Below are 144,179 nucleotides of genomic sequence, written 5' to 3'. Positions count from 1 at the left end.
ATTTCCATCTCCATCAGTTTCATTCCAACTCTGACACATGTTAAGGCATCAAATAGAACTTCTTCTGCTGAGTCAGTTGAAGGGTGCTGTAGGTGGACATACTGATTCCAAACATGCCCAGGAAGAAAGCAGCCCGTTGCATCAGATTGTCTGCTGTGTGGATGACTATTTTCCCAGCAGCTTGGGTCTGCAAGAAAAGGGTGACAAATTGTATGTTGATTGGGTGCTGTGTGGTTTCCGGGCTGTATGGCCGTGTTCTAGCAGCATTCTCTCCTGACGTTTCGCCTGCATCTGTGGCTGGCATCTTCAGAGATCCTCTAGCAGCATTCTCTCCTGACGTTTCGCCTGCATCTGTGGCTGGCATCTTCAGAGATCCTCTGAAGATGCCAGCCACAGATGCAGGCGAAACGTCAGGAGAGAATGCTGCTAGAACACGGCCATACAGCCCGGAAACCACACAGCACCCAAGTGATTCCGGCCGTGAAAGCCTTCGACAATACATTGTATGTTGATTCCTTGATGTGCAATGGAACTGGCAGTTTTAGATCTTACTGCATTAACATGGGACAGTAAAGTCCATCTCAAACATTTAAAACATTCTCCATTCATCTGTCTGCCAGGTGAAATGCAAAAGTCAATTTTTGAAGTTAATATCTGTTACAGGTATTGGGTGACTGCTCCCCACGGTGTTAGACAGTATACAGCACAGCAGGGTGCTGGAGAGCTTCTTCCCTCACTTACATTTATTTCCCCAATTGAAACATGTGTTGACCCAGACATGCATAATTTGAGAACCATTAAGCTGAATAGAACTCATCAGTTATAGGGTTCCTCAAGGGTCCAATAAACCTTCTGTCAGCAAAACCAGAAAGGCTGGCCCATTCTGCACAACACAAATAAAACATCTTCAGGACATTAAAAAAGTGTTTTGGGCTCATTCTGCACATGTAGAATAATGCACTTTCAAACTGCTTTCAGTGCTCTTTGAAGCTGTGCGGAATAGCAAAATCCACTTGCAAAGGTGAAGGTGGTTTGAAAACGCATTATTTTGCATGTGCGGAAGGGGCCTTGGGGTGGAATTCCACCAGTCCCCCCCCCCACACACACACACATTTGGAAGACATTTAATTTTTGCTCAAAATGGACTTTTCTGAAAATGATAAACTAGTGACTTTTTTTCCAGAAATTGCTTTGAAAACGTGGGGAGCAGGAACATTTTGTTTTTCCTGCTGTCAGAAGTGGCGCCTGCCAACTCCCGACCTCAGTCAAAGAGGCACCAAGGGGAACACCTGGGCTAAGGAGGGGATCCGTTCAATGGGGGATTGCTGACCTTAACACCTGCCGTATGTTAATGAACCTTTTGTTCTGTACCAAGTTTGCGCTTGGTAACATAGTTGAATAGAAGAACCCCTGCTATGGGATCCAGAAGAAGGGAGGGAGGCGGAGGCCGCCAGCAGGGGACTATCAGGACGGCCTTCAGACACTTGCTTTCCAAAACAATCGCTTTCACACCTCGTTCCCACATTCCTGAAAGAAATGGGAGTGGGGAGTGAGGAGGACAGCAGGGGATATATTCTACTGCAAAAGCCAGGTCCCACAGAACTGGCTTTCTCCCAATGCGTACCTGTTGCAAACTCAATAAAGACTTCTGATTTCAAAATCCAGAGTCCATTTATTGGCTTTTGGTCCAGGACTTAACACCTGCCTGACTTGTGACAGCCCTCACTAATGGTTTGTGCAGCTGGTGCCTGCCATTTTCTTCCACTTCAGGCTTTTCTGCGCCGCCTGCCATTTGCAGAAGTTTCCACGGACGTTTGCTCTGCTCACAGCTCATCCTCCTGCCATTTCGGTTTGTAAATTACATGAATAAAGTTAGTTTTCATTGCTAAGTCTGCGCATGTGTCTTTCCCCCCTCTTTTTGGTTTTCAGTGAGGTTTATTTGAAGCTACGAATACATTTCATTGGGGGGGGAAGGAAAAAAGACATGGGCAGAGAAAACTAACTTTATTCATGTACTTTACAAATAGAAATGGTGGGCAGAGGAGCTGCATGCAGACAAACAACTGTGGAAACCTTCTGCAAATGGCGGGCAGCACAGAGAAACCTGAAGCAGCAGAAAATGGCGGGCACGAGCTACACAAATCAAAAGTGAGAGCCAGGGTGGGGAGAGGGAACAGACAAAAGAACCATTTTTTCCCTTTAATGCTCCCCTCCTGGTGCCATGTGGACAAAAAAAAGCCAAAGTGGTTCTTTTTAAAATGTCTGCAAGATATTTTATTTGTATTGTGCAGAATGAGCCGCTGTCAGGCACCTGGCAGGCAATTCATGGGCAGAGGGAGCACAAGGCAGTTTTGGGCTAGATTCCAGATCAGAACTGGAGCAGCTGGGGACTCTAGGAAACCTGTGTTGCCTCCTCTTTTCTCTCAAATAAATTGTCCAAAGAAACAGAATGGGTTGTGGCCAGAAACAACAACAATTTATTTATATTCCACCTTCCTCCTGCTGAAGAAGGGCTCAACGTGGTTCACAACAGAAGAATAAAAATACAGCAATAATTTATAAAAATGATAGGAATAAATATAAATAGATAGAACATAACATGACAACAACTCTTATGTGATAGTCCCTAGTCAGCAACATCCTCCCCCCTGGTAAGCAGCGTCTTTGTGATGTTATAAACAGTATGTTAGTAAGGTAGAGGCGATTTCAAATATCCAGGTTTCCTCGTGAACTCCCCACTGCTGAACCGTAGAACCCAGATCTGTCCCATTTCTGGTGCCCCCCCCCCTTTATCATGGGATTTTCCTGGACCTGCTTGTATATGCACCTTTTTGAAAAAACACTCCAATGGGAGCTAATGGGAGATGGGGCTACACATTTGAGGGTCCATAACTTTGGCCCCCATGACCCAAACTACACCAAACCTGGGTGGTATCATCAGGAGGGTCTCCTACTGATACCACCCAGGTTTTGTGAAGTTTGGTCCAGGGGGTCCAAAGCTATGGATTACCAAAGGGGGTGCCCCATCCTCCATTGTTTCCAATGGGAGCTAATAAGAGGTGAGGGCTACACATTTGAGGGTACATAACTTTGGCCCCCATGAACCAGACTTCTCCAAACCAGGGTGGTATCATCAGGAAGGTCTCCTAAAGATACTCTGAAATTTTGGTGCTGCTAGCTTAACAATTACACCCCTGACAGCAGGCCCACCCCCAAGGGGCAGGCCTAGACGTCTTAACTAGAAATATGCTTCAGTAAGGATGTTGGAACCTGCATGAAAAGGTGACAATTCCTATGAAACTTGGTTGTATCTAGATTAAATTTTCAGTGGGAATTCGGCCTAGGACAGCGGCAGGCAGACTGACAGCATAATCTTGTGCAGAGTTGCTTGAGTCTAAGCCTATTGATTTCAATGGGTTTAGAGCAGGGACGTAGGTATAGATTTTTTATGGGGGGGGTTCAAGGGTGGGACCACACCCCCACCCACCCCTAGGGCATGGCCGTGCCTCCCCAAGCCCCGCCCCCAGCCTAGCGCTTACAAATGCAGTTCTCCGAGGCAGGGGACGGCAGACTCCCCTGCCCTGCCCTGCCCTCCCCCCCACCAGCTGGGCTCCCAGCTGGCAGTTCCTTCTGCCCTTCCCTCTGGGCAGAGGCATAGAGGGAAAATGGAGCCTGGTGCAAAATCTGAGCCCCCCCCCCCGGTAGCCGCTGTGATGCTGGAATCCACCCCCAAACAGCATCACTTTCAAAGGTGTTTAAACTAGAGAGCCCAAATTCTCCTTTTAAATCCACCTTAAAGGGAGAGTCTGGGGTCCCCAGTTAAACAACATTGAAAGTGATGCTGTTTTGGGGTGGATTATCTCCCACCCTGAAACAGCATCACTTTCAATGTGGCGTAGTGGTTAAGAGCAGGTGCATTCTAATCTGGAGGACTGGGTTTGATTCCCTACTCTGCCACTTGAGCTGTGGAGGCTTATCTGGGGAATTCAGATTAGCCTGAGCACTCCAACACACGCCAGCTGGGTGACCTTGGGCTAGTCACAGCTTTTCGGAGCTCTCTCAGCCCCGCCCACCTCACAGGGTGTTTGTTGTGAGGGAGCAAGGGCAAGGAGATTGTAAACTCCTTTGAGTCTCCTACAGGAGAGAAAGGGGGGATATAAATCCAAACTCTTCTTCTTCTTCTAAACTGAGGACCTCAGATTCTCCCTTTAAATCCATGCTGAAGGGGGTGGATTTAAAAGGAGAATCTGGGGAAATTTGGGGGATGCCTGCTATCAGGGGTGCAATTGCTAAGCTAGAAGCACCAAACTTTCAGGGTATCTTCAGGACACTCTCCTAATGATACCGCCCAGGTTTGGTGAAGTTTGGTTCAGGGGGTCCAAAGTTATGGACCCTCAAAGGTGTAGCCCCCATATTCTATTAGCTCCCATTGGAAACAGTGGAGGATGGGGGCACTCCCTTTGGGAGTCCATAACTTTGGTACCCCTAAACCAAACCTCACCAAACCTGGGTAGTATCATCAGAAGTATCCCCCAAACAATCCCTGAAAGTTTGGTTCTGCTAGCCCAAACAATGCGCCCCCGCAGGCCAAAAACAAAAAAAACACTAAAAATGTTTTAAAAACCCACAAATGGGGGGCGGAGTTTTGGACATGAATGGGGGGGGGGGTTGAACCCAAGAACCCCCCCTTACCTACGTCCTTGGTTTAGAGTGAAATAACTCTACATACGATTGCTCTTTCAGCCAGTGGAAAGTTATGGGTTTAAGCATTGCCTAACTCTGTCCTGGATTATACCGGTATCCTTTATCCTGTTCGGGCATTCCTATGATTCCAGCCAGTGGCTAGGTAAGAGGAAATGATGAAATTTTAAGCTTTACTGAGATTATCTGGGCAGATGTTTGATGGAAGGCACCATAATCATGTAAACTGAGTGCTGAGTTCTGTTTTACGATGCCTTAGCCTTAGATTAGTATGGAGAAGGACTTTGCGACCTTGATTTTCTCAACAGTTTGCCATAGCGCCAGTCTATCAGTATTCTGCATTAGTGCAAAGAATGAGAATCTATGGCCTTGGGTGAATACCATTGATGCTGTAATGCATTATAAACAAAGATTCATAAGGAGATGCAGAGTAGAAACAGCAGAATATGGTTTCCAGTTAACCGCAGAAAGTCATTTTTATATCAAATTGCCACATAAGTAGTAAATTTGCTTACAGGGAAACTATTCTTCTAATATCTTTAAGGCTTCTACACCAAGGAATACTTCAGTCCACTTTCCTAATAATAATATTTAAGCATCGTACAATACTTTAACAGAGCACTCCTAAACAGTTTCACCCCTTCAAGTCCATTGACTGTATGAATTTAGAAGAGTGCAACTCAGTTTAGGATGGCACTATGAATGTTCAGAGATTCATACAGATTACCATTGTAATCCTTACTAACCCTGTAAAGTGGAGCAGTACTGCTAATCCATGTATTATGTATGGACAACTGAGACAGAGAAGTGAGCTAAAAGCCAGCTATTGGTGCATGTGACCTGGTGGACTTTGCTGATCATTGTCTAATTCGTTTAGCCTCTGTTATACCAGTTCTCACTATATGTTTTTGCTACATGCTAAACTGTTGCATTTAAACTTGGACTTTTGCACATGTATGTTACAAACTCAGTAGGTTTCCTAAAGCCGTGATGCTTTTGTATTTTTTTAAAATCAAATTATCAACGAAGAAAGAACTATTTTGTCCATTTTTGGTGTTAACGAGTTTGCTACTTTGCTACACTAATTTTTAACATGTTCCTTATGTATTAAAAATAGCATCTCCCCAGTTTAAGGCCTATAATAGCATTGCTACTGTTTAAATTTAGCTAAAGCATGAAGCACACCTTTTTGCGTTATGTAGTCAGAACCATGTAAATGATCTTGAATAAACTGGCATACTGGGAAAGACTTTATTAGACACCTATGCTGTATCGCTGTATACTTTGAAATAAGCCCCACTGAGTTCAAAGAGATTTATTTCCTAACCAGCGTGTCTAGAATGATATGCTATAGTTTTAACTCTAGCAAGTCTGAAATTTTCTTCTGTGGGTCACAAATTATTTGAGCAAAAAAGAAACAAAATTCAGGAAGGTTGAACAGAAAGAAGAGCTAGAAATGCCCTACCTGTAATAACCTTATATATCCAGGAGTGATCCTCCGTAGATGGATAACCATTATTTCCAATTCATTAGCGGACTTCCAGTTTCTGAGATCGGAGGATTCCAGCCTTTGGTAGATTTAGTTGGGAGATGACATCGCAACGAAATCGAGAATCCAACATGAGTGTCTTGCACAAGTAGCTGGTATTAAATCAGTAAAGTCTTTTGAGCGGTGCTATCAGAGACCTAAAAACAGATGGAAAAATAGGGGTCCCCCCCCCTCCTGGTCTGTTTGTGCTGCTTCCTGTTAAGTGTTTTACACGCCAGTGTCCTGCTAGTATATAAAGCCCAAGTCAATTACATAAGCTGTCACATGTCATCCATCTGAAAAGCTTTATTGGCAGAAGTCCTTAATTCTCAAGCCTCAAGCAAGGTATGTCTCCAGTACTGGAAAACTCTTTAGGTATGTCCCAAGCTCATTAGAAGAGCAAATCAGGAGCTAGCCAGCTTTGCCATGCAGATGTCTAAGCAACTACTCTATAGATAGAAAGGTTAGAGACTGTATTGAGAGTGGAGAAGGAGGAGGAAACGTTGCAACAATGCCGATTGGATTGTACTGATTTAATATGACTTCTCATCAAGGATATTTATTTGGCTGCGGCCCATCTCAAAGGATGATCTAATATTAGTGCTGGACATACCTCATCTAGATTTAGAAAAGTAAACTTTCTGTTTTACTCTGTTCTACATGTAACAGATGCAAGTTCCTATTTCCTGTGACTAAATTATTAATCCACTTGGAAGCTTAGCACTCTCCCGCTGTTAGACTTATGCATTCCCTAAAATAAAAAGAACTTACACAAGGTTACATTTCCCTTTTCACCTATGCCCTGCCATTTTATGGCCCTCGCTATGAACTTGCAAACCTGAGACACCAGGCACAGTCGAGTTTCCAGATTATATTCAAAGATAAGTAAAAGCATATCCTCAGCACCAAGCTGCCAAAAGCCAGTGTCTCAAGCTTCTTGCCTCTGAGGCAGTACCCAGTGTACTAGGTGATAAGGAAAATAAGCTTCAGATTACCTGCCCTAGATTTAGATGCTAGTCAGGCCACAACAGGTAGGCACCAAGAATACAACAATGCTTGGATGATGAACCACTTCTATGTGGCTAGGTCTGACATTGGTTGTACTAGGCCCGTGGTGGCGAACCTTTGGCACTCCAGATGTTATGGACTACAATTCCCAACAGATGGGAATTGTAGTCCATAACATCTGGAGTGCCAAAGGTTCGCCATCACTGTACTAGGCAGTAAGAAACTGCGTTATCCTCCAGCCATTTGCAGTTCAGAGATGCTGCTTCTAGCTTTGTTGTTTGTCAGTTTCAAAAAGACTGGTAGCTCAAAGATGATAGGACAAGTGAGGGGATTGAACTTGGTGAATCCTGGTAGGAGCAGAACCAGTACCAAATCTCCTCTTTTACTTTTATGGCTAGCGCTAGGGAATTTGGGGAGCTGACCTGTGCTGGTGGTGAAGGTCTTGCCCAATATAGTATAACAGCAAGCACTCTTGAGTATAACACTCTTGAGTATAACAGCAAGCACTCTTGCTGTCATTGCCAAGATGTTATGTTGTGCTGTCCCTGTCCGCTTGTGTCCATTGACTCAACGGAACTTACAGGGCGGGGTCTGTGTGGCTACAGAGGAGCCTTAGACTTTGGTTTCGTGCAGAACAGTATTTATTTTATTTGTTTAGAATATTTCACCATGTGTTATATCCTCAAATTCCAGGTGGCTAACAAAACAGCATAAGCTGCAGGGACACAAACATCACAATTGTCCAGCAATAAATTAAAACCAGCACACATTTAGAACACAGAGTTAAGAAAGTAATGTATACAGTTTAAAAACATGGCCAAAAGTAGTTAACCCTTCACCAAGTGACCTCTGGAACAAAACAGTGAAGGCACCCCTCCCCCCGCCCCATTGCAGTAGGCTATTCCATTGGAATAGATCTATTACAGAGAAGGCCTGTTGCTAAATGGACCATGTGAGGTAAGGACATCACCAGGAGAATGTATCACTGGTTCACTCGAGAGTTTGAGTGATATGAGGCTCTCAGGCTGTGCACGGATTCAAAAATAATAACCAGCACTTTGAAATGGGCCTACTAACAAACAAGTCACCAGCACAGTTGATGCAGAACTGGAGTTATATGTTCCGAGCAGCTGACTGCAGACAAGAGTCTTGTAGCTGCATCTTATACCAACAGTGGTATAAGATTCTCATTCCAAGCAGTGGTGGGATTCAGCAGGTTTGCACCACTTCAGCAGAACCGGTTGTTAAAATGGTGCTTGTAAACAATCAGTTGCTAAATTATTTGAATTCCCACCACCAGAACTGGTTGATAAATTCTTTGAATCCCACCACTGCTTCCAAGGTATCTTCAACAGCAATCCCACGCTTAGCACATTACAGTAGCCTAATCTGGAGATTATGATAGTGTGGATTAGCATATCTAGGCCCTCAGAGTCTAGTGGAACCTCAAGTATGTCATTAGGAAGGGCAACATCTTTCCCATGAGAAACAGACTTCCAGGGCAAAAAACAGCTCTGCTGATTTATCAGAGCTGTCAAAAGGGGCACTTTACTTCAAGAAGGTGGGTTGAAGGGTGAGAAGGAGCTGGAATTTTTCCAGTATCCATTCCACAACCTTTCTTCCCACTTGAAGTGTGTTGTACAACATCATTATCTCAGCAATGAGAAAAGGTCCTCAGAGTCTAGCTAAGGGTCCAGCTGGCAAGTCAGATATACTTGAAATAAGTTCTGTGAACAATAGTATCAACCTGTTTATTCACTGCCAAAGGTGGCTTTGAGAACACCCCAGTCTAACCTACCTGACCAGATTGTTGTGAGAATAACATGGAGGAGGGAGGAATGTTGTCAACCATTTTGGGTCCACAGTGGAGAAAAAACTGGGTAAAAATGAACAAAAAATCTGAGAGGAAATTCCCCCCTTTCTTTGGCCTTGTTAGGTTTATATAGTTCTTTATGGTGCCTATATTGGACACTGGTTTTAACTTGCAATTGTACATCCTGTTTTATTGTTGTGATGATGATGATGATGATGATGATGATGATGATGATGATGATGATGATGATGATGATGATGATGATGAAAAGGAGGAGGAGGAGGAGGAAGAGGCATGGTGTCCTGGAGTTGTATCAAAAGAGATTGACAAGCCTTAATACTGACATCATCAAACATCTAACACTATATGAAGCACTTTCCAGACGTTCAGAATTTGAGTGCGATCCAGTTAGTGAAATGGGGAAGAATTATGCACATTCCATTTTTTTGTTCTTCTGAAAACAATGGGATTTAAAAGTGTACCACTTTCAGCATTCTTTTCTTGTTCCATTTGTTTTAGAAGATGGCGGAGAAAATGTCCCATGCTTTAAAAGTCCATTTGCTAATCAGAGACTGTACATCTTCTGATTTCATAATAGAATTTCCTGATGCTGCATACAGTGAGATTTAAAGTATACAAAAGAGGCTTAGCTGATTATTTTTTCGTAAATGGTATTTGATACAATGGCAGCTTGGCTGGAGCCAACGCAGTTGCGCTTTGATATGGAGTGCGGATAAGAAGGTTCATGTGGGTCATTTGTTAAGTGCCTCTCAGAGTTTGTGTTTAACAAAGCCACCATGCAAGAAGAAATAGTAATTACCAACAACAGTGGTTGAAACATGGTGGGGTAGCTTGAGACATTTAATGAGCTGATACTTGTTCTTTTGGCTTGCTTTCTGTTGCTCTATAGATTGGCATTGATCCTAGAATGATGTTACTGGATCTATATTTTAAAATGGTTGGACAAATGCTGGGCATAGTCCAGTCAAAGTTGAGTCCAATGGAAGAGTTTAGCAAGTATTGACATTGCTGTCATTGAAATCAGCGGGTTTTAAATGTGCTTAATGTTGACTACATGGTACTCTGCACAGACATTCATGCTGCAGGTCAAAAACTGAAATAGAAACCACATCTTCCATCAATAGCACACAAGGAAGTTACTTGGAAACTCTCTTTGCAAAAGCATTGGATCCATCCTGCTTTTTCATCCAGTTGTGGCCAAATCCCCTTCATATTACAGCCCCAGGGCTTTTGAACATACAGATCTCATGATACTGAACATAGAAGAACTGGTTGAATCCAACCCATTACAAATTGGGTATGGAACTTTAAATGTGCAATTACAGACATTCCCTCCATTTTCAAATGTCAATTTAAACAGGGGCATAGCTTCAAAAAAAACATGCAGAGCAGTGCCCCCCTGCTGCTGCTGCCCCCTGCCAAAAAAAGTATGGTGCCTTTAAATGCACCTAACTTCTCTCTGAGGCATGCCGAGGCATGTAAGATATCAGGGGCGGAGATAAGGCCAGCGAAGTAGTATGCCCCCCCCCCACTTGCCTTGATCTACTCTCAGTGTCTTGCCAGCCTCTGTGTGCCTTGGAGAAAAGTTAAGTGCATTTTAAAGGCACTGTATGATTTTTTTTTTGTTGGGGCAACCAGGAGGGGTGGCAGCCAGGGCACCCCCAGTCATCTGGAGCCCCCCCCTGGACCCCCTCACTACCTTCCTGAATGTAAATACAAGTCTTTTATGCATTTTGTGAGAGTTAAAAATGAACTTAGCCAAGAATGCTTGGATTTCACCTACAAAATATTTGTGCAGGCTTCCAAACAGATGCCACTAATATGAATTATGATATTCATCTTGGTCATAGGCCAAATATTCTTAAATGATTTCAATATGGACACATTCTTTTGTAAATGAATTTCTGCTCCGTTCGTGTTTTCCAACATTTTCTCAATTGGGGTTACTATGTCCATGTTGTCTTAGACATGATGATTATTGATGGCTACTTTCTGTTATTTTTTGCATTCTTATTGCAGGAGTTAATAGCTGACGTTAAAGCAGTATATGTTATCTTTGGATTAGTTGGTAGCTATGAAAGTAGATCAGAAAGGTATTCTTAAATATGATCTAAAAGAAGAAATGTATTAGCTGAATGTTTTTTTCCAGTAAGCTCAAGAATCTTTCCCTGTAGAGAATTTATTAATTGAAAAATGGACCCTTTTAATAGGGTTGAAAAATGTTTTGTGCAATGTTTTGGTTTAATTCAGATAGATCTTAATTCTTATTAACCTCTAAGGCCAAGGGCATGGCAAATGCAGCTCACAGAATGAAATAAACTAATAAAGAAAAAAACCAGGAAGGAATGGGGCTCCAAACTGGCAAATGAAGGTTTAGGGATTCTTGACAGATGATATGCTGTCAGCAGTGATGCTGATGAGAAAAAAGCCATTGGGAAGGGGTAAATACTATTTGTGAAGATTTAACATTATCTTTTCAGCTGTCACATGGTTTGAGCATGAATAAAAAAAGCCGTGCTACATTTCAGTAGTTCCTCTAATATTGTTTTTTCTCGTATCCTGAAATACAAAGTGGATGAACACAGATTTGTCTTCCTTACCCTTCAAAATGAGATTTCTCTCTCACTTTTTTTTTTCGCTGTCCCCTTCCCTCATCTCCACAAATTCTGCTCAGTCTACTTCAAGATAAGAGGATTCAACCTCATTTATGGGGCAAATTATATAACAATGAAAGCATGGCTTTGCTTTAATCTCAGAAGAAACAGAGGTCATAAGGAAACACATGTAAGGTCAGCCTCTCTCCCTCTTTGTAAAAAGCTCTGTGGATTAAACTGCGCCTGTGAACAATTCCAGTCAGTCTGCAAACTAAACTGTATTAGGAAGCCTAATTGTGTGAATAATTCTCTTCATGCATGAGTCCTCCCTTATTGGTTCTTTTTCTCCTACATGCAGACTATGCTCAGTATTTCATCAGCATTCTTATCCAAGGAGTGGATCCCGTGTTCTGTTTTGTTAATTGTGTTGCCTAGTGCTGGTAGAAGGTTCTGCAACGAGAGAAATAGACTCATAGAATCCACCCTTTTATTTCTTTCCAGGGATTGCTAAGAGGTTAGACCTTGGAGTTTATTCATTGATAACCTCACAGCCAGGGGGACTTGAGCTGCACAACCCAACAGAATGAGGGGGAAGAATTTGAAGGCAAAGTCTAGAGTTAAGGAGGCAAAGGCTGGTGGCATTATGTACATTCTATAGCAGCCCCCCTCCCCCCCAACAATCTTTTGGTACTTGGGAGCTTCATTAGAGTGCCCAATGCCTAAAAAGGACCATATTTTAAATCAAAATGTAACAAAATTATTGTTACCTATTAGATCCAAAGTAAACATTCAGAGGTCAATGAAGAGATTCTAACTTGAACATAATACTGTTCAACCAGGTGGAAATGGAATGGAAGATGCAGTGCAGGAAATTCACCATAGAATAAAGAGGTAGTACAGGAATGCTTGGCTACTTTAAATGAATTCAAATCTCCAGGGCCTGATGAACTACATACCAGGGTATTAAAAGAACTGGCAGAAGTAATCTCTGAGCCACCTGCAATAATCTTTGAGAATTCCTGGAGATCAGGAGAAGTCCCAGAAGACCAGAGCAGAACTAAGGTTATCCCCATCAAAAAAAAAAAAAAAGATGGGGGGGAGGGCAATTACTGCCCAGTCAGCCTGACATCAATACCAGGAAAGATTCGAGAGCAAATAATTAAACAGTCTATAAGCACTTAGAAGGGAATGCCGTGATCACTACAAGTCAACATAGGTTTCTCAAAAACAAGTCATACCAGACTAATCTTATCTCTTTTTTTTGATAGAGTGACAAGTTTGGTAGACAAAGGGAATGCTGTGGATATAGCATACCTTGACTTCTGTATGATCTTTCACAAGGTCCCCATGACATTCTTGCTAGTAAAATGTGAGCTAGTCCATGCTACTGTCAGATGGATTTGTAATTGGTTGACTAACCAAAGGGTGCTTACCAATGACTCATCTTCATCCTGGAGGGAAGTGACTAGTGGTGTGCCACAGAGTTCTGACCTGGGCCCACTGCTATTTAATATTTTTATTAATGACTTGGATGATGGATTAAAGGGCATGCTAATCAAATTTGCAGATGCCATTAAATTAGGAGGGGTAGCGAATACCCCAAAGGACAGGGCCAGAATTCAAAATGACCTGGGCAGATTAGATATCTGGGCCAAAACTAACAAAAATGATTTTCAACAAGAGATAAATGTACAATACTGCACTTAGGCAAAAATAAATAAATAATGAAATGCACAGATATAGGATGGGTGACACCTGGTTTGACAACAGTACATGTGAAAGGGATCTGGGAGTCTTAGTAGACTACAAACTAAACATGACTCAGCAGTGTGATGCAGCAGCCAAGAAAGCCAATGCAATTCTGTAATGCATCAAGAGGAGTATAGGGTCTAGATCAAGGGATGTAATAGTACCTGTCTATTCTGCATTGGTCAAACCTCACCTGGAATACTGTGTCCAGTTCTGGGCTCCACAATTCAAGAAGAATACCAAAATGGTAACATGTCTGGAATCCATGCCCTATGAGGAAAGACTTAGGGGCCTTGTCTGGAGAAGAGAAGGTTAAGGGGTGACATGATAGCCATGCTTAAATATTTGAAGGGAAGTCATGTTGAAGAGGGAACAAGCTTCTTTTCTGCTGCTGTAGAGACTAGGACATGGAGTAATGGATTCAAACTACGAGAAAAGAGATTCCATCTAAACATGAGGAAGAACTTCCAAATGATAAGGACTGTTACATTCCCTCAAACTGTGGTGGAGTCTCCTTCTTTGGAGGTTTTTAAACAGCGGCTAGATGGCCATCTGTCAAGAGAAAGATCGTACTGATTGTGTACTCCTGCATGGTAGGCAATTGGACTTGATTGCCTTGTGGTCTCGTCCAACACTATGATTCCATAATCTGTTTTGAAATAATATTTTACTATGAAATTGTTTTAGCTACACATGCTTATCTAATCATTGTGATTTTTGTGGCTGTCTTGTGTTAGCCAAGGCATTAATGTTGAAGTCAGAGCTTCTGACAGACACCCTTAAAATGTCATGTAAATTTTCATCCATAGGACTTGACCTACACTTCGATTTCACAATTTTCATCTTGGAAAAATTTTGTTTGCAGATGTATGTGGTGCCAAAGACTATGAACAAGCCTTGCACAAATTTCTTTAGCTTAATAAATAGGTAGACCAGAACAGAAATCTTCATATTTTCATGTAAATAACTCTGAGATGAGATGATCACTGGCTTGCAAATCAATTAGTTCCATCTAAAAATGTTATTTCCATCTTATGGTGCTACTTGAAATGGATTCTGAAATCCACCCCCTTCCTGCCAATGCTTGTTTTCTTTCTTTCTTTCTTTCTTTCTTTCTTTCTTTCTTTCTTTCTTTCTTTCTTTCTTTCTTTCTTTCTTTCTTTCTTTCTTTCTTTCTTTCTTTCTTTCTTTCTCTCAATGCCTAATAAAGGTTATTATTAATATTATTAAATCCACCCCCTGTGGAATGGATTTAAAGGGAGAATCTGAGGTCCCCAGTTTAAACATTGAAAGTGATTCTGTTTCAGGGTGGGGGATAACCCACCCCAAAACAGCATCACTTTCAATGTTGTTTAAACTGGGGACCCCAGATTCTCCCTTTAAGGTGGATTTAAAAGGAGAATCTGGGCTGCCTAGTTTAAACACCATTGAAAATAATGCTGTTTGGGGGTGGATTCCAGCATCACTTGTTTAAACTAGGGAGCCCAGATTCTCCTTTTAAATCCACCTTAAAGGGAGAATCTGGAGTCCCCAGTTTAAATAACATTGAAAGTGATGCTGTTTCCCTCAATTGGGGGGACTGGATACAACACCATAAAATGTTTTCATAGCAGTAATAAAACATTTTGAAAGCTTTTTGAAAATGTTTTTTAAAAATATTCCTGTTGTGTTCAGATTTGTGAGTTGGGGCATGTTCTATAATGTGTTTGTGACTTTGAAATGACCTGGTGGAAAAAAAATCTTTGTTTGGTCACGGTGGGGGAGGGTAGCTGCCCATGGGGGGGGGCATCAAACTCAGGTTTTGCCGAGGGCTCCAGTTTGCCTAGGTACGCCACTGAAGTTCAGTGCATTGTTATGTCTTTCAACATTGAATTGTGAATTTCCGTCCTTCTTAAAACTTAGTCCACTGCAGCACAAGAAGTTTTCTCAATTGTGGTCAAAAATAATTTATGTGTTTGGTTGGAATGGGATTAGGCAGAGCAGCCTACCTAACAGCATATGAAGTGTGAGAGTGAGGAGAGATGCTCCAGAATGGGAAAATGAATTTCTTATTGGTTGATAACTAGAACCCCTGTGGACAGATGTCCGACAGCATAATTCCTGCCTGAGTAAACCATCCTTTTCTCTTTTTCAGCCTGGGCTTTGTCCCTTCGCCCATAGAGCTCTTCCTTGGGCCTAGCACCTAGCTATTTCTTCTCTCCCATATCATATGCATTCTTTTACTCATGTGTTTCACATCTTTTTCAAATGTCACACGGCTTTTTGCTACTGAGCCACAGGTGGCAAGACTAGCCTGGACCAACCCAAGACCCACATATACTGAACAGAACTGAAAAATGATATTAAGATTAACAGTATTTTTCTTCAGCTCTCGAACCTTGGCATAGTCAAGTTGAATTTATAACAACAAAAGGTTCTGTATTCTGAGATGCTCGATTCTTCTCATTGCCCTGGCAGGAACTTGGGAATGTTTAATGGGGGAGGGGGCTGTACTGTTTTACAAACCATTCCCCCCCTCCCTTTAGCCTCTTGGGGATATTGTGTATATATCTATTTATTTCTAACATCATTTGAGGTGTAAAGGCCTTTACCATTCAGATTTAACTTGGTTTGCTGAGCTGAGGCAGAAGCAATTTATGGTGTGCTTATCTAAACATTTCAGAGTTTGCTTTGTCAAGCTATGGTATGAAGCACAGTAGCCTGGCAAAATGTAATTCATCTGAGAGAGATGAGTTTGTGTGTTAGCAGTAGGGGAAAAAAAGACACTGAAGAATGACGGTTCCAAAAAACATGGCTGTGTACATTAAGTTTTTTCCTTTATGAAAGAATCTCAAAGGAAAAAAAAATAACAAAAGAACCCTCTTTTTTTCCAAGAGAGAGAGAAAGAGAGAGCAGAGGATAGTAATGGACATGTCAGGAACAAAAGATGGATGGCATTGTTGCTCCATAGTTTAATTTGTTAGGAAAAGATAAGTAGAAGCTTGTGTTTGTTTCTTTTTACCAATTTGCAAGCTACATCTCATAGATAAAGTCATCTGTTTTTGCACCATGTACCTTGAGACGTCCTCTGGGTTTGGATATCTCTTCTTGTCTCTATTACTGGCAAAATATTGGAAAGGTATTTTCTCCTCAAATTACGAATAAAAGCTTTTCAGCTGTGGCAGTGTTTTATTTGCATGGGTTTTTTTAAAATGTTGGCAGAATGGAATTTGAATTCCCTTCCAGCAGTTCATGAAGCACAGGTTCTACTGCGAACGCATTCTACAGTGCACTGGAAAACTATCAAGACCCACCAATGCCCAGTAATAATATCTCAGAGGATAATTTTTTTTTCTGAAGGGGATGGGATTGCTGTATGTCTGTACCAATGGACTTTGGATGGCTTGCCAGTCCCAGGCAGCATAAAGAATAAAATCTGGTGATTCTGCAGATCATTTCTGTGTATAAGATTATTTTAATTATATCCCTCTTGGCAAAAGTAACATTGATACAGACTGCTTTTTGATTTTAAATTCATATTGCTTTCATGACAACCAAAGTAAACACAAGAATGTACATACTGTAACCAAGTCAGACCACCTGTCCTCGTGGTTCAGTTTTTTCTACTCCGTTTGGCAGTGCCTCTCCAACAGATACTATTGTGACCCTTTAAACAGGAGGTTCATGCAATCCTACTGAAATCAATTTATTTTAACTGTACAAGTAAAATGTGTTATACTCCTTGGCTGAGTGAACTACCTCAGCAGTTGAAAATGTACTGCCTAACACTCTAGCTAAGATTTGCCTCCTAAGCTCTTCTCACTATGCTTCTGTGTGGCACCTAGAAGACAATATTCTGAATGGTAACTCCAGAATGCCCGCACTCTCCTTGGTCGAATCCCCACTACCGTCTTAGCCAGGTTTCAGAACACAAACGACCTCAAACCTGGTTAGTTTGTGTTCTGAAACCTGGCTAAGACGGTAGTGGGGATTCGACCCTTGAGGCTCACCTGGCACTCAGTGATTGTTTTGGACTGTTTCTATGTCCCAGGCTTGTTTATAATGGCTTATTTTGATTTTTGTATTTGTAGTTCATGATTTTAAATGATCTTATGATATTATTTTAGCTTGTAAGATGCCTTGAGCAGAACTATGAAGATGTTACATAAAATTTTCCCAAATTATAAGCCACTACAATAAACACAATACATTTCAGTCTTCAAAAAGAAACAAGTGTCTGTCCTCTCACTAGAAATCAGAACACAACAAAGTCTTTCTGATTGTTTTGTTGGAACAGTGAAGGTTTTCAGAAATTTAAGCAGTCCATTCCATATGTTTAGCAGTATTAATGGTGTGAATCATAACCTGTTTGTGTAGGAAATGAACATGATACTCTATTTAATGCTGAGGAGCATGGGACCTCTTGGCATACATAATATGTGCTAAACCATTACAAACCATTTCCCAGCAGAGCTGAAAAATGGAAAATAAATATCTGACATCTTCAGGTAAAGCTTTTCAATGGAAAACATCCCATAATGGTTCTCTACCTCAAAGACCTAGCAGAGGTGCATTAACTTTGGTCCAAAGGCAATATCCACCTGATTTAAATAATGGGAAAAATTAGAGACCCTTCCAAGCAATATTGTGGTTGTTTTTACCCAGTAAGTCCTCTTTATTTCTCTTATTTGTGATGACAATTTTTTTGGCGTTAAGTTTGATACAAATACATTGGCGATTTGGATAATGGCGGGAGGCATAAGCAGAGGTCCCAGGGATGTGATCCCCTGTAGGTGCATAGCTACTGAATGGCTGGCCAGTGCCTCTGCCAGAGACTGAACTTTTCAACAACCATGGGGTTGTTCCTCCTCGTCTTGATGCTCTGTGGTAAAACTCTTCTTCCGCTCTTCTTCTATCAGAGTCATTATTGGTCGAATCCCCACTACCGTCTTAGCCAGGTTTCAGAACACAAACTAACCAGGTTTGAGGGACAACCTCCCCATTACTTACGTGGCAGATTCCATTTCTGGCGCTCGTTCTCCCTGTTAATCCGTGTTCCGGCAGGACCTGGTTGCAAGTGGCATAGACCCCATTAACACAGTTCAGAGCTGATCCGAGGGAAGGGATGAGGGTTGAAACCCTGACTTGTTTCCCGCCCTGGAGTGTGACACGGAATTCAGGCAACCAATCAGCGCTGCGATGTGCGCGCAGCCTTTCCTTGGTTTCGTTTCCACTTTTGCGATCAGCCAGCAGAAGGGGACATAAACGTTAAAAAGTCAAACATGTAACTTTGAATCATTAATGGTTTACGCAGGTAACGATTAACTGTTTGCAAAGTTAAACAGTTAAACGCTAAACTTTTACACACTGGTTTTTTTGATCACGCCCCTACAATTTACGTTTCTACAGTGGGAAAAGGTCCTGCCCCATCAAGGCATGCCAGCCAATCAGGGGAGACCGGCAAAGCGAGCTCGCCTGGTAGTGGGGATTGCTAAGAGTTCTGCAACCGGGTGAGTCTGCTGTGTGTGCACTGCGGTGGGAAGGGAGAAACTCTGATGAAGAGGACATGATTTCACAACGAACAGGTTTGGATCTGCGTACAAATTTCAAGTGGGGATTCGACCATTGTCTGCTTTGTTACCCAAAATGGTAGTAAAAACACACACATACAAAGTTTCCTAGGATGTAATTTAGAGGTGAAAGACGGGTTTTGGAGATATATAGAGAGAAGGGATGGAGCATCAAAGATTATATTACCAGTCTTGTAGTGGACGTCCAGGAGGCAGAAGTCTAATGGTCAGCACTAGGCTCTGGATGATCAGCACTGATGGAACAACATTATCGAGCACCATGGTGGTGTGATAATATTGAACACTTGACTGGGGTCTGGGGTGGGCTTTTACTGGCAGCACCTCTCCAGGGTCTCAGGAAGAATATCACCTGCCACCTGAACGATTTAACTGGAGATGCCAGGGATTGAAACTGGGACCGTCTGCATACAAAGCAGATGCTGTGCCATTAAGTCACACCCTCTCCCTCAGATGGATGTAAATGAGACTGTAGCTTCCACTATTGCCTCATTATGCCTTTCAGTTAAGAGCCTGGAACCCAGATTTGGGATCCAGCAGGTTCTCACAGGTTCCCAAGAGTAGGTTACTAATTATTTGTGTGTGCCAAGAGGGGGTTACTAATTGGTGATTTTGCCATGTGATTTTTGCCTTAGTTATTCCCCTCCTCCGCTCTTCAGCAGTAGTGCGCAGAACTTGAAGCAGTCCAGCAGGAGGTGCACCGGCGTGTGTGGCAGCCTGCGCCTGCGTGCATTCGTTTCCCGCCCAAGGACCGGCGCAGCGGCTGCATCTTTGCCACAGCCCCGCCCAGCAATGCCCCACCCTGGAATGCCCAGCCACACCCACATCGTGCCCCGCCAATCCCCACTGGCGCTACACCACTGTTTGAATCCCACAACCATGGGAACCTGTTACTAAAATTTTTAATCCCACCACTGCTGGAACCCCCTTCCTTTCCATTGTTGTCAGGCACGAAACAAGGGTGGGGCAAGCAAAAGCATTTGCCCTGGGCACTACATGACTGGGGCATCCTGGCTGCCCATTTGCAAGGAAAGAGAAGCACTTTATGCCGTGTCACCCAGCCCATCAGGCCAGACATGCTATTCATTCAGCTGTCCAGTCTCCGGAGGAGGTGACTCTGCTCGTTTCCCTCCCTTGCCCTCCCGTTCCTCTGGGGTGCTGCTAACGCCAGCTGCTGCTCCCTCTCAGGCTGCTCCTCCTACTGCCCCCCCCCCCCCAAGGAGGCAGGTGCACCTGTGAGGGCAGCAGGCATAGCAGCAAGCTAGGGCTCAGGGCAGGAGATGTATCCTGAGTTACATGGGGTGCACCCCTTATTCTTGATGACTCTCAGATGCTGAAGTCAGAGCCTGGTGCTGCAGTCAGGGCAGGGACCGTGGCAAGCCTGACCCACTCCAGGGTGCCTCAAGGTCTGCTTCTGTAGGCTGCCCAGAAGAGCCATCCTGGTCCAGAGTGAGATAACCACCCCTGCCAACAGGTAGATCCTGAGAACTGCTGCTCTCTTCAGGGGCTGTGGCCCCGCTGGCCAACTTCTGTCCTAGGTGGGGCTTCCTTCTCGGATTACTGAGGAAGTGAGTTCAGCTCCCCAGCACCTCCCTGCAAAGTGGGCTGGCTCCCGGGGAGGGAAGGCTGAGAAACCAGCATTTGCCTGGGGTGGGACTTCAGACTTCTCTCTGGCCTGAATCTGAGAGGCCTGCAAGGAAGCAGGATCTCGAGGAGCAGCTGGCTGCTTGGATCCTGTGTGTTTTCCTTGAGGGGCTCCTGGGTGAGACTCCTGCTGTTATGCTGTGGGGCAAGAAGTAACCCTCTCAATTGGAGGATGTTTTACTCACCCCCAAATATAATCCCCTTTGGTAGAATGCTGGCAAGTAGCAAGCTCAGTTCTCCCCTCCCCCCTTCAAGTTTCTGTGTGCCAGGAGGTGGTTTTAGTTCAAATAGGCAACACACACACACACACCTCCAGTCCTATCTGGGAAAAGATGTACAATTTTTATATCCTTGTGCCCCCACCGATGGCACCTCTGGGAAACAAGGAATAAGCAACAAACTTGCTTAGCCAGAGCAGAGTAGTGAAGGGTGAAATTTGTCTCAGACCTCCACAAAGCAATGACCCCTCTAGAATAGAAGTATATTTTTCCAATGGAGAGGTCAATAGATCCAGCATGAACACAAGGGAATATTTCTTTACTTAACAAATTCCATTTCAAATCTGACTCTCCTGAGGTGAACGCAATGATTTAACACACAGGTGTCAAACTTGCGGCCCTCCAGATGTTATGGACTACAGTTCCCATCATCCGCTGCCAGCATCGTGCTGGCAGGGGATGATGGGAACTGTAGTCCATAACATCTGGAGGGCCGCGAGTTTGACACCTATGATTTAACAAAAACTGCAAAAACATCAACCTTTTAAAACTATTAGGTTAACTTTGAAAAATAAAATATCAAATTTGCTGTATGTCTCTAATTTTGCACTCAATAGCAGGGGAGAGTGAAAGGGTTAAGTGAACAAACTAATGAAACTTTTGTGCAGCATACTTTGCTTAATGTAATTGAAAAAAATCAATGCACTTCAGTCTGTCAGTTAGTAATCTTGCATTTAGTTGAATAACATGCCAAGTATTTTAATCTGTTTATCAATTTAAATGGAACAGAACAGTCGAATAATTCTAATAAACAGGAATGCCTTTCCTGACTTACAACAGAATTTGTACATGACCTTCATTTTAAGTATCTACCGTAAACAAGTTTGCCAGTTTACTGACTTTGGGTTAGGGTCTTTTAATTGGAATTGCACTCATTGGATTGGTTGGATACTATACAACATTTCTGTAGATGCGTGCTCTTGTGCAAGGGTGAATCAGACGTCATCTCATGTAGGCCTTGTACAAATCCAGCTTGCCCGTATCCCATCTTGCATTTCTGATTGTGCATAGGATAATGCAAGGTATATTCCAACTATTCTGCACCTGTTCATGGCCTTTCTAATGGTTCCCCAGCTCCCTAGATATATAAAATGCATGCATAGCGATGTAACCAGGGGACAGGAGGGCTTGAGTCCCAGGCACTCCTGGGGAGGGGTGCAGAAAGTGCCCTTACCACAATTAATCTTTCCTGGCCTTACTGCCTGGAATTAAGTTAATCTTAATTTTAAAGCAACCAGAGGCTTTTGGGTAGGCAGTGGGAGTGGTGGGGGTGATGGGGGAGAGAAAAGTGCCCCCAAGATTACCTGCTTACTTTTAGGTGAGTGGTGCTGTGGCCGGGAGAAGACTGGGGGCGGGGGGCAGGGTGGGGCGCGACGCTCCGGGCAGAGCCTTGGTGGAGGTGTGGCTGGGCCATGGTGGGGGCGTGGCGGTGTGTTCCGAAGTGGGTGGTGCCACAACAAGGGCGCAGGGCATGCGTGCACCTCGGGCACAGTTTCCCCTCGCTCCGCCCCTGCTTGATAGGGATTATTCCTTTTCCTTGGAGCTATTTCCCTGAGTGTAAGATGACCAGTGTCACTTTCTTGTCTCAAGATCCTCCTTGATTGGAGAGTTACTCTCCTTTTCTGCTCCCTAGCTGTCAAGCTCTAACTGCCACTGTAAACTACCATTCTCTCTCTCACTTGTATTTTTTAAATTTTTTGTAGATATGAATAAACAGAACAGAAAAAAGAAAATGGAATCAAAACAGTCATTACAATTAGTTCTAAAGACTAGAAAATGCTACATATATTATCTAAAATCAATAAATGTTTATTAATAATGGCTATTATTGACAGTAAAAATTATATAATAGTGACTGTAAAATAAAAATCATAAAATCTACATAAAATATCTGATAAATCTGACAGTGTTGTTGAACACTGCTTTAATATGAATTCAAATAATCTAAACTAGGTTTTTAAAAACCCACTAACGGCTGTTTACTATTATAAATTTCTAGAACATTTCTCACATAACAAAAATTGAGTTGGCATATTATCTTCCTTCAGTATGTAATTAAATGTTTGTCTACTTCCCCTGAAACCCCTTTTCAATGTATTATGAGGATTATTGATAATTTGTGTACATTATTTCAGTGATAGCCTTCACAATTGCTTTGGAACAATATAAATAATACGCTTTCCATTTATCATGAAATTCTTTGATTGGTTGCTTGTTCACAAGTTTACTAATTTTGCCATTATTCTTCTAGTTTATTTTCCCAGTTCTCTCGGTTTGGGCATTCTTCTGCTTTGCTGCTTGAGGGAAGTAACTAAAGGCCTCCCTGCCATTCCTGGAACAAATGAAAGTACACACACTTTTTGTGTGGGAAAAAGTTGGCCATAGCCATTTTATTAACAAAAATTGGTTCAAGGTAAACAAAGTGTAAGGCGCAGCATGAGGGTCTGATCTGTGTGCTGGGCAGCACGAGTGCTGTCCCCCAGACACCTAAATTTTTCTCAGCACGCCTGCCAATGAAAAATTAGCACACACTGGAGCAGCTGTGAGATTCCAGATGGGCGGTTGCCACTTCCTGAAGACTCTTAGCTGCCAGGGGCGCAAGCCATAGAAGCCCACATCTGGGCAGGTTACCCCTTGGCTTGCTCTACCCCAAATCTCATAAGAAGGTTCCAATAAAGCAGGTATTTTACCCGCTGACACCAAGCTAAAGATCAGTCCCTGATGCGCAAACCGCCAACCCTCTAACTTAACAGGCATGCATTAACATAAGGCCAAACAGGGAGAAGTGGGTGTAAGCAACAATTGAGCTCCGGCAAATGGGGAAGTTGTAGGCCAGGCCCAGCCTTATAAAGGCTGCCTAGGCCCGCCTCCCCACCAACATCAGGGCGCCCAGCGTTACTGCTTGGCGCCCTAGGGCCCGGAGAAAAAAACCTCATGAGCACTTGGAAGCTTCGGGTGAGGCCACCAGGGAAGGTGGCAGCCACCAAGGAGGCAGTCCCTTCCCCATCAGCAATGGCGGCTGTGGTAAGTCGCGGCCGCTTCTTTCTATTTTGTTGTGAATAGTACTCTGTCTGCCATTCAATATCATATATTGAAACAGCTCTTCTGAGATTTTTGGAACATTTTTAGGCAATATGCCTAGTAACATAGTCTTGGCGTCTATAGCAAATTTGATTTTTTTTAATTTTCTGAATTTCTGTGTGAGTTTCTTGCCAATTTTTAAAAAGCTTTTCTGCACCTCCATCACATATGGTAAAACGAACCCTTTACTTCTTTACATTTCCACCGTTTCCCTCTGCAATTTTTCTCTAACCTTCTTGATATCTTTTGGAATGATGTATCACTGATAAAATATCTTGTACCAGTTTTCTCTTAACGTTTGGCTGGCTGTCAATTTTATATCTTTCATTCATTAGGTTTTCCATTGTTGAAAAGACATGCCTTCCTCAAAGTTTTGCATCAATCTGACCATGCGTGTCTCTTGCCTTGAACGTCCTGCAAGGTCAGATGTGACTTGATGGCAAAACATATCCAAAGAAGAACATTTAATGATTTGTCCAATCACAGTCTGATACATCAGTATTCTGATGTGCCCTTGCCTCTGCGATGCCTTTTTGCAATGTTTCTCTCTCATTCCTGTGTCATCCATCTTGCTTTGCAGCTTGGCGCTGCTACATGCAGTCTTATAACCCTGCTCTTTCTCCTGTAAATGTTTCTTCCTGAGCCTGCACACAGCCTCCCAGTCTCTTTTTTTTGGTCGGCTATTTCCTTAAAAACTGCTATCAGTGTTTATTCTGCACCGTGTTTTGAATTTCTTCTCATGCAGCAGCACCAACTTTTATTAGTGAACAAGTTTATTTCATGTTACAAGTAATTTATCAACCTATCAAGCACTATTGACCTCATCCGGCTTCCTGCTTTAGTTTGTAAAGTTTGTTTTGTTAGGAGTCTATAGCAAACAAAATTCAGACAGTTTAGGATGCTTTCTTCGGCAACATGCTTTCTGCTTCAGCATTTGGTATCAACTAGGAGATATGGATGGTGGAATGTATACAAGATGTGAGATTAAGGACCCTCTTAGTCCAACCTCTTTTTTTTTATGGATCACTTGGACTAGGATCTGGAAGAACCAGCTTCAAATTCCCAGTCTGCTAACCTCACTTAGTCACTTTCTCTTTCTCAGCCTAACCTACCGCACAGGGTTGTTGTGAGAATAAAACAGAGGGGAAATATTGTAAGCTGCTTTGGATCCTAGTTCGGAAGCAAAGCAGGATACAAATATCTAAAAAATGAGGCAGCTGAATTCCTCTGGGAAGATCCTGCCTATATTTTTTGTCAGTCTGATACTTCAGAAATATTGCCCCTGAACATGGTTAACTGTCATGACTAATAAGTGTTCACAAACATGTCGTCCACACATTTGATTTGTTTTTAAAGCAATTCACTAAAAATGTTAGGTGCGGTGCCTTTGCGCCGTCATTCACTGTTCCATAATGTATGGAAAACACATTGATCTTGGACTTGTCAAAAGGTAGCACTTCTTATATCACATAGCTGTGGTGATGTGAAGGCCCACGGTATGAACTGATGCACCAAGTTACAGTCTTCCTAGCTCGTTGACTTCAATAGACTATGAAAGGAATAACTCTGCTTAAAAAGTCACAGTCAATAATTAGTGAATAAGATCCACTTTTATCAGATTTAGGTTTTAAAATTCTAGATTTGTTCTGCATGCATGTTGCAATGCCTTTCCATGCTGCTCCGAAATAAGAGCTATGCATGCACTCATGACAGACAGCAAGAAAACAGCATCAATACTGGACCTTAATTATAAAGTTAACTGGATAGTATTGAGCAAATCAGTATAAAAATCTTGATCTACCTCTCACTGGATTGTTGTCGAGCTCAAATATTGCTCTGGAATTCTCACAGGAAGGACTTGATTCAAAAGTAATAATACCACAGTTCTTTTCTGCTGTGCTTAATACCAGGGCTAGCTGTATAAAGTCTGGTACAATTGTACTGAGGGGAGGGGCTATTTCATTCCTTTGTTTCTCATCACAATGGCATCCCCTGCCTGTGTGGCTATCACTCTGTACGTGTTTCCAAAATCCAAAATGATCTGTCTTGGGGCTGGAAGGGGCTGCAAGAACATAGAGAAACATGGGAATATTTTGTGTGCTTTCCATGTATGGATGGTTGAATATAACGAATATAGGGTCACTTACAGGAGAACATACATACCCCAACAATATATGCATCCTATATGGAATGTTCTTGCCTGCGCATCTGTTGAACTATGATCTTCTAACTGTTGACACTCATTTTCTCTTAAATAACAAAAGTTGTTCTACTGCAGTTCATAAATCCTGCTATATTCAAAGAATTATCTTGAGGTTTCAAAGTAATGTATTAAAGTGGTACATATGTTCCAGTCATGCATGTAATAACCATATAACTTTTTGAAAAACCAACCAGCAAACTTTAGATAATTTGGGGACAGGTAAAGGTATAGTTCCCTGTGCAACCCCAGGTCACCCATGGGGTGACGTCACATCACAACATTTACTAGACAGAGTATGTTTATAGGGTGGTTTGCAATTGTCTTTTCCAGTCGTCTACACTTTAACTCCAGCCAGCTGGGTACACATTTTACTGACCTTGGAAGGATGGAAGGCTGAGTCAACCTTGAGCTAACTACCTGAAACCGACTTCCACTGGGAGGGACTCCGGTTGCAAGCAGATAGTAAAAGGTGAGTAAATGTTTGATGCCTTTCCTACCCAACTGATTAATCCAAACACTTTTTCAGTTTACTAAACTGAAATGAAATATTCCTTTTGTCTGATGTCTATTATTTGAGCCTCTACTAAAGTTGGGCTGACACAACTGCAACCCGAAGAATGACAATGAAAGGAATGCTGATTTTCTCCAACATTTTCATGATGCGCTACAAATCTAGACTGTTAAATACAATAAGCTCATTTCTTCTTGCAGTGAAATACTTCTTGCAGTATTTGGAATATGCTGCCACAGGAGGTGGTGATGGCCACTAACCTGGATAGCTTTAAAAGGGGCTTGAACAGATTTATGGAGGAGAAGTCAATTTATGGCTACCAATCTTGATCCTCTTTGATCTGAGATTGCAAATGCCTTAACAGACTGGGAGCAACAGCCTCAGAAGGCCATTGCTTTCACATCCTGCATGTGAGCTCCCAAAGGCACCTGGTGGGCCACTGCGAGTAGCAGACAGCTGGACTAGATGGACTCTGGTCTGATCCAGCTGGCTTGTTCTTATGTTCTTATGAAGGCCCACTTGTTTTAAGTAAGATGGTGAACCCACATCCAGGCTGCACCACTTCAGAATGCAAAGGAAAGCTCATGTGATCAAATGATCTTTTGTACAAGTAATTCTCACCACCCTGTCATGTATACAGCATTTATAGAAGGAATGTTTTTGTATGGAGGTCCTTATCTCCAGGCCAAAGGAACATAGTACTACCATTTCAGTGAGAACCAGGCCTGAGTCACATATATAGCCAGAAATCTTTATCCACTGTTATGTGGAAACCTTTCACTCACACTGTAAGAGTTGAGATTAATATTGTTTTGCTCATGTTTGACTTCACCCTGCACAATGATTATTAATAAATGTTCTCTTGAGAGTTCTTGCATAAACAGTGCCCCACTAATTTGTCTAGCTTGCAGCAATAGTCTCACCAGTGTCTGATGAAACAGACTACAAAAGGCCATGTTTTGTAAACAAGCAATGAGTCTTCATGATGCAACTTCAACTGGATTTGGAGACAGTAGCTAAGTGTGTGACACCAGGTTCTAGAGGGCTCCAGTTCAAATCATGGATGTTCTCTGGGTGACCACACTCTTAGCCTAACTCATCTTAAAAGGGCTGTTGTGAGGACAAAATGGAAGAGGGGAAGACACTTTTGGACAAAAGGTTGTGTATAGATATTTAAATGACTAATTAGATAATTTTCTATAAACAGTAATGCGTGCTGCATGGAATACAGAGGAGATGTGGGATGATATAGCATAGCCTGATCTCATCAACTTGTTGCAGGCTAAGGCACGCTTCTGAATTTAATGCGAAGCCGCCAGGTTGGCTGCATTTGACGGTGACTGATACGCTGTAGGACCGTCTCAAGACGGACGGTCCTAGAAAGTGCCGGGCAGCCGATGCCGCGGAGCCGGGCTCGGCCTTCCACTGCATGTCCTCGCCTCCGCGCTGTCGGTGGTTTCCGACACCCCCTGGCCCTGCGCGTCTGCTCCAGTGGCGCAGGGCAGGGGGGGTGTCCCCAGGCCTCGGCAACGCGCCGGGAAGCCGCTGCCATTCGCACGGCAGCAGCTTCCAGCCGGTGTTTCCCCAACAAGTGCGCTTCCGAGCGCACTGGGGAAACGCCGGCGTGGGGATGGGCTGCGAAGCAGCTGCGCCCCCTGTGCGAATGGCGGCCTGGGGACACAGTTTTTGCCGTCCCCAGGCCGCCATTAAACGCCCGTGCGGAAACGGCCTAAGCAGGGCTGATACAAGGAAGAGAGAACACCGAGGAAGACTACAGAGGAAGGCAATGGCAAACCACTTGTTATTGATGTGTTTATTGATGGTTGTTCTATGATGTTATGTTTATTTATGTTGTCATTATGGTGTTGTGCACCGCCCTGAGCCTTTTGGGGGAGAATGGTATATAAATTAAATATACCATACCATACCACTTCTGCTTGAATGGCACAAAGAATTCTTCATACACTGATGCTTCATCCCTAATTATATGCTTAGCAGTGCCACTGTGAGGCCACTCTTTCTGAGTAGGCCTACTAAATAACATTGGGCTTACTTCCATTTAGACCTGCTGAAAATTGCTCCCTAAATGTGGCTGTGATGAACAAATCTAGAGAAATGACACCTTCCCTTCCTTGTGTATAACATTCACACCTGAACTTGTTATGAAGAATGCCATTAACAAATAGGCAGGATGCTTTCTATTCATTGCTTAAAAATGCAGTTATAGTATCTCAGCATGTAGAAAAGAAAACTGATCTGACAGGGCACTTGAAAGATTAGCTCATCATTGTAAAGTAAATCAGAGTTGAGAATAAAATAGGTACTGTTTTTTCTATTCAAATGGCTTGCATGTCAATCCACATCTGTATGGATGTAGGAACTAGGCTAGTCCATAATGAATGTGACTCCTCTTGAGACCCCAGAGAAGGAAATTACATCGAAGTGTAGCCAAGCATTTTAATTTCTATATCATTTCATATGTATACATATTAAAAGGGAAGATTTGCAAACGTATAAAAATAAGTTTAGCCTCTTTGATATAGAAAAATATGCATTCTTACATCATTAAAACAAATAACAGCATTATTTGGAAGTGGAACTTTCACTTTTTCCTGGCCACAGAATTATTGTTTTACTTACGAAGCATCTTGTTTACATAGTTCTTTCTTGAACAAAATCTGCCACAATAATAAACTGGAGTGCCACTTAAAAAGTTAACTTGGTTCTGTGTTTCTCTCACCAATATGCAAAAATTAAGTCTCTCTGAAACTGTCTGTTAACTTGAGGAAGCAGTCAATTGTTTTAAGCCAGTGTCTTAGTGAACTTGCACACTCCACCTTTCCAAATTCAATTCAGAGTCTGTGTATTAAATTTAAACTCTCTACAGATGGAGGTGGATATTAACTTTATTTCCTGTTCTTCCCAGGAAGGATATCTGTAATCCAGTAGAGAAACAGCAAGGAGATTGCCTTGGCATGGTCTGCAAAGGAAAAAAAAACAAATTTTGCATGAAACGTCAATAGGATTGTTTTTAGTCAACATCCTTCTCAAGATCAAGTAGAAAAACAAAATAAACATCACTTTCCATTTTGTTATTGAATATGATGGGGTAAGAGGGAGAAATGCTTATACCCTAGAGCAGGGGTAGGGAACCTGCGGCTCTCCAGATGTTCAGGAACTACAATTCCCATCAGCCCCTACCAGCATGGCCAATTGGCCATGCTGACAGAGGCTGATGGGAATTGTAGTTCCTGAACATCTGGAGAGCCGCAGGTTCCCTACCCCTGCCCTAGAGCTACACAAAATAAAACAACCACTGTTCAAGCTCATAAAACAATTAATCAATGCTATGAAACAAATGGTTTCTTTGAAACATGACTATTGTGAAGTTTAAGTCACTATACGTAAGGCTGGCGGGGCTTTAATCCAGACAGGACTTTAATTCAACTCAAGACCACACACACGGAAAAGAGTACAATAAAATAATAAGACAACCTCATGAAAACAACCAGGGGATATAAGCAACAGCAGCTTAAAATGATAGTCATCAAACTGTCTTTAAAGTGGAAGGAGATAATGAAAATAGCTTTTAAATGTCATCTTGATTATGGCAGCAATCCTAAGTAGTTTTCATCAGAAGTCCCATTTTTTTAAATGGGGCTTACACCCAGAAAAATGTTCTTAGGATTGCAACCTGTGTTTTATCAAGGCACTGGTCTTCCCAGCTTCTTGTCTTTTCCTCTTTGTTTCAATGCACAGTTGCATTGCCTGTTATAGTCAGCCTGATAATGGACAACCCGTCTTTCATCAGTGACTTGTTCCTGCCGAGGTTCATTACAAATGTCATCTTCTAAGGTTCTTCAGGATCATGCTCCTTCCTATCTCTTCCTTATTTTCCTTCACATACCCACTCGTTCTTTACACTCTGTTCCATCTTATCTTCTGATTAAGCCTGTTCTGTTGATGCCATATATTTTTGGTCCTATGTTCCAACTTCTGCATTTGGAATTCTCTGACTCTCAGGTTTAAACAGAGAAGGGGCTGGGAACTTCCCAATATCTTGCAACAGACCTGGGGTGCCTTAATTGGATTGGGACCATGTAAGGATATATATTCCATGCTCACTTAAGACTGGGGGTGGGGGAGGGAAGATGGCATGGATAGCCCAATCTCATCAGATCTCAAAAGTTAAGCAGGGTCAATACTTGGAGAAGAGACTACCAACAAAGACTCTGCAGGGGAAGGCAATGGAAAACCAGCTCTGCTTCTCACTTCCTTTGAAAGCTCTTTGTTGGCTGTGGATTGATGACACTTTACACACAAGATTACAGGAGCAGCCTTTTTACCCCTGCAGAGTTTTGCAAACTCTGTTATAGTGCTTTCAAGGGGAAAAAAACATGAGCAAAGGATGGAGACACCTCCTTCTCCCTTTAAAAGACTAACAACAATATGGTGAACTTTGGTATTGATTAGCAAAACTGTGCAGGGATGAAAAGGTTAAATGTCCTCTACCTTCCCTGTGAAGCTATAATTCATCTTTAAAAAACCCATGGAGGTGACTTTTTTCCTCTTTTCATGAATGGTGATCTCCGGTACATGTACTTTTACTTATTTATGGAAACGAGGGCAAAGAAGAACAGCCACATGCCTCCCTTTCAGGGCCATTACATAAAGTCACTATACTGAAAATAACCCATAAATGATGTTTTGGGCATGTGAATATGCACGGTCCCATCATCGTGTCACTGGGCCTGGCACAAACACACACACCCTTCTCCCCAATGCCATTCTGCTCTATTCATGCAAATGAGACATGAAAGAAACATTTCAATTTTATTTCAGAAATTACATAAATAGCTTAACACAGGAGGAGGCTGTGGGGAGAAGATGTGCCTCTATGATAGAATACACACTTTGCATCCGGAATGCCCCGAGTTCAATCCTTTGCACTTTCAGTTAAAGGGTAAATCACTGTAAACGATACTGGCCTTAACTGACCAATAATCTGGAACAGTATAAGGCAACCATCTCAATATGAAGAAAACAAACATCATGACGACAGCTAACATAGATTGGGCCCAAATTAGCATTGACAATGAGGACATTGAGTGCGTCCAGGACTTCATCTTCCTAGGATCAAAAATTGACTGTAATGGAGAAGTAACTCCTGAGATAAAGCGGAGAATAGCATTAGGACGTAGCGCAATGCTGAGAATGGATAAAATTTGGAGAAGCAGAGACATCAGCATCAAAACCAAGCACAGGCTAGTCCAAGCCATCATCTTCCCTATGACCGTGTATGGGTGTCAAAGCTGGACTTTAAAGAAAGCTGACAGAAGAAGAATAGACGCTTTCGAGTTGTGGTGTTGGCGAAAACTACTGCGCATACCATGGACAGCTAGGGTGACAAATGCAGAAGTCTTGAGCCGCATAAAACCAGATACATCACTAGAAGGAAAAATAACCAGGCTCAGACTTACATACTTTGGTCATGTGATGCAATCAAATTCGCTAGAAAAATCTATGATGCTTGGTCTTGTCAATGGCGGGAGAAGACCTGGATGCCAAAGAATACGATGGCTAGATACCATAAAAGGTGATACAGGCATGAGCATCAACCAGCTGAAGGAAGCAGTACTTTATAGAAAAATGTGGAAAGAGCTTGCATATCGGGTTGCCAAGGGTCGAGAACGACGGAAGGGATAACATCATAAGGCAACTGTATGCACTCAGTAAAGGGCTGGTAACCTCTTCTGGTCCCTAACATACGAATACAAAACCCATGGGTAATGAAGCGCCAGCCTTTTAGCTCATTCTGTGAGATTCCTTGTCAGAAGGAGACTTAAGCTCCAGAAAGACAAGTGGATTTCAACACGTTAAGTGCACATCTAAAGCTACCCATGACAGTGGTAAGTGTAACTTTACTTCATTACCAGGAACACAAAGCAAGAGAATCATCAGCATAATGTAGTGGTTACATTGTGAGGCTCGGATCAGGGGGACCCAGCTTCAACCTACGAAGCACACTGGATAGCCTTAAAGCAAATGTTTTCTCCCTACATAACTGATCTCACAATCTTGTGAGGATAAAAGACAGAAGAGAAGCAGATATGCTGCACTGACTTCCGGGCGATGGGGTAGGAATGGGATAAAAATACCAGATACAGCCTATGTTTGGGGCCTTTCTTCAACCTTTCTACTTGCTCTGACTGATTTGCTGTGGTGAATTCACATAACAGTTTTCTCAGACTCATTCACTGTCTGCACCCCAGGCTGCACCGGTTAAAACCTCACATCAGTTACTCTGCCTGTCACATTGAAGAAGTCAAGAAGAATCCTGGGACTGCAGAAGTTAATGCGTGAGAAGATACTGGCTTGGATCCAGGAATGCACAAGTGGAAATATAAATGGACTGAATGTATTTCCGTTTCAGCAAGATCTTGGGCTCCCTATACATTGTATTGCCCAGAAATCGCACAAGATCTTGTACAAGCACAAACACAACGGGGGATATAGTATGTCTGTCTTAGTCCAAGTGGCTACTACAACTTGTTTCTTATGTTTCTGCTTGCACAACAGCTCTAGTGTAAGCAGATTTCCTCTGTATCCAACCCATTATGTCTGCACAGGAATCTTCCAAAAACTTTGCACCATCTTTTCCCTGGGATATGCAAACATGCTCCTACTAAGAGCAAGAAGGAAAAGAACATAGAATGACACAAAGGCAAGGTTCCAATGTAAACACAACCCCCCATCCCCCATGGTTAAATTTAGAATGCCAAGACCACTATGCTGTGACTCTGGAACGAATGCATAACAATAGTAGATCCACAGCTCCCTGTGCATGTAAATGCTACATATTTTCAATAGTGATCACCACTGTTGTATAATTATACTTTTAAGCCACCTCTTGTTTAATTTCCTTTTCTTTGAATACTGTTTCTTTTTAATAGTCGCTATGTGTGGGGAATCCACAGTGTGCATGGCGGGTGAAAGGTAACCATAATGTCTACTGGTTTGGAGAATTCACAGCTAAATGGAGGAGGAAGTATTAGAAGACAGTTCTGCCTTTTTTTTTTAAGTCAGAAGTTGTTTTTAGCTCTTTAGTGGGTGATAATTTCCTAGGCAACAAGAGAGAAGGCTATTTTTAACTTGATGCTTGCCAACAATAAAAGAAAATGTTAACAGGCAGACTTAAGAGAAGAGGGAACCCCAGAGGCTGATGAGAAGAACAATGAATTTATAGACTACAAAAGGAATGGCTTTAAAAAAAACCACTTCTCTTATGGTCGCATGACTATGGATATAGAATTCTAAATGTTTGAGTTCTCACTCAAATATATGTGGTTCTACCACGTCCCTGCTTAGCTCTTCTCAAAGGCACATGGCTTCTTTTCTCCACAGTTGCCTCATATTTTTTCCCAGATGTTTTGGAATACATGAAGTATTTGGCAGAAAAGACTCTTAAATTCTTCTCATTATTCCTGAAATCCCAAACAATCTGCTTTGTTTTGTTAGACTAGGAATGGAAGCAGCTGGTTGAAAACTGAATTATTAAAAACAACAGCAGCAAAATCTAATATAAAACTGGGTTCATTGTTGAAAACAAGACATTCCCCACAAAACTCTTTCATTGAGTATAATTGTGACCTAAATTTGCGTGGTAATAGGCAAGGGAGGGAGGGGTTTACTTTTACAGTTAGATAAAGTGATGACTGTAATACTTCTGAACCTATTTTTGTTTCTGCTGGTTCCTTACAGTGGCAGCAGTTCTAGTGAAGTATTAAATCTTCAGAAGCCATTTTAAAATTGTGTCTGGATTTTATTTATTCGTACCCCACTCTTCCCAGTAGGACCCCAAAGGGGCTTATAATACCCTTCTCCATTTTACCCTCACAACCATGTGGGGTAGGTTAGGCTGAGAACAAGTAATTCACTGAAGACTACCCTTGACAGAATGGTGATATGAGCTTGCATCTCCCAGGTCAAAGACTCATACTTTAACTTGCTAAATCATGCCAGATGAAAGTATGTAACATGTATTAACAGGGGTAACAGAAATAGGGTATGAATGACTACCTTCTGCTACTTCTTGGTGCTATACTCCATTCTGGGAAAATTAAGTCACATTGTTATTTCCAAAAACACAGGAGATAAGATTGGTTTTTATTTTATAAAAATAAAATTCTCCTTCCTAATCTTAACAGTAAGGGGTTTTTTTTCTTGAAGGTGTGTTTCATAATGTTGCACATAAATGACCTTTCTTTTTGGGGCATCATGTCCCATCAAACAAAGAAACAAAACCAGAAATAAAGCAAAGAAAGTCACAGGAAACAAGTGAAATGAAATATTGACCATTATATTTAGAGAAAAAATTGATTAAAGTTACAGTACCAGGCACATGACTAGTTCAAAATAGATTTCACATGGAAAGGACTAGGAATGCTTGAACAGCATGTTTGCAGAACAAATTAAGTGCTATGTAAAGTACTCATCTTTCACCAGTTCTTTGTTGTGAGATTAGATTAGGATTTCTTGAAGCAAGAAAAGACAAATTTCTATCCACCAAAAAGGAATTGACAAATAGATGTGATGGACTGGCCAAAAAAAACTCAGAAAAACTCAGTGGAAAAAAAATCTGTTTCTTGGGGGGAGCATTTCAGGAAAACAAATTCCAATGACATGTGTTCTTTTAAAGATAATGTTCTTTAAAAGATTATGTTCTTTTAAAGAAAATTTTTACTCGCCATATGAAGTGTGAAGATTTTTTAATGTAAGAAAAGCAACAGCATTCAAAAATGATACAGTATTTACTCAAATGCAAGACTAGGATTTTTCATTGGTATGCACTAAAAAAGCCAGAGTCATCATACATTCGCACACAAATCGCAGTCATGTTGAATAACAATTGTATGAGTGTGTATTACATTGATCATAGTATACTTGTTGACTACCTTTCTGGACTGGCGTCATCAACAAATTGGCATCATCAACAAATTAATTTGGCGTCATCAACAAATTGATTTCCATCATACAAGTCATTTATAAAAATATTGAATAGTACTGGACCCAGGATAGAACCCTGTGGCTCCTCACTAGTCACTTCTCTCCAGGATGAACATGAGCCATTGGTGAGCACCTTTGGGGTTCAGTAAGTCAGCCAATTACTAATCCACCTAACAGTAGCATTGTCTAGTCCATATTTTCTTAGCTTTTTTTTTTTTTGCAAGAATATCATGAGGGACCTTGTCAAAGACCTTACTGAAATCAAGGTATGCTACATTCATAGCATTCCCTTCATCTACCAAATCTGTCATTCTGGCATGACTTGTTTTTGAGAAACCCATGTTGACTTTCAGTGATCAAGGCATTCCCTTCTAAGTGTTCTAGAATTTTTCCTGATATTGATGTCAGGCTGACTGGTTAGTAATTGTTTGGGAAGTCTTTTCCCCCTTTTGAAGATGGGGACAACATTTGCCGTCCTCCAGTCCACTGGGACTTTCCTGTTCTCTAGGAATTGACAGAGTTTGACTTCAAATCAATATCAGGATAACGGAAATATCTGATTATCACTACATCTCCCCTTTCTGAAAGTTTGGTCATCTGTTTCATGAAGGGATCCTCCAAGTCTTCAGACTGGCTGAGGGATCTGTAATAGACCCCCACAATTACATCACTGCTGTTTTTCTTCCCCTTAATTTTTACCCAGATGTTTTCAACCTGGCTTCCAGGACTTAAGTCATGATCTCCTCAGAGGTGTAATCATTGCAGATATATAGTGTTACTCCTTCTTTCATATTTAGTCTATTTCTCTGAAATAGGTTATAGCCCTCAATAATTACATTTCGACCATGAGGCTCATCCCACCAGGTTTCAGTGATGCTTATCATATCATATTTATTTTGCTGTGTTAAGAGTTCAAGTTCATCTTGTTTACTTCCCGTGCTCTGTGCATTAGTATAGAGACACCTAAGACCATAGGTCATTCCTGCTGGCTGTTTATTCAAGATTTTTTCCCCTCCAACTCTTGGGTTCGCGAACTATTCACTCAGTTCTCTATAACATTTGGAATGTTATGTCCAGCACTTGATGAACTCCTGCCCTCAAGAATACTCTCTCTCCCACACATAACTGAGTTTAAAGTCCTCCTGATCGGGTTTGTGAGCTTCCTAGCAAAAATGTTTCTGTCAAGTGTTGTGAGGTAAAACTCATCCCTTGCCATCTTCATGAAACTGCAGACCTTGAAGACCAAGATATATGTGATAAGGTGGCATAAGGTACAGCACCTTGTGACTCTCTCTTGAATACTGGGTATACTCACAATGCTACTTGAAAAATTTTTAATTTCTTAACAGTGTAATCATATAGGCTAAGCTATAAATTATGAATTTACTTTGTTAAAATGACAACATAAGTTTAGTTTTGAGAAGAAGAAGAAGAAGAAGAAGAAGAAGAAGAAGAGGAGGAGGAGGAGTTTGGATTTATATCCCCCCTTTCTCTCCTGCAGGAGACTCAAAGGGGCTTACAATCTCCTTGCCCTTCCCCCCTCACAACAAACACCCTGTGAGGTAGGTGAGGCTGAGAGAGCTCCGAGAAGCTGTGACTCACCCAAGGTCACCCAGCTGGCGTGTGTGGGAGTGTACAGGCTAATCTGAATTCCCCAGATAAGCCTCCACAGCTCAGGTGGCAGAGCTGGGAATCAAACCCGGTTCCTCCAGATTAGATACATGAGCTCTTAACCTCCTACCCCAGTGGAAAGTAACTATCTCATGCTCTAAGTTTGCCCAGTGTTTTCTCCAAACACTGCTGAGGAGAAAAATACTAGTTATTTTGCCTATGGCTGTAAAATTTCCAGACATTTAATAGCACTGCTTACAATCTCTAAAGCTGCAATCCTACACATGGGACTCAGGACCAATACACCCACAACACTGGAAGGTCTATAACTGGATTCTCCCACAATGTTTGAAAGGCAAATAGCTAAGAAACAGTACTCCAATTCAGATCAGGACCCTAACTGGTTTTTCCAGTAAAAGACATTGCTATTAACAATGAAAAAGAAAAAAACCCACACACATTTATTTCAGCCCTAAGATCCACTTTCGTATACACTCACTGGGCTGTTTACAAAACACTTTTGTATGCTGATATCCTAGACAACCACCATGTGTATGCATAGAATTAGACCTTGCAACATTGTTCTTTTGCATATGACATCTTTCTCTCAGTGCAATTCTAGTTGAATGGCAGGCCTAGATAGCTGACCCTGAGCCAAAAACTACATATTGCAGCCGTTTTGGAGGAAAATTTACCATTAACAACAACAGCAACAACAAAAATAAATAAATAAATACATAAATAAATTTGGTATGCTGCCCACCTCAACAAAATGAATGAATGAATGAATAATGAATGAATGAATGAATGAATGAATGAATGAATGAATGAATGAATGAATGAATGAATGAATGAATGAATGAATGAATGAATGTGGTATGTTGCCCACCCCCAAAAGGCTCTGGGCAGTGTACAAGATAAAACCAATACAGTAACCAATACAAGGATAAAACCAATACAACAACATATAATCCACAATTAAAGGTACGGGAAAGATGGTCTCGAACACCTTGAAGGTGATCTGGTATTCCACTGGGAGCCAGTGCAAGTGGAGCAGCACAGGGGAGATATGATCCCTGATAGAGCCACCCATGAGAAGCCATGCCGCAGCATGCTGGACCAGTTTCAACTTCTAGATCAACCGCAAAGGAAGGCGTAGAGTGAGTTACAATAGTCTAACCTGGAGGTGACCGTGGCATGGATCACTGTGGCCAGTTCAGCCTGGGAAAGGTAAGGGGTCAGCCGCCGAGCCTGGCAAAGGTGGAAGAAGACTACCTGGGTTACATGGGCCACCTGGGTCTCCATAGAGAGAGATGAGTCCAGGTTGCAGGCTGAAGATGTTAAAGAAACCCCTTCTAGCACTGGCGGCTGGAAACCCTCAATCCCCTCCCCACGACCCCACCAAAGGATCTCCATCTTTGATGGATTCAGCTTTAACCTGCTTTGCTTCAACCAACCAGCAACCACCTCCAAACAATGCTATAGAGCCACAGGGGCAGCACCACCACCCCTCCCTCAATCAACAGAATGAGCTGAGTGTCATCAGCATATTTAAAAATGGCTGTGAGAGTCCAATTCTGAAACAGCTGTGAAAAGGGTTGTTTTGACATTTTAAAAGGTGCTGAGGGGAAACAAGCCCCTGCAGAGATTTTAAGCCACAAAATTCTTCTCTAACACGGCAGTGTCGGCCACAGGTTGGACCTGTGTCTGCTGGAATAATCAGCTTGGCTCTCACTGGAGCTACACTGGAATCACCCTAAGGATGCAGTTCTTACCATGACTCACTCTTCAGTGCAGGGAACTATTGAAATCAGAGGATTTACCTCCGTATGAACATATATAAAAACTGGTTACTGGCTGCTTGTTGTACAGCGTACAAATGCATGTTGGAGAAAATTTAGGTTCATATAAAGTGAAATAGAACCACAAAATTGAGAGCATTTTATGCGCAGAACTAACTAAAGTAACACATGATGGGGTGAGGGATGGACCAAGAAATACAGAAGTTTGATGTATGAAGATATTAGACGATTTCTCTGAACCAAGGCACAAGATTGATTTTTCATTTTACATTATTTGGAAATGTCTGGTTGCTCGGTGGCATGGCAAGAAGGGGAGTGGCCATGCCATGCCACTCAGGGTTTGGTGGCTCCCTATACCTATGAGCTTTAGCAGCATTCCCCATTTCCCATGAATGATGGATAACAAAGCTTTTACTGTACTGGTACTTTAATATTTATTCTGTATTACACTGGGACTCTTTCCTCCTTCCAGTAGGCTCTGACCAGCAATGGTATGTTTAATGCAGTTAACAGAATCTTGCACTATAAGCAACTATTCTGTGTGGACCATTTGATCCAGTTGTAAATTATTACCATAATGCAACAAAGCACAATATCCAACAGTGTGGAGATGCAGCCAGTATCAAGGACTTCCAAATTAAATACAGAGCATTAATAAAGTGGTAGATGCTGTTGAGTACATAAAGAAACAGACCGTGAGCTAGAGTCTGTTTAAAAATGTCCTAGATCAAGCAAAAACACCTGAACACATATTTAGAAAAAGAATGCACATATACCTTTCAGCATTTGCTAGATGAAAACATGGGTGCTTTTGAATGACTGTAATACATCTATTCTTATACCAGAGATCAATACCCAAGACCCCCTTCTCCCACTAATACACTATGCTAAAGGTTCTTTGCCTGTTACACACTCTATTCAATTACTCTATGATAGCCCAAATGGTTACTGAAGTAGCGTTATGATATAAAGCAGATATAAAGATATAGAGATCCTTTATTGGGTATGTCTACACTGTTTAGACTTTGAACTAGTTTTATAACATAGGAGGCTGAGGTGCAGTCAAATTGAGGAGGACACTTTCCTACAATGCTATTTTTCTGATGCAAATCCCAACAGTATCTGTTTGCTCTTCCACAGGGGAAATGTACAGATACCATTCAAGCAGCTGTACATTTTCACATTACAGACCAAACAGCAGCTTAATCATCTCCAGAGCCATGGCCCTGATCCAGTTAGGAGCATTCACAGTTGCTTGTAACACTGGGCAGTTCAATCACAAATATATCCCTCTGTCTAATCCAAGTTGACCCCAAGGAAGTGACCATAAAGGCTTCCATTTTTTTTTTAAAAAAATAAGTTTGTTTAATCTCATTGTACACAGCCACCGTGGTGTAGTGGTTAAGAGTGACAGAGTGTAATCTGAAGAACCAGGTTTGATTCCCCACTCCTCCACATGAACCTAGGGCTAGTTGCATTTTTCTCAGAACTCTCTCAGCTCCATCTGCCTCTCAAGGTGCTTATTGTGGGGAGGGGAAGGGAAGGTAATTGCAAACCACTTCAAGAAAAGAGGGCTCCTCCTCTTCTTCTAGCTTGTTTATTTCTTTGTCCCCTACCATTTTGTGAAAAGTCTCCAACAGAGGGGACACAAATATTAAATATGAATAGACTATCTCTCAGCAACAGCTAGTCTTGCTACATGCTAATTTGCGAACAGATGACCAGCAGCCTGCTTATGTGTGCTTAACATACCAGGAGGCACGGCTGAGTGCATCTGGAACTCTTCTGTGGCACTCTTTAGTCTTTCTACATCCTGCAGAAGCACAAGGGATTTCATTCGGTGCAGAAGAGTGACATCGGAGGCAGCCATGCTGTGAGATTCAAGATTCTGTAAACTCTCATAAATGCTTTCTGAACTCATCGATGGTGCTTCGCATTTTGATCGCTCTACGGAAAGAAAGAAAAACACACAGGCTTATCTGGGAAGCCTTCTCTTTGTATGCAGTGTATTTCTCCTATCCTCGCTTTTAAAAGTGCCTCTAAAATCTATTAACACAATCCTCATACTATACTGCGAGGTGATCTATTTCTGCTTGATGTTAAAATAAACGATACAGAAAAAGATATACCAAAGAAAGAGGACTATAATAAAGCCACCAAAATACATCTGTCCCATAGTCATAAGAAAAAAGAGTTCCTGAGGCACAGGCAACACCAAGTTTTTTTTAATAAAACAGCAACACAACAGGAATGGTGCATGCATACATACCTACTTGTAAATACACAATTGGTTCCAGCTAAAAACCCATTTCAAACAGTTCTGTTGTAGAACATGTCATTACAAAGTCTTAATGCTTTTACAGCACCATAAAGAAAAGAAATGCTTTACATTATGGTAAATCAATGTACTCATAATTGTATAAAAGGATTCAATATGGCATGTGCTTGAGATCCAAGAGGGAAAACAGTTGCCACTCACCTTACAGACAACACAACTACAGCGCATGGAAAAAGGCATGTAAAGTGCAATTGATTTGCTCTGGAGAGTTCCTTCGAAAATGCAATGTATTGAGTCGCTGGCTGCAAGCTAGTAACTCACCTACCTTTCCTAAGGGCTATACATAATAATCTGGCATTTTGGGGGCTCATTTTTTTCCTGTGGGAAATTTTTTGTGGAATTTGGGATTTAGTGTCACACAGGTGTTGTAATCTCACAGTGTGAGCCAGTGTACATGCGTTTAGGCTGAACCACAGAGTTTGGGGTGAATCCTACAGTGTCATGCTGATGAAATGTTGTCTCTTAGAATATATGCTGTTGAAATAAATGGAATTTATATCCACATATATTTAGACATATACTTAGACATATATCCACATATACTTAGACAATCATTCTTTCGTATGATTGCCATTCATAGAAAAACTACTTGGATTCCTTCTCACATTCTATTACAAAGTCCTTAGTACCAAAGAACAGCATTGACTCCTGAGTATATCTCTGAAAGGGCCAGTCACATTTCTCACATCTGTGGATCATGTGCAACAGAATGGCATCTCTGATTTAGCAAAGCAGGATACACGTTCAGGCCCCTAAGAAATTTATGCAGTCAGGAACACATCAATGGGAAATGGTACCTGGGAAAAGCTCTCAAATTTCGCTTTCCCCCAGTTGCCCTGAGGCCAAACTCCCCACCGCCCCCCTAGCAAAAAAACCTGTTAGTAGGGTACTTTTAAAACTGGTAGAGTTGCTGGGTTACAGCAGTGGAAGCCATTTGCTTTCCCACCCCCTCCGGTCTGCCGAGAGGAGAGGTGGTGAGCTGGGCGAAGCAGCAAGTGAGTGAAGTGAGTTCAGATGCTGGACACTCGGCTGGGCCCCCTCTAGGAAGGTGGTGGGCCTACCAAAAAGGGTTCAGCCAAGTGGCTGCCTAGGTATTGCCCTGTACTCAAACTTGCCCTTCTCACTTGCTTCTTCGCCTGACTCGCTGCCTCTCCTGCGGGCCAGAGCGGGTGGGGAAGCAACTGGCCACTGCCATAACCCAAACGACTACAAATTTTAAGGGCACCCTATCAAAAGGGGTTTTTTTTGGTGGGGATGGTGCAGTGGTGGGATCCAAAAATTTTAGTAACAGGTTCCCATGGCGGTGGGATTCAAACTGGCGTAGCACCAATGGGGCTGGGTGGGGCACGACGGGGCGTGGCCAAGCATTCAGGGGGCGGGGCATTCCTGGACGGGGCTGTGGCAAGGATGCAACCGCTGTGCCAGTCCTTGGGCAGGAAACTAATGCACGCAGGCGCAGGCTGCCATGCACGCCGGTGCACCTCCTGCTAGACTGCTTCAAGTTCTGCGCACTACTGCTGAGAGGAGGGGCGTAACTAAGGCAAAAATCACATGGCAAAATCACCAATTAGTAACCCCCTCTCGGCACACACAAATAATTAGTAACCTACTCTCGGGAACCTGTGAGAACCTGCTGGATCCCACCTCTGGGATGGTGGGGAGAGGACTAGCTCACCAGCACTCCCAATTTAACACCTTAAAATGGTGCCTGGGTGATCTTACCCTTCTGCCCCTAGACCTGCTAATGTGTTAAGTTTTCCCATTAGATAGAGACAGGATAATTATGTTATTTCTTGTATTGCATATCAAAGTTACTGATTAAAAGAGGGTACCTACTGTCAGAAAAATAGATTTCTTGTGTCGCTTGCAAAAAATCCAGAACTTCATCTCCTTTTTTATCCACATCTTCAAAGTTCATTCCTTCCTCCTTCTCAGGCTTATATGTAAAATCTATACCAGTTGGTTTTGTTAGTAAGCCAGCCGCCTTCATCCTTGTTCTTTGACGTTTCTTTTTCATTTTTCTCCTTTTGTTTCGACTTAAATCTTGGCTGTCTGCGTGGGGCAGTTGTAAATTATCTTCAGTGGGGTTTTCAGGCTTCCCATATCCTACTTGGTCTTCATGTGAATTATCAGTATTCTGCAAAATAGTCTTTTGTTTCTTCCTTCGAATGCGCTTTTTCATGGGTTGCCCTTGATAATGCTCCTCTGTAGGTTTAAAAGAAACATGTAAGAAATGATTTTGGCTGCCCCTGACAAGAATATTCCTCTCCTCCCTTCATGGGATGTTTAACTGTCCAGTCCAGAGTGTGGGGGGCAAAGACACTAGTGGAAACGGCAGAATCCTACGCTGGTAGATCTGCCCTTGCTGGGGCACTTACTCTGGCATGGGGCAAATCCACAAGGTAGGTGGTGACCATAGCCTCCAGGGATGCCCCAACGCCCCTGCTGGCTCTGTGGACATAGCAGGGGCATTCTGGAGGCACGACTAGGGTGGAGCTGAGGTTAATCAGCTTCAACCCCAGCACTGCCTTCTGGGGCGCTGGCACCCGGGGCATGGATTTACGCCACTCTTTTGGATGACATAAGTCCACTGAGCCCAACGGAGGGCTTTTTGGCAGTGAGGAGGCTTTTTTTGTTTTTTGCCTTCCCATGTTGCCAAAAAGCCCTCTGGAGGAAGCAGGGTGCTTACTGCCACAGTGCTACCCCTGGCCACCCCAGGGTTCTGGATTAGGCTGTACTGATATCTGCTAAAGTACAGGTGCAGAGAGTTTGCTGTTAGCTATTACTATTATTAATGTAGCATCCTTACATGAGGAGTTAAGTTCCATCAAAGGGAAGTTACAAAAGGAGATGAGGAAGTAGAGGAAGGAAAGAGCAGTAAATGAAGGATGTGAACAAGAGAAATTGCTTTTACTGAATCGATTTTCCTGTAGTTGGGCATAAGAATAAGGGTAAGACCAAAGCCCCCCACCCCACAAAAAAAGAGGAGAGGATGGAGGAATCTGAAAGGAAAGTGACAGTACCACACAGCCATAAGTTCCCATCATAGTACACTAGGGAGAAAAATAGTTTCCAGAATGTTTCTGATGGAGTTTACTCATCTATTTAATACTAAGCAGCTGAAACTGGGAGAAATCCAATTCTAAATGCAGAATCACACAATATAAGTCATTTGGAAGGCCCCTTAAAGTATACCTTATAACACAAATATGGTGAAGGTTGGCATTTACAAGATCAGAACAGTGTGAGGATGCAGATTCATCTGCCAAGCTGCTGTCTCCCTATGCATTTCCCAGCTTTAAATAATTTTTTACTTGTCAGCTGGGCCCTGACGCTACACACGTAGGGCACCATTCCGTGGAATATTTCTTAATGACACCCTGTTATCCTGAAGAATCTCCCCATCAAAAGCCCAGAGTACTTTGGCTTAGCCTGCCATATTGAATAAAATGCAATTCATACCCTGATTCTGGGAGGTTTATCATCAGAAACTGAGCTTTTTGCTTTGACAGGGCAACGGGCCATAGCTGTAAACTGCAAAGAGCTGTAAACATCTGAAAGGAATAGTGAGAGCCAATTCTCTCTCACAGACAGGTAATTCCCCAAAGAAACTGAAAGGGAAGAATCTGCAAAAAGGAGGGGGTGCTGTTTTCACATTCAGCAAACACAGATTTGGGGGCCCATGTTGAGGCAAAGGTAGGGAAAGGAAAGCTCACAGGCCAGAGGACAAAAAAAGAAGTAATAGAGGTAAACAAAGAGTTTGCATATGCGTGTGCCTCTGTGAATACTCAACATATTTGTAGAATAAGTGAACGCATACAGAGTGGGAGTAAACATGTATTGATGGACATGTGCTGTCTACAGACAGAGTGGGTAGGTTCTCTGCCCATAAGCAGAAATCAAAATAGGGTCCATGCATCTGTTTGTAAGCTGGGTGTGTGCTAAATAGTAATTCCGATAGAGCCAGTGCTGTTCTTGCGACTCTACACACTTTGGCCTGCTCACAAACTGGTGGAGTTATAGGGCTTCCTCTCCCATCCCCCCACAAAGAGAGGAAAGAGGATGAAATAACTATATTGAGGGCAGAGGAAGACTGTGCTGTGACAATACAGTTTGGCAGTCACTCTCTCAGTGTATATCATATTCTATTGTTTGTTTTACTTTTGACTTCAAGTTGATCAGAAATACCCAACAATGAAAACTTTACTTGAGTTCTTTGTTACTGTGTGCTGTTGATTTAGACTCTGTAGATCTCTTTCTAGCTATATTTGAAAACTTTCTTACTTCAGTAATTTTCTAGCTCTCTTTGCGAACATGCAGTCTACCCCTGACTCAGCTTCCAGTCCATTTGGCTTGTGCCCAATCCAATCACTGCTCCCAAACTTGAACTCTGAAGTAATAGCTGACCCATAACTATCTCAGATACTCTATGTCAAAAAGCAGGTCCAGTAGTCAAAGCCAATGACCTCCGCCAGATTCCATGCTAATGCACTGAACTATGTCCTGTCTTAATTAACATCACTTTTTCTTATGGCTTAACTAGCTGCCATCTCTCAAATCCCAGAAGCTTCTAGCTAATTGACATTGTTTCACAGTTGCACTTTATTAGACAAAATGACTTCTCTGATCATGTTACAAGGCTGATTTAAACTCTGTAGAGCCACCAGAGAGATCTCTAAAATGCACTTACAGAGGAAGAAGTCCATGTATCACTGACAAGTCTGAAATATCAAATGCTAGCATCGGTAGTCTAGCTCAACTTAGGATACAGATGGCCCCTGAAATTTCAGTTTTCATTTAAAAGTGAATTAAGAGCACAATCCATCATGCTAATGACACAGAGCCCTCAATAGAGACATTTTCCTTCCCACTCAATATCCAGTCCATCCTCAGTCACACATGTGCCACATTGGACATCGCTGATAATGGGTAGCCCATGTTCACTTCTCATACTGATCCAGCCATCCAATTCATTCCCAGGTGCCTAGCCTGTGAGATTCTGATACCTGAAAGTAGAGTGTCGTGAATTCATCCTCTTCCACGGGGTAGATGTATATTTACAGGTTCCAGCAAAGTTGTGTGTACAGGAGGTACAAAAGGCAGAAAATATCAGTAAATAATATCTTTAATATAGGAATTTAAGCATACAGTAGGTTTCTGTTTGATTTTCAGATAGGGGTTCATTCCCTTTGCATAATTCTGGTAGCTGGTTGCTTGATTATATTTCCTGTCTCGTTCCTTTCTTACTTTAGAGTGGCAAGGCAATTAATGTGGGCAACTGACTATCTCTGTCTCTGTACATCTTCTTAATTCAGAAAGGGGAGACAACAAAAATGGTCTTCCGTTCCTACTATGTTCTAGTGGCAGTGCCTCAAGCAAACAACCCAAACCAAAGGTACCTTGATTCCCAACCAGGAAGAATTCTTATGTACTGACCAAGGTGTGTATATATGAGGGACTCTCAAGCATTTGAATGCATAATGCCTGGAAATCCCTGCATGAAAGAGGAGAACAGTTTTGATCCTGGGCCACAAGAAATCAATTAGGCAAAAAGAAATCATATGCAGGCCATTAGCTGACCATTGCCAATTAAAAGCATTATCATGAACGAATGCTAATAAATGTATAGTCCTTAATGAGGTAGAGAGTAATAGAATGACACCACAGGACAAGGACGTAGGTAAGGGGGGGTTCTCGGATTCAACCCCCGCACTGCATGTCCGAAGCTCTGCCACCCCTTTTCTGGGTTTTTTTTTAAAGTGTTTTTTCGGTTTTTGACCTGCAGTGGGCGCATTTTTAGGCTAGCGGCACCAAAATTTCAGGATATCGTCAGGTGACACTCGTGATGATACCAGCCATGTTTGGTGAAGTTTGGTTCAGGGGGTCCAAAATTATGGACCCCCAAAAGGGGTGCCCCATCCCCCATTGTTTCCAATGGGAGCTAATAATAGATGGGGCGACCCTTTTGAGGGTCCATATCTTTGGACCCCCTGAACCAAACTTCATTAAACCTAACCGGTACCATCAGAATAGTCTCCTGCTGACACCACTCAGATTTGGTGAAGGTTGGCTCAGGGGGTCCAAAGTTATGGACTCCCAAAAGGTGTGCCCCATTCCCCATTGTTTCCAATGGGAGCTAACAGAAGATGGGCCTTTGAAGGTCCATAACTTTGGACCCCCTGAACCAAACTTCACCAAACCTGGGTGATATCATCAAAAGAGTCTCCTAAAGATACCCTGAAAGTTTGGTGCTGTTAGCTTAACAATTGCACCCCTGACAGCAGGCACCCCCCCCCAAATTTCCCCAGATTCTTCTTTTGAATCCAACCCCTTCGGCATAGATTTAAAGGGAGAATCTGAGGTCCCCAGATTAAACATTGAAAGTATTGCTGTTTCAGGGTGGGGGATAATCCACCCCAAAACAGCATCAGATTCTCCCTTTAAGCTGGATTTAAAAGGAGGATCTGGGCTCCCTAATTTAAACATCATTGAAAGTGATGCTGTTTGGAGGTGGATTTCAGCATTACAGGGGTACAAACCTCAGGTTTTGCACTGGGCTCCATTTTCCCTAGCTACCCCTCTGCCTGGAGGGGAGAGAGAAGAGACTGTCGGCTACCAGCTGGGAACCCAGCCAGTGGGGGGGGGGGCAGAGCAGGGGGCGCAGGTAGGGCAGGGGAGTCTGCCATCTCTGGCCTCGGAGAGCTGCTTTTATAAGCACTGAGGCCAGGGGCGTGGCTTAGGGAGGTGTGGCCACGCCCCCATGGGTGGGTGGGGGCATGGCTTCACCCCCAAGCCCCCCCATAAAAAATCTATACCTACGTCACTGCCACATGATATAACATCATTCTGCGCTTGTTCTTTCTTCTCTCCATATATGGTTACATGATGGAACTTTGTATCCAATGTCTATGATAAGAATGTACCAGCAACATGCTAAGACAACACGGATAGAGAAAAATAATGTAGGCCTTATCGTTTTAAAAATACTTTAAAATATTCTCTTTGGCTTGGTTTATGGAAAATGAGCTTTCACTATTCGTCTGGCTCTCTCAAGGTAACTCATCCCCAGTCTTTACAATAAATTTGCTTTGAATAAAAGGATTGCAATTTTGTGATGGCTACCTCCTCCTTTTTCAAGTTTTGCTATCTCTGAAACACTTCCTCTCTTTTAATACCAGCATCAGATGTTCAGTCCCTCCTTAGGTAGAGGATGACTCATGGCAAAGCAGTTTTGATACTTTCTATTGAGGTGGAATAAAAATGCGCTGGGAGTTTAACATTGCAGCATGGCACAGACCATAATAATTTTTTTCCATGCACTGACAATCAGGAGAGTTTTGTATGCATGACATTTGAAATAACCATCTTTCATCTCTCAGGAAACAGGCAGATGGGCGATAAATTGAATGACTGTAAAATATCAGCACTGAAGAGGCAAAAGTGAAATCAGAAAAGAAATTCTCAAAAGAAATAAGGCTTGCCATATTAATCCCGTTACATAGCTCATGGGCTAATTTCCACTTCAAAATCAGTGTAAGTCACACAAATACATCTTTTTTGTGTGTTCGTACACAGCATTTTGACACATAGATTTATTCACTTCTTTCTTGCGGATATTCAAGGTGGATTACAAAATATTAAAAAAACAATCCAGACAGCATAAAACAACAATGTTGCAAGTCCAGAATTACAGAATCTTAAAATAATGCAAATAAAACTGATATACAATTTCTGTGCCCACAGTTAAGAGTTTGGACACTTTTCTGCCATCGACAGTAGCATGAAGAAAATACCCCATTTCTGTCTTCCTTACCATACTGTGATAGCTACTTCATGAGAAGTGATTTACAGCATTCTCCACTTTGAAATCCTATGTGGGTAGTGCTTAGGGTCCTGAGGTAAGCAACTAGCAGGAGGCTTCACTTGTGGGTAACCATAGAGTTTTGGGAAACACTAGAGCATCACCCAACATGATGATGTCGCTTCCTGGTTGCAGTGGAAATTATATTTTGGTGTCAGTGCAATGCTGATAAGTCCTGCCATTTCTTCTAGTATCTTCCCCTGCTGCCCAGCTAAGTGCCAGTGGGCAGAACTGGAATGGAACTGAGGTCTTCCATGAGGTCTCCCTCTTCTATAAGCTTTCCTAATTTTTTTCACAGATTTCTGGGATATCAGAAGGATAGAGGATAATTTTTAAGGAGGAGTTCAAGTGACTGTCTAAAGGATGTGATGCATGGCTACAGCCAGCGTGGTGACATGATTAAGAGCACGTGGATTCTAATCTAGAGAACCGGGTTTGATTCCCCACTCCTCCACCTGAGTGGCAGAGGCTTATCCGGTGAACCAGATGTCTTCCCACACTCCTACATTCCTGCTGGTTGACCTTGGGCTAGTCACAGTTCTTCGGAACTCCCTCAGCCCCACCTACCTCACAAGGTGTCCGTTGTGGGGAGAGGAAGGGAAAGGAGCTTGTAAGCCACCTTGAGTCTCCATACAGGAGAGAAATGTAGGAGTATAAATCCAAATTCTTCTTCTTACTATTAAAAAACAGTGTGTAAATAAAAGATGAGCACATTCTGAAGGGTCTCTTGCATTGCTTCAATGTCCCATTTTTAATTATTGAGTGTTTCTGGTCTTTTGACACCCGCCCCCTTCCCCAATAGATCATTCCGTGATCTGAAGAAACTTAACCTTCTAGGCAATGTCAACAAACACCTCCAAACCCAATGGAGTGGCAGCAAGATGTATGGATGTATGTCAGAGAAACACCAGCTTGAAATCCAGTGAACTATGAAGCTCACTTTATGCCCTTAGGCCATTCCTCATTTGTCATGGCTTCTCTATCTCAAAGAATTTTCTTAAAGAGAAAATGAGACACCCTCCATGTTTGCTGCTCAGAGTTCCTTGATTATAAGCTGATACAGAGGCTGACTGAAATATAGATTGCATTATTATATGTACGGTCAGTGTGTTTAGTCTCTGAAAAAATATGGAAGAGAAGCTAAAAGATAATGAGCCAGATCAACTGGTACTTAACTTCTGGAGTTTTTTTCCCCTCTTTCTCTCTGTCTCTTGAGTAAAATTGCTGTAAGGGTACTTAACACTGGCTTGGTACTGCTTCTTCAGTGCAGCACCTGCAGGAAATAATTGCTACTAAACAGAGATTCCTTCCTTAATAAGATTAGTCTTTGCCTTGAAATTCAAACTACCACCTGCTTTTCTTGAAACAATGTATATTCATAAATCGGAGGCATTTAAAAATATTTTCAAAGTGCATAAAGATTACTGGACCTTTTTAGTGATGTTGCTGAAACTATTAGACACTGGTTTACATTTCAGCATTTCCTTGAAATCTATTTTTCCCAGAATGTGACAAAGAGATAAAAACTGCACAAAGGAAAATAAAAACTTGTTTAAACAGCAAAGCAGGAGCTGAAAAAAATTACTAACAAATTAGTAATTTGCTAGAGATATTGTAAAGGATCACTATACGAGGTATTTATATTATTTAGACATGTATACCTCACCCTCCACCCCAAAGACACAAAGCAGTTAACAAATATTGTTCTTCTTGTTCCATTTTATCCTCATGACACCCATCCTCTGAGAAAGACTGAGAAAGACTGTCTGGCTCAAGATCACACACAGGGAGCTTCCACAGAACAGTGAGGATTTTTGAATTAATTTGATTCTGCATATTATAGAACACTCAGTAATGCAATAATTTCTTCTTAATGTATCTTCACTTTGAAATGTCCCAGTGACAACTGCATAATATCACATTCTATTACCAGCAAGGTGTGAACGGATATAGTACAGCAGAAAGATGAATTTGGATTGAAAAGACTGTTTCTGATTACCTGCACAGTTACGGCACTCTCTGAACTCCCTTACACCTGATAACAGGAATAGTCCAGCTGCGATACTAAGGACACTTTCCTATAGGACAGTGGTGGCGAACCTTTGGCACTCCAGATGGTATGGACTACAATTCCCATCAGCCGCTGCCAGCATGGCCAATTGACCATGCTGGCAGGGACTGATGGGAATTGTAGTCCATAACATCTGGAGTGCCAAAGGTTCGCCACCATGGCTATAGGGCCTTCCTGCTGAATAACATGGAACTTACTCCTGAGTAGATCTGCTTAGTATTGCTCCCTAGGTAGCTAGCCGTCTTTGGCATCTCTGTCATCCATCTTAGAACTTCTAGTTAGATCATAAACAATATCAAGGCCACTGTTCCGTCATGCCAAGGTGTACTGTTGAAGTCAAATGAAAAGTACAAGGCAAAAACCTTCCATTTAACATTGTCACTGATACACTGACAAACTCATAATGCAATCCCTACATTTGAGAGTAATCAATCACAAAAGAAGTTAATCCTGATTTTTTTAAAAAAATTGGAAACCCTACAAGTTCATATTTTTAAGAAATCTGATACAATATATGTTCAGTAAAATAAAAAAGTAATAAATCTTTTACTCATTTTTTAAATCTTTCACATTAAAAAAATCTATTGCATTCAGTTTCTGTACCTAATTCATCCCCCCTCCCAAAAAAGTTGCTAGGATAGCTCCAGTAGCTCCAGCACTGTACAATTAATATTACATTCTTGTATAGACGGGACTGTCATTCAAAACACCAGCAGGTACAAAATTATCCCAGTAGCTTTCCCAAATTAAATTCAGTTTTTAATGGGTTTAGAAGGCTTTAGAAAGGGTGTGCCAATTACCAGAGCAAACTCAGAATAGTTGTTCCCCAAATCAGAAGAATACTTGTAGAAACAAATGTCTGTAAGGGGAAAAATCAAGTTCCTAGGCTGTCAGAAAGCCAGTTTACCATTCAAATCAGAGGAGGGTGCAACAGTCCGCCCTATTTTTTGTCTACAAATGCCACTACTTGTTTAATGTCACACAAGTTATTTCTGATGGAATTGTTTAATCAAGTTAATACTTCAGCAGTTCATTTGATCCTCAGATGATGAAATCATAATGGTAAATTATGAAGAAGCAAGTTGCTTGCTCTGAAAACCAAATGGCACAGGGCACCAGATGAGTCACATTCTTCTATTTGTTCCACTGTCTGGAAACTACAGTTGACTCAGTGGACTCACGAAAGTCCCACTACAAAGGTTTTAAAAAATTCCTATGAGGGAAAAAACCACTCAAAACCCATATAAGTAAAAGTTATAGACCTAAAACTGATTGCGCTCCCGTCTGGGAATTTTAAGAGTTCAAGACAATAACATTAAAACATTTTGCTTATTTTGCCCAAAACACCTTATCGAAATAATCAGTAGAAAAGAGCGGCTGCTACTCACCGCGGCCGCCATTGCTGGTGGGGAAGGGACAGCCTCCTAGGCAGCTGCAGCCTTCCCCATTGCCTCGCACGCTGCCAATAGCTCACGACTTTTTCAAGCTTGCAAGTGCCGTGAAGGCGCGGCAAGCCTCCGGGGCGCCAGGCAGTGACGCTGGCGCCCTGACGTCACGGGGGAGGTGGGGCCAGGTGGCCTATTTTAGGCCAGGCCTGCCTAATCCTTCACCATTGGCTGGAGAAAGACTCCCATGCTGCGCCTTACGCTTTGTTTTTACCTTGAACCAATTTTGTTAATAAAATGGCTATGGCCAACTTTTACCACACACAGAGTGATGTTGTATTTTACATATATCCAAGGAAAGGCTAGGAGGGTTATTAGCTACTTCCCTCAAGCAGCAAATATTAGACAAAAGTACAGGGGGACACACAAGTATTATAAATGCTTTAAGTTTAATGAGATAGTATACATGTTTTGTTATCACAACGAAAATGCATAAACAAATCACTATGTATAAATAGTACATACACAAATATAAGTGAAAAACACAAGGCCTGAAAACCAGACGAATACCTCGAAAGTCAATAAAGATTGTAACAATTCAAAACGCTGTAGATAAATTGCTCACGCATAATCTAATGCATAAAACTGCCCAGATTTCTGGATGTGTTTAACATCACAAGTGTTAAATTGTAATGGCTCACACACTAATATGGACAGTTATTATACAAAGCATAAGGATGATCCAATATTTGTTATATGATACCTCCCACATGGTACAGCCATTATATGTGAGCCAACGAAAATGGTGAAACATCTATGATCTTTCTGCAAGACAATATCTGGCCAAACATCAGAGAAGGTTTTGCATTTTCAGATAATTATACCCAATATGTTTACTACTGGATGTGTTGTTTTTATAATAAAGTCTGTATGATCAAGGAAGGCTAAATCAACCAAAATGCAACTGATCCGGTGTTGGTCACTGACATGTCAACACATGAAGAATGCTGGGTGACCGTGGGCTAGTCACAGTTCTTTCAGAACTCTCTCAGCCCCACCTATCTCACAAGGTGTCTGTTGTAGGCAGAGGAATGAAAGGAGTTTGTAAGGTGCTTTGAGACACCTTACAGGAGAGAAAAAAGGGTATAAATCCAAACTCCTCTTCTTCATATATTGTAGCAATAAAATTTAATACATTTCTATCCCATTCTCCAAGCAGCTCAAGGCATCTTACTTCATCTGTCATTTTCATACTTACAACCTACGGCTCATTCTGCACATGCAGAATAATGCACTTTCAAACTGCTTTCAGTGCTCTTTGAACCTATGCAGAATAGCAAAATCCACTTGCAAACAATTGTGAAAGTGGTTTGAAAATGCATTATTTTGCGTGTGCGGAAGGGGCCTACGTGAGGTAGGCTTGACTGAGAATGGAGTGAGAAGCCCAAGATCCTCCTGCTTCAAGGGCAGAGTAGAGGTTCAAACATGGGACTGCCAGATACTATGCTCTGTCTCAATAAAAGAAAGAACCACAATGTGGAAAATCTGCAGCCGCTTCCTGGACCGTTGCAGTGGAAGACTTCACTGTGGTCCTAGTGTCATCCCAGTTTTGTCCCCCACCCTCCGAAGTCCTGATTCTCTGGTTGCATTTGAAAAGTGCCGCTTCCGTCAAAACCTTTCTTCTGTGAACTATTAAGCTTGACACAGTCATAAAAGAGCATTTCAGTGCATCTAAAGACTATTAGTAGAACTTGCCTTTTGCAATCATTGTGCCTGCCATTTTGTGTCAGCTTCATCAGTCTCCATGCTGAAGGTGACACAAAAAGGCGGGCACAACAATCGCAAAAGAGAATTAAGACATCTCAAGAGCTGCATTCTGCACAGAACAGCAGGAGACGTCTTGCAGATGACCTGGCCAACAAAAGTCTGCTATGAAGTGTGGTAAAAAAAGACGCCTTGAGCGGAAATATCCTGAGGACATCTTGCGAATAAGGTTGTGTGGAGTGCTTTCCCAAGGCTCCTCTTTTCACATCTTTGAGATGTCTTATTTGTGAATATGTTAGGGTATTATCTGGGGGAAAAGTCATCTTTCTTTGACAAGCCCATTCCATCTACTTCTTTTCTTTGTAAAGTTCTTTCCTTTATCTTTTATTAGCAGGTTCATAATTCCACAGATCTGGCTTCCTTTACAGTCGATAGCAAGACCACAAGTGAAGAAAAAAAAACAGACATGTCAAATACTAAGCAAATGCCAGTTTAATCCCAGGGTCACCATCTGCTTAACCTTGGCTATGTAACACAAAGGCAATGGACAGTATGAAACTGTGGACCTTTGGCTTTAATTATTATTACAAAATGTCAAAATGCAATGGATCAAAGGAATATGGTGATTTTTCTTTCTCTATTTCATCTTTTTTTCCTTCAGTGCTTTTTATTAGCTTTAAGAGAAGATACAATTAAGACATGAAACAATATTAAAGAGAGACACAGTTATGAAATGATTTGCATGCCTTACATACTTATTCTGCACAGACACTCAGGCAAGCTAACTGCTAGTTTTGTTTTGCTCTTAATAAAGATCTTACTTTTTAAAGATAGAACTGAAAAAAGTAAAGAAATTAAAAACCATATCAAAACAGGTTACAATTATATAAAGATACAAAGAAGAAGAAGAAGAAGAAGAAAAGGAGTTTGGATTTATATCCCCCCTTTCTCTCCTGCAGGAGACTCAAAGGGGCTTACAATCTTCTTTCCCTTCCCCCCTCACAACAAACTGTGAGGTAGGTGGGGTTGAGAGAGCTCCGAAAAGCTGTGACTAGTCCAAAGTCACCCAGCTGTCGTGTGTGTGAGTGTGCAGGCTAATCTGAATTCCCCAGATAAGCCTCCACAGCTCAGGCGGCAGAGCTGGGAATCAAACCCGGTTCCTCCAGATTAGATACACGAGCTCTTAACCTCCTACGCCACTGCTGCTAGCTAGCAAAACAGACAGAATAATGAGCAATGATATAATAAACATAAGGTAGCCAAAATACTTTCCAAATATTAAAAATTAAAATTAACATATTACTATCATCCATTTATAGTATATTTACATGTTCCCCCTTTTGACACCTTTTCAATGCAACATATAAGAGGATTATTAATAATTCACATATCTTTATGTCAGATAGGATCTTCTTTTCCAATGGTCAACTGTCCCTCAGAAAACCATGGCAAATATGGTATTTTCATTTTTAGCATGAAACATCACAACATGGAATTCAGTCACAACGTAGCCCAAAAGGCTGGAGGGGAGTGGTCATTTAGTATCCATGCTGCTCCTTTCTAGCATAGGACTTGACGTGAGAGAAGATCTTGTATGGAGTCACCCTTAACTCTAGATTTCCACACCTCAATCTTTCCACACCTCAGTCTTTCATTTGTTTTCAAACTGATCTTTCTTCTTAACAGAAATAAGAACCGAGCTAGTTATCTGCAGTTCTGAAAGGACATTTGGGTTGCAGCCGTGCAGTTTTCTTAAATGCATTGGAATTATATGCTTCAGAAATCTGGAAGTCACATGTCTGGTCTGGCTAAAAGAACTATGTGTCAAATCAGATTGTGTCATTGCATGCCATTCATTAGGCACTTATTTAATAAAACTGACACTGTCAGAACATGACAAAGATATAAGGGAGGAAAGGACAGGGTGGAATTTTGGGGGGGAGGAGATGGGAGAATGCTGCAATTCCTATTTATTTTTAGAGTTACTATTTTTATATCTAAAAATGAAAAAGGAATAAATAGCCAGGGACAGCCTCAAATGCGCTTAATTGAACAATGACCATCTTGATGCACCAAGGCAGCAAGCTGGAGTATTTCTTTAAGTATTTACACCCATCAATCCTTCCTTCAAGTACTTAAACCCATCAATCCTTCTGACTATGGTGGTGCATTAAAGATTCTCATTGGTCAGCACCAAGATTGCCAAAGTCCATTATTTTGAAGAAACAACGTGTTTGCTTTCAATATCTAATTGTAAACCAGCTTGCATAGTACAAGAGTATATTTTTTTCAAAGGAAGACAGAAAGCAAAACCAGAGAGGTATTGTAGGGCTATTAACTGAATAGCTGGCCTAGTCCTAGCCACAATGTCAATTCTATCTATCTATCTAAGAGGAAAATCCTGGTTTGCATTTAAAAATTTCACTTCAGTAAAGGTTACCATACTCCTTTGATCCTTTTCATCCAAAAAATTCTGCAGTAACAAGGACAACAGCTGCTTTCAAAACTTATTCAATTTATTTTTAAAAAATCAACTTCACATTACTATAGAAAGCTACCTAGCAAGCATATACTTCGCTAAAGATAGTTTACTTCACCAAGGCTGCTGCACAACAGCTTGCAAAACGATAATACAGAAATGCAAAAAATGATAATATAGAAAGCAGAAACTTCATTGCTGTATCCATTTCACTTGCAAAAACTGCAAACTCTTTTCAACTCAAACTATTTAATTACCCAAATCCTACCTAACCTCCTGGTGGAACACTCTTCCTCCAGCTGTCCGGGCCCTGCGGGATTTGGGTGATTTCCGCAGGGCCTGTAAGACTGAGTTGTTCCACTGGGCCTTTGGAGAGACCAGCCACTGAGTGTGCCCCCCCCCCCCCGTTCCATATGGGTCTTGTTCCATGTGAGCCCTAATATCATCGGGTTTTATAATCTCCTCTCTCTCCTCTTTTTCTGGGAGAGATTTAGTTATGGTAAACACTGACTTTTGTGGGATGCCTAGGTTAGGAAGTATTTGCTGTTTTTAATTGATATTTATGATAATTATGTTTTAATGATTTTATGTACACTGTTTGTGTTGTTCACCACCCAGAGCCCTTTGGGGATGGGGCGGTATATCAAGTCTAAATAAATAAATAAATAAATAAATAAATAAATTTCAATCCCGTCGCCTCCACCTCCCCCAGTATTTTATCTGCTTAGAAAATCTGTGTGCCTCCTCTCCAGAAACCTGCCCAAGTCAGCTTACAAGATAAAATAATAAAAGGAAACATTACAAAGTATTAATTAAAATCAAGTATTAAAAACCCTGCCTAGTATAAAAGACATAGACCATAACAACCAAACCACGGACAGTTTCTAGATTAAAGTAGTGTTTAAAAATCAATTCCATAACTAAAGGCATTTCACAAATGAGGTGCCTCTACTGAAAAAGTCCGTCTTTGGTCTGAGGAAGGTAGGGCCACAGAGATCAGAGCTTGTGGGATACCTTAACTGGAAGGCTGGACAAAATGAGAGGTTGAGATCTTTACAGTACCTTGACCCTGAGCCATTCAGAGCTTTAAAGGAAAGAACCAGAACTGAGCCTGGAAACAAATCAGCAGCCAGAGGAGATCTTTCAGTGTTTCTGCCCCCTAAAGGTAGCTTTTACTGCTTCATTTATGATAAGCTGACGTTTCTGGACCGTTTTCAAAGGCAGCCCTGCATAAATTGCATTACAGTAATGGATTGTATGATAGTCTATTTTATTCATTAAATGCATGGGAACACCTAAGTCACATAGACCATGAAAAAAATGAAATCTCTAACCCCATTCACAGACGCAGAAGGGCATATTTGCAGGAAGCAAACAGAAGGTTGAATTAGGACAACAAGGAACAAATAGGCCATGAATACTGATCCAGCCTGCAGAAGAGTCAAACTTCGGCATGCTAAAGACAATTAAATTAATTAAATTAAATTAATTAAATTTGGCATCAAATTCTTGGCCCTTACCAAAAACAACGATTACTTGGACAATGACAGTTTTCGATAGGTCATGTTAACCTCTCTGCCAAAACCTCAAGAAACACAGTGGCTACTGAAAAACCACCAGTCAGCATCATTATCTAAGACAGGGTTCAAAATGCCAGATGATCTGGTTTTAGACAAAGCTGAAGAAAGAAGGTAGCATTTCACAATAGGAGTATCATTAGGTTCACATGAGACAGGGAAAGATATGAACGATGTAGATACGTTCATAGTGAAGTATTTCGGGAGAACGTTTTAGGCATGGTAAAAGACTAGAGCAACGAAATGTATTTCCCCATTGCCAGACATCTGTACCCCTTCTCTCAGCAGTAGGAGTGCCACAGGGTAGATGTCTGCTAGGGCTTCATTACACCTTGAACAAAGAATCCCTGGCTGCATTTTCAGTGAATCTGCACATGTGCTGAATGGTGCTAGGGTTACAAATCGCATTACTGATATACTGTGCTATCTGAACTGGAGAGCTGCCAGGCTATTAATCTCAAAGTCTCCAGAGCATGAGCCCTCTCTCTTCTCTGCTTCAGAATTTCAGCTGTACTCTTATCACTTCTCTGGTGCGCCAGGCACCTGTTGTTGAGTCTGCATTTATTCATATGGCACTTAGGATGCAGAGTTCATTTCTGGCATCTTGCACAGAAACCTGGTTCAGAGAGATTTAAAATAAAAAGCAGCCAACCAGTAAGACCATTCCAGTACACAATAGCCAAAACACTACTGTCGAGTGCTTCAGGAGTAGTATACAATTCCTGTCTTTAACAACAATTCTCCTTTTCTGTGAACATTATTTTTTTGGATTATATTTATTGCCCCACCATCATGCAAAACTTCACCACATACATGAAGCTTCCACATTAGTGGGCTTCTCATTATTTTGCTGCAATGGAGGGAAGCATTCTGACTTTGCAAAGCAGTGTTGCATGCACACTTGGTGTATGCAAATTGGCTTCTCTGTGGAAATGTATAAGAAAAAGGGTGGCCAGGACTCCTGTTTGCCCCATTGCTGCTCAGTGGGGCAGAAGGAGCAAAGGAGAGGGGACTGGCGCTATGCCAACATTGCAATGTCATTTACAGCACAAGCCTAAAAGTGGTCACCATGTCACAGAAACACTCTAGAATTCACCTGAAAATCTGAAGTTTCACCATAGATTTTTGTGTGACTCCTAGAGAACCTCTCTGACATGGTGATATCCCTTCCAGATCTGAAACAGAAGCAATGTCATAGTGTCACCCTGACACTGCTTTCCTTATGCTTCCCCCTGACACAACCAGGATCTCCTGCCAGTTTCAGTGTTCTGATGACAACCATAATAAGCAAGCACTTTGACGTAAGGGTGCTCCAGTGAACACAAGAATGTACTGGATAGGAGCAGATACACAAAGATTTTGGGATTTATACGCAAAAACCTACCAACTGTAACCCTGGTTTTATGGTCATATGCACCACAGTGACTTCATGTCATGATCCATAGGCAGAGCTAATTCAATCCAGTACGAATCCCTGTATATAGACTGAAGAAAACCTGGTTTTATTTTCCAGTTCACTAATGGATTCACCAGACAGAAATGGGTGAATCACTTTCTCTTGCCCAAGCTCTCCATTTCAAACCTTGGAACAGCATCAAATCAATTTCATGGGGATTTTGTTATGCGTACTGTTTATTAAATGTGTGACAGAATTAACGAAACAGTACTTGTACTTCCAACAGGCTGCTGTGAGCTTTATATGAAATGGGGAGAACTGATACTTCAGATAAAGGAATTTTACCAAGCCTTTTTCACCATTACTGATAACACAATGGAACTGCATTGCATTACCCCATGCTTCTCCAATAAGCATTTGAGGCAACAAACAGCCTCAATGGAAGTAGTTTTGGATACCCTATGCCACTGCAGGCAAGGGACTGAATGTCTTAATGCACAGGTGTCAAACTCGTGGCCCTCCAGATGTTATGGACATCTATGTTAATGCTTCCAAACACAAAAAATCTAACTCAATGCTTTTCAAAACAGTGGTATTTGCCTTGACTCGGTTGAAAAGCTACGTTTGATGTTAAGGCTACTGTTGGTAAGTCTTCTGTCTGACTATGAGAACCATGTAGCTGTATAGTTCCTTCTACCTGACTGCTGGATGGGGAAAAATCAGCTGATGCAGAATCATGGAACAGTCCAGGGATTCCAGTGTTCAAGTGATGATTGAAGTTAAGTGATAAAAATGGATCTAATGCTAGCAGTGCGGTTCCAATGCTTTTCAACAAGAGACCTCTGAGCAGCTAAGATTCTCATATTCGTGTCTGCATATCTTTGAATACAGCTGCTCCAAAATAAAATTTTAAAAATAGAAAAACTATACATTGCCAGAATTAGCAGGAAGAGCTGAGAACAACCATGTACTTTTCCTGCTGAAAAGACACCCAGGATTGGAGCCTGCAGAGAAAATGTCCTGGGGCAACCTTCAGCAAATGGAAGCAGGGAGAATCCCTTCAATAGCACACAAAATATCAGCGGCAAGCAGAGGGTAAAACTGACCACAGAGCTTAATAGTCAGGAAGCTCTGCATTCCACACAGCCGAGCCAGGGGTGTTTTGCAGGCAGCTTGGGGAAAAAAGGTACACTTTAAAGCGCCCTCAAAATAGGACAGCTTGAGCAGAAATAAGGCATTCTGAGGACATCTTGGGGAAAAAGCTGTGCAGAGTTCCTCCCCAAGCTGCTTTTTTTTTTTTGTATTCTCAGGACCTCTAACTTCTGCTATGCAGAATGGACCATACATACACACAAAAGCTGCAACAATGGCAAAACACACTACAGCATGAAGAATGGGATAATCATATAATAAAAGGCAAGTGTAGATACCACATTTTAATGAATGCCTCTTGACCATCAAAAAAATGAAAACTAAAGGCAGCTGTGTATCTGGAACTGGGAGAGGCACAAGGAATAACAAGATTCTTAAAAATGCAAGATTACCACTAAAATGGCTAAAGACCAACTTGTTTTTGTATTGGAGGGTCTGATAATCTAAAACCGGCAAGAAGACCCAATGGTTAGTTCTGGATTTCACACGCAAGTATTAAGTCACATATCATAAACAGCATGTGCAGATTTGTCAACCTAAACCAGCACATTTGAAAGTCCATCAGTCTGATTGGTATCACCTAGGATGATACGGATCTGCTTGTGGTACTGAAGAGTTGCATACTGGCATGAACAAGTCTGTTACACACACAGAAATTTTCAAAAAATTTCAAAAAACAACTTGAGCAGCACAGGGCAGTATTTACTTGTGAGCCTGCACTTGTCATGTGAACAAAATTGAAGGGGAGCACCATCTTGTGGAGGAGTGAAATAGCTACACTACCTGAAGCCACTGGCTTTGTAGCTTGCACCAAGAGAAAAGAGAAGTTATTTCACTCATTTGTGGCAAGAAAGAAAAGTACAGGTGATGTTTTCAGGGGAAAACTACTTCCTCTGTCTCTTCACCTTGTTTCCAGGTTAATGAGCATATCAGTGCAAATACGGATAATCTCTGCAGAAATCAAAATCAAAGCAAGAAGGGATCAATCAGAAACTAAATCCACTTGCTGTCATTAAAATTATTTCCGCCTAACCTTTAGTTGAATATTCATATCTTTAAAAGCCTGATATAAAAATGTTTAGGAATCAGAAGACAGAAAGACAGAGGCTGTTTCCGCACGGGCGGAATATGGCGGCCTGGGACGGCAAAAACGCCGTTCCCAGGCCGCCATTCGCACAGGGGGCGCAGATGCATCGCAGCTGCTCCGCCGCCAGCGTTTCCAGAGTGCGCTGGGAAGTGCACTTTTCTGGAAACGCTGGCTTGAAACGGCTTCAAGGCGCCTCCCCCCACTCCCTCCCTGCACTTACCTTGTCCCCGGGCCTCCGGTGCGTCGCCAAGGCCTAGGGACACGCCCCCTGCCCTGCGACGCTGGAGCAGGCACGCAGGGCCGGGGGGCGTGTTCCTCAGGCCTCAATGACGTGCCGGAGGCCCGGGGACATGCCAGGTCAGTCGGGCGACGGCGCTCTGCGGTGCCGTCGTCCCAGCGTCGTCGGGTTGGCGTCGAGTACGCCGACCCGGCCGCTTCCGCCTCCGTGCGGAAACGGCCAAAGTAAAAATGATCTTGCAGAGCACTGGTTCATGTTTGGTTTGGTCCCAGGGCTGTCAGAGCTCAGCTCTGGAGTATGTAAAATTCTAAAGGAGAAAATGCACACAGGTCTAAGCAGAGTGCTTCCCTTTGATCACTGAGCAAGGACATTCAGCCACATGTGTCAAACAGACATGGCTTCTAGGTAAATCAGAGCCCTCTTACATAGTGAATACCTACACATTGAGTATTGCTGGATAAAATCCTTTAATACAAGTAATTTGCACTTAGGTCGATTCCGCACTTGCATTATTGACCTAAGTTCGAGCTGCGTTCAACCTAAGTGCTCTGCACAACCACTGGGATCTACGTGGTTTTGTACCAGCTTCGCCCCGTGTAACGGTCAAATTTCTGACTCCAGTTGGGAACTACTACTTTTTCAGGGAACCACACTCGAACTCAGCTCGATTCCAGTAAAGTGCGGAATCTCTGGTGCCAGGAGTCCCCCATTCAGCCAATCTCAGTTGAGTGTTTCGGGCATGCGTACAGCTGGCCAATCAAAAAACTCTACCTTCGTCCCTCCATTCCTGTGGCAGTTTTTTTTAATAATGTGTCTGGGGATAGACGGAACATGTCCGTAGAACAGCAGCCAATCGGAACAGAGCGGCAAACAGAGCTGGGATCAAGCTGGCTGCAGTGGGGAACAACAATGGCTTCGACCTAGGTTAGTACCCTTCTCAGGGAACTGGTCGAACCTATTTTACTCGTGTGCGGAATCGCCCTTAGAGTTTAAATGGCCTAAGGCTGCCAACTTAAGTGTCCATGAGAATATGAAGTTATATTATATGAGTCAGACCATTGGTCTTTCATGCTCCAAATTGTCTACTTTGATCAGCAGCACTTCTCCAGTGTCTCAGGTAGAAGGTTTAGGCAGCAGGCAATGTAAAAGATCTCTAACTGACGATCTCCAGGATGAAATCAAGACTTTCTGCCTGCAAAGGAGATGCTCTACCATGAGCCACACACGCTCTTAAAAGTAAATCTACTATGACTGTTTTAGATCAGTTTCAGGAGAGCAACACACAACTTTAAATGAAAGCGTCCAAAGCATGTGTATTCTAAGAAGAAGAGTTGGATTTATATCCTCCCTTTCTCTCCTGTAAGAAGACTCAAAGGGGCTGACAATCTCCTCCCCCCCCCACCCACAACAAACACCCTGTGAGGTAGGTGGGGCTGAGAGAGCTCAGAAGAACTGTGACTAGGCCAAGGTCACCCAGCTGGTGTGTTTGGGAGTGAAGGCTAATCTGAATTCCCCAGATAAGCCTCCACAGCTCAAGCGGCAGAGCAGGGAATCAAACCCGGTTCCTCCAGATCAGAGTGAACCTGCTCTTAATCACTACGCCACTGCTGCTTTCTAGTCCAGTATATATGACATATTCTAGCTCAGTATATGTGACATATCTAAGGACAAACCAACCAGGGAAAGAGGAACACATGATTAAGTAGGCTGGTCCTATCTATAGCAGAACATGGACACATTTGGGCTTCTTCCTTGTAACTGGGAATGTTCTACAAACAGAATTTCCAGTCATAGGACCAGAACCTATATGGCTATGCACATTTGACAGCAGACCCAGCCTGCTTGTTCCTGCACTTCCTACATGTGTGGTGACCATCTCCAACATATTAAAACATGCTCCATCCTGGGAGAACCAGTTACATGAACATCCTTCAGTGATAGTGGAACACCAGTTAGTATATGGAAAGCTGGTGGGGCTCAGGCAGAAATGGTTTATGGGTGGATTGTGTCCAGTGGGTTTTGATCACTAAAAATTCTATGATGGGGATGATAAAATTCATGTGGATAAAAGTCATGCAAGACATAAACTGCAGTAAGCAGGGGAAATCAGGCAAGACTGAGCAGCAAAGTTGGTAGGAGCACCACCATTACTGGGATACCTACATAAATGCTTTCGCGAACTTCTTTGTTTTTAATAAATGCTTTCTACATGTATGAAGAGATGGCTGGAACACCACCGGCCACCTGTTCTTCCTAGCATCCCACAATGCTAAACCTAGCATTCATCAGACCCAGTAGGGCCACAGTTGCACTCTGTAAAAGTCCACATACCAACTATGTGATGAGTGACTGATGGCCTTTTAAGAGCCAGACACCCACTGACAGCCAGTTATCTGACAGTCAGCTGCTGAGAAACTCCAGCCCTAGGGACAAGGAAGGGGAGCAACAGAATAGATTGCACAGAAAGTACTATTAGTCACTCACAAGCTTGATGCTTTGGGGGAAAGGGAGTCCCACCAGGCATGCCCCAGGCCTGGATGAGGCCTTTGATGGAGAAGACCACTGAAAATGGAGCAGATCTGGTTTCCACCTCAGAAAGAAGCAGGGAGGGAAGGTAGAATACGTCAGTGCTCAATCTCCACCCATTTCAGTTTGAAATTAAGTGAAGGCACTTCAGACAAATTGAACCTGGTACATAATGAAATCCTACAGTAGAGAAAACCATACTGGCTAGTTTTCCTATATGCACTGTAAAAACAAGATGGTAGAGCATTACAGTGCTGGTTAAATAAACATAGTTTTCATATAGATGGCGCAGAAAACCATAAAAGCTTGGAACCTATCTGTGCAAATGTCTAGAATAAATAAACAGTAGCGTGATTGAAAGTGTTTGTTCCTCAAAAGTGAAGAGGAACAGCACACACACCGAAAGAGTGTCTGTGTATTTTGCTGACTCACCTACTGGATTATAGTTTTCCGTATTACATGTCACAGAATGTACAATAAGAATAATTTTATTTTCTCCTCCCCTTGGGCAAACGGAGCTTTATTATATCAGTCCATGCAGTGTTCTAGAACAGCTTTACAACTGAACAAGCTCTCTGCAATAAATATACTTGCACATTTAAAAGGCAATGAAATGGAACTTGTATCAAGTCTAATTTATTCCAGGTAGCCAATGATGTGAAAGACCTCTAAACACCCTGGAGAGCCATCATCTAAGGTACAGGTGTCAAACTCGGAGGTGTCAAACTCGCAGCCCTCCATGATGCTGGCAGGGGATGATGGGAACTGTTGTCCATAACATCTGGAGGGCCGCGAGTTTGACACCTATGATCTAAGGTGACCATACTGTCCATGTTGGACCAGTAGTCTGATTCAGTATAAGGCAGCTTCGTACATTCATGCCTGTGCTTCTCTGGAACCAAATCATCTCTGGAAATGTGTGTTTTAAAAGTGATTTTGATGTTTAAATATGGAGGGATGAAAGTGGACACTAGGCAAGGTACTGAGGTATACAACAGCCCAGCTGGGAAAGCAACATGCATCTTCCTAATTACTGGAAATAGTAGGGCGGCCTGCAGAATCTCCAGCAAGCTGTGCAACAGATGACTAAGGAACATGCGCAGTTTCCTCTGAAAGAAAGATGTAAAAATCTGGGAAGAGTTGGCATAAAGAAGAGATTCTTTTTTTTACAAGATTCAGAAAACGTAATCAACTTCATCACAGTATCCCACTCTGTATCTCATTAATGTGTATCTCAATTATTTGAGAGGTATCTTCCACGGCATGGGGAAACAAAAATATTTCAGAGAGATCATGGCATTCTATATTGTGTATAGTTCCATACTTACTTCCAAGTAAATTCAGATAAGGTTAGACTGCCAGTTATCAATTAATGCCATGCCCAAAAATGTTTTTATGAGGTTCAATTTAAAAGCGATTCACAGTGCATATAAAAGTTAAGTGTCCAATATTTATTTTATAATTGTCTTTCAATCTAGAAGTCACCCAAGGTGATGTACCATTATTTGACTTTTCATGCCAATTTTAAAGACACAAATTCTTCCTATATCATTCACATTTATCGCCAGAGATTTCAAAGCCATAAAAAATAATTTTTTGGAAAGAGAATTTGATAGCACATATAAAAGGCTAGGCACTTACTGCTTCAAGCACGGCTATGACATTGACAGAGACTAAGAAAGTAGAAAGAAAAGAATTGTCAACCCCAGATGAATGAGATTCCCCCTCACAGTATATTCTTGGAAAATAGTATACTCTTGGAAAATACAGCAGATCTAAGTTTTTGGAGGTATTTTTTTTGTATTAGAAACATATATAAACAGATATTAACATTTTGTATCTTGGAACACAATTAGGCATTACATATGTTTCAAAACAGGAGTCATCTTATGTGTACCTCATGGTTTCTAAATCCCCCAAGGTAACATGTTGTCAGTGTTTTGCAAACAGAAAACTGCAAAGGAGGAATGCAAAAGAAGGAAGCCTTCAGAGTGTAGCAGCTGGAAGAACAATTTCAAGTCCATCGAGCTACAAATGGTCCAGTGGGGTTTTAGTTTTGATTGTTTTTTATAAGAACCACCGAAGATCTAAACTTGTCCATGAGGCATATTTACCAACTTTGATGATCCAGCTCTTCAAGAAATACCAGGACAAAAATGTGACAACCTGCTTTAAATTGTTTGGCTCATTTAATAAAACTGAACAGGGTTATTCTATTCGCTATCAATGTGATGTTTGTTACCCAATGAAAAAGGAAAGGAAACCGATGTTTATTCCTACCTGTAATTATGTTGGGAAATAATACTGCTGAATGATACTTAAAAGAAAATGCAATTAAGTCAGGGAATATATTCAGATAAGGATAGAAGTATACAGGTATACCTTGGAGATATTGTGGGTTACGTTCCAGACCAGTGCAATAAAGCGAATATTGCAATAAAGTGAGTCACATTAATTTTTTTAGTTTCTCAGTGCATATAAAAATTAAGTTTACATTATTTTGTAGTCTATTAAGTGTGCAATAGAATTATGCCTATAAATACAATGTACATACTTTGATGATAAAATACTTTATTGCTAAAAATGTTAACCATCATCTGAGCTTCTGGTGAGTCATAATCTTTTTGTTTATTGAGGGGGGGTCTTGTCTCAGTTTTCATGGCTGCTGACTGATCAGGGGGGTGATTACTGAAGGTTGGTGTAGCTGTGGGAATTTATTAAAATAAGACAGCAATGAAATTTGCTGCATCAATTGACTCTTCCTTTCATAAAAGATTTCTCTGTATCATGTGATGCTGCTTTATAGCATTCTACCCACAACAGAATTCCTTTCAAAACTGGAGTCAATCCTCACAAACCCTGCCATAGCTTTAGCAACTACGTTGATGCAGTATTCTAAATCCTTTGTTTTCATTTCAATAATGTTCACAGCAACTTCACCAGGACCAGATTTCTCAAGAAACTTTCGTTGCTCATCCATAAGAACTCATCCTTTAAAGTTTTGTGACGAATGTGCAGCAATTCAGGTGCATTTGTAAGCTCCACTTCTCATTCCAGTTCTCCTGCTATTTCTACCACATCTGAGGTTTTTTTTCTCCACTGAAGTAATGAATGCCTCAAAGTCATCCATGAGGGTTTGAAACAACTTCTTCCAAACTCTTGTTGATTTTGATATTTTGACCTCCTCCTATGGATAACGTATGTTCTTAATAAAATCTAGAATGGTGAATCCTTCCCAAAAGGCTTTCAATTTACCTTGCCCAGACCCACCAGAAGAATCACTATCTATGGCAGCTTTACCCTTATGAAATGCATTTTTTAAATAATAAGTCTTGAAGGGCGAATTTACTCCTTGATCCAAGGTTGCAGAATGGATGTTGTACTAGCAGGAATGAAAACAACATTAATCTCATACAGTTCCACAAGAGCTCTTGAGTGTCCAGGTGCATTGTCAATGAGCAGTAATATTTTGATAAGATCACCTCTTTTTTTCCTGAGCAGTAGGTCTCAACGTTGTGCTTAAAATATTCAGTAAACCATGTTGTAAACAGATGTGCTGTCATCCAGGCTTTGTTATTCCATTTATAGAGCACCCGGGGGGGGGGTGCGTTGGCATCGGTTATACTGATGCACCCCCACAGCGTGGCCGTGCGGAAACGGCCTAATTTTGACAACATTTTCTTCCAATATACGGTGATTTTGTCTACATTAAAAATATGTTTAGTGACAATCTTAGCTAAACCTTCTGTAAAACTTGCTGCAGTTTCTATATTGCCACTAGCAGTTTCATCTACTATGTGATAAAGAAGGCTTCTTTTCTTAAAACTCATGAACCAACCTCTGTTAGTTTAAAACTTCTCTTCTGTAGTTTCCGCACCTCTCTCAGCCTTCCTAGAAATGAAAAGAGTTAGGGCCTTTCTCTGGATTAGGCTTTGGCTTAAGGGGATGTTGTGGCTGGTTTGATTTTCTATCCAGACCAATAAAACTTTCCCATATCAGCAATAAGGTTGTTTTGCTTTCTTATCATTTGTGTGTTCACTGGAGTAGCACTTTCAATTTCCTTCAAGAACTTTTCCTTTGTATTTATAACTTGGCTAACTGTTTGACGCAAAAAGTCTAGCTTTTGGCCAGTCTCAGCTTTTGATATGCCTTCCTCACTAAGCTGAATAATTTTTAGATTTTAATTTAAAGCAAGAGATGTGCAACTCTTCCTTAATTTGAACACTTAGAGGCCATTGTAGAGTAATTAATTGGCCTAATTTCAAACTTATCATGCCTCAAGGAATAGGGAGGTCCAAGGAGAGGGAAAGAGATGGAGGAGTCAGTGGAGGAGTCAGATCACATACAGCATTTATCAATTAAGTTTACCATCTTATATGAGCATGGTTCATAGTGCACCAGAACAATTACAACAGTAACATAAATGATCATCGATCACAGATCTCCATAGCAGATATAAGAATAATCAATAAAACAAGGTACACCTGTACTACCAGTTGACAAAAATGCTGTACATGTGAATATTTAACACACCAAGATAAAACAGAAGTCTATGATTTTGCAAAGCTTCTATCAACTCTTTCAAGATTTTTGGAATTTTGGGGAGGATACCTAAAAGCATTCTCTTGGCTTTCATAGCAAATCTAGTTTTTTAAAATTACTGGATTTCAGCATTTCTTTCCATTATTTGTCTTTTTCCATGTCTACCACATATGACAAAGAGTGCTGTCCACTTCTTCACACTTCCAATGTTTCCATCTTATTCCTGTCCTTTGGAGTATTATACTACCAATAAACATCTTGTCCCAATTTTTCACTTGGCTGTAAATTTTAAATCATTCATCTATAAAGGTTCCCCTTGTTGGAGAGATAATTCTTCCTCAAAGATTTCACACCTATCTAACCATCCATATTTTAAAATGTTCTGTGTCAAATGACGTAATAGCTTGTAAATTCGTTCTAATAGCTATTCTTTTTGTTGTGTTATCTTTTCAAATTCAGTCAGTTTCCTTATTATGCCTTTTCCTGTATGAGTGTCCTTTATAAATTTTGAAACTAGTTGAAAATATAGTAGCTATTGTACTTTTTCTCCTTCATCTTTATCTTTTGCCAAGACTTAATTTCTCCTTGAGAATTTATCATATCTCCATACGTTATAAAATAATTATTTTTTCTCACATTAGTATCATAGTCTGTCTCTATGGAAGACATTCGTGGTTATACTGGACGACTAATTCTTTTTCAGATATATTACCAAATTCTGAATAATCCGCCTCTAATTACATAGTTTCAATTTTGCATTGTATTTTTGAGTGACTTTTTAAAATCCATAGATAATTATGTTCCTTTGAAATATGATTTTGGAGGAGGGTTTTATGGATACCATGGACCACTGGGAAAAAAAGGGTTCTAGATCAAATCAAGAGTGAACAGTCCCTAAACTGAGGCAGTTGTACTTTGGTCATATAATGAGCAGGCAAGAATCACTGGAAAAGGCAATAATGCTAGGAAAAGTTGAAGGCAGCAGGAAAAGAGAAAGACCCAACATGAGATTGATTGACCCTAAAAAGGAAGCCACAGTCCTCAGTTAACAAGACCTGAGTAAGGCTGTTTACCATACGGCCTTTGGGAGGACACTGAGTCAGAGTGGCCATGAGTCTTGATGGCACTTAACACATACACAGGTAATTGTATAAGCCTCCAAAATCTGCTGTTTCTAATTTTACTACTCTTTGATCTGGGTTTTTAATTTAATCCATGATCCAGACCAGCTGCTTATATCATAGTTTAATATAAAGTACTATCAGTTCTCTTCACTTTTTCTCATCTGGTAAAACCTTGAATCAGATTCTTGTTTTTTTGCCATTCTATATGAACTTATTTATTTGTTCCTGCCATTTCTTCAGGTTTTTTCTTGTTTATAGATTGATAACATGTGAAATAATTTTTTAAATTTTAGTCATACATTCATTTTTATTGTACAGATTCTTCCTAGCCATGAATTTTTTTTGTTTAAACCATCACTACAGGTTTTCTTATATTTTCACCCACATCGCTTTATAATTGTCTTTAAATAATGTATCACTTTGTCCGGTCAGGTTGATTCCCAAATGTTTAGCTGGATTTGACATTACTACAAACCTTGAAGTATATCCTGTAGTACACACCCCACATATCTTCCTAGCATCTTCCTCTTCTCTGTTAAAAAAATTAAATTATTTTCATCTTTTACCTATTAATTTTATAACTAAAAAATCCATTTTTTTCAATTTGTTCTTATTATTCTTTTCTGAATACCTCCACACAGCCAAGTGAGGTATCAATGAACCTTCCAACCCTAATTCTCTTTCCTCCAAGTGGCCTGCTGTCACTATGACAACGAGAAGCCTGCAGCATGTCTGCAGGGGAATAAAGCACAAGGTAAAAAAAGAGGAAGAAGGTGACTGGGTGGTGAGGGGAGAAGTGAAGGAAGAAACAAGATTTTAAAAGGAAGAAAAAGACACCAAAAATACATTTTTACATTAATGATGTGTTTAGTTAGTGTCTTATGACAACTGTAAACCACTTGGGGGTCCTCACTGGGAGAAATGTGGAGTGTAAATGAAGCAAATACACAGTCACGCACTGTGTTAAAAATATACAGGGAAAGCAACTTTTACTGAAACTTTCAGGAGGTAGTAATGAAGGAAGACACTATTGATTATCTGCTGAGAATGTATTTATCGCATAGCTTTCAGTGTTCTTTATGTCTGGCACAAACAAAATCAACTTACTATTTTCTAGGGACTAAACAGAATAAAGGGGTCAATAAATCTTCTCCTATAGACACCTTTAGGCATGCAGTACAGTTCTAAACAGACAGACGGTGGCTTCTGAATACTATCATCACATTCTCTGGATAGAATTTGTACTGACCAGGTAAAGACTGTAAGGCCATTATGTCCGACTGCACAACACACTATGGGAACGCTCCGTAGGAGCAGCAGTGGCGTAGTGGCTAAGAGCAGGTGCACTCTTATCTGGAGGAACCGGGTTTGATTCCCAGCTCTGCCACTTGAGTTGTGGAGGCTTATCTGGGGAATTCAGAGTAGCCTATGCACTCCCACACATGCCAGCTGGGTGACCTTGGGCTAGTCACAGCTTCTCGGAGCTCTCACAGCCCCACCCACCTCACAGGGTGTTTGTTGTGAGGGGGGAAGGGCAAGGAGATTGTAAGCCCCTTTGAGTCTCCTATAGGAGAGAAAGGGGGGATATAAATCCAAACTCTTCTTCTTCTTCTTCCATCATATAAATGTTAATACACAAGAAGTGTTCTAAGTAAATGCTGCGCTCTCTTCTGAAGCATCACCGTATATCCAAACCAACTCTTTCTTTTCACTGACACAAAACTGCATTTCCAATGTTCCCTTATGATAGAGAAAAATTGTTTCCTCAAATGATTGAATTTACAGCCCATATCCTGTTTTAACCATATACACAGCAATTTCCGTCTAAGCCCATTGAGATCAATGGACTCAGATTGGAGTCACTCTGCATAGGACTGCACAAAGTCTTCTCTTCACAATCAAGGCTATTTATTCCCTTGCACTTTGCTTTTCATTACATGTTTGCAGCTGCCCTGCGTCTGTGAAACTTAGACATGCAACTCTCAAGAACCACTTTTTTTGCTTGTTTTCCCAAAACAACTGAAGAGCTTTAGAGCTATTGTAGCTCCTCTGGAAGTGCAGAGTCCTTACAGCTTAGCTAAACAAACAATATCAATGTGGTACCTAGATGCCATGAAGTGGAAAAAAGGAGGACTTGCAGGGGATACTTCATTTCCCTTTGTATGCCATCCTCACAATATTTCCTCTTTCCCTCCTCCTAGCAACTCACATATCCTCACCATTCTCTACTTCCTTTACACTTATCACCAGCCTACCTTTTATCTGCCCCGTCTTTGACTATATTTACTATTTATTAACTACATTATATGAACTCTGGAACCTTTTGGGACTTTCTAATGCACAGCACACCTTTAAGAAATTAACAACTATACTAAGACCTGAGCAAGTGAGAGTAACTGAAATATTGTATTTCCTGAATTTTTCTCACTGCTTGTCTTTTTCAATTAGCCTTCAGTATCTTTGTATTGCAGACCATGCATTTCTTTAGAAAAAGGAGAAATCTAAAAGTGCAATTCACAGAACACTGCATCTGTGAAAGCCCTGTTGAAATTAACCTAGAGCAGTGGTAGCTAACCTATGGCATGCGTGCCAGAGGTGGCACTCAGAGCCCCCTCTGTGGGCACGCGTGCACATGGTGGGTGCACGCAGGACCTGCTGGAGGCTGGAGCAGGGGTTGAACAAACAAAATGTGTTCCTTTCCAAACACCGGGGAAACGCTCAGATCCAAGTTTTTTGCGGGTCACCTGGGCAGATCAATCCTAGGGTGGAGGAACCAAGATGCATTTAAGATTTTTTTTTTTTTAGCACACTGAGGTCTTTGCTAGAACTGCTTTTATTTTTCTGTTCCTGTTGCATTTTTGTGGGAAGTCAAGATCCTTTACCTGGGAGTAAGCTCAGTTGCTGGCAATGGGGCTTACTTCTGAGTAAACCCTCCTAGGGTCGTGAGTCACCTGTTTGAAGCGTTGCACAGTTGCTTCACCAAGCTTACTCCCAAGTAACGCGCGCCTCAGAGCCAACCGTTTTTTCTAAACTAAAATCTCAGTATTCAGGTTAAATTGCTGTATTGGCACTTTGCGATAAATAAGTGGGTTTTGGTTTGCAATTTAGGCACTCGATCTCAAAAAGGTTAGCTATCATCGACCTATAGGAATACTATGCGATGGACCCTGCCCTAAACAATACATTTTGTTGGATAATAATATTCTTATTCTGCTGTCTGTTGGTTACACCTATACTTTACAGTCCAAAATGCCAGCACTGGTTGTTTAAAGTGTCCCTGGGACCTTGTTAGGAAATAACAGTTTACCAATAAGATGATAAACTTGATCTCTCTTTTTACAGCCAGGTTTTATCAACATGACAACAGCATTGAGAGGTGTTTCTCATCAGTCCTGAGCAACAGTCACTTGGAGTGAACAGCCGGGCAGGAGGCGCTTTATTCGGCTGCGCGTTCTGTTAAAAAATTTCGCAGCTTACATCTGCATAGCCACGCAGGTGCAAATGGCCGTATCGTGGTATCAAGAGTCGTCAGCATGGCTGTGGGGGTTTATTTATGCATGCCTGCATAGCTACGCATTGGCGGGAGGTAAATTAAAAAAACTCCAGACATGCAAAGGTGCGACAGCAACCTGCATTGTTTCCGTGGGCTCCGATTGCTGCCTGCACAGATGCATGCAAATGCGAAAGCAGGAAAGCGGGTTACTTTATCCTGACTGCAACCCACTATACATTTGCTGGGCGGAAGGTGCCTAACCGTTACAAGGGGCAACAAGCGACATGCCTGCCCAGAATATACAGCCATACATTCAGGAGGGAGTCCTGACTCCCAACAAGACCCCAGGGTTAGCTGTGACAGGCAAGAGGCAGTTTGTCTACGCTCACATGTATTTGCTTTTACTTCACACTTTCCAGGGTTAACGGTGCAATCTCAAACGGAGTTCAGTCCATAGAAACCAATGAGCCTAGAAGAGTGCAACTAAGTTAAGGATTATACTGTTCATCTTTAAATAGCCACTGGGGGAGCCTTTTTTCTTAGGCTCAGTCTTCAGGCTCTTTTCATAGCTCTAGGTTTATCTCCCAAACGATTGTCCCTCCTGCCCCCAGTAATTGAAGCTCTAGGTATCTCACATCTTCTCCTTTTATGGGTTGAAATAATTCGCCTGCTCCTGATGATTTGCTATTCGGTTTGTTCTATTTTCTGCTGACGTGCTTCCAATTTATTTTGTGACACGGTTTTAATATTTTTAAAGAACTTTTGCTGTGCTTAATGGTTTGAGTGCAGACCTTTAATGGATTTTGTTGTAATGTTATTACCTACTGTTTTAATGTTATATAGAAGCAGACTCCAGAACACTGTGCTGAGAGTGCAAGGTATATAAACATTTATTTAAAAGTGAACAATCAAAAACTAACCACCATGTACTTAGTCGCTTCCATGTTAGATCCACGGCACTTGTTTACCATTTCCAAAAATGAATTTATGTTGGAAAATGGTGCATGCTATAGACTCAAATGGGACATTCTTCTAAGGAAAATCACCTTTGAACATCTCTAGAGTTGTGAATTTTTCAGAATTTTTGAAGCCCTGTGTTTAATACTTCTATCTAGGTTGAGATAGGTTCACTTCTATCCAGGTTCACTATTTTAAGAAGCATCAATACATTGTATAAAATCTAGTTAAAGGAAAGTAAATAAAGTTTGCACATTTGATTGTTTAGTATATTTCTAGGAAAAAGTTATAAAAATGCCTTCACATTGTTGTTAGAATAATGGCTTTGATCCTATCCAGTATGAAAAGAACTGTATTCATGAAAGCAACGTTTCCTGTCCGCTGTCCTATTGCAACTAGTAGAAATCATGCCCCCAGGAGTGGCGGCACCCAAAGGAATAATAGGGGGATGTAGGGGGAATCAACAAAATCTTCTCTTCCCTTCCCACTGGTAGAACCATTCTGGCATTGAAAAAAATGGTTAGGATCCAAGCCAATTACTACAAGAAATGTCCAGTTTAAGGACAGAATTGAAAATTGGGACTCCTGAACTTCTTAAAAGTATGCCTCAGGGGTGTTCAACTCTGGTCCTCCAGCTGTTCATGGACCCCATCATGGACCCCTCCAGCTGTTCATGGATCCCATCAACCCCTGCCAGTCTGGTCAATTGTCTTAGATTTTGCTGGTTGTGAAAATAAGGAGGTTTAAAAGTTGACAAGGGTAAACTGAAATAAGTATTTGTGCTTAGAAATAATAAGTTGGATCCTAAAAATCTCTTCTGCCTCTCCCTTTCCCAGCACAGACTTCTATGTGCTATTCAATTCCCAGAGAAGACAAAAGGGCTGGTTGGATAAAATGTGATCTGGCCCTTGGGAATAAGAACTCTTTTGCTTGCAAAAAAACTCCAAAACCCCAGTATGCAGATCATCATACCAACAGCTACGTGCAGAAAGAGAAGAAACATATTTATAAGGAAAAAGCAGAATGTACCAGTAAATGCCCCTATAATGGAGTTCAGTATTAGCAATCAATCAATAAAAAATAAAAATGGATATTCAATCTTATTTCACAGTGTTTTCCATCATTTTACACAGTTGTCATGACAGCTGTATATTAAGAATACTACCCTTTTACGTTGGATTTCCCACTCTTTCCTTATTAAACACTGGATCCAATCCTAAACTGCTTATGACCTCCATTTTGTAAGCGGGGAAACGACCACAGTGTTTAAAACACCCATAACTTCTTATATGGATATTTTAAATTAGAACCCCACACAATTGAAAATTTGCTTGACATGAAAAAAATTGCATGGCAGCTCATTCACATTATGGTGGTCTTCAACTTTGTGTGTTTTCAAAAATTTATCACTCTAAACAAAAGCAAAAGAACAAAAAGAAAAGAAAAGAAAGAAAGAAAGAAAGAAAGAAAGAAAGAAAGAAAGAAAGAAAGAAAGAAAGAAAGAAAGAAAGAAACTGCAGTATGTATACCTTTCCACATTGCTGTAAGGTATAGCATGCTTTGCCAAAGTTACTCCCAGACTGCACTTTTGTGCCACACAGATATTCTGCATGCTGCAACATTTGAAAGTACTTCTCCAAAATCAAGTTTCTTATGTGCTCAATAAACAAGTCAAAATCACCAAAGATGCTATAATTATTAACCTGAAATCTTGGCTCAGATATACCGTGTTTCCCCGAAAATAAGACAGTGTCTTATATTAATTTTTGCTCCCAAAGATGCTCTATGTCTTATTTTCAGGGGATGCTTTATTTTTCTGTGTTCTGTTCGTTGGGCATGCTTCCAAACAAAAACTTTGCTACGTCTTACTTTCAGGGGATGCCTTATATTTCGCACTTCAGCAAAACCTCTACTACTTTTTATTTTCAGGGGATGTCTTATATTCGGGGAAACAGGGTATCTATAACAATGCAAATGTGACTTTACAGCAATACTGCTTTAAAACACTGCTTTAAATGGTTCTGAAGAAGAAAATCTGTTATAAGGGCTTTCCCTATTCACTTTCTCTTCAATATTTCAAATCTTCCATTTCAGGTTGGGGGTTAGGGGAGAACTTGAATCGCAATATCTGACTCGCACAAGATCCTATCATCAAACGAACTTCAATGCTAATGTGGCCGTCTGAATGAATTCATAATCTGAAAATGACAGATTAAGTGTCTAGCACCAAAGTACTTGTGTTTTGCTTTCTCTCTATCCTAACTATTGTTTTGACTATCCATTTGATTGCTAGACATAGTACTCCCTTGCCAAACACAGAAATAGGGACAGCATATCACAGCCACAGCTTACGTAAAAGTTCAGACTTCAAAGGTACAAAGTATTGGTAAATTAATAGTTGTTGTGACTTGGAGTAGAATCCTAAACTAAAATCAATGCGATTAGAAGAGTATAATTCTTCTTAGTGTGGCACTGTGTTAATGCTGAGTTCCTGTGGTTTTTTCCCCTAAAAAAACAGAATACAAGTAGCAAGGGTCATGTTCCTTGGGAATATTTTGACTCCGCTTTGGCACTTCTAATCTGATTATTCTACAATCGCTTGATGCTAGGAAAATAACTAAAATTCAGCATCATTCATGTTATTAAAAGATTTCCCATCAAACAGGCCAGTAAAGTTTTCTAGTCAGGGACGGGATCACTCTCACATTTCATATACAGCATCCAACATGCTGCTCACACTGTGACAGTACTAATCATTCAGAGTAATAGAATCAGCAGTCAGAATACATAACTAGTTTTCCCTGTCTTGCTTGGATATCTCAGAGACAAATAATTAACACTACGTTCATGGAAGAGTGAAGACAGTAAGACAGCAAACATCAGCATTCTAGTCCAAAAACTACCATCAAAGAACATCAATGCATAGAAGTAAAGCAACTATGAGGTTGTAACCAAACAGTGCTTCAACACCAGGTCAAAAGTCTGTGCATGCGTGGGTGTGTAGGACACACACATAAAAGTCTGTACAACAAACATCTACAAAAGGGAGAGAAAACAGAAATGTTAATGAAGGGTGAATTATGATGAACACAACATTGTGTGAGGAATGACAATTTATATTTCACTACATTTAACTTACATTAAAACCTCTAATAATTTTTTAAAAGCCAGCCTCAAGTAACAAGAGGCCAAAAATAATACTCAGCAAGGAAGATATTCTAGAGGGGGAAGAAATATTACTTATCCAAATGATTTAATGAATAATATTATATTAAATTAGGGCTACTTCCACCAGAAAAGTTATTCGGTATCATCCTAATGGGTCTAAATACAAGCAAGACTCTGCTAATGAGGGACAAAGAGTTGTCCAGAAAAACCTTCATGGTTAATTCCAAACAAAGTAACAAGTGGGAGAGAAGACTGCAAGGTATAGCCCAATCTCATCAGTTCTTGAAAGATACGCATGGTTGATACTTGGATGGGAGACCGCCAAGGAAGACTCTGCAGAGGAAGACAATAGCAAACCATCTCTGTTTCTCACCTGCGTTGAAAACCCCTTGATAGGGTTACCATAAGTTGACTGTGACTTGATGGCATTTCACACACACAAAGTAACAAAGAAATTACTAATAAAAACCAGTCTCATGTTAGGACTCGAAAGGATAATTCACCAGCATACGATTGTGCATTAATTTTCCCCCCCTTCAAGTCACATCCAAATTATGGTGACTCCTGGTAGAGTTTTCAGGAGAAGAGATGCTCAGATGTGGTTTGCTATTGCCTGCCTCCAGGTCATGACCCTTGTATTCCTTGTTATTCCACGTTTTTTTTTTGGGGGGGGGGGATAGCTGTTTAGCATCTAACATGTTTAACTACCAAATACATCACACTCAATTTCCGTCCCAGAACTCAGAACATTTTTTATTTTAAAATCTTACAAACAAAATGCATGCAAAAAAATAGAACAATACATTAACCTTACAAATGGAAAGCAAAAGGGAATGGGAGGAATAGTATCTATTTTTTAAACATGTTATTTGTTCACATTAATGTTACATCCTTCACAGAGGTGTGGTGAAGGGGGTGGTTGGGGGTCTAATATCCAGGTACCATTCCAGCAAGTCACCTGAGAAGCACATTCGGCCAGTTGCCAGGCTGTGACTCGCCCCAGCCAGAGGGCGGAAGCAGTACCTCCAGTGGGGGAAAAACCCCATGGGTGCAGTGAGGTTGGGAGCACATCCAGCAGTGTCCCTGGGCCCCTTTCCTCCTCTCTTCTGGCTTCCTGTTTCAAAAGGCCACAGAAGGGGAGAAAGCCCTATGGGAATGGGGAAGTATAGATTTTTTATAGGGTGGGTTCAGTGACTGACGGCTTTCTGGCTGCTCCATTCCATGCATTGTTTCAAGCAAGCCAGACATGTAATGGGAGGGGTTTGAACCTGAGAAACACCGCCTTTCCCAATGTTCCTGAAGGACTAGAGCCCCTGCAACAGCCCTGCTCCTCTAGGCTCCATTCACAGTGTTCCTACCATTCCCTTTAACCCCTCCCCCCACAACATTCCTATCTTTCCCTACAGTCCCCTCCTCGAACCACAATGTGTCTGCCTTTCCCCATAGCCCCTCCCTCCACAACACTCCTGTCTTTCTCCATAACCCCTCTTCCTCCTCCCCCCACAACATTCTGTCCTCGTAGCTTCCTCCCCCATCCACATTGTCCTGCCTGTCCTCATAGCCTCCCTCTCTTCCCCCATCCACACTGTTTCGACCTTTCCCCCAATTTAGTGGCAGGCAGCTGTGGCCAAGGACATAGGTAAGGGGGGGGGGTTTCCTCGGGTTCAAACCCTCCCATTACATGTCCAAAGTTCCGCCCCCCCGTTTTGTGGTTTTTTGGTTTTTGGCCTGCAAGGGGCGCAGTTTTTACTAGCAGCACCAAAATTTCAGGGATTTGTTGGGAGACTCTCCTGATGATACCACCCAGGTTTGGTGAGGTTTGGTTCAGGGGGTCCAAAGTTATGGACTCCCAAAAGGGGGGCCCCATCCTGCATTGTTTCCTATGGGAGGTAATAGAAGATGGGGGCTACACCTTTGAGGGTCCATAACTTTGGACCCCATGAACCAAACTTCACCAAACCAAGGTGGTATCATTAGAATAGTCTCCTTCTGATTGCACCCCTGACACCCCCACGTCCTCACCCCCAAAGATAATTCAAGCTCAGAAAAAGTTATTCCTACATTTACTTGCATAGCAAGAACTACAAATGATATTTTTTCCCCAAGTGGTGTAAGTTTAGACTTTTTTGCCCCCCCTCCCCATTACTGAGGAATATTTTGTTTTTACTGCATCAAGGCTTATCAGAATTGAGCAACGTTTCTTTTGGATCAAGAGTTTCTTGTTTTTTGGTCACTTCACGTGCTTTGAGGGGTAAGTCAAGGTCATTCTCTGAACGAATGGTTCAACATTCCTCAAGAACAGTTACATTTAATTATAGCAGACTGAAGAAATTTCAAGTACAGTTTTCAACTTGTGAATTATAGTTTTTTCTTTATCCTCACCTGAAAGCAGCAAATTATACGTTGGGTCAAGAGAAGGGCATCACTGCTTAACAAAACTTTCCCACGGATAGTTGTGGTGGGTTTTCTGGGCTGTGTGGCTGTGATCTGATAGATCTTGACCACAGCCACACTGCCCGGAAAACCCACCACAACCAGTTGAATCCGTCTGTGAAAGCCTTCGACAATACATTTCTCACAGATGTTTATTGAGGCTACTAGTGATCACCGTTTGTTAAAAAAATCATTGTTTATGTCAAGCCGGCATGTTAGTCAAGTTCCATAAAAATTTACAAATTGTTAGTTCGTCTAACAGAAAAACCTTTATTGTTAAACAGGTTTTCAAGATTTTTAAGGCAATCCCATTTTTCAGCAGTCATATAAAGATATTGACTTGAACTTTAGACTTTTTGTGAAGACAGGGCTGCTTCAAGGATTTTTTTCAAGCATATTGCACATGGAAGATCTTGTTGGACAATCTAGGATTATTAGCTTTTTAAATTAAAGCCTTTTCATTACTAGAAAAAGGGCTGGATTTTAAGCCTTTAACGAAGTCAACATGCTATAATTAAATGTAACTGTTCTTGAGGAATGTTGAACCATTCATTCAAATAATGACCTTGACTTACCCCTCAAAGCATGTGAAGCGACCAAAACAGGTAATATAGCCAACAGCCCTATTTTTTCACAGCATTTTCAACAGCAAGTTGCAATGTACTAACTTTCCACAGACAAACACTTGCCAGTCATTTATGTGAAGTAATGGCCAGTGATACCAAAGTGCACCATGCACAAAGATACTCTGAAGTAGTTTTTTGCTGAATTGTACAGTGACAAATAGTTTATCATATTTAACTGTGAAATAAGTATCTAGCTTCTAATTTGGATTGCTGGATTAAAAAAAATAAAAATAAAAATCAGTCAATGCTGCGTTGTGACATCAAAACAAAGTAAAAACATGATTATTATGACTTCACTGCCGCAGTTTTCACTCTCTGTTCCTTTACAAGCCAGATGGTGTGCCTTAAGGGGTTTATCCTTAAAAAGTGTTATTAAATAAATAGATAATAACAAAACAAAATAGATAATAGCAGCCAGAGTTCAAAATTAAGCATCTTGAAGTGCTGTGAAGACACTAATTTTGCTACCAGCATTTGCTGAATGATAGTTTACCTATTATCTGAATGCTGAATAAATCGATGCCCTTGTCAAAAGCACTAGTTTAGCTACCAAAGTGTTTGAAAAGGATGCTGTCAAAATAGCTATTTCAACTTATTCTAAAGAAGAAAATTAGAACTTCACTCAATTTTTCTTGTCACTCTCTGGTTTCTGACACTTAGAACCTCATGACATTTGTCATCTCCAAAGCTGCACCACCAATCTCACAGTTACGCAAATGTTTTCGGTTTTTAAAATGTGACAGCTTTCCTTAAAAATTCACACTCGCAATTTTGTAAATGGATCCTGGCTCCACAATTAGCTTATATGTGCAGAGAATAAATAGCCATCATCATGCTCACATCCCTCATCCTCAAGCACATACATCAATCTAGGAACAGGCACACGGCTTCACATCTCTTCTGCAAATATGTGATGCAGCATAAACTTGTTTGGAATGAAATATTGATTGTGGGGGAACCAGAAGTCTGCAGATGCAGGTGCCTCCAAATTCAATGGAGGCACCTCCAAAATAAAACTTTGTGTGCATGTGTGCGCATGCACGCACATGCAGTCCTCAGGAAAGGAACATGAAAGGAACATGCTGAAGCACACCAGTCTAGACCCACTTCCAGTATAAGAATGGCTGTATAATTAAGAAATGAGTCTGAAGAGAATGAATAAGTATATATGTAAATAATTATCAACACTGTATAATGAAGTTTACTCACTATATTAATATATTCTGCATTCACTATAAAATGTCAGGTGGGGGGGGGGGGGACAGTGTTCCCCAGAGCAGTCCTCATATCAGGCCTTTCACACAGAAATCATCCCCTACAAGTGAAAATCCTAAACAAAAAAAATCCTGAACACACAGAAATCATCCCCTACAAGTGAAAATCCTACACAAAAAAGAAGGGATTGTTTGAGTCTGTATGATTCACCGATTCCAATTAAGCACACTAAACTCTTGAGAAGAAAAGATGAACAGAAGACCAGCACCAAACCAGCAAATAACTCTATTACCCTAACAAAAAGAGATGACTACAGTCAAAAGTACAAAACAGCTGTAACTGCAACTGTGCCATGGCAATTTATATATAACAATCCAATAAAGCCATTCATGTTTGTAAAATCTTGTGTTACGTTTAAACTGAACATCCCATTGAAGCTACTGTGTTCCTCCTATGTGGCTAGTCTAGAACCAAATAATTCAGTGGCAGGAGACAGGTGAAGAATTGCCCCGAAAGGACCAAAAAATGTGGTGGAATAAATGGGAAAAGAGATTTGGAAGGGAGTTCCTGACCAGGTGAGGTTGTTGCGGGAAATATCAGCTAGCAGGCAGATTACCTGGGGGAAAAAAAGATGGAGAAGCTAAAATACAAGAGAATAGAGGTTAGATATGGGGAAAAGAGCAGACAGGAACAGGAGAAAATGTACTTTGCCTGTCTAGATGGTGATTTACTCTAGTGATTTTGTAATGCTCGGATGTGGTCTAGGAACAAAACCAATGACCAGATTTACTTGGGGTCCAATGGAGAAGTCCTACTTTTTGCCAAATTCCTTGCTGAGTGTCATGATCCATACCCTGGGTACTTACCAGGATACAGAGGACTCTGATGCAGAACCTGACAACACTGTGCAGCCAAAGTTAGCTGCTCCTGAGGAAGACCAGGCAGCAAAGCCAACTCCCAGTCCTTCCCTGCCTGATGACATGCCGGTGGAGGATCCTGCAGACCCTCCTAGGGAACCCAGTAATAAGTCAGCTGTACACAGGAGGCAGAAGTAGAGGCAGCTGCTGCAGAGGGAAAAGGTGCTCATATTGCAGCAAGATATGGGAAGACAGAAGTGTCTGCATCTGATAAGGATTAACTCCTTGCAGAGCCCTCCTGTGAAACAGAGGTAGCTACCATACCCTACAGTTTTAAGAGCCATACAGGCAACCTGTAGGACTCACACCCAAACAAAACATCAAACCAAAGTTCAGTATCACATACTGCAATCTACAGGTGGCTTGACAATCCATTCATTATCAGCCTTACAGATTTGGAACTATGAACAGATTTACAGTAAGCATTATTGTTTGTACCATTACATGCACACATACAGGGAACTGGGCATTTAAAAAGCTCCACAATGTCAAGATCTCCCTGTTAGTGCACCAGAAAGGAGGATATGCTAGGCAAACTTCATGTTGACATTCTAGGTATTGTGGTGTTGTGGGGTTTCCAGGCTGTATGGCCGTATTCCAGTAGCATTTTCTCCTGACGTTTCACCTGCATCTACGGCTGGCATCTTCAGAGGATCCTCTGAAGATGCAGGCAAAACATCAGGAGAAAATGCTACTGGAACATGGCCATACAGCCTGGAAACCCCACAACATCCCAGTGATTCCGGCCGTGAAAGCCTTCAACAATACATTCTAGGTATTATTGTACAGTCAGAGAACAAGCAGTCTTTCATTCGTATCTGCATGAAAACATTATTTTCAAGAAACATTAGTTTTACTAAAAGAATGAGCAATTTGACAGATAACACTATCGTGTGAGGTACAGCCACAGCCAAACATGACAGAGTAGAGGCATAGCTCCAAGAGGGCAGGGGTGTGTGTGTGATGCATTGGGCGTGTGCCGCTGCATGAGCATGGCAAGGGTGTTCCAGGGATGTGGCGGGGTGTTCTGGGGCGGGACAGAGGCATTCCGGGGGCAGAGGACGCACCAGTGCACTGGGCGCTTTCCCCCCTTGCTATGCCTCTGTGGCAGAGGTTTGGTGAAATCTTAGCACTGCAGCTGTACAGCAGCTCAGTGTTGTAACTTGATGCAGTTCTCCAAATAACCCACCCACTTCAAATTAACAGATCAAAACAATGGCTTCTGAGAAAATCCTGAGGTGCAATATCTCACCTGAAGTATCGTAGTCATTGTCATCATTACTCTCAGAGTTCTCATAATCCACCTTGCTGTCAGGATCCGGTACATAGTCTTCGGGAGGAGGAGTCACTGAGTACATTTTTCTTGGAGGTAAAATCATTTTCTGTTTGTCTAGAAGACAGCAAGAAACCACTAAAGTAACCATGTCTTCCTTAAGAAACTAAATGACATGCTACGCTGGTGATCTCCCAATGTATTTTAAAAAAAATTAATATTAGAAGCAGCTGAGTGGAAGTTGATTTGAACTGCAATCACAATGCAGAGCGCGTGTGTGCGTTTTAAGTGTCGTCAAGTCACTTCTGCCCTATGGTGATGCTATGAATTAATGGCTTCCAAAATATGCTATCGTTAGTAGGCTTTCTCAGGTCCTACAGACTGAAAGTTATGGCTTCCTTTACAGTTAATCCATCTCATGCTGGTTCTTCCTGTTTTTCTACAATACTTTTTACCCAATAAAATATTGCCCTTCCCCAACAGTTTATGGGCCTGGTCTGGATCTGCCACAGAACACATAAGTAGAGCTCTAAGCTGTACAGTTTAGTTGACCAGTTATTCCCTTTGCTGAAAATTTCAGTGAAGGCTATGAAATGGTCCCAAGAGAGGGGAAACAATGCTGAGTAAACAAAAGCCTTACGTTTCAAGGTATTTAACTGTGTTGAATATTAATAAATTTTCATTTCATAAATTATAAAGGAATTAGAGTTTTCCAGTTATATCAATGCTATTGCATCTATTGGCTAAACTGACTAGACGGGAGGGAAGGTTTTCTTGAGCAACAACATTGAATATTCTGTTCGTTTTGCCCCAACTTATTCACAAATAAAAAGGCTAAGGGACTTTTATTTAAATTTTAAAAAGATTCAGTAAAGGGGGACTTGAATATCCCTGAGAGGGCCAGGCCTGTACAGACTCCCTTGTAGCTGCGACTGGTACACATTAACACATCACCTGTTATACAAATGAAACCACTGCACCAAACTTTGTCCACGTTATTGATGTCCTCCAGTTACAAAGCATACCAGAAGTAAAAGCAAAACTTATCCTCCACAATTTTCCAGACAGAGAAGAATCAGGTTCTAAGGCTTCTATAGGATATCTGGATTAAAACAGTCTTTGCAAAGCTAATGCACAAGGAAAAGAAATAGCAACTGCCTAGTTTTGTTTTTAAAGCAATCTCAAGGTCTCCTTGCATAGACAAAGTTAGTGATTTGGAAGAAGGATACACCCTGACATTTGATAAAGCAGACCCTGCCGCAAGGGAGATGGGTGCCACAATAACTTTGTTAGCCTGTAAGGTGCCACAAGAGTCTCTCATTTAGGTTGTAGGATATTCATTCAGAGCTGATTCTCTGGCATTTTCCAACCTTCACTTCTAAAGAAACCAATACAGCATTTCTGTAGTTGCTAATCTATCAATAAATACACAACTATGCTAAAACAGTCAAGAGCTGCTTCTGTCAAAAGGAGAACATGAACTCCAGTCTAGCAAGATGAAAATACTGTGGGAACACTTTTGAAAAATTATCAACCATAAACACTGCTATGATGTGTGGCATAAATTAGTAAATTAGTAAAAACAGTATAAATTAGTAAAAACAGCAGTCTCCTTATAATTGTCTTGTGGAGTAGAAGGGAAAAACACATGCAAAACACAGCTTGTGTAATCAATTACATTACACCTCTAGAAAGTGTGGTAAGAGCCTTTACAGAATTTGACCATGCTTGCCAAAGTGAACTGATAGCTTTATGGAGAAGATTTTGAAATCTGTAGCTATTAAGAAATGTAACAACTCAAGAAATGTCTATTTACAAAATAATTCTTTTGAACAAGAATTCACTCAGGTCATCTGCCTGTCAGCCTTCTCAGCACACAAAGGAGGTTACACACACACACATATGACAAACCGCCTTCTCAGAACACACACAAAATATATATTTTACACACACACACACACACACAAAACAAGCCACAACTTTCTTCCTACTTTGATCCAGAATAGTTTAAAACACTATTTAAAATTCTTCCCTTCAGAGGTTAACCAAGAAGGGGGAATTCAATAAAATGCAAACTGATTAATCATGCAATCTGAAAACACAGACATAAGCCAAAATTAAGTGAAACTATTCAATAACTTCATTTCCCTAAATTCATGCTAAACATCTCAAACTGCCAGGACTTGGGACTGATTTCTCCTACCACTGCTGATTAATAATGAAATGTTAATCAAATGCTAGAACTAATAAGAACCAAATGAGAAATTTTGCAAAGGGAGCTAAAATCTATCAGGGTAGTATGGTATACTCTTAAAAATGTGTAAGTCTTAGACACACTTACATCTCCAGAATACATTCTCATTCAAAAACAAAACACAGCTTGCAAAGAAGAAAACTCTGCTCAAGTCTTAGTGCAGCTTCTCTCAAGTTCTGGCAGGTAAGGGTTACTATTTCTGAATTGAGACTGGAGGGTCACCTCCCTTTTATCCATCTGCAATAGTAAGATGATCACATGATCCACCCTATTTGCTTCTGTGCTCATTGATCAGGAATGGCTTTCCTAGGGGCAGGTAGTTCTGTTGGGTGTCTGCATCAAAAACAACTGAATTGCTCATGATGCAAAGCATGGCACCTCCCAAACAGGAGCAGACCAGAAAGAAAAGGCCAAAGATGAGCAGTAAATCACACAGAAAGGCAGAAGGCAGCTTTCTGTGGATGAAATTATTGCGCTGGAAGGATTTGAACATTCATTTGTTTCTCATGGCACAGGACATTTACCCTGAACCATACTGGGGCAAATATTTGGTTTCTGCTCCTTTAAAACCAACTGCACTCAGGGAATAGACATTTTCTTTTTAGAAAAACTGTTTCTAGCTCTCGTGGTGGTGGTAAAGAATTTAAATACACGGAAGAAAGCTTCTGAAAGGCTTGCAAATAAATTGTTTTTGTTCTTTTAGGAAATGATTTTAAGCTGTTGGCTACACTTGGCTATAGAATATGCTTACACTTACAGATGGTTGCTTGGATCCTCCAATTCAATTAAGTAAGGCTTACATGCTGTTATCTGAACTGCTTTACAGGACAATTAATCAAAAGCCAAACAGGATGATTTACTTCACAGTTTTTCTAATGTTTTTGAATCTTCAGAATGTGGAAAACAATACTATTTTATCTGGCTTATCCTAGGACCCTTAAAACGTGGCAAAATCTTTGTAAATCTAATGTAGAAAAAGATGAAATGTTATTCTAGGTCTCCAGAAAAGATCACTAAAAGGCCTACCCGTCATTAAAAGTTAACAATACTCAATTGATTCAAATGAAGGAAGCATGGCCTCAGAACATTACTCATAACTATCATATTGAAAGTTATATCATGTTAACAGAATCAACCAACAGAATACAAATTTGTGGCAGGAAGGCATTTAAAATGTCATATTCTGCTCTGCAATGTAATAATTACAGTCTACTGCTCTCCCTTTCCGCAGTAATTAACTGCTAAAAGGAATTGTTTAATCAGACTGCAAAGTTGTTTATTCCATTATTGCACTGCCAAAGGTTCTCTTATGAATATGTATAGACAGTTTTTGCCTTCCATGAGAATGTGTCATTGATACTCAATCCTTAGATTCAGAGCAAGTTTTGAACAGTTCTAAGCAGGGGTGTTTGTGTGTTAAGTACGATCAAGTCACTTGCAAGTTATGGCAGCTCTATGAATTTAAACTTCCAAAATACTCTATTGTTAACTGCCATGCTCAGGACTCACAAACTGAGGACCCTGGCTTCCTTGATTGAGTCAATCCATCTCATGTTGGGACTTCCTCTTTGCCAGCTGTCTTCAACTTTTCCTAGCTTTATTATCTTTTCCGGTAACACTTGTCCTTTTAGAATGTGATCAAAGTATGATACTTTAGCCATTTTAAGCTTCTAAAGAGGGGTCAGGCTCCTTAGGTTTGACCTAGAATTTGATCTAGAATATACTCATTTGTCTTTTTAGAAATTTACTGTATTTATAAAACTCTTCCAACACCACATTTCAAAAAGAACCAACTTTCTTCCTATCAGCTTGTCTAACTTTCAAATCCATACATAGTCCTGGGGAATGCAATAGCATGAATAGCATGAATCTCAATCACCAGCAGCACATTCTTCTACTTAGGAATCTTTTCTAGATGCCTCATAGTTGCTTCTCCCAGTCTCAGTCCCATTTTGATTTCTTGGTTACACTCTCCCTTTTGGTTGATAACGAAGCCAAGGAATAGAACATTTTTAACCATTTCAATTTCTTTGCCAATTTTAAAGTGATGTAATTCCTCAGTAGACATTACTTTTTTACAAAGCAACCTTCTAGTGATGAAATATGAAGCATTATCTAGTATTAAGACAAAAGTATTGCTGAAATTGTGAAAAATTGTGACATCATTTCAAAACAATCAAAGGGAGTTAAGGAAAAGTCTCTAGACTGAATCCAAGTTAAAATTGGAAGTTACTGCAATATCTAATTACTGGATCCAATAATAAAGATGTCACCTGAGGGGGGAGAAACCCAGCCATCCTAAGATTTCCATTTTCTAGTAATTCTAAATGATAGGACATCTTATAATAAGTTACAGTTCTTTCAAGCTGGAAATAGAACTTGGGAATACTGACATACAATATAAGGAAGAAAATAATATTTCTACCAGAATATAATATGCCTACAGCTATATGAAATACATATATTTTACAGTTTCTGAGAAATTATACCAAATCTGCATTTGCTAAAATAATGTGGGATGTAGAAGATTTGAAGGAAAGAACTGGTGGTAGTCTGGGGGAGAGGGATAGTCAGTTCCTCCCTCACCCAAGGACCTTGGCTGTGTCTTGATAGTACTTCATCTCCCTCCCCCCTCCCATGAGATATGTATGTGCCTAGGATCATAACATCATATGACCATATATATATGGTCAAGCAGATTGATCTTTTCCATCTAGAACAAGCTGATGTTTGGAAAGGGCATAACATAATTGCATAGTTTTGAAGCTTTAACTGAGAAATATTTTTTTTTAAAAAACCCTTAAAATGTCAGCTCTTTATAGTGTTTGTAGACCCTCCAAGAGAATTATATTGTAATCTTACTGTTAGAGTCAGAGTGGATACCCATGGACAATTCATGGATTCAATTTCCCTTGTGCAAGGGGTTAAACAAGGTAGAAGACCTTGCCCATTATTTTTTCTATTGTCTATCATATGTCAGTGTTCAGTGTAGACTGAGCAAAGTTATTTCACATTCTTTGGAGTCAGATGAGAATCAAATCTGTTTTCTTTTGACAAATGCAAACCCAGGAATTACATATAGGGCTGCCTCTTTTATGCATTTATCAAATTAAAGAAAAGGTTTGTGCTTGCCAACTCTCAAAAATAGATGTCAGTCATGTTTTTGTCTATGGAATTCACCATTGTGTTTTATCTTATTGTGCATTTTATTTTACTGCATCTCTTTAATTGATCTGGTTTTATGTTATTCTGGTAAAACCTGGGGCTATAACACTCAATAAATATTACTTACTTGCAACTGAATGGGACTAAAAAAGAAGCTTACTTTCCTCTTAGAAGTTACTGTGTTCGTTAAAGTATGGTTGTACTAGATGAAAAGTGGGAATGACTTATCAACCCGTGCCGGCCCATGTTTCTCAGATAAACTTTAAAAAAAGAAATAATTGGGTGTCATGAATTTCTCAGTGTCTATCAATTTGATCATCAAGGGTTATATACTGCATAATGTAATTGACAGGTTGTTTTCTTTCTTTTTTTTTGAAGTGCTGCATTAATCAGCAGTGTTTTGTTTGTTTTGCAATTAGGAAGATGATGGCTGAATGTCAGCAGAAAAAGCTTTTTCTTTGTTTGAACTACTTCCTACCGGTTTATTTGCTTGGATCCTCCAATCCAATTTCAAGTGTCCTGAAAATCTGTGTCTTATTGTCCAAGTATACCTGGTTTATCATTCTCTAGAAGAATACATCTGAATACAAAGCACTTTTGCTTCAGGCAATAGCATTATTAGGAATATTAATCCAGAAAGCTTTACTGTCCAAGTCAGAGGCTCCTTCAATCTGCAGGCATTATTACCTGGCAAACACGGATATCCTTCTGATGCTTTGGTAGACCCTGCTTGTTCTGTCACTGGACATTGCAGAACGCTTCTTTCTTCTGTGTTTGAAATGGCCACACCAGGAGGAGAGGCAGGGAACAGCTTCTCCAGTACTTTTCTTCGGAATTCTAAAAGCGATAATCAATAAGTCAACGAATTTAGGCATTATGGCTGATTATTTAAAGACTTCATTTTTGCAATCTTACAAGAAAAGCCACTTGGTGATGTTTTCATTCATGGATTGTGTTCACTGGTGATGGATATGGTAACGGCTGATCAAGTAATAATTGGTTGTACAGAAACAAATAAAAAGCAAACTATTTCCCTGCTGAAATGTAAATAAAAGAGCTCTGCTACTTGACCCACACGCAAAGACTTTTTAAAGTGAACAACCATATACATGACAAGTAATTCCAAGGAAAAGTAGGTGCTGCGGCAGTCCGTGCAATGAGCACAAATTGCCATCACATACCCCTCTGTAGTTACAATTTTTCCTTAAAAAATCTCCAAGAAAATGAGCTGCCCCCCGCAAAACATCCATTAATGTCAACATGGTACGCTATAAAAGAAAAATGATTAAATTAATATTTTACTAATATACAAACATTCAGTTATACATTATTAATATCTGTGTATGGCAATATATGGTAACCAATACCATAATACTTTATCTCAACAATTACATAAAGATCAAAATTGGATAAATTCTTCAACAATATCCTCTTACCTAATTTTGGATCTTTACATGTTGAAATATGGTAATGGTTACAATATATTGCAGCAATGCAGATGTGTATTTCAGTTGTTAAATATGCATGTACAACTGAATGTCTGAATATTAATACGATAGTGATTTAATAATCCTTTTATATTGTTGTAGGGCACAGTTTGATTATTGTTATTGTATTTTCATGTGATTACTTTGCCACCCTGGGGTTTAATATATTAGTATCAAAGAAAAATTGCCTACTTTTTCTCAGAAAATGCTATTAACATTAAAACCTATCACTCCGTTGTATCTCATTAAAAAAACATAAGATTTGGAAAATGCGCCTTTGATATTTACACATCTGAGATAACTAAAAAAACCAGCTACTACCTTTCTTGAGTTGGAGCTATTTTCTGCCAAAGCAAGTGAAGATTATACAACTAGGAAGACAATATTCCCACAGAAACCTGTGTCCTGAAGAGAATGTTTCCAACTGTGCAACCAAGGAAGGCTGGCCCTAATTAGGACACTACAAACTTCTTTTTTGTTGTTGTAACGTTAACCTTCTGTTTATATTAATTTAGACTAGGGTGTGCACCGATTTTTAAACGGGTATTTTTCAGGTTTGGGTTTATTGAAGCTGAAAAACTCCAAATGCCAATCTGGTTAAATGTGGGTTTTCTCCCCACCTTTTTAAAGAAAAGTCAAATTATTTCAGCTCCTTGAAACCTTATGGGAACTTTTTTCAAGTTTTGGAGAGGAAAGGGTTATTTTTCAAGGTAGATGCACCAAATAGCAGTGTAGGTTCAGGTGACTCTCATTGGAATAACCCTCCAAATGTGGTAAAGATTGGGGTCCAATTACATACCCTCCCCCAAAGTTGGTGTCTCTATCTTCCATTGGAAGCAGCTGAAAACTCCAGTTGAAGAGGGTGTGCATCCACTTTGGGGGCGGCATAAAATTGGATCTCCACCCACTCAATCTTCAACAAACTTGGGAACTTTTCTACATTGCAAATGTGGTGCCTTGACCTTGAAAAACAGACCATTCCTCCCCCCACCCCCAGCCATTAAGCTATAATGAGCCAATGTAACACCCAATCATCTGTGGGGGGGAAAGCTTCCATCAATTTACTTTCACAGGAGAAACTGTTTTGCTCCAATTGTATTCTATTATAGATAGGGGGGGGGGTTCTGGGGGAATTGTTTTTTTCAAGGTAAAGGCATTAAACTTGCAGTACAGCTGCAGGTGATTCTCCTTGGAGGAACCCCAAAGTTTGGTGATGTTAGGGTACGGAAGTCCAATTCTATGGGCACCCAAATGGAGGAAAACAGGGAGCCCATAGAATTGGACCGCCCTACCCAAACAGCAACAAACTTGGGGTGTTTCTCTAAGGAGAGTCACATGCAGCTATGCTGCAAATTTGGTGGCTCTACCTGGAAAAACTGGACTGGCTAAAGTACCACCTGTTTTGGTGTTCTTGTGTTGTACCTGTGCTATACTGACTTTGGTTCTGGTGGACTCTGATATGATGGCACGTGGCTCAGCTGGATGGGCTCAGGTATGGTTCTGTTGTGCTAATGTTGGCTCTTGGGATGGGAGGCATTGACCTGTGGTTGCCCACAGGCATGCCTTTTTTTCTTTTCCCCTGGAAAAAAAGGCGGGGTTTTCCTCCATTGGAAACAATGGGAGGATGGAGGCCTGGGCAGGTAACTGTTTTGCCCCAACTGCATTCTATTGTAGATTGTTGGGGATGGGGGGGGGGCAGAGGCATAGCAAGGGGGAAAAGCGCCAGGTGCACCTGTGTGTCCTCCGCCCTGCCCCGGAACGCCCCCACCATGCCCCCTTGGAGCCTCTGTGAGGGTGTGTGTGTCTTTTTAATGTAGAGGCACCAAATTTGTAGTTTAGCTGCTGGTGACCCTCAGAAAAGTTTGATGAAGTTGCGGGGGGGGGGGGAGTGTCCAAGTACATGAGTACCCAGTTTGAGTGCTCATAGAACTGCCCCCCAACCACTTTTCACCAAACTTGGGAGATTTTCTGAGGAGAGTCACCAGCAGCTACGCTGCAAATATGGTGCCTCTACCTTGAAAAACAGCTCCCTACAACCTCATCTACAATAGGATGCAACTGGAGCAACACAGTCACCCCTATGAAAGTTAAGTTCAGGAGTCCTTTTTCCCATAGATACTTAGATGTTACAATAGCCCATTATAGCCAGAGAATTCAGGAGATGCTCTGGAGGGCTGCTTCACTTCTACAAATCTGAAGAGCAAACCATTAATTTTGAACATCCACCCCATAATATGGGTGGGTATTTCCCCCCCTTTTTAAGGGCTGTAGGAACTGGGTTGTAGGAACAGTCAAAAAGTCTTTTTTTTCTGTGCTCTGCTAAAAAAGATGATATGCTGGAGGCAGGACAGGAGATTTCAGCTCAGGCTTACCCAAATGTGCTTAGAAGACGTTGTCAAATTAGAGATTGGCAGAGAGGGACAATGGCAGGGGCCCTTGGGACCCAGCAATTTGAGGACATCCAGGCCATTCAAGTATGGTGGCAATGGAGGAGAAAGGGGCTACTCGTGAGCGATGAGAGCACTCAGGAGAGACGAACCCAGCTGCAGATTAAGACCTGTTTACTACAGCAGCAGCAACAGCCGCTGCCTCCTTCAGACCCCCTAGGTTGGCAGCTGGGGTCAGTGGCAGAGTCCCTTGACTGGCACCCTATAGAATACCTTCAAGCAGGAGCCCTCGGCAGCGACTCCTGGAAGACATCCAGGTTTCCATATGGTGGCGAAGGAGGAGGCGGAGGCTATTCATGAGTGGTGAGTGCACTCAGACAGAGTGAGCCTGACTGCAAATTAAGACCTGGTTACAGCAGCAGCCTCATTCGACGCCCCCCAGGTGGCAGCGGGGGTCAGTGGCAGAGTCCCTTGACTGGCACCCTATAGGAAAGCTACTAGAGTCTACTGCTGAACAAGAACTACGTGGCAGCTGCAGAACTCTTGGCTATTTGTTGTCAAGAAAGGGGTTAACCTATATAAATGTCCAATCAATGGAATAGAGTTACTTTAGAGTAGTTAGTCAGATGGGAGTTTTCCCTTGGTTAATGTATATTGTTTAGAGTTAGTGGTGAAATTGTATATTGTAGGTTGATAGTGTTAGTACTAGATTTGGATTTTGTATTAGGCTTAGCTTTGTAAGGTTAGGAGGGTAGGTTAGTGTTAGTGGCTAGGCTGGGTTATTATATTTCTTTTGTATCAGTGCTATTGTTAACCTGTTAAGTGTGGAGGAAATTATTTTGGAGGAAGGAAGCCATCTGTAAGTGTTTCTGGTATTTGATTTTTGTGTTTTCGGTTTCAAATTTATAGAGTTGTTTGTATTCTATCATATTTGAATGATGTTTAATTGTTTCATATATTTTGCTATTTTGTATGTTATATTGCTTGATACTGTAATTCCTATATTTGGATTTATAGTTGTTGATGTTTGCTATTCTATATTGTTATTGCTTTTTGCTGTTGCTCTTTTTGTTTGCCGCCCTGAGTCCTTCTGGGGAGGGCGGGATATAAATTAAATATGAAATGAAATCCTAATTTAGACGATGGTGATTGCTGCTCAGTTCTTTTTGAAATGAATGAATGAAGCCTGGGAGGAATTTTAACGCCTTGCAGGTCTTGTGTGTGTGTATACTCCTCATCAATATTGCGTACTGGCATCTTTGGGTGGGTAATCTCCCAAGTCCTTAGGGGGGAACTGGTAGAAACGGGAGCAACATATTTTGTGTGTGTGAGGAAAGGATTAGAGAGAGAAAGATAGGCAGTCACAGAGACAGCAGACAGATGCTATATATATATATATATACTCATGTCTAGTGTAACCTTTCTGAAATAAAAAAAAAACCCTGAAAGCCAGTGGTGTGAAAGGAGTAGAGTTAGGCCCTTTCCCCACTTACCTTTGCTGCCCTTTGCTGCACACTACTCTCAACACGCGGACATCTCTCTGGCATCGTGCCAATTCATGCCCCTAACGGCCCCGCTCTGTCTGTGGGGGGTCATCAAAAGCCATTTTACTGAGGAGTTGCCAGGGATGCTGCTTGGCAGCTGAGGGGCTGGACAGCGGTAGTGTCGGGAGGCTGGCGCTTCGTTCGTGCAGCCCCTGTAGTGGGGAGTGCTGGGGGACCCCGCGCTACTTGAGGAGAGTAGCGCGGGGCTTAAGGTAAGTGGGGAAAGGACCTTAGGGAGACAGATTGAAACCCTACTCAGCCATGAAGTTTTATGGGTGATCCCGAGCCAGTGATTGTCTCTTAGCCCAACCTACTCACAATATTGTTATGAGGATAAAACAGAGAACCATATTTCAAGGAAATTCAGCATAAAATGAATTAAATAGACAGAAGCCTGACAGTAAAAACTTTGAACAGTGAAAAGGTACAAAGAACTCTCAGTGCCTCTTAAGACAGAAGCTATTCTGTATCTCACTTTTCTACTGCATTATCAGTTACCACTTGCTGCGGCAGTATAAATTGATACTAGTAATTTCTATGCATTGAATGTAATTATCCCTTTTAAAAAAGTCAAAATGTATGCTCTTAAAGAGAACACCTGGATTTTTTTGCCACTTCAACTCTTTTTGTTTCTGCTGTTCAAAGCAGTTACTGAACAAAACACTCTTTCATTATAACACCATTCCTGTTCATGCAGGAATTTCACAGCTATCAGAAGGGGGCTCCAAGAACATTATCTAGTCTTTACTCCCATTTTAAAGTTTTTGAACATGAGAAGAACAGATGTTCCGTAAGGGTACCATACTCTAAATCCTCAACAAAATAATTATAATATTGCCTAGGGACTAAAAATGTATCATAGAATTTTTTTAAAAAAAAAAAAATCTCGAATACAATTTTGCCTAAGCAGAAAATGCAATTTTCTTCCTTTCACATCATGAACAATACTCAAAGAAATCTAACTCAAGGAACACTATTCACACAGAATTTGCAATCTCATATAAACTGTTTAAGCACTGAAACACGTTTCAGGCAGGAGATGGCGGAGAATCTTTGCCTTTAAAATGACTGATCTAGATTTGCAAAGGACAGTTAGTTGTCTATGGTAAATTTCAGTGTAAAAAAGAGATATAACGTTGAGAGGAAGCAAGAGTGGGAAAAGGCGAGAGAAACTGATTACTATTACTTCATTGAAGAATGCAGTCATGGACATGACAAAATTTACACAAACAGGAGGAGGAGGAGGAGGAGGAGGAGGAGAGTTGGATTTATATGCCCCCTTTCTCTCCTATAGGAGACTCAATGGGGCTTACAAACTCCCAAGGTCATCCAGTTGGTGTGTTTTGGAGTGAACAGGCTAACCTGACTTCCCCAGATAAGCCTCCACAGCTCAGGCAGCAGAGCAGGGAATCAAACCCAGTTCCTCCAGATTAGAATACACCTGCTCTTAACCACTATGCCACTGCTGTTCCCGAGAGAAGGTGCAAAGTCTTAGAACCACTGCTGTAAAGGTTAGGGGGCATCCTTTGTGCCCCAAAAGACCACAACATATTTGAAAGGCAAATGGGGCCACCAGGTCATCTGCAGAGAGAGGTTTTTAAAAGGTCAAGACATTCAAGACATTTTAAAAGAAAACAACTTGCTTGTCCTGTGGTTATCTGTAGCAATTTCGGGTACATACAGAGAGATAGGTATTAAATTTTACTAGGATTCCACAATTTTGCAAAATTCTTTGTTGCTCACTCCAGACAAATTACAAGTTACTTATTTTTTAAAATGTAACTTTCGTTCTGATTACTATGTTTTGATGAATAAAAACTTCTGTGTTTCTTGACATATTTTTCACTACAACACCAAAATATAATGCTACTCTTTGAAGTGAAACTGCAGTACCGCCTGATACCCCAGCTTAGGCTATATCCAGAATCGGTTCGCAAACAATGTGACATGATCATAGGAGGTGCAGGAAGCGTGAAGAGAAAATTAGCCCCCTGTTTTGCATTTTCACTAAAACCAATTACATAGTGCATTAAATTGTAGACTAAGTGAAGAACGTAGCAACATCTGCTTGCCCCTCTCCTCTCACTATTAAAAATGCTTTAGCTAAAGAGAGAAAAATTAGGAACAGCCTTTTCAGTGCTCAATACTTCACGCTTTGCTCATTTGAAGTACTTCATTGATTTCAGCTGACCTTCACTTTATAAGAAAAAAAATGCAGGAAGAAAAAATAATAATAGACAACCACTCAACTATGGCTCAAACCATGTGGAAACTGTTACAGGCATTCAATTCACCCCATGATTGGAGCCTGGAGACGAACAACTCTTCACACAGTAACAATGACACCACAGCAGGTTCTCATATATGTCCATTCGAATTGCAGGTAAGAAAATGCAGCCTCACTCTCTGTCATTTAGAAATAAAACCGTTCGTGTTACTGTCAGATGATCTCATTTGCTTCAGATAAGAGCCAAGTTATAATAGTTCATCCCTTCTGGCATAGTAACATCTATCCCAACTTCAGCGGTATACTGAATAAAAGATAGAAAGTAGCTTGAGAGAAGCAGAGTCTAATCTGTATAACACAGTCACCCAGGAGGGACGCAGAACTCCACAAAGTGGCCAATGGATAAGATGCAGAGGCAGCCGATGCCTTCTCCTTCAACTAGACAACATTCAGCACTGTACCAATGATTCCTAGACCATGTATGGGATGTGCACGAGACATTTCAAAGTCAAGAATCTAAATACAGGCAGCTATCACTGCTGTTGTACCTTAGAGAGTTTTCCTGGCCTAGGCAGAACAGATGTTTTCCTGGCTCACAGAAGAAGAATGTTTGTACTCCTAAAAACAAGAGTCACAATGGGTTTGACCAAGGGTATGCCAACTCCAGCATCTTCTCACAGTCAGAGGCTGTAGGACAATTAAAGCAAGAGCCCTCTTACATAGCTTAATCTCAGTAACTGGAATTCAAAGACACAATGGCACTTATATGTGAGGACGTGTATGCCCTCACCAGCCAAACAGATTATTGGTTCATGGGGCCCAATCTATTCGTTTTTGGATATACAATACCTTTGTTCTTTAAGCCTAAAAACCAAATAGAAAAACTGATATGGGCCATCATTATTTTCTGGTAGGAAAGAGACTCAGACAACCCTTGGTGCAGCAGGGCTGAAGCACCTGGGTACCCCTGCAAAGCAGATTATTTCCTACAGCAGTTCATGTCCAGTGTCTTCTGCAAAACAAGAACATCTTTCCAAACAGCTAATTCTGTTTGAGGGAAAGACAAGAGCCAATGTAAATTGTAGTCAGCTAGATGTACCACATTCAGTGATGTAGGTATATATTTTATGGGTGGGTTTGGGGGGGATCAGGGGGTGGGGCAGGGCTACACTTCCCCAAGCTCTGCCTCCTAGCTGGGGACGGCAGTCTTTTCTGCCCCTACTCCTCCCTCCGGCTGGGCTCCCAGCCAGCAGCCATCCCATCCTCAGAGAGCTGCTTTTATAAGCACTGAGGCTGGGGGGGTGGGGCTTGGGGAGGCATGGCCCACCCCATGAGCCCTGTTGTTATAGGAAGAAATCATGAATCAATATGTCTCAAGTAGATGGCCCAGGGAATGGTCTGAAAGCATATAATCTACCAACCTTGCTGATGATGAGCAAGTCTCCTGGGAATCCTGTTGAGTCCTGCCCTAAGTTCTATTATGGAAGAAATCCTGGCTAAAAATGTAATGAATGGAAAATGACAGAAAAAACAAGGAATCTTCAAATAAAATTTTTGTTGTATATATGTTAAGTGCCGTCAAGTTTGCCTCTGACTTATGGTGATCCTATAAATTAATGATCTCCAAAATGTTCTACCCTTAGCAGTCTTCTAAAAATGGACATGGAATAGTTTTGAAAATGATAGCAATAACTACACTTGCCCTGTGCTTAGTATCTTGAAAAGTACAAGTTGCCGCATGAAGAAGTAAACAGTATGAATGCAAAGTAAAACATATGTAGAACCTCACCTGATTATTTCTCATCAGCAGCATCCATCAGTGGCTGCAAACCTATCCCAGAGTTTCACCTGTGGAAGTTTCAGAAAGAACTTGGGGGACCATCACAATCCTAAAATATGCCCACTTCAGGGCTCTCCCTTTGGAGTCAAGCCCCAATAAACAGTTTAGGGGGGTGGGGAATCTTTTGTTCTTTAGTGATTAAGTGTTTTACAGGAGCTCTTGCAGAGGAATGGGAAAATATATTCTACAATTCATGTTGAACAACGACGTAGCCAGAGTACCAAATCATTTTAAAACTACTGAATATTTACAGTGTTGATTAGTTTGGTACTTGACACCTCACAAATTAGGCGGCAAGAGAACAAAACATCTGCTAGTCGACGTAACTACTTGGTCCCAAATACACACCTGGGAGCAGGTTTGGACTTCTGTTCATTAAGCAGCAAAGAACCATGAACCTCCTTTTGACTGGTACATTCCCTGAGAGCATGCTGCTGGGAAGAAGCTAGAAATGTACACTGGGTATGAATTTGCAAGCACGGCAGGAAGCAAAATGCCAACAAAGACTACAGTCTTGGGCATTCTGAATGCAGATCTTCACACACACACACACACACACACACCCCGAGGAACACAGAGCTGAAAAAGAATAGATGAATAAAACTGAATTTCAGTATGACCAAATCAGCCTTCTATTCTCCCAGCTGATAATATGAATGTAACCACAGTCTAGTAAAGCTAGGAATAAAAATAATCAGCTGTTAGCTTCAGAATTGCCCATCTCCACGCTGATAACAAAAATGGAAATGGAAGAACTACTAACCATATTCAGTTGAAAGTAAAAAAAATAGACTTGCAAGATAGAAAATGAAATATGCTACAATATGTTGGATGTTGAAAGATAACCCTTTTGCCTGTTATCATCACTACATCAGTCACAATCTTTTGTACTCAGTGGCAAGGTTTGGGGCAGGTTACAAATCTTAGTCCTATTAATGTTAGGAGAACCCAATGCCCCACTATTGCCTTTATTGCATGTACACATCCTAAAGATTTCCAAGATAACTAGTGTATGTGGAAGACAGGAAGCATTCATAACAAGAGACACAGCTGGAACAATCACTTTTTTGGGTTTCCAAGATATCTGCAGTGGCTTATTGCCCACGGGGACAGCCTGGGCACAACCCGGGGGGAGGGTGCAAAATTTCCCCACCTCCTCCTCCCCTGACCGACCTGGCTCAGAAGAGTAGGCCGACTGCCAGGAGCTGGCTTGCTACCGCAGCGCTTGTTGAAGCCACCTCTTTCCCTCCCCAAGTGCTCGGGGTGGGGCTCAGGAGTGCTGCCAGTCTGATATTTGAAAAAGGAACAAAGGGTGTGCTAAAAGATGGCAGGGAGATTGCAGAGAAGCTGAATGAATTCTTTGCATCTGTCTTCACCCAAGAGGAGGTGAGGAACATTCCTGCACCTGAACCAAGCTTCTTAGGAGGCAAATCCGAGGAACTAGCAAAGATAGTGGTAGACAAGGAAGAAGTTCTGGCAGCCATTGATAAACTAAATGTTACCAAATCCCCTGGCCCAGATTGCATTCACCCAAGAGTTCTTAAAGAGCTCAAGCATGAAATTGCTGATCTTCTCACTTTAATAATACAGCAAACTTATCCCTGGGAAATCCAGGCTTCCATCCCACAAGAGAGACTGGAGAGGAATGGCCAATGTCACACCAATCCTTAAGAAAGCATCTAGCGGCGACCCCGGAAATTACAGGCCACTCAGCTTGACATCTGTTTCCTAAGTAGTAAATTAGTAGAATCTATCATTAAAGATAAAAATTATAAAACATGCTAGAAAAGCAAGACCTGCTGAGAAAGAGTCAGCATGGCTTTTGCAGAGGCAAATCCCTGTCTTTACAAACTTACTAGGAGTTCTTTGAGGGTGTAAACAAGGAGGCATGTGGACAGAGGGTGAACCGGTTGGACATTGTGCCTACTTGGATTTCCAAAAAAGGCTTTTTTACAAGAGTTTCCCTCCTACCAAGAGACTGTTGGTAGAAAAACTCAGCAAATGAAAGGGAGGAATAAGAGGGGAAGTCTTCCCTTTGGATTAAAAGTACTGGTTGAGAAACAGGAAACAAAGAGTGGGTGTAAAATGGGAAGATTCTCACAATGGAGAGATGTCGGTGAGTGGTGTTCCCCACAAGGATCCGTTTTGGGACCAGTGCTGCTTTAACCTATTCATAAATGACCTTGGAAGTAATGGGAGTGGAAGGTGGCGTGGTGGCCAAGTTTGCAGATGATACCAAATTATGTAGGGTGGGTGGGAGAACCACAAAAGGGATTGCGAAGAGCTCCAAAGCCGGACCTTGATAAATTAGGGTGGAGTGGGCTCCAGAAATGGCAAATGCAGTTCCAATGTAGCAAAATGTAGAGTGATGCACATAGGGGCAAAAATCCAAACTTCACATACACATCGCATTCATACTTGAGGGGTCCAGTGCTATCAGTCACAGACCAGGAAAGGGATTTAGAAGCGTCTTAGTGGGATAGTCGTTCCATGTGGGAATGTCAAACTCAATGCATGGCAGCTGTAAAAAGGCAAAGCTCTATGCTGGGGATCATTAGGAAAAGGAATTGATAATAAAACTGCAAAAGATTGTCATGCCCTTATATAAAGCAAGGTGAATGCTAGGCAGCACTTTGGAGTACTTGTGTCCAGTTCCTGGTTTGCCGCATCTCAAAAGGGATATTGAGGAGATAGAAAAAAGTGCAGAGAAGGGCAACCTTAAGGATGATTGAGGGACTGGAGCACCTTCCCTATGAGGGAGAGGCTGCAGCGTTTTGGGACCCCTCTTTAGTTTGGAGAGGAGGCGGCTGAGGGGGGATATGATTGAAGTCTACAAAATTATGCATGGGGTAGAAAATGTTGACAGAGAGAAATTTTTCTCTCTTTCTCACAATACTAGAACCAGGGGGCATTCATTGAAAATGAGGGGGGAAGAATTAGGACTAATAAAAGGAAACACTTCTTCACGCCACGTGTGATTGGTGTTTGGAATATGCTGCCACAGGAGGTGGTGATGGCCACTAACCTGGATAGCTTTAAAAGGGGCTTGGACAGATTTATGGAGGAGAATCTTGATCCTCCTTGATCTGAGATTGCAAATGCCTTAACAGACCAGGTGATCGGGAGCAACAGCCCCAGAAGGCCATTGCGTTCACATCCTGCTTGTGAGCTCCCAAAGGCACCTGGTGGGCCACTGCGAGTAGCAGAGAGCTGGACTAGATGGACTTTGGTCTGATCCAGCTGGCTTGTTCTTATGTTCTTATGATATGCCCTGCCTCGAGCCCCTGCAGGGATAGAGCAGGACAGCAGTATAAATAAATAAATAATGCCTCAGCCTAAATCTCCTGCTCTCTCAATGTTACTCTCTCAAAGTTACTCCCACTCACGTTCAAATTTGGCATGATCATGCACTCAGTAAACCAAAGTCAACTCAACAATAGCAGAAAGCTTCATTGTAACTGTCGGCTGCTGTCATTTGTTCTGTTGTCATTTGTTCTTTTGTCAACTCTCTCATCTTCCAAGTTAAATAACTGAGCAGAGACAACAAATACAGCCTTTGGTATTTATTGCTTGGTATTCAATTTTTCCCTTCTATCCCCCCTCCTCCACACACCCCAGTCTCCTTCAATACCACATCATGATTGCACCCCATCTTATCTTCATAAACTCAAGACAGCTAACAAAACAGCAAAAGCTCCAAGGGCAAAACATTGTAAGTATTCAAGTTAAAGCCAACACACAAAAACAGTTAAACACCAATACAAACATTTAAAAAATATTTTCTGGAATACGACAGTCTTCCTAAATGCCTTCCAAATGTAGCATGTGACAGTGCTGGCCACACATAAACCTAAATCAGGGGTCTTCAAACTATGCTCCTCCAGATGTTCATAGACTACAATTCCCATGAGCCCTACCACTTGGCCATGCTGGCAGGGGCTGATGGGAATTGTAGTCCATGAACATCTGGAGGGTCATAGTTTGAAGACCCTTGACCTAAACTGATATGCTATTCCACGGGGATGGACCTACCACAGAGAATATCCATGATTTAACTGTTGCTAAATGAACCATCCAAGAGATGGTCCAACTGTTGCTAAATGGACCAAGAGAAGACTGATTCTTTCTTGACTTCTTCCAAGGAAGTCCACTTTGTCTGTGCTTTCTCTTGGTTCCTCTATCTGGACTCAACTTTCTGTAACACCTTAGGCTTAATGCTCTTTATACACCTTAGACTTTTATACTCCTTATACACCTTAGACGTCAGAGATATTGCAGCCAGCTCCACTGGCACCTTAGATGAACAGGACCACTGCTGGGTAAAGAAAAGAAGACTGTCTCTAGGGGACTTCTTAAAAGGACAGGATCCAATTAAAGTTCCCTCCCTTAGAACACTATACAAGAGGAACTAAACCCATACTAACTATTGGGACAACTGATACTTAGGCCCTTTCTGCACATGCAGAATAATGCACTTCCAATCCACTTTCAATGCACTTTGCAGCTGGATTTTACTGTGCGGAATAGCAAAATCCACTTGCAAACAATTGTGAAAGCAGATTAAAAGTGCATTATTCTGCATGTGCGGAAGGGGCCTTAGTAAGAAAATAGTAAGAGCTTCTCTGGGGGCATGACATTTGTAGATCAATGACAGCTAAGCACTCTGACTTCCCAACTAGCATCACCTCAGTATTGTTTGGACTGAGATTCAGTTTGTTCACCGTCAGTCACTTGACCACCACTTCAAGGTACTGAAGCAGGAGCTTCAAAGCTATTTGCCAGTTAGATATTACCGTGTTTCCCCGAATATAAGACAGTGTCTTATATTAATTTTTGCTCCCAAAGATGCACTATGTCTTATTTTCAGGGGATGTCTTATTTTTCTGTGTTCTGTTCGTCGGGCATGCTTCCAAACAAAAACTTTGCTATGTCTTATTTTCAGGGGATGCCTTATATTTCGCACTTCAGCAAAACCTCTGCTATGTCTTATTTTTAGGGGATGTCTTATATTCGGGGAAACAGGGTACAATATAAATCTGAATATCTCATGTATATTGGTGACAACCCATTCCAAAACTCTTCATTATCTCAGCCAGAGGTTTTTACTTACAGATAAAAGCGCACTGGGGATAAAAATGGATCCATGGAGCATACTTTTTGACAGGTCCAAAGAAGCTGATTCTGTCTGTTTTCTGTTTGCTTCCTGCCAGCCAGGAACAAGTCGAGCCAATGCAGGTTTCTTTTTTTACTTCAAACATTGACTGTAGTTGATTCCCAAAATATCATAGTCAACTGCATCAAATGCAGTTGACAAGACTAGCAGTATAAAAATTGATAGATTGCACGTATCCAACCGGAAGTGGAGATTATGCACCATGGCCAAGTACTATTTCAAGCCTGAAGCTAGAATAAAATGGGTGAAGGGCACACGTCTCATCCAGAAATGCCTGTATTTGCTCCGCTACAACCTGTTCAGTGACCTTCGCCAGAAAGGGAAGATTGGATCCAGGCTAGCAATTGCTAACATTCCTCTTATCTAAAGAATATTTCTAAAGAAGAGGTTTAATCACAGCCTTCTTCATCTGTAAAAGAAACCTCCTTTGAAGAAGAGGTATATCTGTATCACTTTCTCTTGGCATGATTTTAACAGCCAGGATAGACAAGGATCCAATTTGTGAGAAGTGGCTTTCATAACCCCAAGTACTCTATCAACATCCTACAGGGAAAACACATTAAGCCATCCACAGAACTCTGACAAAAAGTTGCAAACAAGGCTCCCAGCGCAAGAGACTATCTCAGTAAAAAATCAAGAAAAGTTGAGCAAATATCCAAATCAGGATCAACAGTGTTAGGCTTAGATAACACCAGGCCCTGAACTGTCCTAAATTATTTCACTGGTTGCAACACTGCCAGCACAATGGTAGCACACAATGAAGCCTTATCTGCCACCATTGATGCCACTTCACAAAATGGGCCTGGACTCTGACTGGGCAGGAGTTTTTGGCAACAGTGTTCTCCCATCTACCCATCCTCTTCATAAAGTCCAACTCTCTGGTAAATCAAGGGACTGCAGTCCTCCTCTAAGAACCAAGAGCAGGCCAAGAAGCAACTCTATCAGGAGTATTCTGTGAGCCAACATTCCATGCCAATATAAGACCCCTAAAGAGTCACCATCCGGGCAGTCAAAGGTCTTTTCTGCACAGCACAAATAAAACATATTGAGGACGTTAAAAGCAGCGTTTTGGGGAGGAATTCTGCACAGCTTTTCCCTCAAGATGACTTCAGGATATTTTATTTTTGCTCAACTTTTTTTTAAAACGCTGAACTAGCAGTTTTTTCCCCCCATAGTGGTGGTGAACCTTTGGCACTCCAGATGTTATGGACTACAATTCCCATCAGCCCCTGCCAGCATGGCCAATTGGCAGGGGCTGATGGGAATTGTAATCCATATCATCTGGAGTGCCAAAGGTTCGCCACCACGGCCCCAGGGTCAAGACGCTTTCCCTTGGCTGTGCAGAAAAAGGACGTGTTTAAATCCCCCCAAATTATAAGCTTTCTACTTTAGTTTCCCACCGCCTCCCATTTTCTGCTCCTTGACTCATCTGTGCCATATGCCATTTGCTGAAGATCCCTTGGGATGTTTGCTCTGCAGGTGTTCTGGCCACCCACCTTTTTAGTCAATAAAATACATGGTTGAACTCAGCTTTTCCTGCCAATTTGGCAATGTATAGTTTCCCGCTTTTTTATTTTCAATGACATGAATTTGAAGCTACAACAACTTGAAATTAGAATCAGCATAGATTAGCATATCCAGTCTTGGTAGCTTCAAAGCTACCTCCCTGAAAACTTTTTAAAAGGGGAAACAACACTTTGCTGTAATCGGCAGGAGTAGCTGAGTTTGTTCATGTTCTTTAATCACTGAAAAGGCGCCCAGCCGCGATGCCGGTAGAGCAAACATCCCTGGGGAACTTCAGCAAATGACAGGCAGCGGGAAGATTCAAGCCTCAGAATAGTGGAAAAGAAATAGGATGAGGAATTACTACTCCTCTCCCTTTAGCCGGAGGAAGACAATAGCTCTAACCTGTCTCTGGAACATAGCACATGGTATATACAATCAAAATCGGCTGTTCTCTGCACTGAGAACAGAAAGAAGGAAAACAACACTCAAAGAAAGATAGTGAGCCCTTCCCTGTTTCTCTGTTCATGGGTGATTTATCTGCCTGTAGGGCCTTGCAATCAAAGTACACCAGAGATATTTTCCCTATGTCCTGTTGACGGCGAGGGTTTCTAAGGTGGAATACTGTTTCTGGGGGAGGGAGGTTCGAGTTTTGTTGTAGATTGTGATTTACTTCACTTTGATGTATCCTTCTTTCTTCCTTACCAAAATGGTTTCTTGCCCTTACAACGGAAACTGATTTGATTCCTGGTGGGTATATGTGTATCCAGAATCCCAAGACTACAAAACAAATAGTCCTGAAAAGTGTATTTCATCGCCATTTTGTTTGTCCTTCCTGGATAATGGAGGCATTTACACAAACTGATCCTTCTGAGATAAGTATCATACCCAAAGTTCATGCTGAGCATGCCCTTGCAAGTTCCTAGCTCTGTGGACAGGAAGGAAGAAAGATATGGCCTCATTGTGTTAATGAACTGCTTTCCCTTTCTGTAGATTGTATACCCCAGGTATCATTGTATAGCCCTTGATCCATTTCAAGCTACACTCAAACTTCAGTTTGGTAATTAGGCAACTTTAGTTGAACTGGTGGACATTTTTTTAAAAAAAATATTGGGCAAAGGTCAGTCTAGTTGATACTGTTGGACCTCTCAGCAACTTTGATACAGCTGACCACTCCATTCTTATCCATCAGCTTGCATATGGAGTTGATATTAAGGGTGTAGCTCTTCTGTAATTTCACTCATTTCTGTCTTACCAGAGGTGCAGCAGACATTTCTGTCTTACCTGAGTGGAACTTGTCTTGTAGGGTGCCACAAGGTGCTATTCTCTCACTCTTTTTATGTATGAGGCCACTGATTGACACCCAGCTTTATATTTCATGTCCAAGCTTCCCAAAACATTTCTTTTTGGTTTTGAACTGGTGCTTTGGCACTGTGGTCAAGAGGCTAAGTGGAACAAACTAATACTGAATGCAGGCAGCGCAGATCAGGCAGGCTGATATTCTAGAGGGGCTGAATTCACTTGTCCTACATGGAATAACAGTGGCTTTTTCAGAGAAGGTTAAAAGCTTTGTGGTACTCATGGACTCTGCCTTGCTTTTTGAAAAGCAGGCTGGCATGGTGGAAAGGAACACCTATCAGTTGCATCTGATATGCCAACGTTCTCATTGCTTAGATTCATTTGATCTTGCCATCCCACCCTCTGTTCTGGGGGAACAAGAAGCAATTGCCTGGGGGTCTCTAGTAAGTTCAGTGGCAGCATCTTTCGCAGAAGAAGTTTTAGACCAGTGGTTCTCAACCTGGGGGTCGGGACCCCTTTCACAGGGGTCACCTAAGACTCTCTGCATCAGTATTCTCCATCTGTAAAATGGATAAATATTAGGGTTGGGGGTCACTACAACATGAGGAACTGTATTAAAGGGTCACAGCATTAGGAAGGTTGAGAACCACTGTTTTAGACCATCATCAGAATCCATGTGGATGACCTTGAAAGCATAGGATCTGGACTAAGCTCTCCTGACAGGCCACAAACTGTTCAGTTTTCAAGTTCTGTATCTACCTAAAGGTACCAGTACATCAACTTGGTATAGATTTCCTGTGCTAGTGTATCAGGACTCCATTGGCAAAGGGTAATTTGGGAGTAATCCTATCCCTGCTCAACAGACTTCTGTGGAGATAGGATAATGAATCAGTGATTTTTTTTAAAAAAAATCCCACATGGAACATCTATTTTTGGCACAACATGCTGTGACAGATAGCTAGAGTAAGTCCGGATATACTGTTTCAGTGATTAGTTGAGTGGGACAGAAGACAAACAGAAGCTGTACAAAGAGACAAAACACACACAAAATCCTAACAGTCAAAAAGCATACAATCCTTCAGCGTCAGAGGAATACCTTTTGATGCACTCTCAGCATGGATTTACAGAACCATTTTCTGCCACAGCAAAGCTGATTCTTCTGGTTCTTGCAAAAAGGTCAGTTTCAGCCTCAGCAGAGCTAGTAGGCTGGAAGAAAAGGGAGGAGGCATCAAGGAGAGGATGCTGCATCCTGATTTCACAAGGAAGGAGCACAGAAAACACCAGTGGCAGGCATGAAGCTGCTGGTAGATTTTTGTGTGCACTTTCAATAAGCAAGGAACTTTGCAAAGTCAGAAGGAAGCAGCTTTCTGCTCTTTGAAGCAATCATTGGCTCATTCCGCACATGCAGAATAATGCACTTTCAAACTACTTTCAGTGCTCTTTGAAGCTGTGCGGAATGGCAAAATCCACTAGCAAACAGTTGTGAAAGTGGTTTGAAAACGCATTATTCTGCATGTGCGGAAGGGGCCTTACTTTCAAGTCTACTCGACATATCAAACCACTGAAGATCTAGTCATTCACACACACAAACACATGTATGCTAATAGTTGTTGGAGTCATAAACTAATTGAAATTTTTTTAAAAAACACGATTGGTAAATTAGTGGCTAATCACATCCTGCTGTGAAGGACTAGGCAGACAGGTTCCAGAGGTTATAAATGCTTCTTTTAAGGAGCTGGGAAATGTTGGCCACCTTGAAGGAAGTGGTCATTAATTTCCTCCTGAAAAAGACATATTCCTGGACACAGATGGTTTTAAAAGCTATCAGTCTGTGGATAAAGTTTCTTTCTCAGGTAAGGTGGTTATGCACGTAATAGCTATGCAATGTCAGGGAACATTGAGCGAGATGGATTCTTGACATGGATTTTAATTGGGATAGGACTCAGGTTTGGCTGCCTTGATTCTTTCTGTGACTTTCATGGCAAATGAGTCCCTGCTGAGTCTCCGGAACCTCACAGCAATTTTAAAGACTATCAAACACGATTTTCTTATTCTGTTTAAATATGTTCACCCTATATCCCACATTGGAGAGCTTACAAAATGCACATGAAAATAAATTTAAAATTTAAAATAAATTTAAAATAAAAATATTTAACCCAGCAGGTTCCTCAGAACGATTTTAAAATAAGTGATCAGCCTCAAAGGTGACCTAGACTAGAGTGGTGATGGATCTACCTGCATGGCTCACGCAGAGCTACTGGCTGTAAGTCACAGTCTTGCCAGGAACTCAAGCCCAAGTGTCAAATACCTGCAAAAAAGAGAGGAGCAAATTTTCACCCCTGGTCTTATTCAGCTGGCTCACATGTTCCATAATTCCTTTTCTCTTGCTCAGAGTGGCTGTTTGGGAATTGGCATGAGGTAACTATGCTCTGATAGTCTCATTCCTACTTGATCAATTGATTCCAGAAGGTAGCGCTGGGACTACTGCTTAACCCTCTGATATTTATGTTGTGGCATCCTGCAACATGGTAGATAATATGAAACTACTGGGAGAGATGTCCAGAGATTAGAGTGAGGTGCCATTTGTATGCTGTTCTCCTAAACTGTTGGTTCACATGGAACAAGGGAAATCCTGAAGAAGCATCCAGAAGAAGCTAAGTGAAGACCAGTCAACTGAAGTTCAGCATAGATTATTGATCTTCTGTTTGTAAGTGATGCAACTCATCCAGGAATAAAAAGTCAGCTTGTTCTAACTCAGCGGTTCTCAACCTGTGGGTCGCGACCCCTTTGGGGGTTGAACGACCCTTTCACAGGGGTCGCCTAAGACTCTCTGCATCAGTGTTCTCCATCTGTAAAATGGATAAATGTTAGGGTTGTGGGGTCACCACAACATGAGGAACTGTATTAAAGGGCATTAGGAAGGTTGAGAACCACTGTCCTAACTAATAGTTCCAACATGGCTGCTTTGTACCTGGGTCAAGATTGCTAGAGCAAGAAATGTTTGATCCCTCCTCCCTGTCCCTTCACTATTTAAATTACCTCTTTGAACCATCTGTACAGGAGGAAAAAACAGAAAGTCTTCATACCTGTCTTCCTCCCACCCTGACAGAGTTGATGACAACAGGAAAAGGGAATACATAGAAGGGGTATGTAAGAAAAGGGTTAAACATTCTCTCCTCCGATGAAAAACCATGACTAAGCCTAGCTTGCCAAGTCAACAGAAAAACCCTAAATGTTCAAAACCTGCCTCTAAACTGTTCACAAAGCATTGTGAATAAAGAAAAACTGTATAAAGCCCAACTTAAAAGACAGGCAGTTCTAATTGCATTCCTGCCGAAACACAATGCAAAACTTCTCCTGCTGTTCATAAAAGTATTTTAGACTTACTGCAGCTGTAAGTATTATATAAACCAAAACCAGCACAGGTCAGAGTCGCTTCTTTTTTTATCATGCTGTAGGAGGACAAAGTTGCCTTCCTTCAAGAGCTTTTACATAAAAAAAATGATGCTGCTGGCTACTAAACACAAACAGATTTATAAGCATCCCTACTATTCTCGTCAAAAGGTTGTCCAGTGACTATTCACAAGCTCTTTTTTCTTCTCCTAGCAAAAAGCAAGCAACGTAACAGCGGTGATCTACCTACTACGCAACGCTTCAAAGAAAGCCTGGTCGGGAGTGTTAGATTCTATAGAATTGAAACCTTTTAATGGCATTTTTAAAAAAAAATATATAATATACAGTAAGCTTGAAGAATATAAAAATTAAGACCATTAAATAAAACAATCTGTTAAAAAAGAAAAGATTAAAAGTTTTGTTTAGCAAAAAATTGGGAACGTGTGGTGACAACGACACACAGAAATCTGGCCGTAGGTTCTAGTATTGAAACAGAGGTTGATTCCCCAGTTACCATCGACCACCCTTGCTGCGCGCTACTCTCAGCGCGCGTCATTTCTGGCACGCTCCTGGGCTTCCCCACAACCCCAAGCTCTGCGGGGTGGTCATCAAAAGGCGCCATTTTGAGGAGCGCCAGGAATGACACGCGTTGAGGGGGACGCGTTGTCGCCGCCCCTGTAGTGGGGTGTGCCGTGGGACCCCGCGCTACTTGGCGAGAGTAGCGCGCAGCAGATGGTAAGTGGGGAATCAATCCTAGTTGCTGTCTAACAGAGTTGCTGTTTACAAAAACAGAGCTTTGGCAGCATCCATAGTGCTGTCTAGGCCAGAGAAAAGGGGTTCAAGTAAGTTCTTCTGTGCAGAATCGTAAAGAGGGCAGTGCTGATGGACGTGGTGAACGGTTTCCTCCAATCCAAGGGTTCAACTGCAAGTTCTATCAGTGGTTGCAATATGATTCTCTCTGCTGAGTCTTCTGGTGGAAGGAAGCACGTTGCATCTAGCCAGAGTAACAGCTCGTCGCAGTTGGGGGTCAGTTAAAAGATGAAGATAGCTGGCTGTGATGGTAAACAGAGAAAGGATGCCCAGATGGATAGGGGAGCAAACTTTATTCACATGGGCCATCAGTCTCTACGATTCCTGCTCAAAAAGAATCTATGTTTTACTTTACAAAATATCTCATTAGCGGTTAGCATAAGTAAAGAGTCTAGTGACAAATCCAGATCTTGTAGTTTGGCGTTCAAATGAGCCCACCAGCCCGTTGAATGAAGGAAAGTGAGAGCATAAGAAGTAAAGTTAGATTCTACCCTGTTTTCCCGAATATAAGACATCCCCCGAAAGTAAGACGTAGCAAAGTTTTTGTTTGGAAGCATGCCCGTGGAACAGAACATCAGAGCATGCAGCTGTGGAGCAGAAAAATAAGACATCCCCTGAAAATAATAGCGCATCTTTGGGAGCAAAATTTAATATAAGACGCTGTCTTATTTTCGGGGAAACACAGTATACAGTCTATCAAGATTTTTTTTGCAGAGGTCTTTTTTTCACCTAGAGGACAGCTAAAGAAAAATGAACAAGTCTGTGTATAATTGGGATTTTAAAAAGCAGAATCAACGTGGTCATTAAATGAAAAAATGGCACACAGCAAAGAAAACTTTTTGTAATGCAAGAAGGCTTTGCAACGACAAGGGCTTGGAAAGCAGACCACTGAATGCTGGAGTCTGTTCAGAATATGGCAACTAACATGGTAGACGCCACAGAAGCAGGAGTGGGAGAAGATAATACAGGAGACGAACAGCAGATGAGTTTGTGCACAGTTGTGAGGAGGAGAAGCAGAGGAAATGAGAGACGCTCGAGACAAAGAGCCTTAAATGTTAAGGACTAGGAACTGGCAATTGCTGAAACAATTGGCAAGGAACCAGCGCAGACACAGAAGGGCAAATGCTATATGCAGTGCTCAGTTACATGTCATCCATCCACCCACACAACCTTTCTTCTTCCTTTTTGACAAAATGCAGCCCTGAACCTGAAAAGGAAGCTATGTAGGCAGGAGGGAGTTTCTTAACTCTTTCCACACCAATGCTTTCCACCCTGCCACATAACTCCATCCCTGATGGTTTACCTCAATGAAGACGAAAACGATAAGTTTCTTTTAAATCAGGGGTGGAAAGCAACTAGATGGAAAACAATTTTTAACAAAACATCAGCTGTAAGAGGTTGACAATCTGCAGTTGACAACTGCATTTTTGTAAAAAGGAATGCTTTAGAAGGAATGCTTTCGATCACGTGTAACTAAACATAGTGTGTAATTTGAGAGAAATGAAAAATAGAGATAAGAAAATAAACCTCTGTAAAGTTTCTGTTTTATGGCTTCCCTTCTTCATCTGTGGCCAGTGCAAGGTGACACAGTAACTAGGATCCAATATTCATGCTTTTGTTCACAAGGAAAGCCGAACAGCTCACCCATCTCTGTAAAGCCCCATCAAAGTGAACAGGTAGGAACACCTTTTCCTTAGGACATCTTGTTATACATTTGCTAGTAATCGTCGAAGTTACTTTATGAGAGCACACATGAAGACACCGGAGCTAGTTTGAACATTAAACAGCCCTTACGCATGGTTGAGAGCCCATCTATCCCACTCATGGAATATTTACTTCCATGTCTGCTTAGTATTTATTTATTGCATTTTTATCTCATTCTTCCTCAAGAAGTTTCAGTGCTATACAGGAACATAGGTATAGATTTTTTATAAGGGGGGTTGGGGGATCACACCCCCACCCACCCCTAGGGCATGGCCACGCCTCCCCAAGCCCTGCCCCTGGCCTAGCGCTTATAAAAGCAGCTCTCCAAGGCTGGGGACAGCAGACTCCCCTGCCCCCCACGCAGACTCCCCTGCCCCCCACCAGCTGGGCTCCTAGCCGGCAGCCGGCAGTTTCTTCTGCCCTGCCCTCTGGGCAGAGGCATAGAGGAAAAATGGAGCCCAGTACAAAATCTGAGTTTTGAAGCTGACAGCTGCTGTGATGGTGGAATCCACCCCCAAACAGCATCACTTTCAATGGAGTTTAAACTAGAGAGCCCAAATTATCCTTTTAAATCCACCTTAAAGGGAGAATCTGGGGTCCCCAGTTAAACAACATTGAAAGTGATGCTGTTTTGGGGTGGATTGTCCCCCACCATGAAACAGCATCACTTTCAATGTGGCATAGTGGTTAAGAGCAGGTGCATTCTAATTGGAGGAACAGGGTTTGATTCCCTGGTCTGCCGCTTGAGCTGTGGAGGCTTATCTGGGCAATTCAGATTAGCCTGTGCACTCCTACACATGCCAGCTCGGTGACCGTGGGCTAGTCACAGCTTTTGGGAGCTCTCTCAGCCCCACCCACCTCACAGGGTTTTTGTTGTGAAGGGGGAAGGGCAAGGAAATTGTAAGCAAGCTCCTTTGAGTCTCCAACAGGAGAGAAAGGGGGGATATAAATCCAAACTCTTCTTCTTCTTCTAAACGGAGACCTCAGATTCTCCCTTTAAATCCATGCTGAAGGGGGTGGATTTAAAAGGAAAATCTGGGGAAATTTGGGGGGGTGCCTGCTGTCAGGGGTGCAATTGTTAAGCTAGAAGCACCAAACTTTCAGGGTATCTTTAGGAGACTCTTCTAATGATACCACCCAGGTTTGGTGAAGTTTGGTTCAGGGGGTCCAAAGTTATGAACCCTCAAAGGTGTAACCCCCATCTCCTATTAGCTCCCATTGGAAACAATGGGGGATGGGGCACCCCCTTTGGGAGTCCACAGCTTTGGACTCCCTGGACCAAACTTCACAAAACCTGGGGGGTATCAGTAAGAGACTCTCGTGATGATACCTCCCTGGTTTGGTAAAGTTTGGTTCAGGGTGTCCGAAGTTATGGACCCTTAAAATTGTAGCCCTCATTTTCTATTAGCTCCCACTGGAAACAATGGAGGATGGGGCTCCCCCCTTTGGGAGTCCATAACTTTGGACCCCCTGAACCAAACCTCACCAAACCCACGTAGTATCATCAGGAGAGTCCCCCAAACAATCCCTGAAAGTTTGATGGTGTTAGCCCAGACCTGGGTATTATACGGCCCGGGGGCCACATCCGGCCCGCCAGATGACCCTGACTGGCCCTTATGACAGACTTGGCCCTGGCCTAAGAGGACCTGTTTAGAACCACGCTGCTCACGCTAACCCTCCCCCTTCCCCCCTCACCTTGCCACTGCACCTGAAAGGGCCTCTGAGAAAGGCCACACCCCTTGTGCAGTGGCTTCTGGGGCATTCCCCTCCTTTGAAAGCCCCGCAGAAGCCAGTTGCCTTGGCAGCCTGCTTCTGCGGGGCTTTCAAAAGTGCCAGTCGATGAAAGAAGTAGGTCAAGGGACTTAAGTCTCCCCACTTGCTTGATTGTCACAGTGGACAACTATGCAGGTAGGTTAAGCCTGTGATTCTTTGTGCCAAATAGTGTTGTATGCAGAACTGTTGCCACTGATTCCAAGTTGATCTGTGCACCTGTCTGTCACTTATCAGCCCCTATTATGCAGAATTGAGTTCAGCCTTTTGGCCCGGCCCTCCACAATATTTTCTGTTTCTTATGCGGCCCCATGGAAAAAATAATTGCCCACCCCTGTGTTAGCCTAAACAATGCGCCCCCTGCAGGCCACAAACCGCAAAAAACACTAAAATGTTTAAAACCCCCACAAACGGGGGGTGGAGCTTCGCACATGAATGGGGGGGTTGAACCCGAGAATCCCCCCCTTACCTACATCCTTGGTGCTATACACATGGTTCACTCCATTTTTATCCTCACAGCAATCCTTTGAGATAATATCACTGGTCTAACCCCACTCCATGGTATCAACCAGTAAAGCCACATTTACCTCCATCTCTAGCATGAGGCCTACACCTCAACCAGGCTCATAGCTTATTCCACTGGTTGCTGTTGTTTCCAACAGGAACTAACTGCGAACCACAAGAGCCAAAGGGAAAGAACATTCTGAAACATGGGACAGGTGTGTCATGAATATAAAAGAGTAAAAGTTCACAGAAAGGTCATCTTCTGAGTTAGCAAAACTGAGACAGTCAGTCTAGGGCAGTGGTGGCTAACCTTTGGCACTCCAGATGTTATGGACTACAATTCCCATCAGCCCCTATAATTGGGCATGCTGGCAGGGGCTGATGGGAATTGTAGTCCATAACATCTGGAGTGCCAAAGGTTCGCCACCACGGGTCTAGGGGCAAAAGTAGCAAAGATTGACCTTTAACTTGATTGGTGAATTCAACTGAGATTCCAGACCAATGAGAGGATGTTACATGGGCTGTGAAAAGTATCCCTGCTGTATGTATTGTTTTTACTGTGCTGAGTTGAGATAGAGTTGAGTCTGAGTTCAATATGTGTTGAACTTTGTTATTACTGAAGTGTTCAGTATAGTACACTAGTCTTGTATAGAATAGACTTGTGTAACCTTGCAACTGCTAAAGTAAAATGCCTTCCTGTGGAAAGAACATCTTGAGTGGAGAGTATTCTTTTTCTAAGTGCTAGAAGGTTGCAGTGAGTGCAAGAAGACTAAAGTCCACTTTAAACTCTGCTGATAAGGTCCACATGGGAGAATAGTGTTCAGAAGAGCCACAGATGGATCCGGAGGCACTGGGTATCACTGGGTTAGGCTGAAAGTTGACTATCCAGTAAGTTTTGCTGAATGGAGTTCTGATCCAGATCAAAGGTCAGCACTCTAAATGGTACATCAAAATGGTACTGATGCTCACCTAGAAACTTGGCTTCAAACACTACAGTAGTCTACTTGTGATTCTCTCTACTAATGTTCAGAAACTAATCAAGTTTTCTAATATCACACTTTAAAAATCTTTAGCTAGCCAGTTGAAGTACAGAAGCAAACTATCAGAACTGCTATTTTTTTCCTGCAAGATGAAGTCACTTTCTACAGTAGCTTGCAGTAACTGAATATCTAATTTAGCAGTGAGGACACTCAAAGTCTATGCTGAAGACCACTAAGTACAACTCCGTTACGCAAATCATATGTGAACACTTCTTAGCTTAGTTGAGAGTTCAAATGATGTTCCCTACTCAGCAGTTGTAACCAAGCCCTTTTCTCAGGGTATCTGTAAAATGGCAATAGCAGTTACCAAACACGAAGGTTGTGATACTGAAAACTAGGTGAAGTCCTGTATAATGCTCTGAAGAAATGCGACCCTCATGAAATAAATCAGCTTTTCTGATTAAATAGGAGAATCACAGCAAGAAAACACACACATATACAAAACAGCACTAGACAAAATTTAGTCAATACATCCAAACATCTGGAAAAACAGAAGCTACATATAGTCCCTCCACTGAAGCAAATCATATAGATAGATGCCCATTCACCTCAATAAGGTTGGAATGTCTAATAATAAAGGAAATGAATCTTTCAAGTGATTATAGAATGCCTTTGCATCACCAGTATGTTAATACTTTTGAGGAGGTTATTTTTTGAAGACACGATGAATCAAAAGGAAGCATGTCACACCTCATGGTGCTCTATGCTAAATCCATCTAAGATTCCAACCTATCCGTTGTTTTAGAAGCTGCTCAAAAAAAAGAAAAAAAGAGATTCACTTTTACAAATCCTTGGGTGCCTCCTTCATTAGTCAGTGTAGGCACAGGAGTGAAATATGAAACAATATACCACAGCTTCTCGTACATGTCAATCATCAGTTCAGCCCCATTAGTTAGATTACTGAAAGGTTGGGACAGACTACTTACAAATACTTGGGAAGAGCACTGCTTTCACATTTCATCACATGACTCAGCAGCTACAAGGGCTACCTCTCCCATCCCCCGCCCCCCAATTAAAGCTAAGAATCAGCCCTAAGAAGACAGTGCCCCAAGTGGCATGTTTAGAATACAATAAGGAATATAGGAGAAGAGGACTGCACCAAACACAAAGCAAAAAAGAGAAAGAAAATGGTGCAGTGAATAAAAAAATTGTTTTAGTCAGGAACAGTAAAATACAGTAAATATTTTTCTAACTTGTGGAAGTTTAGGAGTGTTGTGTACAAAGTTTTAAGATCTACAGTTCCAACTATGTATTGTACTCGTATAATATCTGTAACATTCTTATGAATTTTTGATTCTGGATACATTTATGTGCTTTTTAATATGCTCAGTATTTACCAAGGTTCTTAATTCTGCTTTTAATAGCAATATACTTTTTCTTGTTTTTCTCTATATTCCTTTAGATTCTCCTGAAGAAGCATAGGTAAAACACTTAGGGGCAGTATAAAAAATAAACAAGTTTAGAATTCAGGCAAAAGTCAATTATTTAGTCTATATGGCAACACTGCTCCTTAGCCACCTTGCTTCTCTAGCTACTTCCACCCTTCCCTGTGTGGTATCAATCCCAACTCACAGATTACATGTATTTAAAACAATTTATAAAGGCAAGACATAATCCCCCAAGTTTTTATAATATTAGGGGTTATCTTCCTGTAGCTCCACAAATATGACACTATTCAATGTAACAAGCACATTCCAGTTCTATATTAGTCAACAGAAAAGTCAATTCTGATTCAAGAACAGTTGAAATGACTGAAATGAGAATATATCACTTTCTCACAGCCTACAATGGCCCTTGAACAAATGCAGTCCTAACAGTTTTGCTATTCTTAAATATCATTTGTCCTGCTCTAGGATAATTCATTTTTTTTGTTTTGTCCAGGGTTTTGTCCTGCAGATTCCTTGTATTTTTTTGGCTAGGAACATTTCTACCTGCCACTAGACAGTAGCTAAGACACTGCAGAAATACAACATATCCAGGATACATCCACCCTAGGAAACAGACAAGCAAACTGAATAGTGCTGTTATTTAGTAGTCTATAACCAATATAAAACCTTATCCTACCAGCTTTTTTCCCCAACCAGCTACATTTCCCGCATGTTTTAAAATCAGACTGTGACTGGAAGTGCACAGGTCCACTGGACAATTTTAAGAGGATGATCATGGAAGAGATGAAACACTACCTTCATTCAATCTCTATAATGACACCCCCCCACACACACACACACTTCAACATATTGCTTTAGCAGGCACAAATATGGCTCCATTACATACAAGGCTCCATAATGCACTCTACCATGTCACTGTTCTCTCCATATATATGCCTGTATGCAAATCACTTCTCCCATGAAAGTATTACATTTTCCTCTCTATGCAATTTAATATACCGGTATATAGAGTACCTCTATATATAGTAAATGTGTATATATATACCTCTATATGCATTACTGTTTTCATTTTAGCAGCAAGTTATAGGAATACATTCCCCATCTCAAGGAATGCCTTATCCTTTATATTCAGACAAACATGGTAGTTAAGAAGGAAGTCAGCATCCCAATTATATTACTTGGTCCAAGCCCCAGGCCAAAATAAAGTCAAACATCAGTCAAACGGGGTTTTTCCAGCTTTTCGACTAGCCCAACCTTGAGGCATTTACCACCTTGAAAATCTTAAAGTAGGGTTCTAATTTCTGAGATCTACTTCACAAGCCTTCTTTCACTGAAGTTTCAGGTACCACTAAAACTTAGTTCGGGAAATCACTAGACTCCCACAGAGAACAATCTCAGTCCTTGCAGTCAACCATTTTGAGAAATATGAAAAGGTGGTCTATAAGTATCTGAAATAATTTCCCAGTATGACAGACAAATGCTTTAAGATACGAGGCTCCCATCATGCACTCTCCTTCACATTAAGCACATCTGCAGCCCCGTTTGCAGCAGAAAAGGAATACCAGTTCATTATGTTTCTAGCAGACTTGTTCAAAACTACCACATGTCTGATGGACACCAACATATATTATTAGGGGAAAAGGCCTACAAGATAACACGTTTCCTACTGCCCACAAATGCACTTCTTCTTCAATACCTATCTATCCCAACCAACCACCGATTTCTTTTTACAAACCATGAATTCTGCTGAGCTCAGTAACTGCTGTAGAAGCAATAACTGCATAACAGAAGGGACATCCTATGCTATACACAACACTACATTTAACTAACAGCTCATCTTCACCCATACACGTCACTGCCAAACGGCCCTTGTCCCCCAGCCCCCCCCCCACAAGTTGCTTCAATTCATCCATCACCACCCAGCCTCTTCGAAGTCCCCCCTTCAGAACTGTCCACCCCATCCCCGTAAGACAACAGGCCAGCTCTGAAGCTTCAACCGTGACTAGTAGGTCCTAATCATCCTGAGAATTGCCAAAATCTAGCCAACAATACGAGCGAAGGTTTCTCCAAGACAAAGCAGGGAGCGCTTTCTTTGTAACCATCTCCTTGCAAGCAATAAACCAACCCTCCTGCAGTTTAGGAGCCGTGACGGTGCCCCTGCATGATCTCCCTCCCGTGTCTGAGTCACAAGCCCTTCCACCCTCCCTAAAAGACAGCAATTTCGCCCTGCGCTGTCTCACCTGCTGCCCTCCTGCTAAGGGCCATTCCTCTCCCGTGAGCTGCCTCGGTCCCAAATACGACGCGAGTAACACTTATCCGCAAAGCACTGGCTGCCCTATGGAATTCTTCCCTTTCCTTTCCCTCTGCGCTCCGCAGCTTCCTCCTTCCAGGGGGCGTGCCTATCAGCAGGCTGTCTGGCGTCCCATTGGCTCTGGAGGCGCAAGGGAGGCGTTCCCAGCACCGGAGCGTTCGAATTGAGGAGCTGAACTTCTGTCAATGGCTTGTCGAGTCGGGGGCGGAGGAGAGAGTGCGGCTGCGCAGAGCGTGAGAATTCTGCCTCCGGGGTGGTTTGACAGAGGCAGCCGCGAGCGCGCTGAGCACACAGTTGCTTCAGCAGCAGCAGCAGCAGCAGCAGCAGCGCGTGGACAGCGCGAGGGGGGATGCCAAACGGTGCAGCTACCTTAACGCGCGGTTGTGCGCGCGCGAGTGTGTGACAAACATATATATATACCAAAAGAAAACGACATGTTACCCATTCGCCTCTGCATCTCCTGCTTCTTCTTCTCCTTCTTCTTCTTCCACCGCCACCCTCACCTCTTCTTGCCCCGGCTTCTCCTTCACCTGACTCGTTGAGCCCAGCGTGCAACCCGGTATCTGCTAAATGAATAATGCACTAGAATGTCAGCGCTGAAAAAGGTAAGGGCTCGAAATGATGGACAGACTAATGATACAGTCCCTGGAGGAATGTGTGTGTGTGTGGTGGGGGGTGGGGGGGCGCTGAGTGGTGCTTAAGCACTGATCTCTGGCCCCCGGTGCAGGCTCCGCGGAGGGTGCAGTCAACCAAGTGGGGGACTTGAGGTTGCAAGTGGTCCTCCTGGCTGCCGCTTCGGTTCGAACTGCAAACTCTGAGCGCGCGCGTGGCAAGGGGGGGGGGGCACTGCTGGAAGGAACTGGTCGGATACCAGCTGCTCTGGGGACTTAGTCATGGGAATGAGGGGGGCACTCATAGGGGCATCCTTTGCATCTGCCATGTCGGGGTTGGGGCTTGTCCGAGTGCGAATTGTGCCGCCTCTGAGCAGTCTTTGGCCGACGGGTCCTCTTTTTAGTCCAGCGGCTGAAGGGGGCAAACCTGGTTTCACTAGAGGTTCAAATTCGGCCGCTTTTGGGGGGCGGGGAGGGGGTCGTCATAAAAGGGATTATCTTGGGGGATGCATCTGCTGCGGGGGTGCTTCACTCATGGCGGTGGGGTAGTTTTCCCGCGGCTGTTGCGGTTATTTCAGTCTGGTGTGGGGGTACAGCCACAGCTGAGATAGAGATGGGGCAGGCAAGGTTCGGGCCCCAGCCCGCCTTTCTAGGCTGCAGTGGCTCAACTTGTCCAAGGACAGGGGGGGGGGGGGCGGGATGATGCTCCTTGTAGGCATTCTATGGAGCTACTCTTGATAGCAGGGGTCTGTTATGTCACCAGTGAGAGAAACTGGAGACCAAAGGATGGTTAGAGTGGCGACGACACCAGTTTGGTGCTGGAGGTGAATGGGAATGAGGTGCGGTGTTGGGGTGCGACTCCGACATGTTACATTAGGGGACGACTGAGCAGGAATGGAGGAACTGGAGGGAAAAGAGAGGGCTCTTCTGTCACCCAGAATTAATACGGGGATTTGCCAAAGCTGCTAGGGGGACGGGGGGAGAAGACTTGCGGGATTCTTTGCAAGACACCACCATGCTGAAGCGACAAAATCTGCGTGCAGGCACGAATCGAAGGGGCTGGCTGCGGGTACTAAGGATGCCTCAACTATAAGTCGCTTATGTGAAGGGATGGGGGGGGGGGTCTCTGTTGGAACGACTGAAAGTATTGAGACGGCAACGCTATGGGAGAAGGAAGGAGTTGGAGGAGGGTGGTCTCTCCATTCAAGAGGGGAGCTTGTGGGGTATTAGAATGGCAGCGGGCCTCTCTCTGTGGGAAGGGGACCTTTGAATTAAGAGATGCGCGGGTGCAGAGGAGGTCTCCTCACCAGGATTACTTGCAAGGCATTATTGGGGTTGGCAGCTCGTGCGCCCCGTGGGGTGCTTTGGTCTCCACGGAGTCAGCGGGGGAGGGAGGGAGGGAGGGGGTGATGAAAGATGTGATGTTGGTCGGGTGAGGGACCCGCGGCGTGAGGCAGTTTCGCCCTCCCCGGGAAGGCGAGGGAGCATCAGAGTGCGGTGCTGGGGCGAGAGGAGACGTGCGCGCTCGATGTCCCCGCGCTGGACCGGCTGCGGGGCTGGTGGCGCTCAGCTCTGGCCACCCGCGCTGAGGTTGCAGAGGAGCAGGTCGGCCGGGTTCCCATTCGACGGAAGCCGCCCGCCCGAGGAGGTCCGGACCGGGGCTGCGGTGTCCCGACTCGCCCGGCTTGCTTTTCGGCCTCCGGTGGCGGGTGCTGTGCCGGGAATGCTGCACCTCAGTTGGGGAGGGAAGAGTTACGGGGTGTGACAATCCCAGAGCCACGATCCTCCCATCTTCAGCGCACACCCCGACAGAGACCCGCCGCTGGGCTTGATTTTTGAGGGGTCGAGCTGGTGGGGGAGGACAGAGAGAGAGCCAGAGAGGGAAAAAAAGCAGGGACCCCCTTTGCTTGTCCCTCTTTTAACACCTCCAAACGCCCTTGCGAGTGGGAATAGGAATAAGAATGGCAAGGCTTGCATCTCCAGAATAAAGCCGGGGCACTGTCGATGGGTATGGGGGAAGGGGAGCTATTATCCGCCTCCTCTTCCTCCTCCCACCACCACCACCACCACCACTGCCTCCTCCTGGGCTTTTTGTCACAGAATAGCAGCTTCTGCGCCTGCTGTTCCCCTAGCAATGCCAGCTGCGCTTTGGAGAGACGCGGAGAGCAGGGGCTTTTCTCTGCCTCGGCCCCAGCATTATCCCAGGAACGCGCAAGCTGATGCCCGTCTATCCAAATCGGCGGCCAGGGGCCGCTAGGCGAGCTCTCCCCGAAAGCTGGCCTCTTCGACTGAAAGCTGCGTCTAGGTCACGACACGCATTAACAGAGCATCCATGTCTATGACCAACGGGACACCAAAGCTTTCGTCCTAGTTTCACCCTCAGCAAACTTCTGCAAGATTCTTCCGTTCTCCCTCCCCGTTTAAATGAATGAGCAAACCCCAAAGTCCTGTCCACAAGGAGCTGAGCGCCGCAAAAAAGAACGACTTCCTTTAGGCGCAAAGACTTTGGGGACAACGCAGTCATTACGCATTAAAGTATAAACCAACAGGCGTCTTTCCTTCTTAAACAGAAGGCAAGTCTGTGCTTACTCCGTGGGAAAGCCAGAGCTAGGAGCTGGGCCTCCTCTTGCACATCCAAAGGAGTGCATGGAGTACTTCAACTGCAGGGTCAACTCTGCCTTGTCCTGTGACTCCAGGTGTTCGGAAACAAGCACATTGCGGAGGGTTTATTTACAAGCCGGAAAAGCCAAGCTGGCTGGTGGTGGCCTGGAAATGCTGGGGGGAAGAATTAGGACTAATAAAAGGAAACACTTCTTCACGCAACGTGTGATTGGTGCTTGGAATATGCTGCCACAGGAGGTGGTGATGGCCACTAACCTGGATAGCTTTAAAAGGGGCTTGGACAAATTTATGGAGGAGAAGTCAATCTATGGCTACCAATCTTGATCCTCTTTGATCTGAGATTGCAAATGCCTTAACAGACCAGGTGATCGGGAGCAACAGCCGCAGAAGGCCATTGCGTTCACATCCTACATGTGAGCTCCCAAAGGCACCTGGTGGGCCACTGCGAGTAGCAGAGAGCTGGACTAGATGGACTTTGGTCTGATCCAGCTGGCTTGTTCTTATGTTCTTATGTTCTTATGGAGTCAAACAGGAAGAAGTTGTTAATCAGGATGTCTTGTGATTGAGAATGACTCACAGATTCATGCTTTGGCAGTGGGCAAGGACAGTAGCCTACACTTGTGGCATTTCAGTGCTTTGGCAGTGGGCAAGGACAATAGCCTACACTTGTGGCATTTCAGTGGTGAGTTTCTCCACACTTACCCGCTTAAAGGAGGACAAGAGGATGGATTGTTTATGTTTTCTAAAATAAAAATGTAGGCATGGAAATGATGTAATGAAATCATTTACGTATATAAACATTAAATTTAATTTTAAAGGGAAGAGCAGGTTTAGTTCCCCTTTCAATAAAAGGGAAAGAGGCTTTTTAACACACATTTTTCCCCAAAGGATTATATTTTGCATTAAAGGTAAAGGTGCCCCCCTTGCAAGTGTAACCTCTGCTTGTGGGTTCTATGGGGCAGAACTTGGAAGGAGTTTGCAACAACTAATTTTAAAAACAAAATGGTTTACTTTTCCTTAACATGTGACACTTATTAAACATTAACAGTTAATAAAGCACTTCACGTTTCAGTTCCAAGTCTTTATATTTACAGTCTATTGATAATGCCAAGTCCAATTCTTCCTGCGGGTAGTTGGCTTATGAAGACTTCAGAGGCTTGGTGAACTGGATTCAGGGTGATGAAGATCCCCAAAAGAACTCCCATCAACTACATACACAGAAAGCCCTTAAACAAGGTGTTAAGAGCTTATAAAGAAATAAATCAAGGTCCCAGCTTGGTAGCCTTGCTTCCTCCAACTTCATGAGTTTTTGCTGCCTTCTGCTTTGAGTCTCTACCCCTTCCTGGGTCAACCCATTCTGAACATAGGGGTTACACAAGCACCTGTGGGATGATGTCATATCACAACATTTACTAGGCAAACTATGTTTATGGGGCAGTTTGCCATTGCCTTCCCCAGTCATCTACACTTTACCCTCAGCAAGCTGGGTACTCATTTTATGGACCTCGAAAGGATGGAAGGCTGAGTCAACCTTGAGCCAGTTACCTGAAACCAACTTCCAATTTTGCATTAGAACTTAACAAACCTTTCTGGAACATTTTCACTAGAGCATTTGTGGAGTTATAAAAATATTAATTAATTCCGAAAGTCTACATACCTGAAGAGTCTTCTATGCAGAACCCCCTAACTTGTCTCTTGGTGCCCCCCATTGTTCAGCCTTAGGTGTCCACACAAGGGTCAGCCAACATATCATTAGATAATACTAGCAGATATTTTAACTGATCAGGAATAATTAATAACAATTAATATAATATTGCAAATGTGATGTCAAAGATTTTCCTTCTCCATCCTTAAAATCTTCTCATAATAGATATAGTGTTAGAATCCTTGATTAAAAAGATGATTATATTGTCCCATTACCAAAATTATTTAAGCTGTAGTCCTCAGAGTACTACTGAAACTGCATCTTTCATGCACAAGTTCTCCATTCACTTTAGAAAGTTAATATTCATTGTTAAACAAAGAGTGTAGAGCAGGTTTCCCTGGAATAAATTTTAAGTCGCCACTAGACTCCTATTTAATTTTGGTGCAGCATACTGTCAAGGGCTGCCCTTCTGGAATTAATACTAATTAAAGCATTTAGATCCTGCCTGTACTACAGTAGAAATAAAGATTCAACAGCGGAGAAAAGTCTTCAAAATAATGCACAAGTCCTAGTTGAATTTCTTTAAGCCTTTAAAATGTTTTTAGAGAAGCTCAGAGTAGGCATGTAAGAACCTGAAGACATCCAGAGCAGAAGATCATAAGACACAGGTAGGTTGCATAAAAGCAGGTAGCCCGTCATGATTTCTGATAGTTCAGGGTATATTCATGAAGTACCATTCTGTATGAGATTGCTCAAGTGAATGGGTGATACCTGTGAGTGAGTGTCCAACTATAGCTGTTTCAGCAATACCACAGTAAGAAAAGTTATTAAAAGCCACTTGTTTTGATTAGCACTACATTTTCTATTTAGAAATACAAGTTTCTCACCCGCCACAAAAGCAGTAATACTTTTTTTAAAGGCTTGAAATTTTTTTGGCCTTTAAGACTGGGATTTATTTATGAATCATCTATTATCTTTGAAATAACTGCTATATTATGACTCATTCACTTTAAGACATATAATGTATTGTTCAGTATTGAACAAAGTCTATATATACTTACTTCGTAGCATATGTAGTTGTTCAATGAAGACCTAATTCTGAGCACTCTGCTCCATCCTCCCGGGGTCTGTGCAGGCAGGCATCTGTCCTCCCCAGGCACTGGGGAGAGCAGGAGCCAGCAACAGGACACGAAGGGGGCGTGGTTATGCAGTGCATGGGGGCGGGGCTACACAACCCATGGGGAGCACTTGGAGGATGTTTTGTCCCTTGGTGCCACTCCCCCCCCTCCATACGCCTCTGGGAAATATGATTCTCAGTAAGGCTTAAAAGCATAGTCAAGATTAAACCAAGGAAAGTAGCTTGTTTTAAGAATTTTGGTGTGTATTTTTAATACTCCACTAAAGACTACATATATAGGTGCTCTATTAGAAGTTCTCTTTACATGACCATTTCCTGCCTCTAAAGGTAGTCTGCACTAGCAAAATGTAGCACAATTGCCATCTTTTGTACACATAGCTGTAATGAGGAATTAAGAAGATTTCATCTGTCGGTGGCTCTTCCATTCTTTTTTGCATACAATCCCATTGGGTGCTATCACCAGGAGAGTCTCCAAAAAAAAATCCCTGAAATTTTGGTGCTTCTAGCCTAAAAACTGCGCCTCCTGCAGGCCAAAACTGAAAAAACACTAAAAAATTTTTAAAAAACACAAACGAACCTGAATTTTTTGCGCCCCCCACGTGACCAAATGGGGGCGCTCGGGGACATTGGACTCCCTATGTCTCCATGGCAGATACTCCCCTGATCTTTCCCTTCCCAAACATACACCCTGAAGTCTTTCTCCTTCTACCAGAAGTAAAATAGTATATCAGATTCTCTGGCTCCAGTCTTCTCACAACAATGAATAAACTTGCTCATCTTATGCAAGGTTTTGTCTCTCAATCTCAACTTTCATCAGCAATAGAGGCATAATAATATGGACCTATCATTAAGGGTGTCTGCGATTATGCAAAATGTACTATATCCTCCAAAGTCTAACCATTAACAAGATACTTATTTACTTTTAGCCTATCCTTCATCCGTAGCACTCATGTTGACACACATACTTTCATCTATTCGATTTTATTTTCACGGCAACCTTGCAAAATAGGTTAGGCTGATTAGCCCAAGGTCACCCAGCTAAATTCCATGTCAGGGTGAGGATCTGAACCCTGTCTAGTGGATCATAGTCTACTGCTCTAACCACTACATTGCCTCTTTCAGATAGGCCACAACTTTTAGTCTGTTCAGTAAAAGTATTTTAAAGCAGTAGTAAACTATTATTCAGTGTCCGTATGCGCACTTATGCATATGGATTTCTCTGGTAGCAGCCAATAAAGCAGGATGGGTTGAGCTGGCTAGAGAAGTTGCTTCCCCTCTGAGGGGGTGAGAACACCAATAGCTTCTGTGCTTCAGAAAGGCAGCAACTCTGCATGCAACTGGCAACATATTGCACTCCTTACTGTCTGAGTGTACTGAGCAGCAATCCAAGGCATGGAGACAGTTAGTTACTGGGTAAAGGCCTAAGGTTAGATAAAGCTCAATCTGCAAATGTCCCTACTCCATGTATAGAATCAGTTCCAGAGCAATGTTTGAACCCAGCCTTGCTGGACTACTTTGGGGGTGGGGTGTAGTACAGCATGGGAGCTGCCTGCTGCTGTTTGGTACATGGGCTGAGAATGGGTTACCTACTCCTGCTTTAACCATTGTCTCACACTGTCCCTTAAAATATTTTAAGCCAAAGAAATCCAGCTGTATTTAGTACAGTTGCATTTGGTCCAGTCTGAGGAGGACAGGCTAAGAATTTTTACATAAGTAAATCTAGAAAAAATATTCCTATGCCTTTTACTGAGAAATAACCTATGCTGAATCAATGAGATTTACTTGTAAATAATGATTTTGAGAGAATAATCTGCATGTGTACGCTGTCAATGACTATCAAAACAAGTTTTTATAACTTATTCATACAAGAACAATAGAAATACATATCATAATTAGGTCCTGGCCTGGATGGCCCAGGCTAGCCTGATCTTGTCTCATTTCAGAAGCTAAATAGGGTCCACCATGATTGGTATTTGGATAAGAGACCTCCAAGGAGTACTAGGGTCATCATGCAGTGTTAGACAATGGCAGACCACTGCTGTTCCTCCCTTGCCTTGAAAACCCTAAAGGGTCACCATAATTAGCTGTGATTTGATGGCACTTTCTACTACTATCATACTTGTATATGATGAGAGACAGAGACCCTGAAGAAAAAGCTACCACAGTACATGCAATACATCCCCTTACACCCCACTCCTCTTGGTGGAGTCCCAATTAGTAAAGTTTTGGAAGTCAGTCTATAGAAGCCACTGCCCATCTGGTTAGCCTTTCTCATTTCCTGATCACATTGGTGTGACTAAAACTGAATGGGTTTTTAAATGTTATATTATGCATGAATGCATTGAGGAATATTTATTTATTGAGCCCTCCGGGGGAGGGCGGTATAAAAATACAATAATAAATAAAGTAGGACTAAAGTCTCATTTGAGAGTCATTTTTTTCTTTTTCCACTTGCAAGTTTTTCTTTTGACAACTGATATTCTTCTATTCATACAGACACAAGTATTTCACAGGCACTTCATGGGAATTGACTAGCTTTCAATTTGGAATTAAATGATTACATTTCTGAATAACTTGGATAATCAGTGCAATAATTCTGTAACTTTCAGCTGAGTGTTAAAATTATACTGTACACCAATTTTAATAGCCAGAAACAATTAAAAATTGCAATGACATCAAGTCAAATCAGTTTTCCTTTACAATTCTTAACCCTTGGAACAGTTTTGGCAATAGAATACTGGAATGGCTTCAGGGTGTGTTGGTATTGGCAGGTGTCTGTCACAATCAGTAATGAAAGAGTTAACCTGTTGTATGTAAACAGGATGCTGAGGTCATATTGTAATTAGCTGACCTATTCATTAGCTATTGGTCAGTCAGATAGCCATTGCCTACATGTTAGCGAGTACACATATCCGAAGTTATAATGTTAACTTGTTTTCTTTGTCCTAGCAGAATAGACTAGAACACATGGACAGAGAGAAGTAGGATGTGCAATCAAGATGTAGTCTTAAGTGTATAGTTAGTATATAACAGAACAGTACAGTTAAGACTCTTTTCTTAACATCTCCTAACTCTGCTAATTAAGTATTTCTATGTGCATATCCCAACAAGAGTTACGGGTCGAGCACGTTTCTGCTGTAGACAAGAGGAACAAGAGTCTTTCCCCATCCAGCAAGTGAGGTGCTAGGTTTTAGGTAGAAGGGAAGAAACTGGACTTTTTTTCCTCTTGACGGAGTGTGGATTACCTGAAACTTTTCCACATGCAGTAGTCGCAGTGTGAAAAAGAGGGGACCCTGACATAATCCCAAAGAACTGGAATCATGTTGTCATCAGATGGAGAAACTGCAGGCCCCTCAAGCACTAGGTAAAGCATTACATTGGTAACCGTGAGTCAAATTCCAGGCTTGCCCCCATTGAAAATATTGGATCAGCATAATTTCATAATCTGGCAGTGTCACTTTAACCATGCAGTCACCAAGCAAAAGATTGCCTATCAAAGGATCTCCCATCTGGCAATAATGGAGAAAAAAATTGCATTGGATGATTCAAAAGCTATGTATATCCTTGCATCTACAGTCAGGGAGAAAGAAAGCACCCTCTTATTAAGCTGTAAATCAGCTAAGGTGCTGTGGGAGGCCTTGGAACAGAAGAGATCTGCTTCTCAAGTTAGAATTTTAAGACAAAAATTGTTCTCAAATGCCTGAAAATGGGAATCTAGATGGCCATTTGCAATATATGGTAGAAATGTTAAGATAAGAGAATCTGGTAACGTCTGGATGATGATGAGTTACAGGCAGTTATTTTTGGAAGGTTGGCTAAGCGTTTTGAGGGAAGTTGTCTCCATGACTCTGAAATGGAAAGGAGGGAGTCTGGTCTTGCAAAAGAGATGTCTGTTTTGCATCTGGTTATCATTCAACTAGTAGACAAAGCCTAAGATGCTTTAACTGTGGTAAAGCTGGGTACTTGTCTAAGAATTGCAGGTGAAGAAAAGCTGCCTCGACCCTGAGTGAGTGAAAGAGTGACCATAGGGGGAGGACACATTTAAATTAAAAAGACAGCCATTCTTCCACCTCAACAAGATGGAGGGGGACACACCGGAACAAAGGGAAATGTGACTCAGCTTTGACTTAATGTGATTGCAAAGGAGGAATCTAAAGGCTAAAGACATTATTTCTTGCTGAATACCGGAGAAAATTGACATGTTAAAATTGGGAGATATTTTGTTGAGATTGGATCTTGAGATGAAAGTTTGATGCAAGTCAGTGGTGATTCTTTTAAGGCACTTGGAAGGGGGACAGTAAGATGCATGTTTGTGGCAGAGCAATTGAACACACCTTGCTAAACACCCTGTTGGTCCTAAATACTCCAGAGAATCTTGTTTCTGTGCCTAGACTCTTAAATGGAGGACATGAAATTGAAATGAACAGAGCTTCTTGTGAATTTTGTAATGATATTCTGGGAGTTAAATACCTATCAGAGAAATGTGGGAGTTATTTTAACCTAAAGGATGTTGGGAATTGTAAAGGAGAAATTAATTCTGTGCACAAAGAAAATTGTTCTCACAGAAACGTTCCTTATGTTTGGCATCTGAAAGTGGGTCGTAGAAATTTTGATTGTTAAGAAGCATATTTTGAATTGTGGCTTGAAGTCGATTGTGTGTGGAAAAGGCAATCAGAAATGTGAGATTTGTGTGAAAGTGAAATCAACTGCGTCCAGCCACTCCAGACACTAGGAAACAGCTCAAACTGAAGTTTTGGAAAAGGTGCACAGTGATCTGATTGGGCCATTAGCACCCTTGCTTGGTGGTGCTAAATATGTACTGAGTTCCATGGATAGTGCAAGTCATTTTCCATATGTGTATCTCATCAGGTCTAAAGGCTAAATGCCAGAGAAATTCAAAAGGTGTGTGGCAACTGTGAGAAACAAATTAGGCAAACCTCCACAGATTTTGTATACAGACAATGGGACCGTATATAGCAGCAGTGAGTTCCAAAGGTACTTGGAGAATGTAGGCCTACAGAATGCCAAATCAGTAAAGTAAAGTATACTCCAAGGCATAATGGGCTCACAGACAGATTTAATATGGACCAGCACATTGTCTATTAATGCAGGCAGAGCTATCTAACCCCTGCTGGGCAGAAGCCATAAGTACAGCTGCATAACAGGAGCTTATGCATAGCTATTGAGAAAAGTGCTTTTGAAATGTGGCATAATAGGATGCCTGGTTTAAAACACCTGAAAGCTTTTGGGGCAAGGGCTTATGCACAAGTTCCCCAAAAAAGAAGGGGAAAACTAGACCCAAGAGCAAAGCTTGTTATACTGGTTGGCTACAACCAAAATTCAAATGGCTATTGCATTATGAATCCTGAGACCACTCTCAGTATTACTTATGTGGGTGAGAGCAACATCCTAAATCTCTCTGAATAAGATTCCACAGTAAAGGAACACAACTATGATGCTGAGGAGGTCACCTTCTCAACTGCTAGAACTGTAACTCAACTAGAGGCTACGTAATCAGAAATGGCAGTAGGACAGGACAGGCCAACTGAAGAAGAGACCACTTCTGCTGTAAGGAAGTCAGAGAGAACTAACAAAGGAGTATTGCCAGAGAAGTGTAATGATTATGTTTGCTTGGTGAGGGTGAAGAATGAAATTGAATTCAAAAGTTGGGAAGCTACCCATTTATGAAAGAAACAAGTGGATGGCAGTAGTGAAAGAAGAACTGGACTCTATGCACAAGAATCAGACTTGGACACTCACCAACTTATCACCTGGCAGGAAAGCAGTGTGGTGCAAGACTAAATGCAACATTAATGGATGTGTGGAAAAATACAAAACATTTCTGGTGGCAAAAGGATTTACTCAGAAGCACGGTTATGACTATTCAGAAACTTTTGCTCCAGTTGTCAACTACACCACCATCAGGATACTGTTATGCATTGCAGCCTCAAGAGGGATGAATGTAGAGCATCTGGCTATAAAGGCAGCCTTTCTCAAAGGAGAGTTGTCAGAGGAAAGTTACATGGAACCAATACCTGGAACTGCACAATCCAAAAGTGGCCACCTTGTATGCAAAAGAACTTGTATAGATTAAAGCAAGCAGTGAGATCAAAGAGGAGTGAGGGAGGGGAATGAGGGGTGGCATGCAAGGGAGGGGAGGGAGGGGGCCCAGCATCTGAACTTGGCCCACCCACCCTAGCAGAGGGAGAGAGAGGGGAGGGGGAGGAGTGGCATGCAAGGGGAGGGAGGGAGTAAGGGGTGTAAGGGAGGGGGGAGGAGTGGCATGCAAGGGGAGGGAGGGAGTAAGGCATGCAAGGGAGGGGGGAGGGGACATCCCACAGATTACTCATGTTCACTTTGTTGTCTACTAAGATACCCTTTTACATGCACTGTTGTCAAGCCAGGTATCGTCCATCTTATATTAGTGTGTTTCATTTTTCTACTTCCTTTTTCCCTGTTAAAAATCATTTTGTTATTTTTGACCCAGATCTCTAATCTGTCCAGGTCATTTTGAATTCTGACTCTGTCCTCTAGGGTATTAGGTACCCCTCCTAATTTGGTACCATCTGAAAATTTGATTAGTATTCCCTCTAGTGCATCATCCAAGTCATTTATAACAATATTGAATAGCACTGGGCCCAGGACAGAACCCCATGGCAGCTCACTAGTCACTTCTCTCCAGGATGAAGTGGAGCCATTGGTGAGCAGCCTTTGGATTTGGTTGGTTAGCCAATTACAAATCCACCTAACAGTAGCATTGTCTAGCCAACATTTCATTAGCTTTTTTGCAAGAATGTCATGGGGGAACCTTGTCAAATGCCTTACTGAAATCAAGATATGCTACATTCACAGCATTCCCTTCATGTACCAAACTTGTCATTCTATCAAGAAAAGAGCTCAAATTAGACTGGCTTGATTTTTTCTTTGAAAAACCTGTGTTGACTTTTAGTGTTCAAGGCATTCCCTTCTAAATGCTTATAGACTTTCTGTTTAATGATCTGCTCTAGAATCTTTTTTGGTATTGATGTCAGGCTGAGTGGGACTTCTTTCGTTGATCGTTCAAGACGTCTCTCCCCCCCCCACTTTTTTGAAGATGGGGACAACATTAGCCCCTCTCCAGTCTGCTGGACTTCTCCTGTTCTCCAGGAATTCTCAAAGATTATTGCCAGTGTTTCTGAGATTACTTCTGCCAGTTCTTTTAATACTTTTGGATGTAGTTCATCAGCTCCTGGAGACTTGAGTTCATTTAGAGTAGCCAGATATTCCAGTACTACTACTTTATCTATTCTGTGCTGCATTTCCCCTATGGCATCATTTCCTTCATTTCCGTCAAGTTGAGCACTGTTTTCCTTTTGGGAGAAGGCCAAAACTAAGAAGGCATTGAGTAGTTCTGCCTTTTCTCAATCCCTGTTAGCATTTCCCTGCTACACCCAGGCTACAGAGGACGTTGACCACTGATTGAATATAATGTTTCTTTATAGTTCAATGAAAATGAACATGTGCTCAGACTTATTTTCTAGTTTACGGAAACAAAAAGATAACACAGCAGAACAATAAACAGCAGATGACAGACAAACAAAATATATGTGCAAAGTCCGACAATATTGCATTCTCTGTTGCTAACAAGTACTCAGCTGAGAATTGCAATGATATTGATATTTAGATGGGGATTCTAAATAATGTCCCGTTTCATGGCTTTACCACTTCACCAGTTAGACTTCCAATCTGCTTGCCCTTTTACTGGAAAATCCTTTTAAGCATCTATGTGATCCAGTTACAACTGACATGCAGCAAGAAGCTTAGCCCGTGTACTATATGACTTGATAGGAATTTACAAGCATCACAAGCAGTGATAGAGATACTTATCTACTTGAATCACATAGATGCTTAAAAGGATTTTTCCAGTAAAAGGACAAGCCGATTGGAAGTTTAACTGACAAAGTGGTAAAGCCATGAAATGGGACATTATCTAGAATCCCCATCTAAATATGAATATCATTGTGATTCTTGGCTGAGTGCTTGTTTGCAACAGAGAATGCAATTTTGGACTTTGCACATATATCTATTTTGTTTGTCTGTTTATGTATATCATCAGCTGTTTATTGTTCTGTTGTGTTATCTTCTTGTTTCTGTGAAGTGGGAAATAAGTCTGAGCACATGTTCACTTTAATTGCACTATTAAAGCCGTTGAGAGAAGCAAAACATTTAATCAGGAGTGGGCACTTATCTTACAGATTGGTGTCCAGTGAAAGTAACATTCCTGGTAAGCATGAACAGCATAATTGTTACTTAATGTATTACTTACCATCAATCTGTTACCTTGATTTTAAAGCAATAGCTGTGGGCAGGCTTTTCATTTTTGCATTATTCATGCCAATGAAAGGTAAAGCTGAAGCCCTAAAATTGTGTGTCATAGAGGCAGCCTCACTTAAATTGTTTATATGCTTCTGAATTTTTATTTATAGCAACAGAATGTCTGCATTCCTGTAGTTCGCTGGTCCTGGAATTGAGGCGCTAGTAACTGTGTGAAAAATATGCTAAATTGTGCAGTTAGCCCTACTTTTTCCCTTTAAGCATTTTTATTAAATCCAGAGGCAGTTTATAGTTGTGGCATATTTATTACCTGCCTCTCCTAATATCTGTTCAACAAGGTTAACAAGAATAGGAAAAAATAAACAATTCAAAGGTAAAATGACCCATCAATAAACAATTAAAAGCCAGTCAAATGGAACTTAACTGTAATTAAACCAGGATTGCTCACAGCCTAGATAAAAATTTCCTATCCTTTTAACCAGTAATAGCATTGTTCTCCATTCCCCGAAAAACTTCAACTGCCCTTTTCCACACATCACACTACTATTAAAGTGGCATGACATTTTTTTCCAGATCTGTTGGCAACTCTAATTAAAACCATCAGTTAGTAATAACTACTTGCATAAAACATAAAAATAGGTTATAAAAATCATTAACAGGTATTGGAAAAGGCCAGGATTAGATAAATAGGAAGAGATGGGAGGGAAAAGTTTATTATTTATCAATACTGTGTTATTTCTAGTTAAAAATTCTGGAAATGCTGATGCTGAGCTAAATCACATAGCCTAAGTAAGTGTCAGCTGTAAAATGAGACTACTTTTACCTAAATGGTATGAATGCAGCAACTATTGTGCCTCTCCATGAACAAAGTCTGGATCCTTCCTCCAACATAAATGGCTCTTCTTTCAGTGGCAAAACTGCTTAAGCTGGAGAAAGGGTCCTTAGGTTGGAGGAACTTCATTGTGTGTTCAGGTGTGCATTCGTTGCATGTGTATATATAGTGCGTGTATATGGTTTGCCTTAAACTTTTGTTATCTGGAACCATATGAGTCCATCCACCTGTACTTTCTGGTTTAGTCTCCTTGCTGCTAGGACCAGTCTTCATCTGTACTTCCCACACTATTTTCATCAGTGAAATGTTGAATATGGTATTAGGAGACTTTTATAAAAATATTCCATAGATTATGTAACAACACTTGTCTGACAGAATTTGTCTGTAAAGCTTTCAGAACTTAAAGTTAAAGCCCACAAGATGGATTCATGGGAATATCCACTGTGATATCTGTTATACAGGAATCTGCTAGGTACTGTCAGGCCTCTGAAGCACTCTGTATTTTGCTTGGCAACAACTTTACAAAATCTCAGAGATATTTCTTAGCTCTGCTTTCCCAGGTATCTTAGACATACCAATATGTGAATTATGTGCTATCAAAGGCTAGCATCAATTCAATAATAGTTAAATAGTTAGAGGAAGAATTTACAAAAGATTTAAAAGTAGAAGACTTCAACTGAAATACGAATTTGAAGAAATGCTATGCAAAAATGACACAAAATAGATAAATAAAATGTATAAAATACTACTAGGATACAAAATGAAACGTGAAACTGTAAAGGAAGTAATGATAAAGTGGGCCACAGATATTAAACGGCCAATATTACTAGAAGAATGGAACAAATGCTGGGAAAGACAAAACAAATTAATTTAAAGGAAATTTTTATAAAAATATTCCATAGATGTAACTACACCCTTGCTAAACTAGCCAAATTTAACAAGACAGATGAAAATAAATGTTGGAAATGCAAAAAGAAAGTGGGCTCCTTCATCCGCATGTGGTGGGAATGCCATCAAATACGAACTCTTTGGAATAAGGCAATTGACATTCTAGATAAAATATTTCATACAAAAATAGAAAGACATCCTGAAACAATTCTTCTAGGGATGTCCAGAAACAAAGTAATAATTAACAACCTTAACTTATTCCTTTATTTAGTAACAATTGCAAAAACAGAGATTGTAAAAATATGGAAATCAAGCGTCATACCAAAATTGGAAGAATGTGAAAAGAAAATAACATCCATAATGTCTATTGACAGACTGACTTGGAAAATAAGAAACAATCCCAAAAAATTTAATAAAAATTGGGACGTTAATAAAATATCTAAATAAATAAGGGAATATAATTGGTTCATGAAATGTTATCGACACTTACAAAGTGTATATTTTATGGAATATTGGATTTAATGTATAGAACTTGGTGTTCTATTGTAATGGCAAGATAACTCCTTCTTTTGATTTCCTTCGTTTCAATTCTGTTCACGCTAATGCATTTATAATTTATATATTCATATATATAATTCATATATGTACTAACTACATAGTGTACATTAAGATATACGGACTTGATTGTATTGAATTTAATGAGTTTACTGTAATGATTCAAAAGATTTTAAAACATTTTTTTTTAAAAATAGTTAAACGCAAACTATGGTTGTGAGAAAAATGCCATGAGAGAAAACTACTGAACTACACTTATTAGTTGAAATAGTTTCTTAATCAGAAATCCTTCAGTTTAAGAGGACTGTTCAGCCATTTGTGCTCCAGAAAGCATGGGTGTTTTAAGTAAAGTCACTGCTTAACTTCCATGGAGTGTTGGTGTTAGGATTAGTATTATACAATCTCACATGTTCTGCTGACTTACAAATTAGAATTCATACATCTGTGCTTTGCCTTGGTCTTTCAAGGTGACATTGGGTTTGGGCTGGCAGAAATCCAATAGGTACATCATACTTAACATTTGATAATACGCACCAAATGAATTTCTGTTCAAAAAATCCATAAACATCATAGTCTGTCTGTGATTCTCAAGTGGTAAGGGGTTACAGTTAATATAGCAATCCAATTGTACCTGTTCATTAAGTTCATAGTTCTGCTAAGATCACTGATAACCAGCTTAAGCAAATATGATTAACTAGTCCAAACTCATTAGATACTTTCTTTCTTACTTAGAAACTGAACACAACACAGGTGGAATTAACTTCTCTACTATATTTCTGTAAACATTTCAGTGAAGCAACTACAAAATAAATAGTGCTGTCACGATTGCTGTGTCTTTTTCGACCCTTTTCCTGCAGTTTGCAAGAACTGAATATATTAGTGAGTACTGATGGTTCTCAAGTTAAGTGCTTATGCTGAATTATATGAATGGATCAAGAAGACCATAAGCCCTGTGCACATTGCAAATGCTGTCCTTCCTGCCATCCCATCACTGTTGTTCAAGTTACTCCATCAGGCTTTGCTGTAAATCCCCCCCCCCAATGGAATAAAAATGATTGCTTTACAAAGATGAGATAATTTTTTTAACCAAAAAAGTGAAGGTTGGTAAAATGTTTTGAAAATTAGGCCTTTCATACCACGTTTAAAATGGAATTTGTGTTAGATATCCGAGGCCATCTTAGAAGACATAATTGAGCTTCCATTGTGAATGTAAAAACTAACAGTTACTCAGATCACACTAAGGTCCCTCAAAAGGCTGATAACAGAGGTAAAGTAGTGGCGTAGAAGGTTAAGAGCTCGTGTATCTAATCTGGAGGAACCGGGTTTGATTCTCCACTCTGCCACTGAGCTGTGGAGGCTTATCTGGGGAATTTAGATCAGCTTGTACACTCCCACACATGCCAGCTGGGTGACCTTGGGCTAGTCACAGCTTCTCGGAGCTCTCTCAGTCCCACCTACCTCACAGGGTGTTTGTTGTGAGGGGGGAAGGGCAAGGAGATTGTAAGCCCCTTTGAGTCTCCTACAGGAGAGAAAGGGGGGATATAAATCCAAACTCCTCCTCCTCCTCCTCCTCTCTTCTTCTTCTTCTTCTTCTTCTTCTTCTTCTTCTTCTTCTTCTTCTTCTTCTTCTTCTTCATTCCTACCATATGTTAACAATATAGTATTGCTTGTCTGAGGCTAGCAACCAGCAAGAGATTTACCATTGGGGTGATATCACTTCCATGGTGCCCGCCTAGAAGTGACTTCATTGCATAAGAATGTCACTCTGCCATTTGACAAACATGATTTGAACAGTCTTAGATTTCACCAGAAGTGACATCATGGTGCTACTGCAATGCCAATCCTGCCCCTACCCCCCTACCATTTTCCCCTTCTGGTCTGCTGAGTGGCCTCAGTTGAGCCAGTGGGGAGCTGAAGCAGGAATCCTGGCCTCCCTAACAACAGTATAGTGATAGACAATATAACAAGTATTATTAGAGGTTAACATACTGATAGTTATTTATGAGTAAACAGGCATTGTACAAGGGTCCTGGGTTTCACTGATTTCCAAACAAGATTTATAATTCAATCCATGAAAATCAATGGGACACAAAAATACATCATTTTTTATAGATTTTCATTTGCATGTTCTTTTTGTCTAACATTTGCTTCTACAACTCACCTGTGTGGAAAGTAACTGATATTCCCATTTCACAAAAGGTGATTTGCTCAAGGCCATAAGCCCGTGGTAGTGAAGTACTCTTACCTAGCTTTCCCTATATCAGACATTTATAACGTGATAATGCAGTTTTACTGACCTGGCTTAACTTATATAGTCATGACTATGGCTCCTGAAAGACTTTCCTTCCTCTATTAGCAAAATAATGTACAGGGCCACTGAGATTGAATCTAAATGCAACTAAACATGGATAAATCAAATGCCTTTTATAGCAGGGCCTGGCTGGAATCAAGAATTTGTAGGCTTTACAATGCAGGTGTGCCAGCAACTAGAGTATATGCAATTTCTATTTTCCTCTCATGGATATAATTTGCCAGAACTATAGAAGAGGTGAGAGTTTATTAATTTTATTAATGATCAGTTGCTCTCACTGAGCCGTGCTATATGGCTGGGATCCAAAGAGCTACTTTAAGCCTGCCCTCAGCATTTCTTGGCTGTGCAGCATAATGGAGTACATTCTGTGGAATTTTAGAGATATAATTATTGTTAACTAACATAGTGGGGAAAAATACTGCTTTGTATCACAGGAAAAATTATAAGTAAAAAAGCTACAGTATAATGCATGCATGATACATTTCTGGTTTTGCTAAAGCAAATGTATTTCAGTTACAGATGAGATAATCCATCCTAAGGCTGGAAGAAATTCTTTCAACCTAAAGGAGTTTGTTGTTAGAGGAAGACTTCAAATTTCATTCAGTGGATGGAGGAGGATGCATGCCAATATTTTCATGAAAAAGTTTCATGTATAGTATGAGTGTTCAGCTGGAAACTGAAAGTTTATGTTCCTTATGATAGGCATCTGATCTCATGGAGCCCAGAACAATGTCATAGTTTCTGTAGTAAATTATTAAGTAACAAACAGTCAACCATTCACTTAACAATTAAAATATAACTGTAAAGCTATCTTTCTTTTGACTATTTAGTGTCTACCTGAATTAAAACTTACAGAGATCAGCAGGGCAATCTTTGATCTTTATCCCATTGCAATCAATGGAGCTTAAAAAGAGGTTAACATGAACAAATCATGTGCAAAGATTTTACATTTAGTTACAGTATTCAATAGATAGCCTATTTTAAAAATACCTCCTTGTAAATGCTGACAAATTTCTAAGAGTCAGGTAATGAGAGAAACTGTATTTATTCAGGCCTATCTATATAGGATTAATACTGAAATAGTGATATCTGACATAACTTTTCCCAGTGAGCTTTATATTAAAAACTTGTTCATTTTTCACAGTGACTTTATGGGTGACTAATATTCAATATTTTGTGTTTAGAATAACTTTGAATGGGAGTAATTAAGACAACAGTGATCAAGTCTTTGGTTAGATTTAGGAATTTTTTTAGGATAATTTGTTAGGACTCTACCATACTGTTTTGCTTTATTTTCCATGTTTAATTTTAGAGTATGTAAGTTACTCATCCTGAGTCTTTTGGATATGGTAGTATAACAGTATAAATATATTCCATATTTCAAACAAATGTTTCTTATGTTGGACAAACTGAAGTACTAGAGTAAATAATACATATGCACACACTTGGAGGTCTGATGCAAGATGGAAAACAATTCAAGATGGTCTTTTGAGTTTTGTACATAGCTGGGAAATCTCTGTGTGTGTGCATGTATTTATACATACACTTTGGAGTCACTTCATGCATCTGATGAAACGGGCTCTAGCTCACACAGGCTTATGCTATAATAAATTTGTTAGCCTTTATGTTGTCACAAGACTATTTTGACATTAATAATTTTTAAAGTGTCAGTGCGATTCTTTCACCGTTCACGTATTTACATTATAGCATTCAATTAAAACGCTGGGAACCTTTCAGTGATCCATTCTCCATTACCAAATACTCTATTCCCCCTCATCCTATTAAGCAGAATTGATAGCACCCATGTCTATGTGTCCTGAAAGAATGAAGGAAAAGAAATAAGTCCTTTGGAAAGAAATACTGCACCAATGTGAAAAGAGATTTTTTCCCCTCATTAATTTAGTGGAGAAGCTTTGCCATTAAGGCAAGCTGCTAAGACTGTACTTTATCATTCATACTCTCGCTCCTTTTTTTTTTTTTGGCAGCAATAGCCTTTAGTAAAAGCTCTTCATGGGGATTCTGGTCTTTTATTTCTGTGTATACTGATGTTAGCATTAGATCAGGCAATAAAACACCATATTGCAATCTGGATAATTTGTTCTTTTGAGTATTAGAAAATAATAAGGTCACAGAAGAAAGCTGGTGAGACTAGGGGTACTAACTTCTATGGGCTGGGTGAGCTGATCAAGGATCTAGACTAGAGGGATAAGAAAGGGGGAAACAGTAGCAGCATATATTTTATCTTTTGTGTTCTATCTTTTGGGTTCAGAAGGAATATGATGGGAGGCAAAAAAAAATCTTTGTCTGGGTAACTCTCCAAGGCTCTGGTAGTAGGGCTTTTGGGCCAGCTTTCCTTTCCAGAACAGCCTAATAAGCTTTTCAAGGGACCATTATAAAAGTGTGCAGAGGTTTTTGGTATAGTGGTTAAGAGCAGTGGACCCCTCTCCTCCCTCCCTTGCATGCCACCCTTCTCTCCCCTCCCTCCGCTACGGTGGGCGGGCCAGGTCCAGATGTCGGGGCCCCTCCCCCCTTGCATGCCATTCCTCACTCCCTCCCCTCCCTTGCATGCCACCCCTCCCTCCCCTCCCTCCACTAGGGTGGGCGGGCCAAGTCCAGATGCCGGGGCCCCTTCCCTCCCCTCCCTTGCCTGCCACCCCTCTTTCTCCTCCCTCTGCTAGGGTGGGTGGGCCAGGTCCAGATGCCGGGCCTGCTCCGCTCCCTTGCATGCCACCCCTCCCTCCCCTCCCCCCGCTAGGGTGGGTGGGCAGGCCAGGTCCAGATCTGGAGAACTGGTTTGATTTTAGTAGGCCATTTGAGTTTCCTTGTAGGAGAGAAAAGGGGGATATAAATCCAAATTCTTCTTTTTCGATTGGGCTTAGAAAGACCTAGGTCCATGCTGTTACGGACCTCGTAGTTTTGGGTTAGTTACTAGCTTCCACTGTGTCTGAAATTTTATTATTCTGTGAGGATGAAACCCTAAAGCCCTTTATGTGTCTCCTTGAGCATCCTGTTGCTGTTATTATACTCATAATAATAAATTAAGAAACAGATGTTTCCTCAAGCCACCAATATCCTTCGTTCAATACCCACACCTTGCAGATTAGAACAAGCAGATTGCACAAAATAGACATACAGCTTTTTATTAGTTCTGTAATAGCATTTTTAAATCTGTACTAAACTATTCTGCAATGTGTGTATATGCCTTAAATGGATGTGGATAGTTCTGTGTACTGACTAAGTATGCTAAATAGTAGTTGATGGATTTAAAGATTCTTTGATATATTTTGTATGGATATATATTACATCGTTATTTGTCCAAAATAATTTGGCCTTTCTAACTTTGATTATTTAATCTGGTGCACAGAAAGAGAGAAAGGGGATTAGTGCAGCACATAATATATATTTTGTACAAAATTATTTGGAGACGGAAATAAACTCTTTGTATCAGTATGATAAATTCTTGAATGGCAGCTCTGGGCAACCAGTTAGAACTGAGGCTAGCCCAGGGTCACCCGGCAGGTTTCATGTGGAGGAGTGGGTAATCAAACCCAGTTCTCTAGATTAGTGTGTTGAATTTCAGTGAATTAGTAGAGTAAATAATAGGTGCAAGTTTTGTAGAACTTTACTAGATAACAAATGAAGTTACACTAAATGTAGGAACAGCAAATTATGCAAGTGCTCAGTCTGGGTGACTGTGCAGTCTATCTGTGCCTGTGTGACTGCCTCTCCTCTTTTTCTGGAAGAAGAAACAGAGGCCGTTTCTGCATGGCCAGATTTGCGGGGCTGCATCGGCATGATTCATGTGAAACAGGTGAATTGCAACAGGTGAATTGCAAACAAACAAACAAAATTGGTGGTCAGCTGTACTCAGGATTCATTAGAAGAATTCAAGAACAAGAAAAGATCTACTTTAAAGCTAATTCATTTTGGAAGGCAGATTTAAACTTGGTTGCAGAGAACATAATTATGTCTTTGTATTGGTGACATCAGAATACGAGACAACGTGTAATGCCTAAAAACTGAGCATGAGTAGGTTGCTGTTGTGCAGGTGTCCTCCCTTACTCTCAGTAGTATACTCAGCAAATGTCTGCCAGTCCACCTGTCAGCAGTGAATCAATGTCTGCCAGTCCACCTGTCTGCCAGTCCACCTGTCAGCAGTGCACCTGGTGATTACAAGGCAATATGCCAGTCCACCTGTCAGCAGTGCACCTGGTGATTACAAGGCAATATGACTTTTCTAGCAGTATTAGTTGGAAAGGCTAGCTGTAGGTCACTTTATAGTGACTTGCTGGGCTTAGAAGAATAGGTTCATATGAGTGTTGTGTGACTGGACACTTCCTTATTTATTAAAATATTTATACCCCAACTTTCCTTTTGTTCCATACACATCCCAGGCCATCTTAACTGTTTGTCAAAAATGATTATTAAATAGGCTATTATGTAACCCAATTCAGAGTGTTTGTGATGATCGACCAAACTGAAGTTTAAATTTCCTGTGAGCAGCTTGGATGACCTGGTTTCCGTATCCTTTTAGAAATATAGGGTTAAAAAAACAGGGGTGTGGGTTGAACAAGTGGCATAAAATGCCTATCTTATTTCTTTTGTAGGTTTCTTTTAGCCTGCTAACTTTTAGGCTGTATTAGGGGTGAAAAACTACCAATAAATAAGCTGTCAGTGGAGTTGTGTGCTTGAATCTTGATTAAATATATATCCCCCGCAAATACCC

At 41.6% G+C, this 144,179-nt stretch overlaps 1 protein-coding gene and 1 long non-coding RNA gene across 4 annotated transcripts in view; both read right to left on the bottom strand.

Annotated features, from left to right (window-relative positions):
* The window catches only part of LOC125433253, a 7,480-nt gene extending 1,033 nt beyond the window's left edge, over window positions 1-6,447 (bottom strand). Inside the window, exons 1-2 of the long non-coding RNA XR_007244620.1 lie at window positions 6,167-6,447; window positions 1-187 (exon numbers count right to left, since the gene is read on the bottom strand). The exon at window positions 1-187 is cut by the window's left edge and continues 65 nt beyond it. This is a non-coding gene — a long non-coding RNA (uncharacterized LOC125433253). The remainder of the gene's footprint in view (window positions 188-6,166) is intronic.
* A 22,694-nt stretch (window positions 6,448-29,141) lies between these two features.
* ERICH1 (glutamate rich 1) lies at window positions 29,142-120,615 on the bottom strand. 3 transcript variants are annotated; one of them, XM_048497729.1, is made up of 6 exons: window positions 120,468-120,615; window positions 90,846-90,995; window positions 84,719-84,856; window positions 43,292-43,660; window positions 40,870-41,064; window positions 29,142-29,678 (listed from the first exon to the last, which is right to left on the bottom strand). In XM_048497729.1, the coding sequence occupies exons 1-6, from the start codon at window positions 120,490-120,492 to the stop codon at window positions 29,605-29,607; spliced, it is 951 nt and encodes a 316-aa protein (XP_048353686.1). In that variant the 5' UTR covers window positions 120,493-120,615; the 3' UTR covers window positions 29,142-29,604. The 3 variants fall into 3 exon arrangements, with proteins under 3 accessions (XP_048353686.1, XP_048353695.1, XP_048353703.1); XM_048497738.1 differs by lacking the exon at window positions 84,719-84,856; XM_048497746.1 differs by lacking the exon at window positions 90,846-90,995.
* Window positions 120,616-144,179: the final 23,564 nt, after the last annotated feature.

The sequence above is a fragment of the Sphaerodactylus townsendi genome, linkage group LG01 (assembly GCF_021028975.2).
Source record: "Sphaerodactylus townsendi isolate TG3544 linkage group LG01, MPM_Stown_v2.3, whole genome shotgun sequence".
In the NCBI taxonomy this organism is placed as follows: domain Eukaryota; kingdom Metazoa; phylum Chordata; class Lepidosauria; order Squamata; family Sphaerodactylidae; genus Sphaerodactylus; species Sphaerodactylus townsendi.
This window is presented reverse-complemented; position numbering and strand designations above follow the sequence as displayed.

Bases quoted from the DNA above. Each gene is read 5' to 3' on its own strand.
- ERICH1 (XM_048497729.1), bottom strand. From the start codon at position 120,492: ATGGCCCTTAGCAGGAGGGCAGCAG. The intron at 84,857-90,845 runs GTAATAATGCCT...GCTGTCTTCTAG, and splicing joins AGGATATCCGTGTTTGCCAG to ACAAACAGAAAATGATTTTA. The intron at 43,661-84,718 runs GTGAGATATTGC...TTAAACCTACAG, and splicing joins CAATGACTACGATACTTCAG to AGGAGCATTATCAAGGGCAA.